Source organism: Cynocephalus volans, chromosome 9, assembly GCF_027409185.1.
Source record: "Cynocephalus volans isolate mCynVol1 chromosome 9, mCynVol1.pri, whole genome shotgun sequence".
NCBI lineage: Eukaryota > Metazoa > Chordata > Mammalia > Dermoptera > Cynocephalidae > Cynocephalus > Cynocephalus volans.
In genome coordinates this window covers 96,449,843-96,593,128 of record NC_084468.1, presented here as the reverse complement: position 1 = coordinate 96,593,128, position 143,286 = coordinate 96,449,843, and the positions used below count along the sequence as shown (strand labels likewise).

Sequence of the window (143,286 nt, the reverse complement as noted above, 5' to 3'; positions counted from 1 at the left end):
GATTATTTTCCTCCACAGAAGAGCTGCCCCATTTCACCTTCCTTTGGCTCTTTCTTTCCTTTTCTAGCTTCTTCCAAAATCCCACTTAAAAGTAATTCTGTATCTCAGAATTCTCTCCCTTTTTACTTTTTAAATTTCATTTCTGGGCATTTATTATTCCCATACCACCAAACTACCTTTAGTCCATGTTACTTCTTTCAATTACCATAATGAGGTGTTGTATTGAGTTATGTTATTTGGGGGACATTTTTTAGCTTCTTGTGGGAGTCTGGCACAATTCCTGCTAAAATAGTAGATGTTCAATACATGCTTATTGATCAAGTGATATAATTAAAACCTTTGTTCACAAAAATAAAAGTTCAAAGACAAAAAAAATCTATCGAGTTGTCATGAATTGAGTCTCAAATTAATTCTAATTAATTTCTAATCCTTTTCTCAACAAATCAGATATGTAAAAGAATTCCATTGCAGAGATTTTATTTTAATCTTTTTCATCATCACTACCATCATCTTCATTATGTCAGAGCATTTTTAGAATGATAAATCAGGATCAGGGTCCATAAGATACTGGACAAATTTTGATATTTCTTAATATATCTACATTAAAATACAGAAGTTTTTAAAAAATCTAGCTTGGGGAATATGTGTGGCAAGAAAGGTAGAGAAAGGAAGTGTTGTGGGGGGAGGGGCGCACATAGTGACATAGAAGTTTCCAGCTTACAAAGTCTAGGATCATTTTACTAATTAACCTATTATGATGTTCAATCCTCACAATTATCTTATACTTTTTAAAAATTTCACTACTTACGGGCCAGCCCATGGCTCACTCGGGAGAGTGTGGTGCTGACACAGGTTCAGATCCCTATATAGGGATGGCTGGTTAGGTCACTTGGGAGAGCGTGGTGCTGACAACACCAAGTCAAGGGTTAAGATCCCCTTACTGGTCATCTTTAAAAAAGAAAAAAAAATTCCCTACTCACAATATATAGTAAAATGTAGTGTATCAGTATGTACGATGGACAAAGTTGTTTTTTTCATTCTCAGAGAAGAAAACCTAAGTTTTTAGCCCAAAAACAACAACAAAGATTTAACCCAATCAGACTTTGACTAAAGTCATAGACCAAACAAATCATAGTTATTTTTATTTCTGCTAACTTTTGTTCAGTAAGCCTCACATAGTTTTGATTAATTTAATGGTGGCAAAATATTCCTTAGAACACTTACCGTATCCACTCTCACTTTCCAGCTGTAACCATAAACAATAAACTAAACACACTTCACCACAAGCAATAGGATGAAATATCTGGAAGCATTTGGTATCTCTTAACATACACCAGAAAAGAAAAGTTTTGTCTTATCATGCTAAATAAATAAAAAATAAATATATATACAAACAAATAAGTAAATGGTAGGGACTGGAATGGTAGAAAGTTACAACAAAATAGGCTTTGCAGTGCCCATGGAGCTTTCAAAGATAGCAGTCTCTACTGGAGAATCACTAATCCTGGCCAAGCAATTTCTTAGAAGACACTATACAGAGGATTAGATGGCTGGGGATTTAAAAAACCAAGGGATAGAATGATCGGGAACTCAAAAAAGTGTAATAGACTAGGTAAGTTATCTTTGATTAGCTCAGTCACTATAATCATCATTTTAAAAATTACACAGTGATGAAATAATGGGTCAGTATTATTTTCACAGCACTCAATGTTCTTTTATCTTTATTTTATGCATAACCTTTTTAAAATATAGTGATACAGAGTGATGCATAAAACAGTTTCTGAGTACTTTCTATGAACCAGAACTGTGCTAGTGCTTTTCACACATTATCTCAGTCATTCTCACAATAACTCTATAAAGTAGATACTATTATTTTCTTATTTGGCAGATGAGAAAACTGATGCTCAAAAGTAAGTTGCCTCAGGCTTCCTGGTTCATGAGTGGCAGAGTCAGACCTAGAATAGTACTCAGATCAGGTACAATCTAACAAGACCACTAAACAATACCGCTGCCCTGAAAGAACTGCTAGTCTTCTGTATCACTTTCTGTTCATGTGATTAGAAAATGCCATTCATAAAAGGAAAAATACATTAAAAGTGCTATGACAATAACATTACCTAGTTATCTTATGAGATGAATAGTGTTTGAAAAAAAGATGATTATAATGATGAAGCCAATCTAAGGTAAAATTTTTTACTCTTTCACATGTTTCAAGGCACGTTTCTTAGACTAAAGCAATAGACACAAGTTGTCAAGACATTTTGATATGGGACATTTTAGATATGACAGGAAGAGCAGCAAATCCTTGCTAATGTTAAAGAAAGGAGATATATATATACATATATATATATGCTTTATATATATACACATATATACATATATACATACATATAAGGGTACTTCAAAAAGTTCTTGGAAAAATAGAATAAAAAGATAATACAAATCTTTTCATGACCTTTTTGGAGTACTTTAGTATATATGTGTGTGTGTGTGTGTGTTCACACACACATGCATATCATTTGTTATATGATCAAGTGATTTTTCCTTGATATTGTACATTACAACCTGTTCTCTCCTTTCTTGCCTTTCCCCACCCCTTTGTCCCTTTTGGAGGCTAACTCCAGATCTCAGCTTAGACATCCCTACTCTGGGAAAGGCTTCTCTGACACCCTGGCATTGGGTTAGGTCACAGTGTCCTTCCTGTGTGTTTCCAGGGCCATATCAAAGCACATAACACACTTTCATGAACTTAACGCTTTTGAAGATTATAGGCCAGTAATTTTGCAGAACGTTTCTCAGTTTGGCTTTTTGTGTGTGCGGTTTTCACATGATTAGTTCAGATTTCGTTCTTCTATGATACTCAGGATGTCATAGTGCATAGTGATGCTGTGTTCTTAGTGCATCATATTATGAGACACGCAACGTCAATTTGTTCAACATTTGATGATATTAACTGATTACTTGATTAAGATGATGTCTGCTTCACTGTTTTACATTTAAAAGCTATTTTAATATCTTTTCTATTAATGTTATGCTTTTTCCCATTGTAATTAATTAGTATTTCATGAGCAGCTTATAGTAAGATACTGAAGCCTCCTGCCAACAGCCGAGTGAGTGAGTTTGGAAGCAGATTCTCCAGCTCTTCAGGTAACTACAGCCCTGGCCAACAACATGACAGCAACTTCCTGAAATTCTCTGAGCAAGAACTACCCAGCTAAGCTGCTCTCAGATTCCTAACCCCCCAAACTGGTAGAAATAAACACATTAAGAAGCTAAGTTTGGGGGTAATTCGTGACATAGCAATAGATAACTAATACACTATATATCTACTTTGTATATTCCAAAAGTTTTTGTCACTTTTCATCTATTATTCTCTTCTTCTTTGCAGTTGGGGATTTATTTATTTATTTATTTTCTTTTTTGCTGCCGGTTTAATAGCACTTCAGGAAAAATAGAGATAAACAAATATAATCCACCACAGTTTACCAGAAGTCCAAGGAAGTGAATCTTAAGCACAGATTTGATGGAGGGAAGGGATAGGACTTAGTGGTACTGTGCAAGAAAAAACATTTGAGATAGAAGAAATATGAAATAAGCACTAAGAGGCAGACAAGGACACTTTACAGAAAATAAAAAGCAACTGAGATACCTTTATTTCACATTTTATAAATCGAATACTAATTTTTAAAAATATAATTTTAAGAATACTTATTTTGTCTGCCTAGCTCCATTCTCTTTTTTCTGGAAGCAGAACTGTCCTTCTTTTGGAGGACCTGCTCTTCCCTGTTCTAATGGAGGCTGCCGATCATAAAATTGATCTCTGTTCATAAGAGGAGGCATGACCTCGCCTGGCCTTTGTGTCCTTCCTCAGGAATTTTCAAATGGGAATGTAGAGAAGTGAAGCCATTTCTTTCATGATGAGGAGATGAGTTGTCAAAAGCCACGTTCTCCAGGGCAGAAGATTGCAGTCTCTGGCAAAACAGAAAGTTGACTCAGAGAGAAGCACAGATGAGAGCTGGGGGAGAAAGACTTCTGGTGGTGTTCCTGTTACGATGATACTCAAGGTACAGTTAAACCCATGCCTTTCCTGAGATTTTGCTACTCAGGTCAGTATATTTCCTGTCTTGCCTAAGGTAGTTCAAATTGAGTTTCTGTCACTTACAACCAAAAGCGTTCCTGCTTCAGTAGACTTGTGCCTCCCTCCCTGCCCCATAAATAGTTCCTTCCTCTAGAGAACAGAAGAAAGTGCCTTTGGAGCCATGACTTGAGAAAGCATTTTGGGATCTTCAGATGCCCAAGCGTAAATAGAAAAATCTCATCTCTTAGTGCCCCTTTGCTAACACTGTCTGGGAAGTACTGATGGTGTGAGGAAGGAGAGTTGTATACACACACACGCACACGCACACAATCACACACACACACACATCCCTGTTAAGCTTTTTTGCCAGCACAACAATATTTATTGAAGGTCTATATGATTCAAGCACTTACAAAAACCTGTTTGTATTAATCCAAGACAGTACATTTTCAGATTGTTCCCAATTATAGATGAGCTAACACCTATAAGATAAAAGATGTTAAATATTAGTCGTTACAAAATGAGAAAGTTTCAGTAAAGATTCAGCGCATTCTTCCACACGTTCTTCAGGTGTAACCCACCACCATATGAGTGCATCTTTTGCTGTTTACTAGAAGGTTATCCCAAGAAACTTGAAACAGGATTTCAAATGCAAAAGCTATCTCAGTATTACTACTTAAATGACTTGTTTCTAAAGACATTTTTTGAGAAAGATTATGAAAAATGAACCAAAAATTTGAATCAAACTCATCAGCATGGCTTGCCTTGAAATTCTAGCTGTTTTCACATAAATTTGTGTCCTCCAAAGAAGCAGACTGACACAAGTTAGCCCAAATCTATATAAACAAACTTAAGTTTGGAAGAGCTGTGATGTTAAAAGCACTAATTCCAGCTTTGATTATGACTTTGAAATGTGGACAAATAGTGTTTGTCCAGTAATTTCTCATGTGTTTTTTCTCCGCTGGTCTTCCTGGGGGGAAATGGTTACAACAGCTCACAGCAATTCTCTGAAGAAATATTCACACTGGCAAAGGTACCAACTCTTTGCTTTCGTAGTGGGTGGTCCAGCACAAAAATTCCCCAGTGGCTGAGAATCTGGAGCCTGCCTAGGCCTCCCATAAGCTGCGTAGTTAAACATTTTTACATGTAATTTAAGATGTGAACTTTTAGAATTAATAACAGGTAATTGAATTTTTCCCATTAGAAATTTTTAAGGAATTCCCAGCATAATATTTTTTTGTAGAATAAGACTACAGCATAAGTAACTGTCAAAAATGAAATACCTTCTTACTTTTTTAAAAAATGTAATATCCTGACTCCTCATTTTGCTCTACCATTTTTATCCTCTCTTCTGTATCTTTCCATTGTTTTCTCTTAATTTTTTTTGTATTTTGTTTTTGTTTTGGCAGCTGGTCGGTATGAGGATCCAAACCCTTGACCTTGGTGTTACAACACTGCATTTTAAACAATTTAGCTAATTGGCTAAACACACATTAATTGTTAAACACACATGCATATTTAATGTGTAATTCAAAATTCATAATATGTTTTTGTTTTCTAGATAATTCATTCATTTAATAAAAATTTATTGAACACTGTTTCAAGGCTCTATGCTGGGCACAAAAGAGGATAGGAAGATAATGATTATCTACTAAGATAAGTGTTTTATGGGCTGGCCAGTTATCTCAGTTGGTTAGAGCACGGTGTTGTAACACCAAAGGTGAGGGGATCCCTGTAATAGCTAGTTGAACAAAAAAAAAAAAAAAAAAAGATAAGCGTTTTATACCTAACACTTCATTTAATTATGGCAACAAATCTATGAAAAAAGCATCGTTATTCCCATTTTTCCAATGAGGAACCTGAGGTGCCAAGAAATTAATTAACTTGCCCAAGATCACTCAACTAGAAACTGGCAAACTTAATTTGAAACTAGGACTCTTTTGACCCACAAAGGTTTTTCTCTTCACTGCCCCCAAACCAATGTATAATACTTACTCAACTCATTCCATGATAATTCCAATTCATAAGATCTACCCCTAAGTAAATCAGATGTGCTAACTCTTACATATGAAATGATACAATCTATGCTTTCAGGAAGCTTAAAATACACAAAAAGACGTCAATCACGTAAGCAAATAACTGAAACCTAAGATAGAATTCAGTGAATACCTTAGGAGTGGTAGAAAGTACCACGGACTTTCAGAAAAGAATGAGAATACTTCTGGCTGGGAGGATCAGGACATCGTATTTGAGATTACTTTTGGTTTTGGCTTTGAAAGATGAGCAGCTTTTAATAAAAGTGGAGCTAGAATATTTCAAGCAGAGATAAAAGCATAGTGAAGACTTGATGGCAGATGTGGGATGAGTTTGGTCAACCAAGAAAATCTGGTATGGAGCAAATAGTGGAAGACAAGTCTGAAAAGCTAAACTGTGGCTAGAATGTAGCAGACATTGAAAACTAGACCAAGAAATGTGGAGTTCATTGTGTGGGCAGCAAGGAGATGGGATGCAGGTTTTAGAGCAGTGTAGTGAATGCATAGATGCTGTGCTTTACCGAGTTAATGTGGCAAGGATGTATGGCCAGATCACCTGCAAGAAGTAAACCAAAGAGTTTAAACCAGAGTTATGGTAGAGAGAAGAGAAAACAGAGCTGAGAAGGATAGCCACAACACTACTGAATGAGAAGGGTTAGGGAAAGGACAAATTTAGGCAAACTTCAAGTTTTTTAGTTTATGTGACTGACTGAATGATGAGGTCATTAGCAGAATTAGGGAAATGCTATTCATTTAAATAGGAATGTCTTGAGGTGGGCAAATATAAAAAGAAATCATGCATCACAAGGCAGGTCGAGAGAAATGTAGTTTGGAATTCCAGAAAAAGGAAGCCCAGATTTGGAGGGGAAAGGATTAACCAATTGACATATTCATCCAAGAATAGCCTTACTGAGAGGTCAACTAGATGGCAACTTATCATGGTTCATAAGGCAGCCAAAGGCTTGCCCAAAACTTTTTATTCATCTGTCAACTGTGTCAGAAAGTCCACACCCTTACATACCCTGATATGGATTAAGGCACCGATAACAAAGCTCCCTAAATTTTTTCAGATTGGCCTATTTCTTACTTTTCAAAAATAGTCAAATTTTGATTGGATAGAGGGAGATTTAAAAAGATTCTCAACTTGGAATACAAGGGGCAGACTTAGGGTCCCTATGGAGGTTCCTAGTGGCAGGAAAAATTAAGTACCAAGAGATTTGGGGGGAGGAGAATTCATAATCTGTCAATAATTTATTAACCAGCTCAGCAATTAAGAAATATTCGTTAAGGATCTACCGGGCATAAGGCATCCTGCTAAGTCCAAAGAGAGAAAACAACAAGAGCAACAAGAACAAAAACCATTATCTCTATTCTTCAGGAGTTTAGTGAGCAAAGGATAATGAATTTATCCTACCTCATACTTTTGCCAGAATCTGGTATTTTGTGTACAGCTATAGCAATTCAATTATATGTTTCAGTTTTCCAAACTAGAAAATTTAGAACTTCTAATCTTTAGTACTCACTGCTGTGGGTTTTGTTAGCCTAATTAACTCAGTCTTCCAAAAATATATTAGCGTTCCTGATGAAATTGGAGCTGCCCACTGTTTAGCATACTATATTATCATGGTGCATGGGAAAATTGGACTCCTATTTAAATCTGATACAAAATGAATTTAATGTATGTGTCATTTCTATAATGGTGCAGGTGAAGATATTATATACTTATTTTATCACAGGTCTTTAGATCAAGGAACTGTACTCACGGAGCTGTACTGAAGAAACCACACTCAAAAAGCTTCATCCACATCTGGGCCTGTTTGGGATGGCAAGATTCTAGTCTTGGAGGTGACACTGTAATGACATGAGACTTTTGGTGGCCTTGAGAAGATGTAAGTATGCTTCACATATGGGTAGTCTTTGGGAGATAGAGGATAAATCTAGTGCCAGCCTTCAAGATGGTCTCCAAATAATCCCTGTCTCCTGATACTCATGCTACTTTGCAGTCCCCTCCCACACCAAATAGAACTGACCTGTTCATTATGTGTGTATTATGGAGATGACCATGTGTAACTTCCAAGGCTAGCACATAAAAGATATTGTGGCTCCTACCTTGCTCACCCTCTCTAGCAAAAGCCAGCTGTTATACTATATCATGAAGACACTCAAGCAATCATAAGAAGTCCCTGTGGTGAGGAACTGAGCTAGAATGAATTTGACAGCCATGTGAGTGAGCCATCTTAGAAGGTGACCTCCAGCTCCAGACAAGCTTTCAGAGGATTGTGGTCCCAGCAGAGATTTTAACTGCAATCTCCTGAGAGGCACTGAACCAGAATCACCCAGCTAAGCTGCCCCCAAATTCCTGAGCCACTGAAACTGTGTGAGATAATAAATGTTTGTTCTTGTTTTCAACCAGTAAGTTTTGGGGTAATCTGTTAGCACCAATAGGTAACTAATACAATGAACTACAATCTCAGTATGAGGCAATATGACACGATTGCTTAAAAATGTTGTTTCTGAGCTATTACTAAATAAATAAACACACAAACAACCAGGGGCGGGGAAGGAAGAAGACACAACAATTACAATTCCTTGAAGCTGATACACAAACAAACAGAAAGGACATTGTTGGGAGGGAGGGGGGATAGGGAGGAGGGAGGGAGGTTTCGGTAATGGGCCACAATAATCAATCACATTGTATGTTGACAAAATAAAATAAAATTTTAAAAAAATGTTTCTTGGCTGCATCAATTGAATAAAGGTTCCATATTATCTATGGTAATGGTCCACTTCTAGACTTACACCAATATAGGATATTCTTTAGAGTTTGAGTCATATACTTTCAAAGACATTGCTAAAGACATTGAGAGCACTAAAGGACTGTCAGGATAGTGAAAACTTAAAATATAACATGAGGAGTGACTGAAAAAATTGGTGATGTTTAACCTAAATAGATTTAGGAATGACATGGTATCTGTACATGTGTTTAAAGTAGTAGTGCAAGAAAAATGTAATAGATATATTCTGCATAACCTGTGTTTCTTCAAAGGGCAGAAAATGAACAAAAGGATAAAAGTTAGAGAAAGGTAGATTCTAAATAAACATATGGAAGCATTTTTTGATGCTTCAAATTCTCTAACAAAATAATGATTTCCTCATTGGAAGAGTTGAAACATAAACTGGATTACCCCCTATAAAAAATGCAGTACAGAAAAATACTAGACTGCAATGCCAGACAAACTTTGCAAAATGGCTGTAAGGCTGCTTTCCTATTCAATCTAAAATACATTTATGCAATTATCTGCAATAAATAGCAGATTTATAGGAACTCCCTTACACAAACCTCCAAAGTCTTGTAGAAGTACCATCTTAGGTGACACAGTGAACTTTTTGCAGATTCATGGAAAGTAATTAGTGTTTTCCCAGTTACATGAGCATCTAGAAACAAAGCAGAAAGACAAATACAGAAGAAAAATATATCTCATTCTTGTTATTTGGTCTAAAGGTATTTTTTTTTAAAGGCTTCTCTGGGATAGATGTATTTCCTGAAGTTAACATTCAGATTCGGCTTTGGTTTCATTTTAAAACCAGAACGTTGTGGATTAGAATGATTTATAAGACAAAATTAACTTGCATATCACAAAGTACAAAGAAGGCAAGCATAAATCATCTTCTCCACTGGGAATCATTTCATTATGTACTGTTTGAGGTGTATCTGGAAGGTCTACCATGTGCCAAACATGTGAGTGTTAAACTACCAGTCAGTTATCCAAAGTTACATAATTATTGATGACAGAGTTGAGAAAAGAATTGAGGATTTTTAATTCTTAATTCTCCACATAATACTCACAATTTTAGAGTCCCTTAAGAGAGAGAGTTATTATTTTTCTTGAGTAATTAAAAATATATAGAAGATGAGTTGATGTCCTAATTATTAAAAATAACTTAAAAATTATTGTAAGGATAATATTTATAATTATAAAAACAATAATATATCTGGAATACTTAATTAGATAATTTTGCCTAATATAATATTTTCTTAAACAGAAATGTGGAAAACAAAACCATAGGCTTTTCCCAATGACCTCTTAAGATTTTTTTTCTCTGTTTACCATCTATAAATTGGGATTAATATACATGTAGAACACATGAATGCTATACAAACATTGACTTTTTGTCTATAGTGCTTTGAAGACAAACAGCCTGTTAATTGAGGAACATTTTTTAAAATGTTTCATTTTTCAGATTTATTAAGACATTAATCATGTTTTCATTAGAATAATGTATATTAAAATGCCAACCTTAAGTCTGAAGTAAACTTTTATTTATTTATTTATTTATTTATTTATTTATTTATTTATTTATTTATTTTACATTATAGAGCCTCAGGGTTCTGAGATCTTTCCCCAAGACACCGGCCCATGTAAAAAGGCCATTTTTAAATTGCTGTCTTGGAAAGATCTTATGTTCAAGAGCTTTTCTTATCATTGCTAAGCTCCCCAAATCTTTTTTCCGGTATCATTTTTGTTTCATCTTACTAGCAAATATTAAGTAGGAAAAATAAGGCAAACTATGTATAAATACATCAACATTCTAACATGGATATTTACCTTTCAAAATCTTAGTTACAGTTATCCCTTTGGCATGATTATTTCCATTCCTCTGGGTATATTCCCAGCAGTGGAATAGTTGGGTCATATGGTAGATCTATCTGTAGCTGTTTGAGGAACCTCCATACCATTTTCCATAAAGGCTGCACCGTTTTGCAGTCCCAACATTGTATGAAGTTTCCTTTTTCTCTGCAACCTTGTCAGTATTTATCATTCTCAGTCTTTTGGATATTAGCCATCCTAACCGGAGTTATTGCAGCACTATTTACAATAGCCGAGAGTTGGAACCAGTCCACATGTCCATCATCAGTGAGTGGGTAAGGAAACTGTGGTACATCTACACAATGGGACACTACTCTGCTTTAAAAAAGAATGAAATACTACCATTCACAACAACATGGATGGACTTAGAGAAAATTATATTAAGTGAAACAAGTCAGGCACAGAAAAAGAAATACCACATGTTCTCACTTATTTGTGAGAACTAAAAACAAATAAGTAAATAAACATACAAACAAATAAATGCGGGGGGAGAAGACACAACAATCACAACAATTCCTTGAACTTGTTAAGACAGGTGAACAGATATGATGTAGATGAGGGGAAGAAGGGAGAAATGGAATGGGTAAAGGGCCACGAAAATCAACTACAGTGTATATTGAGAAGTTAAAATAAAAAATTAAATTAAAAAATAAACAAAAATTAAAAATTCAAAAAAACCCCACGAAGAAGTTGAAATTAGCTAGCTTTAGCAATAGTACCTTTAAAGGGCAACAATCAACGCTAAAAAAAAATAAAATAATAAAATTCTTAGTCATGGACCGAGAATTTTATAACTAGCCTAATTACCATTCACCTAAATTTAGAAGCAAACTATGAACGTTATTCTCCTTAGTACATTATTTTTAGCTAAAAGAAATGAGTATTGATGTGCATGATAATTATATTGTTTTACTTTTCTAGTAATAAAAACGGTTTTAATGTGAAAAACAGAACAAAACCAAAACAAACAAAATCTTAGTTACTATGCTAAGATTTTTAGATTGTAGTTCAAAGTTCTCAACTTCTTTACTTTATAACTGGGGGGAGTGTCTGCTTTTTCACTTCTCACAAAGCATGTTCCTAGCCTATGAGCCTTCACAGTCCCTGAGATCCACCAGGATTAACATTTGTAAACTGCAAATACACAAAAAGCCAAGGGTCGAGGATTTTCAGAGAGGTATAAATATGTTTTCCTTGCAGTGGTAAAATGAGGTAATCCTAATCATCAGTAAGGAGAATAAAGAATTCTCATTTTCAGTTTATACTGTAACTAAATTCAGTTTCTCTAAACACTGAATTGGCCTGGGTTTAGAATATGGAACATTTATAAAAAAGTATATTTCCAATAATGATAGGACTACCTGCTTTTCATATTGGATGGCTATACCTGACTCAATGTTAAATATTTAAAATACTGAAAAATAAATGTATTTACTTTCCTTCTTAGAAAGGATGAGGGCTTTTTAATTCTAAAGCCACTATTAAACTATTTTTAAAGATTTAGTTTTAAGGACATCATAGCCTAAACTGAGTAAAACATTGCCAGAATGTCTTGAAATATGGAGTATAATTTTAATGCCATTGATTTCTTTTCTATAATGGGAGTAACATATAATTTTAAAAGAAAGTAAATTTTAAAATGTAAAATGAACGGATTTCTATTTTCTCAACTGTCTCTATAAACAAAATCAAAAAAATTGATATAGGCTGATATCACAATATCTAATTGTTAGTGGTATATAGGACATTCACGAAAGCCCAATGTTCCTTTTCAAGTCATACTTTAAAGTGAGTTTTTACAGTGTTGGACTTAAAAGAAAATTGATCTATCTCCAACTTGTGTAATCTTTAACCCCAATATATTTCAGTCATGGTTTTTCCTTTGTAGATCTGATATTTACACTTTAATTCATAGCACAAAAACATTTGAAATGACATTATCATTCCAACAAAGAATATGTATCTCCACATTTTGAAATATAATTTCATAGACACTTTTACCCTTTTTTATATTTCATAAAAGCCAATGTTTTAGTCAGTATATAATAACACTGTAGAACTATATAGTATTTTAGATGGTGTAATAAGGAAAGAACAGAGATTTAGTGCGGAATGCGCTGACTATTACTAGGGATTCATCAGGCACCACCTGTCCTCTTTCTTCATTCCTATATAAAAACAAAATCAAAACATCAATGCAATAGCACAAGTATTCATAGAGCATTTTTTTGGAAAGTGTTTTAAAAAAAAGTTTGGGGATTGCAGTTTGGAGAACATATAGGCTATACACATACAAATAAATAGTTGTAAATACTTGACTTGGAGCTGACAAAATGGGCAATTTATATTCTAAACATGTCTCATGTTTTGGGAGACTCTAAAACTTTCTTTAAACTCTAAGCCCGTATCATGGTTTCCCAGGGACAACAAAAGGAGAAATATCACTCTTTCAGGAAAGCCAGATGAGGAAGGATTTTAATAGATAGTTAGAAAAATAAAATAAAATAAATGTAATTAAATTATTAGAAAACAATTTTATTTTAAAAGGATCACTAAATTGTGAGCCTAGTTGGATCTTATTTACCTTTGTATTTCAGAGTCTAACAATATCTGGCACCAGGTAGAAATTCACTAAATATTTACTGAATAAATTATTTTTAAAAGTGAAATAAAACTATGATTTTTGAAAATTTAGCATCTTTTATATATTTAAATTTGTCATTAATTAGATAATAATAACTCAAATTTTAATGTATTTTTAAGGACCAAATCTAAATTATTTAACACTAACATTTAACAGGTAACCAAAACTTAATACAGTTAGGCACAATTGTAACAACACTTTATTAATTCCATATTAATTTTTGCTTAAAAATGTTTTCCTGGCTAAAATCCAGAGTAATAAAATATATCCATCCATTAGGGCACAAATCTAAATGAATTGTTGAGGTTAAATCATAAACAGCTAAAAATAGGAATGTATAGCAGAAATGGGAACAGGTCTGAATGTCTGTTACTTATGCTGCTAACTAGACTAAGTACCTTTATTCAATTGAATCTGGAGTTTATATGCATTTATGCCAGATACTTAGAAACTAGCTATTGTTACTGTGATTGCTGTTAAACTTTTAATGTATTAGATGTTGTGCCAATTTTAATGGACAGTAATTTCTTGTATAAAAGTACAAATGTGTGAAAATTAAGACAAAATGGAAATGCAATTGTTGAGCTGAAATATTATTACCCTGGAGTTATCCTATCTTATGTTTTCTCAGATGTTTTAAGAAAACTCTAAACAACTCTTGAAATGACAGTATATCTTCACTGAGATATCTCTTATAAATCCTGCATATTTTTATTCTCAAATTATGTTAAATGTCTAGCTTCATTCTAGGATCACTAAACATACAAAGCTAAGTATGTGATACCAATGTACTAAAAAGAATTGCTCCCTCTAGTGAATTCACAATATTACTTCATTTTTTTGGCACTCCTATGTTGAGTAATTTAATAAATGATATAAATGATGTTGGTTATATGTTGATGATAGTGGTCTGTCCTACTTTTGCAATGTTAAATTTTAATGTTTTCTGTGCTTGAATATTGGGAAGTTTCATAATGATTGATTAGAACTGCTTGTCAGATATTTTAGAACATTACATTTTAAAACCCTGTGTTGAAAAAATAATTTTTTAAAAAGCTCTTGAGATTACTTTTGAAACTCAATTGCTAGCACGTTATTTTCAGGGCTGTAGATAAGTTGACTTACCAAAGAAAAGAGGGGAATTAAAGCAATTGTCCTAATGATTAAGAGTGCTCTGGGTGAAATAGTTGAACTAAAAATCTAATTCTAGAGATAATGACTGTCCTTGCTCTGATTACCACACACCTCAGAAAAATCAGACATTATTGAATTTATTCCTCACTACTAGTCAGAAACACTGTTCAACTAATGATACAGATGTAAAACTATTTGAAATTCTTTGGAGTTGTATTTAAATTTCTATTACAATACCTAAACATAAAGTAAAGTAGTGGAGCTACAGTAAAAGGAAGATCATTATTTAATTCTCAATTTGTTATTGCAGACCTGGCCTTAAAATAATTCATTTTATTTATTATTTATTTATTTATTTGCCGCTGGCTGGTGTGGGGATCCTAACCCTTGACCTTGATATTGTAACAACCCCAGTCTAACCAACCTAGCTTGCCAGTCAGCCAAAAAATTCATTTTAAATCACAAGGAAGAGAAATTAAAACTTAAAAGGTATCCGGGTAATGCATCTATATAAGCAATTGACTTAAATGTGACAATAATAATAGGTCAAAACAAAACAAAATCAGTCAGGAAACTCATTTTTCCTTCAAAGTGGGATTCCATTTTCTCAGGAATTTCAATTACCTGGGTAATTATTTGTGAATAACACTTTGCTGAATAGGCAAAGCCTTAGTCACAATGTAATTGAGTTAACATAGCAGATGGCCTGGGGTTACCTGTCCCATCAAGTTATTGTTTTTCTGTATCAATAATAATGAAGTAATTCCGTCAAGTTTTATGTAGTTTTCACCTTCCAAGTGCTCAGCAAATATTAATTCATCATTGCAGCACTCCTATGAGGTAGAAATTTTTAGTAAATAAAATATAACCTATTTGAAAGCACCTGTATAAGACAAGCAGAGAAACTCCAAAAAATTAAATGATCATACTAACTATATGAAAGAAGATAATATTGTGTTACTGTTCATTCTCTTTGAATTAATTTCAGGAGGAAATCATGGGAATAATGGGACTGTCAAGGTTCAAAAAGAAGAAAAAAGTTTCCAGTCTCCTTTTCCAAGTGAGGGAACAATTAGCAATATTTCCACAGAGCGGTGACTAAGTCCCAGACAAGGTCCAACCTTCGCCCCCGCACATGCCTTCCCAGGCCAGACCTTGCTGGGGTTGACCCCACCCCCACCCCGCCCGGTAGAAGCCCCGCCCCGCGCGCTGGGCACGCGCATGCGGCCCCACGTGGCAGCTCCCCAGTTCGCCCAGGTAGTGATCGCGGTCCGGGGAGCCCAGCTGGGTGCTTGTCAGGGGTTCGGCCTCCTCTACCCCTTCGCCGAGGCCTCCTTTTTCCCCTCCAAGACCCAGCACGCCATTTATTTCGAGAAGTCGGAGACTTCCTTCTTGTCCTCTGGCACCTCCGCGCGCACCTCTTGCTTCTCGTTCCGAGGTGGAGCGCCGCTCTGAAGTGGAGGAGGAACCCGCCCGAAGCAGGAGGCCCGGAATCCCACGGCAGAGGCGGGCCCCGAGGGCTGGTGGACGGCGCAGGCAGCTGCAGCCTCCGTTCTGGGAACGAGGAGGCGAGGGCCTGCGCGGGGTCCTCCCAGCCGCCGCGTGCATATAGTGGGGCCTCGCTTACGCTGCGCTGGTGGCGTGTCGCCGCCCCAGCGGAAAAGGGCGATCCTCTGAGACTCCTGAGAATAGGGAACGGTGTCCGCACCCAGGGAAAGCGTGCGAGGTTTGCGACCTTTACTTTTCCACGCGTTCCCAAATGGTGGAGTCTGGTTAAAAGCCCAGGGAGGCGATGATAGATGGAACTCCTTGGTGTCTCTCGTGGGGTGACTTATGCCTTACTCTGCCTTCCCATTTTGCGCCCAGCTCTCGGCGATCCCCCTCTCCCCCAATTCCCTGGCGCAGGCCTTTGTGGAAACTTGAAAAAAATGTCTGCCCCTGGATGTTTATAAAGCTTTCTGGTTGCTCCTGTGAGTAGTGGGTGGTGTTGGGGGATGTTCGCACCATAGTAGTACAGCTGCCATCACAGGCAATTCTCACATCCCAACACAGCTTAGCTTGTTCCGTTTTATCTGAAGGTAACATCGTGTCTTCGTAGCAATAATTAGTGAGGAAGAACATTTTATTTATTCACTCATTTTTAATTTCATAAGTGGTGAGAAATCAAGGGTTTGGATGAAAGAGTTAAAAGAGGAAAGAGAAATTTAGGTGTGTAAAACCAGAAAACATTTATTTGGCATATTTACACTGTTGGAGAAAGGTGCTCCTTTTGAAAAAAATGAAGTTCGGTTCTCGGGTATTTCTATTTTCCTCAGAGTTTTTCTACTTTTGGTCACTCCGCATTTAAGGAAATGGAAAAACGAGAGCTGAACTTTCAGATCCTCAAACCGGTCTTCATTTAGGGTTTAGTCAGTTGTTTATTCCCATAAAATACTCCTGAACCCCACCCCACCATGACTGTGATAATTGCTAAACTCGATTAGCAAATCTGGCACTGAGCTTGCTCACAGCAAGTAATGAAAGAAATAGAAGGCATTTTAGTTTCTGGAAGTCTAATTTGTAGAATCCTTAATCTGCCACTAGAGGCTGCTCTTAGTTCTTAATATGTGAGGACCAATCTAGTGAGAAGAGAGGTGTTTATTTTTTTTTCTTTTTGTTCATTCAAGTTTTGTTTGGTTTTTGTTGGTATTCAAACAAAAGATAAAGACACTCTTACTTTTGGCTTGGGCTTTTGTATTTCAGCACACTATATAGGCTTGGAGTGTTTGAGGTTGCTGTTACTAAATTTCTTTTTTGGAATTAGAAAGAAAACCCATCTTTTATTAATGCACAATCCAGGACCAAAATGCATTGTCTATCACTTTTATTATTAACCCTTATTGTGAATTAAATAATTGTTCTCTTTTCCCCATTCCCTTTTTAATAAAATAAGGGATATTCAGAAAGGACTTTTCAAATAGGTGAGATATAATTAGATCTCAAATAAGCAAAGCCAGGATGAATACAAGGTGAAGATTTATGAAAGTTCCAATAGCTGATGGAGGCTTTATCTCATCAAAGGCATATTGCATTCAAAATATTTTTATTTCTGACAAGTGATAGACGGCACTTTAAGTGTCAGACGGCAAAGTATTAATCTACAACATGAGACTTAAACATTGAGCCTTCTACATGATACGCAAGACCTGCCCTTTCTTACTTCCACATCTCATTGTAATTTGCAAAGGGGACACAATTCTAACATCTATTGAGCTCCTGCTATATGCCAGTTACTGTGCTAGATGTTTTATGTACCGTTATCTCATTTAATCTTTACAATAGTCTTATGAAACAGGTATTATCACCTTTTTAAAATGAGGAAATAGGCTTAGTGAGATTAAAAGTAACTTGTTCAGGATCCAACAGCTAAACGGAGTGAAGCTGAGATCAAATCTGGTCTGGTTGATGCCAAAACACATCCTCTTTCTACTTCATTACACTAGAAGAAGTTTAGTAAGGACAAGGATACTATTAAGGAATCATTCATACATTTAATAAATGGTTATCAAATCTTATTTTTATTAGCTAAAGTCCATACTTCATTCAGATTTCATTAGTTTTAATCTAATGTCTTTTTTCTGTTCTGGGTCCCAACCAGGATACAACATTACATTTAGTTATGTGTCCGCAGGTTCCCCTCGGCTGCAGCAATTTCTGAGACTTTCATTGTTTTTGATGACCTTGACAGTTTTGAGTAGTGGTCAGGTATTTTGTAGAACGTCTCTCAGTTGCATTTTCTGTTGCTTTTTTTTTTTTTTTTTTTTTTTTTTTTTTGACCAGTAAGAGGATCACAACACTCTGCACGGTGTGGTCCGCACCACGCTCAGCCAGTGAGCGCACTGGCCATCCCTATGTAGGATCCGAACCTGCAGCCTCAGCACTACCAGCACCGCACTCTCCCGAGTGAGCCACGGGGCCGGCCCTCTCAGTTGCATTTCCTGATGTTTTTCTCACGATTAGCCTGAGGTTATGAGTTGGGGAGGATGGCCGTGGAAGTAAAGTGCTGTCTTCATCACATCATATCAAGGGTACCTGCTATCAATGATTTATCACTGTTGATGTTGATCTGGAACAGCTGACTCAGATAGTGTTTGTCAGGTTCTCTACTTTACAGTTTACTTTTTTCTCCCTTTCCATACTGTACTGTTTGGAAGAAAGTCACTGTGCACAATCTGCACTTAAGGAGGGGGGAGCTATGCTCCATTTTCTTGAGGCATGAGTATGTACAGTTAATTGTTTAGACTTCTACACAGAAGATTTGTGTCTTCCATTTATTAATTCATTTAATTATTTATTTATATCACTGTGGACTCATGGATATTTATCTTATACGTTGGGCTGTAATTCATTACTCCTTTATTTTCTTGCACAAATTGGACCAGCTTTTGCCACTGGGAGCTCTTTCAATTAGCTCCCGTGTCCCTCTGACATACTTATGACATTTGACATACCCATACATACTATGTATACTCATGATTATGGCATTTTTAATTTTGTTTTGTTTTTAAGCACTTACTTTCTGGCACTGTAAGATACTGCAGACCCATCTTGTATATTTCCTTCCCCAGTCCTAGACTCAGTCATTTCTCCAAGGAGCCATGGTTTCTTTTATTGAAGAATGGTACTAGAAGCCAAGATATGGGTGCTAAATGTGCTCAATACTCCTGGGGTGTCATTGCTTCTAGTCTTTGTTAGGTGACAAAGCAAGGAAATTCATGTGTATATACTGACCCCTATATATTTTCATATCTATAAATATCTCTATATTTAACATCCTGTATCTATATTAAGCTAAGCATGAGTTCATACTGGTGCCTTTTAAACTCTAATTCATTACCATGTAGATCATTCTGGCTTCCTTCCCTTGCTTACCTGTAATCTCCCAGTAGTGCAAAACTTGGTTCCCTCCATCTACCATCCATTTGCTTGATTGTTTAATTCCACCATATGTGTAAGTGGTGTCAGAATTGTTAGCAGGTACTCCCATGGGAAATAACTTTATCAACTAAAGTACACTGCTTATTCAGTTTATTTTCTCTTAATCTTATAGATTCCATTTATGTTTATAGTTACAGAGGTCAGCACCTTTTTCCCTACCCCATTCAATGAGGTTATAGATATACTTGTAACAGTTAAGAGTTCTGGCTACTTTTTATATTCGATTGGGTATCCCCTGATCTCCTAAGTGATTTTTTTTTTCTAATTTACACACTTAAGGTTCATTCTTTGTGCTGTAAGATTCTGTAGGTTTTGAGAAATGCATAGTGTCATGTATTGACCATTACAATATCATACAGAATAATTTCAGTGCTCTAAAAAAATTCCCTGTACTTCACCTATTCACTTCTCCTCCACAGGCTTAAGCCTCTGACAGCCACTGATTTTTTTACTGTCTCTATAGTTTTGCATTCCAGAATGTGATATAGTTGGAACCATATAGCATGTAGCCTTTTCAAACTGGCTTCTTTCACATAGTAATATGCATTCAAGGTTCATTCATGCCTTTTTTTGTGGGGTGATAGCACATTTCTTTTTATTGCTGAATAATATTCCATTGTATGGATGTGTCAGAATTTGTTTTTCCATTTACCTATTGAAGGACATTTTGGTTGCTTTCAATTTTTGGCTAAGATGCATAAATCTGCTATTGACATTCATGTGCAAGTTTTTGTGTAGAAATAAATTTTCAAATCAGCTGGGTAAATACCTAGGAGCATGATTGCTTGGTCATATGTAAGATTATGTTCAGCTTTGTTAGAAACTGCCAAATTGTCTTCCAAAGTAGCTATACTCTTTTGTATTCCCAGCAGCAATGAATGAGAGTTTCTTTTGCTCCACATACTCACCAGCAATTGGTATTGCCAGTTTTTTGGATTTTAGCCATTTTAATAGATTTTTAGTGGTGTCTCATTTTAATTTTCAATTTCTTAATGACAAATGATGTTGAGCATCCTTTCATATGCTTATTTGTCATCTGTATATCTTCATTGGTAAACTGTCTTTCAGATGTTCATTGTGACATGTTTGTTCAGATTTGTTTTTTACTTTAGTACAACAAAGGTTTATTTCTTACTCGTGTGAAATGTCCATTGAGGTATGGCTGAGGGCTTTATTTCACATCACCATTGTCGTTACTTCTCAACTAGGCTGATGTAACAGCCACTATCTAGAACTTTGTCAGTTACTGTGCCAGAAGGAAAAGAGAACACATTGAAGTTCTCCTGGCTCTGCAAGCTTTTGCTCGAGAACAGCACCTAATACTTACATGGACATTTCAATGATCAAACCAAGTTGAATGGCCATGTCTGATTCATTGGTATGGGAAGATGCAATTTTACCATGAATCTGAAAGAAGAGAAAAAAAAACCAAAATTTGTGAACAATCCTAGTGAATACTAGATGTAGAATATGGATATAGATACAGAGGTAGATGTAAATGTATCCATATCTTTTCATTGTGGTAAAATATACATAACATCTTTTACCCATTTTTACCCATTTTTAAATTGGACTGTTTTTTTTTTTCCTCCTTGCTGAGTCTTCAGAATTTTTTCAGTATTTTAGATACAAGACCTTTATCAGATAGGTGTTTTGCAAATATTTTCTCCAAGTCTGTGGCTTATCTTTTCATTTTCTTAATAGTATCTTTTACAGAGCAGAAGTTTTTAATTTTAATAAGGTCCAACTTATAAATTTTTTTTCATGGATTGTGCTTTTGGTGTTACATGTAAAACCTCATCACCAAATCCAAGGTCTCCTATATTTTCTTATAGAAGTTTAATAGCTTTGCATTTTACATTTTGGCCTGTAATCTATTTTGATTTAATTTTTGTGAAAGGTTTAAGTCTGTGTGTGTGTTTATTTATTTATTTTTGTAAGTGGATGTTTACTTGTTTCAGCACCATTTGCTACAAAGACTATTCTCTCTCCATTGAATTGCCTTTATTCCTTTGTCAAAGATCAGGTGATTATATTTGTGTAGTTTATTTACGGGCTCTCTATTCTCTATTTTTGATCTATGTGTTTCTTCTTTCACCAATACTATGCTCTCTTGATGGGTGTATTTTATAATAAGTTATGAAATCAAATAGTGTGAGTCCTCTAACTTTATTCTTCTAGTTCAGGATTGTGTTGGTTATTCCAGGCATTTTTCCTTTCATATAACCTTTTAACACTATGCTCTACCCAACTGAGTCAACTAGCCAGCCTCATATAATCTTTAGAATCGGTTTATCAATATCTATAAAACACTTGCTGGAATTTTGGTTGGTATTATGTTAAATCTATAGGTCAAGTTGGGAAAAATTGACATCTTAACAATATTGAATCTTCCAATCCATTAATGTGGAATCTCTCTCCATTTATTTAGATATTCTTTCATTTCTTTCACCAGAGTTTTGTAGTTTCAGTTGTAGAATTTTTATTGTGTGCTAGACAATAAAATCTCAGGAAAGCATTCTGGGCAGGAACAGGGTTTGGTCAGTTCACTTTTGGAACTTAGGGTGCACTGTCTTGGCAGTGAGGGATAGGGCTGGAGAGGTGCAGATCCTGGTAGACTGTGAGTACCAAGCCGAGTGCTTTGAAGCCTATTCTTAACACAGGGTGAAGGCGAGGAACTGTTAGAGCTGGAGAATAGCACACTCAGATCTTCATTAAAAATACTACTGTGCTAGCAGGGTAGAGAGAGGTTATTTTGATAGGGCAGGTAAGAACTGAATAGTGAATATAGGGATAGGAAAGAAGACTTATATTTGAGAGAGATTTCAGAAGTAAGATTGCTAAGGTAATAGGATTTCATGACTAATTAACTGGATATAGGATAAATGTGACTTAGAAGTTTCTGGAAAAGTGGTTGTACCATTGGCCAGGATCAGAAATATAGGAAGAACAGATTAGTGGGGGTATAGGGGATAAGTTTCATTTTGGACTGAAACTTGACAAAGTTTGGGGTGCTTGTGGGTTATTTTCATTTGGCTTTTGTAGGTGTAGGTCTATTTAGTGTCACCTCCTCAGAGAGGCCTTCCCTGAACACCCTACCTAAAATAGCATTCATCTCTCCATCCCCTTTATTTTGCCTTTTTTTTTTTTTTTTTTTTTGCCATGAGATGTGTTTTATTTTCATTAATCATACAAATAATTTTCTATAATATCCCAGTGCAAGCCAGAGAATTGGGCACTCTGATTGAGGGTCCCCTCAGAGACCCACAGGCCGATGGCATCGGTGAGTAGTGCCCGGGTTCACAGTGCAGCTTGTGGCTCACGTCCACCTTGCAAGTGGCTCTTCCTCCACACCACGACTGGGGACTTGGAGATGACGGGGGAGGGGAATCCTCCAGGCTCTTAGGAAATTTCATTCCCCTTCTCCTGCTCAGTGGTCTCTGATCAGCAGGGTGTTCTCCTGTGTCTCCATTTCTTCAGCTTGGCCTTATAGAAGCTGGCAATTTCCCCCATGTCTGGCTTGTCTGCTATTTTCTTAAAACAATCCAAGGCGTCTTGCTCCTAGCCTGGGCTCCTAATGCTCCCATTCGTGTTGTTGCAGCAAGAGACCCCCTTAATTTTGCTTTTGTTTTTATTGTTTGTCTAATATAACTCATCACTATTTGACATTATGCATGTATTAGATTTTGCCTCTCCTCCCACTAGAATGCTAGGCTCGAGTGAGCAGGGACATTGTCTATTTTGCCCACTGTGTAGAACAATGTGTAACTCACATGAGCGCTCAATAAACTTACTGAGTCGATGAATATGTAAGTCTAGGAAGGACATAGGCAAGATATTAGGCTTCAAATACCGATTTTGGAGGCATCCCTATACAGATGACAGTTAAAACCATGCAGGCATGGAACCCTAGGGATAGCATGTGGAATAAAATCAGAAGTGAAAGGAATATAGTGTCTTAGGAAACATCAATGTATAAGGGGCAGGTGGGAGAACAGAATCCAGAAAAAGAGAATGAAAATAAGTGGTCAGAGAGGTATGAGGCGGAGTCCTAAGGAAGCCAAAGAGGAAAATTTTAAGAAGGAGGGTGTTAAGAATTAAATTGGGTCCCTCAAATTCATATGTTGAAGTTACTACCCTCAGTACCTTAGAACGTGACCTTATTTGGGTGTAGGGTCTTTACAAGTGTAATCAAGTTAAAGTGAGATTATTAGGTTAGGCTCTAATCCAGTATGATTGGTATCCTTATAAAAAGGGGAAATTTGGACACACAGACACAAATACACAAAGAATGCCATGTGTACATGAAGACCAACATCTATAAGCCAAGGAGAGAGGCCTGGAACAGATCCTTCCCTCACAGCCCTCAGAAGGAACCCACCCTGCTAATACTTTGATTTCAGACTTCTAGCCTCCAGAACTGTAAGACAATACATTTCCCTTGTTTAAGCCACCCAGTTTATGGTACATTTTACAGCAGCCCTAGCAAACTCATACAGAGAAAGTGGTCAGTCATCTTGTTTGTTAATGATTGTTCAGGTTAGATAAGAAATGAAAAAATGCCCATTGAGTTAGTCATTAATAGGTCAATGGTACTTTAGCAAGAACTATTTCAGATGCAGAAATCATATTGTGGTGGATTAAAGAGTGAATAGTGGGAGACCAAGTGGAAACTAATCATAGGTTTTGCTTTAAGTACGCTGATGATACATGAAGGGAAAGCAGTTGGTTCAGACTTCCTGCTTGGTTGTATTTGATTCTCTTGCTACTTCTATCCAGCTTGTACTTTTAAAATCAAATTAGTCTTTCTAATTCTTTATTTTCAGTATATTATTTCTCTGTTCCAGAATTTTTAGGGATTCCTTAATTGCCTATAGGATAAAGGCCTCAGGCTGACTTTCAAGACTTCACATATCCTGGGCCCTGCTACGCCAATTCAGATTTACCTGTCTGCATTTGTGATCCTAGTTTCTCACTCTCTCCTACATATGAGGGTACTTCAAAAAGTTCAATTCTATTTTTCCACGATCTTTTTGAAGTGTGCTTGTATAACAAATTTATGAAAAACTCCAGCCTCTTTTTCCCCTTTGGCGTTTCCTTCTGTTACATGTTGCTATCCTCCAAGATAAAGTTTAAACCTTGAATCTGTTAGGACTTTGACAACTCTTCTAACCACTGATTAAAGCCAACTTCTGTTATTAAAATAACAGCTGCAAGCTAACTATTTTTATTACAAATATGCATTTAAAGACATATCTACAGAGACAAATAGTGGAACAGTGAGACTATTTCTGAATAATGCTAGTCAAACAATCCTGCCTTTATCTAAAAAATCCCACGAAGTGCATTAGTTAACTGAAGTGGTTGAGCAAATGCAGCTTTGTGCAGCCCTAGAAGGAATTCCATATCGGTGTTAGGGTTCAGTGCATCAGTAATTTACATGCTTCTCACTCCCACCCCCTATGCCAGCTGAATTCTCAGCCAACTGAGAGATAAATGAGTTATTACAGTTAAAGACTAGGTTGGAGGACATAGCTTAGGTGTGTAGTAATAACAGTGAACCCAAAGAATTAGGTAGACTCACCACCTGTCACAGCCTCCCTGGGCAACTTCATCCCCCCTTCCCCTACCCTACAGGAAGCCTTTATTGCTAAGTTTGTTTCATTGCTGAAAGCACATCTGAATACATGCTTTCTGAACAGGTAGATCCCTGGAAGAGGAAAGATGGGGAGGGTTGAACCATGTATGCCCTGTTCTTGCTCCTAAAAAGAAGAAGAGAAGTGAGTGAGGGGCAGAGAAAGTCCAGGACTTTTGCTCTGTTGGAAGGTGTCTGCACTTTGAAGGACACATTAGGAGCTGGGACTCCTAACATTTGGGAAGGAAGAGGAAGGATTTCTGCCAGAAAAGTTTCCTAGGGACTCAATATTCTGGAAAACTTCAAGAAAGAATCCTCCTGTACTGTCTCTGAAATAGCCTGAAGAGCACCCTAATTCTTGGGTTTACTTTGTGAATTGCTGTACCCTTAAGTTACTATTCATAATTTCCTGTTGTTGACAATGCCTGGTTTAAAAACGGCTGACAGTTAAAACAAGCACAGCTAAAACTATGGCCAAATGTGTGAGGTAACATGTAAAATTAAAGCAACCACATCGAATCTTTTCATTCTTAAATCTTATTTCCTATTTTCTCAAAATAAAGTCCTCCTTCTCCCAAATACCAACGTACATGCGAAAAAATAAAAAACGTACATGCAAAAATCTAAGCATGGCAGTGACAGCCAGGATTTAGGGTAGATTCCAGGGCACATTTACTTAGAGCATGAGTTTGGAGAGTGAGGTTCGAAGATCAGGTCCCACTTGACAACTCTTCCAGCTTTATCAGTCAGGCCAACTGCTCTAGAGGTTATAGATCCCATGTTGCTCTGTTCCACTCTCATTTTATGACTGCACATTTAATTTAAATTTCAGTGTAAACTTTGAAAGTTTATGTACAGTCATTGACAAATCTTAGCTGGATCCAGAGTGTAGGTTATCACTTTATATTTAAAAGAAAGGAAAAGGAAAAAAAAAACACAGCTTTTTATCTACCCCAAATTATGGATCTGTTAGTTTACCAGGCATTTTGTCTACATTTTTATAGCTTCCTTCTTGAAAAACTTAAAGTTTGGGCTTTTCTGGAAAACTGGAACATGGATTTTCATTATTATCATATTACAGATAAATCTTTCACAAAGAACATACATTTGTTTGAGCTTTTATTGATCCATAGACCTAGACCTTTAAGTCCTTGGGTAAGAATCATTTACACCACTCAGGCATAATCATTGCTATAATTTTGACATAGATCCTTCCTATTATAATACATGTTCAATTCATCTTGAAGTGTTAAGTGCAAAGATATATTGATTAAAGTTATAGACTTTATATTACTTTATCAAGAGTTGGGTTTTTTTGTTTTTTTGTTTTTTAGTTTTTTCCCTCCAAGAGGAGATGGCTAAGGAGGAAGTGTGCAATATTTTCTTAGAATCTTTTATAGACTAAAACTACTGGAGCCATGCTCTGCATCCTGTAATTTTCAGATCCTTAATAATTGCCCAATGTGTTAAAGTGTATGGGTGCAAAATTATTTATGTGGTAAAATATTACCTTTGCACAATGGTTCTACTTTTGAAATGGATTCTAAAGAGACATCTGCCTATTGACTTTCATAGGAATATGTCAACATTTTCCTCAGTTTACTTGACTGTTAAAGTAACAAGAGAGAGCATCTGTACTCAAACTTATATCTGTACTCAAACTTACTTCTGTTTTGATCAAACTTATCAAAACTCAGTTAAGCATTTTAGAGAGATTTTCAAAGAATAAAATTTATGTCATTTGTCTAGATACTCTAAAATTTAACTTCAGATTAAGCCAGTTATCAATTAGTTCTGTACTTGGACACGGTTGTTTTGGCTTTCTCTAGAATTGCTTAATTGAGAATTGACTATTGAATTTAGAAAGGTGACCTCAGCAAGTGCAGTTTCAGTGGAAAAGTGGGGATAAAAATCCAATCAGACTGGGCTCAAGGGTGAAATTTTGGGTTAGGCGAGCATAAACAACTCTTTAGGGAAGTTTTGCAGTCAACAGAAGGAGAGACCTGTAAACAGAAACTGGGTCACGAGAGTTGTTTTGTTTTGTTTCTTTTTCCTTTGGGGGAAATAATAGCATGTTTCTCTACTGATGCAAAGAATACAGTAGAAAAGGAAAAACTAATGATATAAGAGAGAGAAGGTGGACTTACCAGTGCCATGCTTTGTGAAGTTGAGTAAGGACGGAACCTAGTGCTCCAGTGGAGAATGTTGACTGTGCACTTGAGAAGAATGTGTATTAAACTGCTTTGGGGTGCAGCATTCTATACATGTCTGTTAGGCACATTCTCTTTTAATAATTATTAATTTTGGTGTAAGAAAGGAAGTATTGCACAGAAAGATAAATAGAGCAACTCTTTGGTTGAGAGGAAAACTGGTTACATAAGTCACATGTATAGAAAACAAAAGAATTATGATTCCCTGAACACTATATTGTCCTCATCGCCACCTCTGGACCTTATCCCACCTTAGAATATTATAAGATCATGTTCTTTTACATAGACAAGTATGCACATTCCAGAAAAGGGCGAGGATTCAAGGATACAGTATGAGGCTTTGCACTGACAGCCTTTTTCCTTCTCATAGAAAAGTAACACACTATAAAAGGATTTTTTTAATTGGTAACTGTCATAAAAATTAAACTTCTCCCTAGGCATTTTAAAATACATAATTTAATATGACACATGGTTAAATTAACAAACCAATATCCTTTAGGCTATGTGCTTTATCCTGCTTCATTTTGGTTTCATTTTTTTCTTCATGTAATTTAGCTTCTCCTATCAGTACTACCCTCAGTTTATTGGTGGACAGGGATAGGGATTCTTTTGTTTATTTATTCACATGGCTCTGGAATTTTAATGATTGATTGCCTTTGTTGTAATGATAATGAATATAACATGGATCTCATTTACTAGGGCTATTATTTAATTTTTCTCTCAGTTTTCAAATGGAAAAAAAATTATCAAAAACAAATGAGAAGATTCCTTTCATTCACATGCTGATATGGTGATTACTATGAAAATCTTATTATCTTCCTTTCCCTTTCAGTAAGGTTCTCCCTCACTCTCCCTTCTTCCTTTCTTTTCCCTCTCTCCCTCTCTTCCCCCTTCTCTCCATCCCTGTCTTCCCTCCTTTCCTTCCTTCCTTTCTTTTCTTTTTTCCTTCCTTCCATCCAATAACACTAATTAGCCCTTTTTTTTATGAACCTTAACAATTTCTTTTCCATGACCTTCTCCCCTAACTATATAAATGTTTCTTGCGAGAGTGTACAGGAACACTGTATTAGGGAGCTAATGTAGTATGCACTCTGTATCCTTGCTCGCTTAGCTCTGCTTACTTCTGCCTGGCCTCTTCCCATGTGATAGTAAGATGGCCAGCAACAGCTCCAGAAATCTCCTGGCTTAGCAACCCCAGCAGAAAGAGGAGCATCTTTCCCCTAATATCCATGTGTCATAATCCTGGATACATTAATTTGCTCTGTTTAGATCAAATGATCACTCCTGAGCTTACCACTGTGATCAGAGAAATGGGGTACTTTGATGGGAGATGGGGTAAATGAGGCATGTGATTTTTAGTTCTGTCAAGATTGTATGGAGTCCTGTTGATGAAGAATGCAATATCAGAACCAGTTACATGTTTGAATCAAAATACAAGCAACCCAACTAAAAAATGGGCAAAAGAGCTAAATAGGCATTTCTCTAAGGAAGATATACAAATAGCCAACAGACATATGAAAAAATGCTCAACATCACTCAGCATTCGGGAAATGCAAATCAAAACCACATTGAGATACCATCGCACCCCAGTTAGGATGGCTAATATCCAAAAGACTCTGAACGATAAATGCTGGCGAAGTTGCAGAAGAAAAGGAACTCTCATACATTGTTGGTGGGAATGCAAAATGGTGCAGCCCCTATGGAAAATGGTATGGAGGTTCCTCAAACAATTGCAGATAGATCTGCCATATGACCCAGCTATCCCACTGCTGGGAATATACCCAGAGGAATGGAAATCATCAAGTTGAAGGTATACCTGCTCCCCAATGTTCATCGCAGCACTCTTTGCAATAGCTAAGAGTTGGAACCAGCCCAAGTGTCCATCATCAGATGAGTGGATATGGAAAATGTGGTATATCTACACAATGGAATACCACTCAGCTATAAAAAAGAATGAAATACTGCCATTTGCAATGACATGGATGGACCTTCAGAGAATTATATTAAGTGAAACAAGTCAGGCACAGAGAGAGAAATACCACATGTTCTCACTTGTTTGTGGGAGCTAAAAATAAATAAATAAATACACAAAAAACCAGAGGGGTGGAGGGAGGGAAGAAGACACAACAATTACAATTCCTTGAAGTTGATACAACAAGCAAACAGAAAGGACATTGTCGGGAGGGAGGGGGGAGAGGGAGGTGGAGGGAGGTTTCGGTGATGGGCCACAGTAATCAACCACATTGTATATTGACAAAATAAAATAAAATAAAATATGTTTAAAAAAATACAAGAATCTTTTGGAAGTAATGATGCAAATCCTTGGATCTGGAAGTAGAAATAATTTTAAGGAGACAAACTTCATAAGCACCTTGGCAGAAGGAAAATTGTTACTGTTGGGAGGAATATTGGCTCCGTCATGAGCCAGTGCTACCCTGTGATTTAGTTTAGTAAGGTTCTAAGGAGGAAAGGCAACTTTTTAAATAATAGCTTTATTGAGAGATAATTCATACATCATAAAATTTATCATTTTAAAAGTATGCCACTTTCAGTGGTTTTGGGTATATTCACAGAGTTCTGCGACCATCACCATTGTTTAATTTTAGAATATTTTCATAACCTAAAAAAGAAAGCTTTAGCAGTCACTCCCCATATTCCCTTCCCAAGTCCCTGACAACCACCAATATACTTTGTCTCTATAGATTTTCTTATTAAGGACATTTCATATAAATAGAATCATAAAATATGCAGCCTTTTGTGACTAGCTTCTTTTACTCAGCATAATGTTTTCAAGGTTCATCCATATTAAAGTATGTATCATTACATAATTCCCTTTTGTGACTGAACAAAATTCCATTTTAAGGCTATACCATCTTTTGACTATCCACTCATCAGTGGATGGACATTTGGGTTATTTCTACTTTTTGGCTATTATGAATAATGCTTCTATAAACATTCATGTATACGCTTTTGTGTGGACATATATTTTTAGTTCTCTTGGGTATATTCCTAGGAGTGGAACTGCTATGTTATTTAGCAACTCTACATTGAGCATCTGAGAAACTGAGGAAGTTAACCTTGATGATTTTGTCAGTGGTGCGTCCTAATATGCCTACATAGGCTAACACAAAAGGGAAACATATTGCTCTGACTCTTTTTCCTTTAAATCAGGGAATAATCTCTTCCAAATGCTGCCTATCATAATTTGTCCACATTCTAAAAGTTATCAGTGCTGGAGTGGACTCTCTGAGGGTCAATCCATTCCATCAGTCTGTACCAAGCAAAAGACCCTGCTTGCAATTTTTTGTATGATAAGGACAATGGGCAGGAAAGTTAAATGAAAATATAAACCAAAATAAAATCTGTAACTTTGTTTTGTATTATTCAGGAGTCAGTTCAGGAAATACTCTAGGTATTCCAAGCAGAAAAAGATTTAATACAGGGAAATAGCCACTTACGCATTCTTTAAAAGAGCTTGAAGAATAGAAATTAGAAGATCAGTGCCAGGAGCTGTCTCTCTCTCTGCTTCTGCCATCTCCCAATGTGATACCCTGTGTTGCTGTAAAGCCACCACCAAGGAAGACCCTCACCAGATATGTTCCCTGGACTTTAGACTTCCCAGCCTCAAAAATTGTAAGGAATAAATTTTGTTTTCTTACAAATTACCTGGTTCTAGGTATTTTGTTATAAGCAACAGAAATGGACTAATAAAGTACCTTATTCAGTTGAAATGGTTAATTGTATGTGTCAATTTTGCTGGGTCACAGGGTGCCCAGATTAAACATTATTTCTGCATGTATCTGTGAGGGAGATTTCAGGTGAGATTAGCATTTGAATTAATGGACTCAGTAAAGTAGATTGTATCCTACAATGTGGGTAGGCACCATCAAATCCATTGGGAGCCTAAATAGAACAAAAGGTAGGGGAAGGAGGAATGCACCCCCTATTTTTTTCTACCTCACTGCTTGAATTGGGACATCTCATCTCATCTTCTCCTGCACCGGCATCAGCCCCCCAGTTCTCAGGCCTTCAGAATTGGGCTAAATTATACCACTGATTTTCCTAGTTTTCCAGCTTACAAATGGCAGATTGTGAGACTTCTCAGTCTCCATGATTGCATAAGCCAATTCCTCTTACTATATCTTCTTTTTATGTATTACATATCTCCTTTTATATATAAATAAAATAAATAAATTTCCATTTACATATGTATATCCTATTGGATCTGTTTCTCTGGAGAACCCTAATTTTAGTATTCTCTTTGTTATTGCTCTTTTTCCCAACATTCTTTTTTCTCGCATAGTTCTTCAACTTCCATAAGCTTAGGTAGAACTGCTTTAAATCAGCAGCATTCTTCTCACCTATCATTAAGACTTGCTAAATAATGCCTTCGGCATCTATTCACAAGTTTAAAATTAGGCAGTGATTCTCAACTGGAGCTATTTGGCCTCTCAGAGGACATTTGGCAATGTCTGGAGACATTTTTGGTTGGGGGAAGTGCCACTGGCAACTAGAGAATAGAGGCCAGGGAAGCTACTAAACATTCTACCATGCACAGGATAGCCCTGAAAGTACTGTCAGGCCCAAAAGAGCAGTAGTACTGGGGCCAAGAAACTCTGGGTTGGAATATGGAAGAAGGAAAAAAAAGGGGGGAAGGAATTGAATGTGAAAGGAAGGAAGGAGTAAAGATGAGATCCACAAGGGATAGATACACTTTTTCTGTAGAGGACCAGATGGTAAATATTTTAGGCTTTGTGGGCCATAAGGTCTCTATTGCAATTACTCAGCACTGCTGTTGTAGCAGGAAAGCAGTAATCAATACATAAATGGCTGCATGTGGCTATGTTTCAATAAAACTTTAAGGACACTGACATTTGAATATCATGTAATCTTCACATCATGAACTATTACTCTTTTCATTTTTTTCAACTACTTAAAAATATAAAAACTGTATTTCGCTTGCAGACCTTACAAAAACAGGCCAGCAGAAGTTTGCTAACCCCTAAGATAGAAGAAGAAGGAGGGAAAAGGATGGGATATAAATGACTATTGTAAAGCACCATATTAGTTTAGTGTTTATGTAAAGTTGGGCTAGTTTATGCTAAAGTAACAGATAACCTCAAAATCTCAGTGATTTACCATAACCAAGGTATATACCTTGCTCACAACACATGTGTACTATGTGCTGAGTAACTTCTGCTCTGTGATGTGATCATCCTGGGAATCAGGCTAAGAGAGCAGCAACTGGAACATTGCTGAGTATGCTAGCTGAAGAAAAATGGACAGCGTGGCAAACCAGGGATTGGCTGCAGACATTTCTGCCTGAAATTGGCATACATCACTTTCACTCATATTTCACTGGCCAAAGCAAGTTACATACTCATGCTAGACTTTTATGGTGTGGGATAGTAGAATCCTCTCCCAGGAAGGGGCGGTCACTATGTGTGAACAATAACACAGTCTAACGCATTGTCTAACCTTACTGTCTTCAGCTTAGGTTTGCTTACTCCTCAGCCTAAGTTTATTATATTCTCCAAACTAGTGTCGTAAGTGGGGGCTGGGAGATATAATAGTAACAATAATAGCAGCTAATGTTTATTGCTTGATTATTTCCCATACATGCATCCTTTACATGTATTGTTGCATTTACTTTTCACTAAAACCAATTGAGGTGGTGTATTAGTCTGTTCCTGTTGCTTATAACAAAATACCTGAAACTGGGTGATTTATAAAGAAAAACGACATTTATTGCCTATAGTTTCTGAAGCTGGGAAGGCCAGTCTATCTGGTGGTAGTGACAGTGACCCAGGGGTCTCACATTGCAAGATGGTGGAGGCAGAGCGAGCAGAGAGAGAGACAGACTCTCCTCTTCTTTTAATGCCCTCAGAACCATGCCCATGACCACCGTTTTTAATCCATTCACTACTGCATGGCCTACAATTTAATCACCTCTTTAAAGCTCCACCTTTCAATTACCATAATAGGATTTGCTACCCTCTTAACAGTCACAGTGGGGGTTAAGTTTCTAATACATAAAACTTGGGGACACAATTAAGCTTCAGTGAGTTTTGGGGGGACATAATTCAATCCACTACAGGTGGTTACTATTTTTATCCCCGTTTTATAGATGATGAAACAGCAATGGAGAGATTAAGGACACTCAACTACCAAGTAGTCAATACTCAAACCCAGGTCACTCTGGTTTTAAAACTCATGTTTTCACTCTAACATAGATTAAAATGTAGATTCTGGTGATAAACTGCCTAAGTTCAAATGCAAGCCAGATACGACTTTTATGAACTTGGGCAAGTTCTATAACTTCTCCTTCTCGGTTTCTTCACTTATGAAATATGGGTAATACCAGTTTCTACTTCATGGGATTTTTGCAAAGATTAATGCAAAAATTAACGTATGTATGTGGAGTGCTAGTGTTTAGAACAGTGCTTGGCAAAAAAAAAAAGTTTGACGATGATGATGATGTTGATGATTTAGCCATGTTTTGGAAAGCTACACTAGTAATCTAATCTCCTCCCTTCTACTCCTTCCTCCTCCCCTAGTCCCCTTTGAGAATTATTGTTCTAGATTTCTGCCCCTACTCTGCATTTTTCTATTCTTGGACTAGCTCTTCACCAACTTGGAGCATAAACTGTAGGAACACCATTGTTTTCAACTCAGCTGTACACTTCATCTCTGCTTCCCAAATTTTGCTTGCTTGTCAGTTTTATATTTGTGGTTTATTATTTAAACTCCTAGTTTATATTTAGTTCATAGCAATGATCTGGAATACAGGAGTTGGCTGTCTGGAGGAGAGGCAATAATAGTGGCCCTGGTTCTTGCAACATGACCTTGCTGATCACATCTTCCAGTTAATTTTTTAAATTAGATGATTTTACTGTGGTTTAATTTTGGAAACATCATACTAATTTTTTCCCCTGTAAATATTGTGACAACACTCAGCCAGCACTGTAGTAAACTGTGCTAGGCATCGATCTCTCTATTAGGCATCAGCCTTTTAAAAACCAGATATCGTTTGAGAAGAACCTGATGGTCTGGTAGATTTATTATGACAAAGTGTGTACAGCTCTTTTCTACATGGGGTGAAGAGAACTAAACAATTTGTTCTCAGTATTTATGCTTAAAATGGAATAAAACAGAGTGACTTGTAGGCAAGTTGGAATCTTTAATTTTACCATCCCCCCCAAACTTATATTTTTCCTTAAAAAAATATTTATTTTATAAAACAGAGGATAAAGCATGTTATTTCTTTATTTGTCCACTTAAAACAATACATGACTTCAAGTGGTGGATCTGATTGTGGTTGGAATTTGAAGTTAGGATGTTAATCCCCATGAGGGTAGTGGGGTTTTCCTGATGATTTATGCTGATGTGTTTTTGCTTCTGAAATAATTTTAAATGTTTTAAAATTTTTTGTCTGGAAATTTTTTTTCTTTTTTATCTTTTTCCTCCTCTAGTTTACATTTTAATTTGCTAGTTTAGCTGCCTGGGTTTAGAAGTGATAATTAAGAAACAGCAATAGGAAAGTTTATAAAGTCTCAGAGAACATGAACAGGGCACACCACTGTATAAAGACAAAGCTAAGATTTTGATTCTTTCCATGTGCTTCAATTTTCCTCAAGCCTATCCTAAATTACCTTATACTTTTGAAAGTTCCAAATAAATTTAGATTTTCTAGATATAGCAAATTGGAACACAGTAATTTACCTTCTTCTCTGCCCACTGGATGGATATACGTTGTGGCTCTACTAGACATCAAGTGCTATATTAAACATATTCTAGCCATCAGCTTCCATGAAATTGATGCCTTTAATCAAGTCATGCATATAAATTTGATCAGTGCTGTTCTGTATGGATTAGTATCTAAAGGTTTATACATAAAACTTATCTATAAGAAGACATACCCTCAGATATGCAGAGGCATGCTGGAGTGATCTATGGGTTTCCCCCATTTTCACACTTAGATTGCTAGACGAGGTCAAAGCTAAATTCAAATTTCATTAGTTTTATGGAATAATCTGCCTTCTCTCTTTCCTGAACAATTTCCAATGATTTAGCTTTTTTCCTCTAAAAATCCACGGAGCAGAGTTAAGCATACTGTTCCCTCTACTTTTGTAGCATATTTGAAGGAGCTTTGTAAGAAATGGAGTAAGATGAGTGAGTCCAAGCATGAAAAAGGCCAGGTCTTGAATCACATTTGCAACGGGCTAAATTATGTGGGGAACACTACAGTCATTTTCATTCAAGAGTAATGTGACACTGGAAAACAATATTTTTTGAAGTTAATCATTTAGATTTATTTTTTAAGGGAGAGGAGAGTTTTCTTGTTGATTTTGTCAGAGCAAAGGCAACAGTCAGACATTTCTTTGGCTGATTCATACAATCCTGGAGTAAAATTGAGCCCAGGTTTCTTTGGTAGGATTTGCAGTAGTAAGACATATGTGAATAAAGTGATATTAGGTCTATGTAATTCTCAATAATAAAATAAAGATTAAGGTGGTAATATTGGTCCCTCAAGTACTGGTATTTAAACTTTAAAAATCAATCAAGAGAGAAGATTAAGTGGCGTTTTTTTGGTACTAAGAATATAAAGCTGATACCAAATCGTTCTATTTTCACAGATTTAGAATACAAAGAATGGCATTTAAAGACATTAAAATAACTATTAAATTCTCTTCAGTTTGTAAAGAATCTCCCATGAAGTACACTTAGAAGAAATCCCTGAGTATATTAAATACTCTATTAGTATCTTCCTTCATAAACAAAGGGAACAATTTAAAAGCTTTGCAAAACATATGAACAAAGTACTTAGCAAAAGCATTATCTGTTTATAAAACTGCCTCCATAGCACTTATGAATTAGGCCACCAAATTCTTAATAGGAGAAACAACAGATTCACAGAATTAAGCTGTGACATTTGAACACATTAACCATCCTTAGGCAAATCAGAAAACCACTCCCTTATGGTGTCTCTGTTTTGTTTCAGCCACTCAATATTGTTTCTCACTGTTTCCAGCACTTGCTCCCTAGGACTTTCTCCTGCTCCAGCTTCTGGATATTTTGCAAAAAAGCTCTCCATCTAGAAATGAGAGGGAAATAATTAGGAAAGACATTTTAAGCCCAATTGTTCTTCAAGAATTTCATTTACAAACTGGATTTGTTTCCTTCTTGCCTGGAAATTTGGTATCAGTGTACGAGTGATACACTGCTTAGTGCATCATTCAGGTTAAGTTCATCCCTCAGACTAGCTACCATTCCCCGTGGCTTTTGACCCCTGGCAGCACATCAAGCCAAAATAGGCTCTGACTTGAGCTGGGGAAGGAGGCTCCGTATCAGTGGCTGGCATACCCCTTTTTGCTTCTGCTGGTTTCTCTATTCTCTGTGAATTCCCTGAGGTGTTCCCGGGAAAATCTGGCCTGCGGAATGATAGTTTTGCTTAGCCTTTCACTCCGGGATTCTGGAGTATTTTAATATACTTTCAGTTTAATTAAAGACATTTTAAAAATCACTGTTAAACTTAGTTCTATCTTCCCTCTGACCTCCAAAACCCTCAAACTCAACCATAGTATTATTTGCTATTTACAAAAATACAAATTCGTTTCTTAAATTACAAAAGGCTGTTAAAATTCCAAAGTCTAGGGCCGATCCCATGGCTCACTCAGGTGAGTGGGGTGCTGGTAGCGCCGAGGCCGTGGGTTCGGATCCTATATAGGGATGGCTGGTGCGCTCACTGGCTGAGCGTGGTGCAAATGACACCATGCCGAGGGTTGCAATCCCCTTATCTGGCAAAAAAAAAAAAAAAAAATCCAGAGTCTAATACACAGATACCAAAACTTCACACAGCCTCCATTTGTCCAACATGAATGAACATCCCTCCTCTTCTCCAGGAATTGAGATATTTGAAACCTGGAAGATTTGAAATTAGTTCTGAAATTCCAAAACTGTGAATTCTGAATGGAATCAAATCTTGACCATCTTCAGAAAAGGAGAGACACAATGTTCATGCTGTAGTGAACCGACAGTCTCATGTAGATAGACTAAGCCTCCCACGGCCTCACCTTTCTCAGTTTTTAAACTTTTTTCTTGGCCCACTGAATATTTTTTTCAGTTTAGAAAAAAATAGGTGTATATTTTATTAAATACAAGAATTATTTCTGTCTTCATTATGTATACTTATCAACATAAATATATCAAAACAATGTTTTACACCTTAAATATACACAAATAAAAAAAGGAATTATTTCTGGGTTTTTTTGTTTTTGTTTTTGTTTTTGTTTTTGTTTTTTGCATCTGGACAGTAAGGGGATCCCCCTCTGACCTTGGTATTGCCAGCACCACACTCTCCCAAGTGAGCTAACCAGCCAGCTCAAAAAGGAATTATTTCTTTCTGGTTGTCTTCTGTGATTGAAATGGAGAAAATGGCATCGCTATTTGGGAAAAAAAAAAAGGTTTAACTCTGTTACTTTTTAGACAAATAGAGGAATTTATGTACATACCTGCCAAAGTTCTAGTTCAGTGTTGAATGGCTCTGCTATCGTGACAATTCGGCCGAGGTATCGGTCATTGATTGTAAATCTGAACAGAAATTTAGAGGAGTAAAAGGGAGTATAAGTGACCAGAACTTAAAATCTTTTCTCTAAATATAGATGTTTTCTTTCTGTTTTGTGGGGTTTTAAAATTAATTTTCAACGTAAGCAAAACAGTAAGAAAACCCATTTAACTTAAAATAATTCTATTCAGGAGAAATTCTTAGTAAATTGTGCACTTCTTAGATAGATTCACATCACTTTTGCAGATGTGGGCGACTGCTTGTCGTATTCCCCAAATCAGTTCTTTTTTCCTGCACAAATGAGCACCCATAAATGAGAGACTGCATTTCTCAGTCTCCCTCGTGGCTAGGTATAGAACATGAGCACAAGTGAAATGTTCAACTTTGGCTTAAATGAGGGGAAATTGATTGCCTTAGACTTCTTGTTTTTTTTCTGCCCTTCTTCCAAGCTGGAGCATGAACATACCAGTGATTCAGTTTCAACCACACAGGTGAGATAACGGCCTAGGCCTCGCAAAGCAGAACCTCCCTCATGATTTCACTGCTCGCTTCAGGAGTCTAACCTGAGTGAGAAATAATTACCCACACATGCCCTTTAAGCTGCTGCGTTCCTATGTTTCTGTTATAGTAGAATAGCTCTAGTACCATTATCCTAACTAATATTTTATGCATTTCCTACAGGTACAGAAATTTGACTACCGGCTATTTATTCTGCTTTCAAAAAGCTTTATTAGCTACTTACATGTAGGGGGTTATGATTTGTTTCAGATTGGCTAAGCAAAGACCCCTGAAGTTAAGTGCGAAGATAGAATTTTAGAGATGATATCCTATTCTTGTTCTTTCTGCATTTTCTCTCTTAAAGAACAAGAATCAGAAGTTTGCTTACAGACCATAATACAGATGGTCGTGATGGAGACAAAAATCTCATCACAACTAATCACAGTGCAAAAAACCGCACAAAAGTACATATAAACCTCAAGCCACTGGAATGTTGGGAAGGGATACAAGAAAATATATCTATGTATAAAGCAGTAGGATAAATTTTACATTTAAAAATGATCACATAGCAAAAGCAGATGCCATGAAGATAAAAATCAACAGTCTGTTTTTACACAAATTTATAAGTTTTATACTAAATTAAAAATCAAACACTAACTGCACTAACTAGGAAAAAATAGTTGTAATATATATTATAAAGAGCAAATATTTTTACTATATAAAGAACCTTACAAATTGGTGAGAGGGAGAAATATGTCAGCATGAAATTAGCAAAGGAATGAAAATGTACCAATGGGAAAATTATGAAGAGTTCTAGTACTCAACCCAAAACCTCAGTGTACTAGGCCCAATGCCTACCTTTATTACAGACACCACTGAATTTAGATCCACTGTGTCTTTCATCCCTAATGTCATCAGTCATTACCCAAAATGTGACTCTGAGGCATCTAGTAACGCTATCTCTAAATGTGTATACTTCCTTCGTTTCTGACAGAGCTTCCTAGATCTTCCCAATCTCTTGAACCCATCCCCCTAGCCCTTTGGAACTGACTCTTTCCAGGGAATACTACCTCTCACCCAGAGAATGTTTATTTTCCCACATCCTTTGTAGCACTAGGAAACCGTCATGCTCCCATTGCAGCTTCCAGATAATTATTCCTCCACCCTTTCTAAAAACCTCTGTTCCTTCAGGGTCTTCCCTCTCATTTATAATACACTTTGGCACCTCTACTTTATACTCCAAGCCATGCCATCATTCTGGGTGATTTCAAGGTCCGTGTGGCTGGTCAATAGAACATCTTAGCTCCTTAGTGTCTTGACCTTACTTCCAACGGTATTTTCTCCACTCCACCTTAGCCACTAAATTCCCATGAAACCTTGTGATCATCCATAAATAATCCACCTCTAAAATTATTAATTTATGCACCCTCTATGACATGTCATTCAGTTTTCACTATGACTATGCTTTGACTTTTCCTGGATTTGACTATCCTCACCCCTACATTCTGCTGGACCATCAACTATGTCTTCCTTTTATTTCTTTCTTTAAATAGTTTGGATGCCATGGTCTTCCATTTTCAATAACATTTTTCCCAAGCCCTAAACTACCTTGTATTTTAATAGTTTATGTCTAGCAAAACTCCAGCTTTGGAGGAAATCAACTGCCCATTCTCTCTGAGTTTGTGTCAGATCAGCGATTATCACACTGATAATCTTTCTACAAGACCCTAGTCAACTCATTCTTTCCCTCTTCGAATTGCCTTTTTCAATGTTTTAACTCTCTTCCAACCTCCAAACACTCTGCCTCTTCCCTCCCTCCCTCCAAAGATGTCTTTCCTTTCTACTTCACAGAGAAAATACACAACAACTCCTACAAATTGTAGTTTACAAGCATACAAATACATGTTTCTTCCTCCTATTGCCTGTGCTTTGGATGCTATTTCTCCCCACTTTCTTAAAAACTTTATATTTTAAAAAATCTTCTTTCTGTATTACATATTAAATTTCTTATTCACCACTGGATCTTCATCATCAAATTTTCAATATGTTAAAAACATTAAAAATACCTTCCATATAAATAAAGAAAAAACACCTCTCTCTTGGTCTCACCTCTCTCTCGTCATCCTTTCTCTCACCTCCCCATTTACAATCAAACTTCTCAAGAGATTTGATTTCTCGTCTCTGTCTCCTCATCAAAGACACATTTATTGATTTGCTTCAATTGAGGTCTGCCTCCATCACTCAACTGAAAAGCTGTTTCTAGAATTACCAATGGCTTTTATGTCAATACATCTAATGGACATTTTTTAATCTTTAATTTACTCAACTTTTAAGTAGTTTCTAACAAGGGATCATAACCTCTTTGAAACAATCTCCACTTTAACCTCTCAGAAGAAACTCGAAGACATCATATATAGCAAACCGAACTCATAGTTCTCCGGCAAACCTTATCCTTTCTATAACCCGAGGCATTATCCGTGTCCCCTCGTTTTATCTCCCATTTCCAATCTACCACCAAGTTCTAAATGCTGTTGTTGTCTCTTCATCATCACCATTACATCCATAGCACAATCTACCACCATCTTTTCCTGGGGCTATCACAACACCTAACTGCCTTTGCCAAATCCACTCTGGCCCCCAGCCAGGTGTATATTGTACCTGACTACCAGAGCTTTCTTTTAAAAGTAAAATAGATCATTCTGCTTTCTTACTGAAAACTCTTTAGTGACTTATCTTTGCTTTTGTAACAAGAGCCCAAATCTTAAAATGACCCTGCAGCTCTTGGCCCTTATCTTTCCTTTTTCCTGATGGTAGGCCTCCAGCCAGGAAGGCTTCACTTCCTGTCTTCAGTTTAATCATCACTTCTTTAGGGAAGAACTTGTTTCTTTTGACTTGGTCAGTTTCCCTTTATACTCTTTCAGTGTGCCCTGAACCTCTTTTTTGGTAATTACAGTTTTACATATACATACATGTATTTGCATGACTCTTTACTTAATATTGTTTTCCATCACTGGCTGTAGCTCTCTAAGGACAGAGAACCAGGTCTGTGTCTCCCTACAGTTGCACCCCAATGCCAACCATAATGCCTAGCTCATAGTTGCTGCTCCATCATATTCATTGGATGTAAGAATTATAATTTAAAATGAGATTCATCTATTCAACTTGCGAGAATAGTTTTAAAATAACAGCACTAAGATTTGGAAAAGTATCAAAAAATAGGCAGTTATTACTAAAAATTTTTTGGATGGCAATTCTGCAGCATTTATCAGAAACCCTGAAAATGAACACAAACTTTACACCAGTAGTACCACTTCTAGTATTAATTGTATCTTAAAGAAATTGTCGAGGACACTCAAAAAGAACAAAGAGATTCAGTTGTTCATCAATACATTATTTATAGCAGTGGGGCAACAATTCTACTGTCCAACAGATAGGGACTGGCTGAACAGACTAAGATACATCTACACACTGAAATACTATCAAGCCATTAAAATTATTTTGAAGAAGCATACTTAAAGACATGAAAAGACATCCACAAATAGGGTGGGGAAAACAAGTTATAAAACCATATGCATAGTATGATTCCATTTCTGTAAATTAATAAATAAGCAAACAGCCATAGAGAAATGACCTAAGGAAAAAAATAACAAGACCACAGGAGTTATTTCTAGATGGTCATAATACAGGTAATTTTTGTATTCTTATTTTTGCTTATCTGCACTTTGTGCAAAAAACACATATCAATTTTATAATAAGAAAATAGGTATTTCAAAAAGGAAATCACACTGAGTTGCTGCAGTGAGATTCTATGGTTTTAAAAAAAATCTGTGAGAGGTTTCAAGATGGCGGTGACTGTGGCAGTTGGCGCGGAGTAGCTGAGGTGGAAAAGGCGGCCACTGGGCCTCAGGCAGCTGGGAAACTTGTGGACCTTCCTCTCGCCATCTCTTAGGGGAGGACTGCTGCTGGTGGCCGGTCACGGGGGCTGACCGCCACTTTGCCCTCGGCAGGAGAGGCTGCCTCATTTACAGGCAACAGCTTTGAAGTATGGAACAGGAAAAGAACTGTTTCGTAGCTGCAAAAGCAAGTCTCTAAACAGGGAACATGGCGCCAGGGCTGCTGTGGATGCAGACAGGATCCCGGAGGCTGGGGCTGCGCTGAAGGTGGCCAGCTGCCCTATTCATGATTCGAGGCTTCAGGCCGGCATAAAAGAAGATTCCTGGGAGTGCCCGAGCCGCGCTGCAGGACCGAGCAAGCAGCCTGAGGCGGCGGGAACCGAGAATGGGGAAGGTGACAAACCAGAGAGTGAGCGCCCGACCTGGAGCAGCCCTGTGAGTGACCCCTGGCCCGGCCCTGCTCGGGGGGCTGATGCCCACCCAGCTTCCGCCTGCATCACCGGGCCACCCACTGCCCCAGGGCTGCCTCCATTTTCTCAGGTGGTGTCAGCTCCAGCCTGGCTCGGCTCCTCACTGAGCCTTCCCACTTGCTTACCTCAGCACGGGGCTTCCCGGGGCCTGCGGGCCAGCCTCCCCTCCCACTCTCTCCGTGGTTCTCTGGCGGGGCTGGTGGTGTGGGGCGTCCCTGGCCAGTGTTGGGAGGGCAAGGAAGTATGGGCGGGGCCAACTGTCACTCCACCACACCCTGGACCCCGGCCCTCAGTAAACTTCCTGTAACTGGGAGGCAGATACCATCTCTGCGGCCACCAGTTCGGAAAAACGCCTAACCAATTTCTGGTTGGGAATAGTGTGGTAGGAGACTTCCCAAGTCCACTTAAACATGCCGGAGAGCTGTCTGCAGGCGGGCACTGGACTCGTCCAGGCCAGGGGGATACAAAGGTGAACCGTGTGCTGCGGGCTCCTCCTCCGAGGAGCTCACGCTCTGGTGTGGGAAATAAGACAAGTACACAAATACCCGCGATACCAGGAGGAAGGTGATAAGTCCCGAGAAAGATCTACACAGTGCTACAAAGGCACCCAGAGCGACTGGTCATCTGTGCCTACCAGAAACCTGGTAGACTTCCTGGGCGAGGCAGTGCCGAGCAGGGTCTTGAAGGCCCAGCTGATAGACGAGGGTTGCAGAAGACACGTCCCAGGCCAGCCCAGTGTGCACAGAGCGGGAAGACGTGTGGCCAGGGAGGCAGAGACTCGACAGAAACCACACACCCTGTGGAGTCACCAATGCATGATCCAACAGCCCGGGCCAGAGCACACAGAACAGGGAGAAGTCCTGTACGGGAAGTGAAAGCTCAAAAGAGATCACACACCCTGTGGTACATGATCCAGCAGCCCAGCAAGTCCAAGCTGACCAGAAAGGTGGCTCCCCAGAGAGGCCCAAGACCCGAGGCAGCCATACACACAAGGCACTAAAGGCCAACTGAGCAGTCACGGAGGTAGCCATACCAAATTGGCAACCACAGCAACATCTTAGTTAGTCAATAGTCTCAAACCGGTGGACTGTGAAACCCCCTGCCACAATGAATAAACATCAAAAAGAAGATACCAGAAATACAAAAAATCAAGAAAGTACACCACCAAAAGTTAATAAATCTCAAACTCTAGATCCTATAGAATAAGAAGCCCTTGAAATGACTGACAAGGAATTTCGAGTGATAATTCTAAGGAAACTGAATGAGATACAAGAAAACTCAGCTAGACATCATGATGAAATTAGGAAAAGTATACAGGACCTGAAAGAGGAAATGTACAAGGAAATCGATGTGCTGAAAAAAAATGCAGCAGAACTTGCTGAACTGAAGAAGTTATTCAGCGAAATAAAAAACACAACGGAGAATTTAACCAGCAGGCTTGTCAAAGTTGAAGAGAGAACCTCTGAACTTGAAGATGGGCTGTTTGAAATAACACAAGCAGACAAAAAGAAAGAAAAAAGAATCAAAGACATGGAAGAAAATCTGAGAGAGATATCAGACAACCTTAAGCGCTCAAATATCCAAGACATGGGTATTCCAGAAGGGGAGGAAAATGGAGATTCCATTGAGAACATATTCAACAAAATAGTGGCAGAAAACTTCCCAGGTATAGGAAAAATCACAGATCTTCAGATCCAGGAAGCTCAACAATCTCCAAACGTAATCAACCCAAAAAGGCCTTCTCCAAGACATGTTATAGTCAAATTGGCAAAACTCAGAGACAAAGAGAGAATCTTAAAAGCTGCAAGAGAGAAGCGTCAAATCACCTATAAGGGAGCCCCAATCAGGCTAACAACAGAATTTTCATCTCAAACCCTAAAAGCTAGAAAGGAATAGGATGATATATTCAAAATACTAAAAGACAAAGATTGCCAGTCAAGAATACTTTACCCTGCAAGGCTATCCTTCCAAAATGAAGGGCAAATACTATATTTCTCAGACAAACAAAAACTGCAGGAGTTCACTACCACACGACCACCCTTAGAAGAAATCCTCAAGGGAGTACTGGGTTTGGTTCCTGAAAAATAACTACCATTGCCATAAAAACTCAAGAAAAATCAAAACCCACTAGTATAATAAAAATGGCATTCATGAAGAGAAAACAAACAAACAAAAACGCTATCTACAACCTAAGGAACCAACAAACACAGAAACCAAACAGTAAATCAGAAAGCAAGGAACAAAAGACATCTAAGACAACCAAACAACCAATAAAATGCTAGGAATAAATCAACACCTTTCAATAACAACTCTTAATGTAAAAGGCTTAAATTCCCCAATCAAAAGACACAGACTGGTTGACTGGATCAAAAAGGAGGACCCAACTATATGCTGCCTACAAGAGACCCACCTCACCCATAAAGATTCACATAGACTAAGAGTGAAAGGATGGAAAAAGATTTACCATGCAAACAGAAAAGAAAAACGAGCTGGAGTAGCTATTCTTATATCTGACAAAATAGACTTTAAACTAAAAACCATAAAAAGAGACAATGAGGGACACTACTTAATGATAAAAGGACTGATCCATCAAGAAGACATAACAATCATAAATATGTACGCACCCAATGTTGGAGCAGCCAGATTTATAAAACAAACTCTATTAGACCTAAAGAAGGAAATAGACACTAATACCATAATAGCAGGGGACCTGAACACCCCACTGTCAATATTAGACAGATCATCTAGGCAAAGAATCAGTAGAGAAACACAAGATCTAAACAATACTCTAGACCAATTGGAATTGGCAGATATCTACAGAACATTCCATCGAACAATGTCAGAATATTCATTCTTCTCATCAGCACATGGATCATTCTCCAGGATAGATCACATATTAGGTCACAAATCAAGTCTCAATATTTTCAAAAAATTGGAATTATCCCATGTATTTTCTCAGACCACAATGGATTAAAACTAGAAATTAATAACAAACGATACTCTGGAAACTATACAAACACATGGAAATTAAACAGCATTCTACTTAGTGACATAAAGGTCCAAGAAGAAATCAAGCAGGAAATCAAAAAATTTCTTGAAACTAATGAAAATAATGATACATCATACCAAAACCTGTGGGATACTGCAAAAGCAGTATTAAGGGGGAAATTTATTGCATTAAATGCTCACCTCAGAAGAATGGAAAGATGGCAAGTGAACAACCTAACACTTCACCTTAAAGAACTAGAAAAACAAGAACAATCCAAACCTAAAGTTAGCAGACGGAAAGAAATCATTAAGATCAGAGCGGAACTGAATGAAATTGAAACCCAAAAAACAATACAAAAGATCAATGAATCAAACAGTTGTTTTTTTGAAAAGATAAATAAAATTGACAAACCATTAGCATGGCTAACAAAAAAAAGAAGAGAGAAGACTCAAATAACAAAAATTAGAAATGAAAAAGGCGATATTACAACTGATTCATCTGAAATACAAGGAATCATTCGAGACTACTATAAACAACTATACGCCAACAAATTTGAAAATCTGGAGGAAATGGATAAATTTCTGGACATACACAAGCTCCCAAAACTGAACCATGAAGATGTAGAAAATTTGAACAGACCAATAACAATAAAGGAGATTGAAGCTGTTGTCTGAAGGCTCCCAACAAAGAAAAGCCCAGGACCAGATGGATTCACAGCAGAATTTTACCAAACATTCAAAGAGGAATTGACACCGATTCTTTACAAACTATTCCAAAAGATTGAAACGGACGCAAATCTCCCAAACTCATTCTCTGAAGCAAACATCATCCTGATACCAAAACCAGGTAAAGATATAACCAAAAAAGAAAACTACAGGCCGATATCCTTGATGAATATAGATGCAAAAATCCTCACTAAAATACTAGCAAACAGAATACAGCAACACATACGTAAAATTATTCACCACGATCAAGTGGGATTCATCCCAGGGATGCAAGGTTGGTTCAACATACGCAAATCAATAAATGTGATACACCATATGAATAAACTCAAACACAAGGACCATATGATCATCTCTATAGATGCTGTAAAAGCATTTGATAAAGTTCAGCACTCATTCATGACAAAGACCCTCTATAAGTTAGGTATACAGGGAAAAGATCTCAACATAATTGAAGCCATATATGACAAACCCACTGCCAATATCATCCGGAATGGGGAAAAGCTGAAAGCTTTCCCTTTAAGAACAGGAACCAGACAAGGATGCCCACTCTCACCACTCCTATTCAACATAGTGTTGGAAGTACTAGCCAAAACAATCGGAGAAGAGAAGGAAATAAAGGGCATCCAGATTGGAAAAGATGAAGTCAAACTGTCCCTGTTTGCAGATGACATGATCCTATATATCGAACAGCCTAAAACCTCTACAAAAAAACTGTTGGAATTGATAAATGATTTCAGCACAGTAGCAGGATACAAAATCAACACACAAAAATCAGTAGCATTTCTTTTCTCCAATAGGGAACATGCAGAACGAGAAATCAAGAAAGCCTGCCCATTTACAATAGCCACCAAAAATATAAAATACTTAGGAATTGAGTTAACAAAGGATGTGAAAAATCTCTATAATGAGAACTACAAACCACTGCTGAGAGAAATTAGAGAGGATACAAGAAGATGGAAAGATATCCCATGCTCTTGGATTGGAAGAATCAACATAGTGAAAATGTCCTTACTACCCAAAGTGATATACAAATTCAATGCAATCCCCATCAAAATTCCAAAGACATTGAGATACCATCTAACCCCAGTTAGGATGGCTAAAATCCAAAAGACTCTGAATGATAAATGCTGGCGAGATTGCGGAGAAAAAGGAACTCTCATACATTGTTGGTGGGACTGCAAAGTGGTGCAGCCTCTATGGAAAATGGTATGGAGGTTCCTCAAACAATTGCAGATAGATCTACCATACGACCCAGCTATCCCACTGTTGGGAATATACCCAGAGGAATGGAAATCATCAAGTCGAAGGTATACCTGTTCCCCAATGTTCATCGCAGCACTCTTTACAATAGCCAAGAGTTGGAACCAGCCCAAATGTCCATCATCGGATGAGTGGATACGGAAAATGTGGTACATCTACATAATGGAATACTACTCAGCTATAAAAACGAATGAAATACTGCCATTTGCAACAACATGGATGGACCTTGAGAGAATTACATTAAGTGAAACAAGTCAGGCACAGAAAGAGAAATACCACATGTTCTCACTTATTGGTGGGAGATAAAAATTAATATATAAATTCACACAAACACACACACACACACACAAAAAGAAAAAAACGGGGGAGGAAGAAGATATAACAACCACAATTACTTGAAGGTGATACGACAAGCAAACAGAAAGGACATTGTTGGGGGTTGGGGGGGAGGGAGAACGGAGGGAGGTTTTGGTGATGGGGAGCAATAATCAGCCACAATGTATATCGACAAAATAAAATTAAAAATAAATAAATAAATAAATAAATAAATAAAGAGAAAAAAAAATTCCAAAGACATTTTTCTCAGAAATGGAAAAAACTATCCAGACATTTATATGGAATAATAAAAGACCACGCATAGCCAAAGCAATGCTGAGCAAAAAAAATAAAGCTGGAGGCATAACACTACCCGACTTTAAGCTATACTACAAAGCTATAATAACCAAAACAGTATGGTACTGGCATAAAAACAGACACACTGACCAATGGAATAGAATAGAGAATCCAGAAATCAACCCACACACTTACTGCCATCTGATCTTTGACAGAGGCACCAAGTCTACACACTGGGGAAGGGACTGCCTCTTCAGCAAATGGTGCTGGAATAACTGGATATCCATATGCAGGAGAATGAAACTAGATCCATACCTCTCACCGTATACTAAAATCAACTCAATATGGATTAAGGATTTAAATATACACCCTGAAACAATAAAACTTCTTAAAGAAAACATATGAGAAACACTTCAGGAAATAGCACTGGGCACAGACTTCATGAATACGACCCCAAAAGCATGGGCAACCAAAGGAAAAATAAACAAATGGGATTATATCAAACTAAAAAGCTTCTGCACAGCAAAAGAAACAATTAACAGAGTTAAAAGACAACCAACAGAGTGGGAGAAAATATTTGCAAAATATACATCTGAGAAAGGATTAATATCCAGGATATATAAGGAACTCAAACAACTTTACAAGGAAAAAACAAGCAACCCAATTAAAAAATGGGCAAAAGAGCTAAGTAGGCATTTCTCTAAGGAAGATATACAAATGGCCAACAGACATATGAAAAAATGCTCAACATCACTCAGCATCCGGGAAATGCAAATCAAAACCACACTGAGATACCATCTAACCCCAGTTAGGATGGCTAAAATCCAAAAGACTCTGAACGATAAATGCTGGCGAGGTTGCGGAGAAAAAGGAACTCTCATACACTGTTGGTGGGACTGCAAAATGGTGCAGCTTCTATGGAAAATGGTATGGAGGTTCCGCAAACAATTGCAGATAGATCTACCATACGACCCAGCCATCCCACTGTTGGGAATATACCCAGAGGAATGGAAATCATCAAGTCGAAGGTATACCTGTTCCCCAATGTTCATCGCAGCACTTATAATAGCCAAGAGTTGGAACCAGCCCAAATGTCCATCATCAGACGAGTGGATATGGAAAATGTGGTACATCTACACAATGGAATACTACTCAGCTATAAAAACAAATGAAATACTGCCATTTGCAACAACATGGATGGACCTTGAGAGAATTATATTAAGTGAAACAAGTCACGCACAGAAAGAGAAATACCACATTTTCTCACTTATTGGTGGGAGCTAAAAATTAATATATAATTCACACACACACACACACACACACACACAAAAAAAAAAGAAAAAAAAACGGGGGGGGGGAAGAAGATATAACAACCACAATTACTTGAAGTTGATACGACAAGCAAACAGAAAGGACATTGTTGGGGGGGAGGGGGGGAGGGAGAAGGGAGGGAGGTTTTGGTGATGGGGAGCAATAATCAGCTACAATGTATATCGACAAAATAAAATTTAAAAGAAAAAAAGAAAAAAGAAAATCTCCTAATTGCTGATAATATTTTTTTTTGCAGTGATCTTCTATAATTTCTAAAATGTTCCTCTCTGTTTTGTTCTTAGTGATTAAAAATTAAAGAACATATTTGGGAACTAGCAATGAATAGACAGAATAAAAACTGCAACTATCTGTGTAAATACCAAAAATGTGAGAACAAAATATGTTCATCCAAAGAAACCAATATCATATACAATATAGAAAATAGGGGGAGATATGCCATATATTTATCATACTGGTCATTTTTAAAACTAAAATAAGGATTTATACCTTAAATAGTTCGAAAAAATTATATGAAAATCATCTTTTTGGACTTAATCTTTATATAAAAATACTATTACGTTATCTAAAAAATAATTTTAATGCACACAATACTTTTAATTAAATGCTTATTAAATTATTTTGTTTATGAGGCAGTGTTCAAATGGTTTCAATCATGACCTATTAACTTAATTTTTCATCTATAGTCCTAAACAAAAATCATACCCCACTGTTGGCTCATTCAACTTCTCAGTTTCATCAAAGAGTTTAGTGGAAGAAACAAAGCAAAAAATAATTTTCAAAATATCTTTGGGACTTTGTGGTTAAGTCTAAAACTGGCAAGGGCATTAGTGGTGTGGCCATCAGCTGTCATAAAAATCACATGACAAAAGCTTTATTTAAAAAGCAGCTTGTTTATTTTAGGGTGACAGTAAATTGTTCAGAAATGAAGGCAATAGAACTACTCATGAAATTTGAAAAATGTTCGAGAGTTTGGAAATATTTGGATAAAACTTGCTCATTTCTGTTTAATTTGTCTTATCCATTTTTCATGGAGAAATTCTATTTATTCAAACCAAACATAATTAATATTGGTTTTTTTGTGTGTGTTAGACATGTGGTTATTATATAATTTTATGTTTGTGGTCATTTGAAATAATATCTCATGAGAATAAGACCATTAGACTATGAAGAAATACTAAAAGCCTTAGGCAAGGGTTTTGGAACTAGTTCTGGAAGCAGTTTATCGATTTGTTTTTCTTGGAAAAAAATCAGTTTATTAGGTCTAATTCATTTATTTTAAGGCCAGATGTTTATGACCTTTATGACCAGGTAAAACTTATTTTTTCCTACTCTTTAATTTTTTTTTAGAGGTATAACAATGAACTAATTTTTAAAAACTCAAAATGCATTACTTGAGGTAAATTATATAAGCACTATTTAAATAGGCCTTGAGAAATTTTATATTTAATAAACAATAAGTGAATGGTCATTTAATAAAATGCAAAATAGAACATTGTTTACTTGTCTTTTCACAATAATTCAAAAGTAAGCACTGTGCTTTATATACATAGACTTCTTGCGGCATGCACCAAAAAAAAAAAAAAGAAAGAAAGAAAAAAAAAAGATAGTTCTATGGTCTTTTTGATTAAAACAAAACATGCAGTAGTGTGTCATCATACATCTTTCAAAATTGAGTGTGTTACTTTACCTTGCATGACATGAATTGTTACACCCAGATAACATGTTCTTAATAGGTAGATTTATTCATTCTAAACCAAGCATTTCATTGAAACAATTATAAACTGATGAACAACACACATACACGTGCGCACAAGCATGCACATGCACAACCAATCTTCATAGTGATGGATGAGCAGTTACATTCAATAGTCACAAGAATAGAAAAGGCAAAAATGTATCACAAATAGGCAGAAGCAATGTAGACTACCTTGGCTGAAAACTAGAGATATAGTCTGGATGTCAGAAGGAGGAGAAATATAGACACAGTGACACCTGTGAATTGTAGGGTAGAAAGAGAAAAGAAATAAAAGTCATCATTGTAGTTGGTATTTCTCATCAGGCTCTCATTATCAACCATGCAGTGCTGCTGGATTGACAGGAGAGATTAGAAGGAGATCACAGAGGCTGTTTCCTAATGTGGGGATTACAGATGGTAAAGGTCTTTTGGTCAGTGTTTACACATTTATTTGGGACATATATTCATCCTATGTTCTATGTAATACTCTGTCAAGAAAACATCTTTTTAATAGAAATTGAGCATTATGTTTAGAGGACCAGAACCAAGAATAGCAATATTTCTTCCACATGGGGCTGACGAAACAAGAAGTTTGGAAACTTCATTGATTTTTCTCTTTTTTCATCCTTGCTGTTTCTCAATTTAAAGCTGCTATTTCCTGGGAAATATAGTTCCCTTTTAAGAACTAGTCTATACACTTGAAGATCATGATACCAGATCATTAGATCTGGTCAGGGGAGATAAAAGTTATCACCCATACATGCCCAGTAAGATACAGGGCTATAATCCAACCCAGGTCCAGGAATTCTCATTTAGTTTCATCTAATATTAATTGAGAACTAAATAAGTGCCTGGCATTATGCTGGATACAGCACAACAGGCAGTATTATACTAATTAGTGTTAACCAAACTAAAAATAATGCAGTTTAGTCACCTCTCCAGATCGCAGAATCTTATAGATCAGTTGGAAACAATAATTTCCTGAAAAGGGATTATGCTTAAAATTAACTAGCACATTGCTTCCCTGAAAAGAAAATACCATGATTCTTTACCTCTGATAATATACCATTTCTCATATTATATAGTTGTCAGAGAAAGTGCTCCAAAGAGAAAAAAGAAGGAACCTGGATATGGTAACAAACAAAGAGCACAGCAGGCCATTATCTGATCATCCCACCTGTCAACTAGATAGTCCCAGTTGAGTTGTATCCAATTCCAGGCCATGGTCTTCCCATAGCTGTTATATGAGATGTACCGGATGACCGTGAACACATCCTGAGTTCTAATAAGGTTTGTGTCCTTGAGCATATCCAAATACCTGTGAGAAGCCAAACAGAAAAACAATTCAAAATGAACTTTTAATGTTCACCCTTAGCTAAATTCCAATACAACATAGCTTTCATTCCAGCAATTCAATTCTTGAGGCATCAACTGACAAATTTAATTAAATATGACAAATGATGAAAAAAAAGTTTTAATTTTCTAATATGTGTAACTGTTTTTACCAGCACCACAGTGTCCCATGTGAGCTAACTGGCCAGCTCTTGTTTAACTGTTTTTTAAAGAATGACTTATGATTTTGAGGACTAGTGAAATGTAAACTACAGAAACATTTAAAAACTACCTTATTTTGGAAGTACTAAAATAAAAACACAAAATTTTAACTTGATCTTTTGAAATACCACTTATTGCATAGAAGCAATTCACCTGTTATTCCACTAAATTAAAAAGAAGAAAGTAAATTAAGAGAAATTATTTACGCTTTTATTTTCTAGAACTGTTAGACCTTGTTTGTTCTTCCCTAGATTGTAAGAAACAACCTTATAATGTAAACTATGGTTAGATTAGTTGGCTTTAATTATAGCATAATGCAAATAGGTCCAAGATAAATTAAGTGACCAAATGGATAGATTTTATTAAATTTATGCCATGGCTGCACCTAGAATTACTTTTCTAGCCCAATACCTTACAAGTTAATATTATTATTCAAAAAGTGTTTCCGAATAAGATTGGCACATATTTTGTTCATTAAGAGAAGGCACCTCAAAAACAGATATCTACTGCTGATAGACAGATATATTTTCATATTCTCCAAGTCCTGCTGCCCCATGGCTTCGTACCCACTCGCTTGATTTATTTATATCTTTAGGCAAATAGGAGATCATAACTACAACAAAGGGATCGCTGTTAAACTTGAGTTGTGAGATAGTTCTAAGAGTCAGCCTTTGTCAAAGAGAAGAGATATTTCTAAATTTCTTATGTTTTTATTAGTATATCAAGAGCCAGACTAGCATACTTGACTATAGAAATTTACCCTAAGTGAGACTGGAGAAAACTCAAGCTCTAAGGGAAGTCCATGCCACATGAACTGGAAAACACCACTCCCTCTAGTCCCAAGGGAAAAGGACTGTCATTCAGTATCTACTTTTGTACTACGTCAAAATGGCATGGGAGTGTGAATAGTACATTCTAGGTAGATGAGGTGAATATATTAATGTATTTAAGATAATACTCCTTGCTCCTTTGACTTGTGGGTACTGTGTAGGGTAGACTAGAAGTTTCTTAATAAAATGCAGGGGTGCTGGAAGGGCTGTTGGGAAGACAGACATGCCATGCAATGCAGGTGTTCGTGAACGGAAGCAAATGACTGGGGCTACAGTTTTTGTCTCTGGATGGCAGACAGGGCTCCAGCAGGTAAAATGTGATCAATGAAAAATCAGTGGGCTCTGGTCCAAGACCAAACTAGGTAAACACCTTAAGGCAAAACCAGGAAGGACCAGAGGTCCCTTTTTCCATCACCATGGGATGCCTTATTCCCCTATATACAGAAGGAAAATGAGGAAAGGAACGGATTCTAAAGACTGAACATTTACTCCAAGAAGACTATTTAAACTAGAATTCTAGTTTAACAACTGATTTAAAAAGTAGACTGACAGACAAAAATGCTCAACTCCAGTTGTTCCTCATCTTACTGGCTCATCAACCCTGGTGTGAGAACTCTTGAGAACAATCAGATAGGAAATAAAGACACTACATTTTCTTTGTACTTGCAGTTGTTTGGGTAAATGAAAATACAACCATTTATCATATGTTTCAGATAAGAAAGGAATTCCAGGGAAGCTTTTCCTGCAGCCTGGGTTTGCTGCAGAATCTTCTTTTGCTCTGGTCATCATTCAACACTGGAAGACTGTAGATGGCTGAAGTAACACACTCAAATGTGGGTTATATTGACTCCAAAACTTTAAAAAAGCCACTGCACGTGACTGAAAACTACCTGCCTCCAGAATCTTTTCATATGAGATTACACTCTTTATTGTTTAAGCCAATCTTAACGTTATTAATATTAATCTTAATGTTTTGTTTCTTGCAAGGATAAAAACTTTTTAATGAATTTTGGGGGAAGTCATTATACTTTAATCAGAGTCTTAAAGAGATTGACACAGAAAGTATTGAATACCATTCATATAAGTGAAATAAAAGCCGAACTGACCTCGACAAAAGGGTAACATTCTTCACACACGCTAATCCATACAGCAGTTTTTCTTTTTCTTGAGCTAATGAAGTTTTCTGGTATTGCTCAAGAGTATAGTTCCATGAAGTCTCATTGCCAGAGTTCTGCATCCCATACCGATACACCAGAAGCCTGAGATTTACAGGAAGACTGGAAGATGAAACAGTGTTTCAGAAATTTAAAGGACTCATTTCTCAGTTTAAAGTCTTTCCAAAATGAAAACAAGGTGAGTAGTCACCTGACATTCCCACTTAGCCACTGATCAAATAATTTAGAAGCATTGTTCAAGGCTTCTCTGTCTCCCATCTTGCATGCGAACCCCAACACGGAGGTACGGAGTAACCTTAAAAAAAAACAACAAGCACAAAGCCGGGCCTTAAGCACTTTCAACACGTCTTAAAACACACGATCAAATGTTAAAGGAGTATTAGTTTTAAAAAGGCAAAAATAACTTTGTGAGGTGGTCTCCAGTATCATTCCATCCTAGAGAATCAGCAATGGGCTTCACTTGACCTTGGAAGTATTCCTGAAATAAAAGCATCATGTACAATGAGTGATAATTTACTATTTATCAACAGTGCCCCCTATTGTAATCTTTTTTCCTACTAGTTCAAAGAACTTTAGGCCCGTCCTTAAGAAGGAATGTATTCAGTTTTTGTCACTTTTCCATTTTGCTTCAGTCCTGAAGATAAAAGCCATTCTGGATCTTTCTCTAAGGATTTATAAAATTTGGGGGAAGTCCCTTTTAACCTCCATTTCTTAGTTAACATATGTAATACACAGAAAAACACTTGACATACTTCCAGTACCAAGAAGATTGTCCATAAAATAATTTTAAAAGCTAGTATTTGTATATTGCTTTAGTTTTACAAAGGACTTTTATATTGTTTGATCCTCACTATTCATTACCATAGTCAGGCAAGTGCTGATGTTCCTATTGAAGAAAGGAAATTAAAACTTACAAATATTAAGTCATTTGTCTAAGTTCTTTCATTTATTAAGTGGAAGAGCTAGAGATTTAAATCTAGAAATTGTTTAAAATTACAACTGTCCTAGCAAAGTGCTACAGAAATCTTATAATAAAATCTTTATGTGAAAATAACAGTAGTAAAAACAGGGAAATATAATGTTATATTTTGGTAACAAATTCATTTTAACATAGATAAATCCATTTAAAATAGGATCTAGTTAATATTTATAACTTAGAATGAATAATTTAAATAAAAAATTATTGTATTCATTCTAACACTAAAATATACCTTTAAGTGGTTTACTGAACGACAAATACTAATACACTTTAAATGGAAAAAGAATAGATAACATGTCTTTGCTTTGATTAGTCACGTCATGACACTTTCCTTTGATTTCACTTGGGAGGCAGATATGCTTTTGCATCACCCAGTAGCAACTTCCCTCAGAAAGCATTTTCTTCTACTAATGGCTAAGCATTTACTTTCATAAGATATCACAGCATGAACATCACCTCAATTATAGGGTATAGTTCTTGATCATCTTCAAACATGCTAATGATGTAGGTTACGGCTGAAATTACTCTCTGCCACGGTAAATAATCCTCTTCGCTTGTGAGATACTTTGTCAAGTTCAGAGGCACCCGATAATCTAGAAGTTGAGCTCTGAGAAAAAAAAAAAAAACACGGTTAATTAAAAACTATAGACTTTAGTTTCCATCCGACTGATAATACTAATAGGGGAATCGTAGTTCATCAAATTAATGAGGATTCTTCTATCAATAAATTAAGAAATTGCATATATTGTTGAGACCCAATCAAAGAATTTTGTTCAAAATGATGTATCAGAGCTTTCATACATTCAGGAGTAAGGAGGAAGATGACATTAAGATGTACATTTGAAAAGTGACGATAGCAAATTTTCAGATAAAACGAAAGCCATTTCACTATACAGTTAATATTAATAAATAGAAACTTTAAAAGTTTAGGTTCACAAGCTGATTATAATATACAAATGCCACTATAAATGTATTATATTGAAATTATTTATAATTGCCTGTGAAGAAGCATGAGCAACAGTACTCATGAATATGAATGCTTACAACATTCAAAAATTGAACTTATATTTTCCTTTATTACATCTTCTCCCTTATACATTTCCCACTAATCTTCATAAATAAAAATAAACTCTTCTCTTTCAAAAAATTTAGAAATACTATTTTTTTAAAGGATAATACTTTATTACTGTTATAATTCTAAGAAAACATAAGCAACTGAATAGCTTCTGAAAGTCAAAAAGATGGATTTTTTTCAATTGCATTTTCTTTTTATCTTATTTTAAAATTTAATTGTTCACATTTGTGGGGTACAATGTGTTGTTTCAATACATGCATATATTGCACATGCATATATTATACAATGTTTCACTTAGAGTAGATAGCCTATCCATCCTCTGAACACTTATTTTTGTGGTGATTAGTCAAGATACTCTTTTCTAGTTATTTATTTTTTAATTGGCACAAATTGATTTTACATATTTATGAGTACAGAGCTATATTTCAATACACGTGTACAATGTTTGATGATCAAATCAGGGTAATTAGCATATTTATCATTGCAAAAATTTATCATTTCTTTGTGAGGAGAGCATTTGAGCCAATTGAGAACATATAATAAATCACTGTTAATTATAGATGAATAGAACTACTGTTGATGACTAGAACTCATTTTTCCTAACTAGCTGTGATTTTGTATCCATTAAACAACCTCCCCTACCTGCCTTCCTCCTCTCTTTCCCAGCCTCTAGTAACCACAGTTCTGCTCTTTTACTTCTTTTTGGTGTTCACACATGAATGAGAATATATGGTATTTGTCTTTCTGTGCCTGACTTATTTCACTTAACATAACGTCTTCCAGGTTCCTTCATGTTGCCACAAATGGCAGGATTTCATTCTTTTTTATGGCTGAGTAGTATTCCATTGTGTATATATACCACATTTTCTTTATCCATTCATCTATTGATGAACACCTAGGTTGATTGCATATCTTGGCTATTGTGAATAGTGCTGTAATAAACATAGGGTTGCAGATATCTCTTCAGTATGCTAATTTCCTTCCCTTTGCATAAATACCCAACAGTGAGATTGCTGGATCGTATGATACTTCTGTTCTTAGCTTTTTGAGGAATCTCCATACTGTTTTCCATAATGGCTGTACTAACTTACAGTTCTACCAACCGTGTATAAGAGTTCCCTTTTTTCCACATCCTCACCAGCATTTGCTATTTTTTGTCTTTTTGATAACAGCCATTCTTACTGGGGTGAGATGATATCTCACTGTGGTTTTGATTTGCATTTCCCTGATGATTAGTGATGTTGAGCATTTTTTCATATACCTGTTGGCCATTTGTGGGTCTTCTTTTAAGAGATGTCTATTTAGGTACTTTGCCCGTTTTAAAACAAGATTATTTGTTTATTTGCTGATGAACTGTTTAAGTTCCTTGTATATTTTAGATATTAATCCCTTGTTGGATGCATAGTTTGCAAATATTTTTTTCCCATTCTGCAGGTTGTCTCTTCACTATGTTGATTGTTTCCTTTGCTGTGCAGAAGCTTTTTAGTTGATATAATCCCATTTTTCTATTTTTGCTTTCATTGCCTACCCTTTAGAAGTCTTCTCCATAAAATTTTTGCCCAGACTAATGTCTTACAGTGTTTCCCCTGTGTTTTCTTCTAGTAGTTTCATAGCTTTAGGTCTTACACTTAAGTCTTTAAACCGTGTTGAGTTGATTTTGGGATTTCATGAGAGATGGGGTCTAGTAAGCTGTCCTCTTTGCCATTCTTCCTGCCAGCCAGCATTCTCTGCTTTCCCTTACATGACGACCTACCCCTCTCCTGGCTGTGTCAAACAGTGGGCTGCTGAGCACAATATCTGCTACTGAGGAAAAAAAGCAAAAGAAAAACAAAATAGACTAGTGTGACAGGTGAAGAAAAAAGGATTCTTTCTGTCTCCATTTTGGCAAGGCCCCAAGACCAGGTCCCTTGGTCTATGCTTCAAAGTAAGATGCAAGACCACCAAAGCAGGACCAACATGGCCAAGAACAGGTCATAGTGACCTTTAGCTGATAACCCGCCACCAGACTATAAAAGAGGCTGGACAGCTAAGTGGGAGAGTGACATTTTAGCAGAGGGCTTTTAGAGAGCACTATGGGTGTACTGTAATGCTCTCTCCTCCAAGGGAGAGGGCTAAAGGATGCTTTTCTCTCAGATTAAGTCTAGGAAAAGGGGTTTCAGTGGCACAACTCAGAGTTTTACCTGTGTTTACTGGAATTTGGGGGCACAGTGGCCTGGTGTCTGATACCCTGAGAAATCTAAAGGATGAGAGATCATGGTTGGCTAGTGCTCTGACCTCAGAGTGAAGAGATGGGACTGCATTGGGTGGCCTGTCCTCCCAGACATTGTTGGGGCAAATGACACATGGATACTTCCAATGGAGCAGAAGTGGGTTGGAGGTTTTTACTTGCCCACCTCAAGGAAGCTGCAGGAGAAAGACCCTCGGCAATGAAATAGGTGTGGGTGGCAAAAATCTCATGAAAACTCCATGCAAGGAAAAGAGTCAGCAATAAACATCAAACAAAGTTCAAAAAAAACCAAAAGTAGATAGCACATCACAGTCTTTCTTCCTCTCAACCATTCTCCCTGCCTGTTCTTCTTGTCTTAACTTCAAAGAACTACAGGCAGCGTGGTGAGTGCAGAGAAGCAGCAGAAGCTCCAAGTAGGGTAACGAGAGGGAAATCAAGTGTCCCATTCCCGCTGTGGGTGGCTGACAGAGGTGGGGGCAGGGGGAAACTTTAAATGAAATAGAAAGCTTTAACGATTTTACTTGACTGGGCATATTATGGAACTAAGATGGCATGGGGGGACTAGAAGTGATGGGGTGAACTTTTATTCCTCTCCTTGACCAAAAGAGTCCTGTGCCCAGCCCAGGCAGTAAGAGCAAGTACTAGCTCTTCAAATCAGGTTTGAAGGGATGGGACAGGGGAATAAAGAATATATTTATTTTCGGATGCACCATTTTAGTCCTGATTATTAAACATAATACTGTAGTTTTATTTCTTTTTAAACACCTACGTAGACCTGCCACAGGTACTTAACCTATAAAACTAAATGTTTCTGCTTTTTTTCCCCCTAAAGTTTCAGTGTGGTGTGGACACAACTCTAACTCTGGTGGAGTCTGTCACTCTCTGAGTCCCCCTTTCCTCAAGAGCTGCAGAAAGAAATAGGACCAGGTGATAGCTCAAGTATTTTCTAGCTCTGTTGTTGTGTGATCCTATGTATGTTTTGGTTTTAAATTTGTTTCACTTTCTTCCTTTCCACAGCTCTTCATAATTTTATGTGGCTGTGGCCAAGGAGCTGAGCAAATGCGAGAAAGTCTTTCAATACTGTGAGTTACTTGCTTTATACACAGTTCCTCAGAGAGAGTTGTTCAAGAGGCTTTCACTTCGTCTTAAAGCAAAAAGAACTGTCTGCATTGTGTTGTGATGGGAATTAAACTATAGAGATTTTACAGTTCTTTGTAATTTCTAACAACCAAGAAGCTGACCTTTGGAAAAGGTGCATTCACAGGAGAGTTTCCCAGAAAAAATTCTAAATGATTCCTTATGTTTTAAAATACCTATTGATCATATTCTTTCATCACTTAATTCTCTAGTCTCTGCAAAGTGCTTGGCACATAGTAGGTGCTCAATACATATTTTTTAAATGAGTGAGTGGCATACTGTAATATAATGAAAGTAATTAATCTGTTCCCTATCCAGGAGATTAAACTTGGATATTCACTAAAGAGCATCTTATTGCTATAAAAAAGAAATACAAAGGTAATCTAGATCAAATTGAGAATAGCTTTTTTAAATGCATCTTTGTTGTTAAATCAATAGTGGATGCATTTTGGTCAAGTAATGTAATTTATCGAGTACTCTACTCTTTGGGGTGCTTTATATTTATTATCTCATTTATTCCTCACAAGAGTTTCATGAGGTCATCTCCATTTTACTAATAAAGAAAGTGATCCAGAGAAGTTAAGAGACCTACTCAAGGTGATACGGAATCATGATTTCAATCAGGTTTAGGAGACTGTTTTTTAACCATATAATTCCTTCTTTGAAAAACATCAGGGAGATTTCTGATCTCCAATATACTGTCTAGGAAGTCTATGTAAACTTCCTCTCCCATGTCTTTAGTATGATTATACTATCCTTCCAGCCATCTATTCAGCCAGTATTTATTGAACATCAACTATTATTAGCTACATATGGTCAGGAGCTGGGTATGGGTGCCTACCCTTGTGAAACGTAAAGTTTGATGAGTGAAATGGACAATTAATAAGCAATGACAATCTAATACTGTGGGGAAATATAAGGGCACATAAGAGGGACACCAAACCCAAACAAAGAGGCCACAGGAGGCTACCTAGGGAAGTGCATCTCATTCTCAGTATATTGCTTATAACTAGAATGCGGCAGCCTCAAAGCCAGAGAAGTAAAATTGGCAATGTCCCAAGCTCCTGCAAAGTGCCAGAAACTCAATAAATGCTTGTTAACTTACTGGTGCTAGCCTACCTGAAAAAAAATTTAGAGGTACCATGGTTACTACTCCTCAATTCCCCTAATCTATGATGATTATCTTTTTCTAAGTGCAGATTACTTTAGGCCTTGAGAAAGAAGTCAAATTTCCTAAATGGTACCTTAATTCTTATCAGTCCTAGAACACCATGGCTCATTCTTCTTACCCCAATGACCTGAACAAGACTTGACAATTCTAGCCACCAAATCTTACAGTGGACTTGGGCTCACATAATTGAATTAATGAAACACATTCTTTGTCTTTTTATTAAATCAAATTATGAAGGTGTACTTTTGAGCATTTGCAAATGTCACTCCTAATTAGCTCAAGTATTCTGATATAGACAAACTGTACTCAAAGTCAACAGGGTGGGTGAGCTTTTATGTGGACATTAACGGCTAATATCAGTATTTTAGCTCTAAGCCTCATACGACCTTTTAAAAAGAGGGTTAAGAAAAACAATAACATTTTAAATAGTGACTTTGGATATTTTAACCTAAAATTGATTAGTATCTAGATGTTATAATCTGTTTTTTAAAAGATTTTATGATAAAGCCCACAGTCTTTTAAGTGATCTGGTCTCATTCTAAAACATACCTTGACAAAGCAAAAGCATCATCAATCAGACTTGCACGATCAGCAGAAGAAAAGGTCTGGGGAGAAGAAGAAGAAGAGGTAAGAAACATGATTCCTAAAACAAAGTGTATTGAAAAATAATTAACATCATGAAGATGCTGTTCTTAGAACAAAAGTGAAACAATTCATAACTATTGCTATCTCTTACCTTGTGGTTGTCAGAAAGATTTAGAGCTATCGAGTCCCAAATTGATAGTTCATAATTTACACGATAAAACCCAATATGATCTGGGTTTATTTTGAGAAAACCATTTCTACTAGTATTAGAAGAGTTCAAAGTGATTCCTGTGGAGTAAATAAACACTAATGAGAACCATGTTTGCATATATTGTAAACACAGAGAAATTAGACCCAGAGGGCAAAAAGAAAAGAAGAGAAAAGAAATATTAGCTCAAGGAGTCAAGTTTGATTTGGATCCAAAGCCCCAAAACCTAATTCTTATTTATTTGCCTAACTTTAGAATGTCACTGGAGTGAGTGAGCTAAAAAAGAAATGTCATGTAAATCGATGTCCTATAATTTGTGACTTCTTACTGGCAGAAGCTTGCCAAATGGGTGAAATAATCCTGGGCTGGTCGATCCTTCAATAAAAGAAAACAATGCCTAAAGACAGAGAAGTCCATGCCTTCAGGGGTAGTCAATATATTCCTAACAGTAGTAGGTTAATTACACAAAGAATATTCACTGGAGATGACTGAGGAGGGGATAAAAATGTAAACATTTAAAAAAATATTTCATTGAAGTTAACATTCAATTTGATGGAAATTGCTATTGTTAAGTAAATAGTGATTTGAGAATCAGTAACTCTTAAAATGTCAAGAAGGCTTGCAATAGAATTGAAATCCAAATACAGCATTCTTGATTTTGTAATTAATTTCATACTTGCTCTTCCAATTTTATTTTTATTTGTAAAGTCTCCTACTTCCTTATTTCAATTGATTGCATCAATCCTTTTTCATCAATGGATTTACCAAATTAACTTTCTTTCTAAGGTAGCATTTGATATTTACACAGGGCTCCAGTACATAGATTTTAGAAACCCAACATCAAAGGAACAGAGACTTATGTTTCAGGTAAAAGACACACACTTAAAATAATAGGTATGCTCTGATATGATCAGTGTTTCTTAGCATTACTCCTACATTTTTCAATTCATGTACTCTTTTGTCTCCATGAACAATAAACAATTTAAATAATGGTATGGGAACAGTTAGTATATGTAAGGAATTTCAAATAGTTTAATGTAGGGTGAGACACTGGAAATAGAAGAGGCTGGAAATAACTATCAGGGCTTCACTGTGAAGAGCCACGTGCCACACTAAAGGAGTCCATCTTCTGAGAGGTGGGATGATTTTTAGGCAGGGAAATAACATGGTCAAGTCTGTTTTCTAGAAAGGTAATTTTGACAGTGATATGGGAGATATTTCGGAGGGGATTCTAGAGGCAGGAAGACTAACTCAGAGTCCACTGTAATCTAGGGCTGGAGAGGATGAGGGTTTACACTACTGTGGAGATGATGAAAACTGAAAGCAGGTGATGTATTCAAGAGTCATATCACAGGTAAAATCAACACTGTTTTTTGGACTTGATGTGGACAGTGGAGGAGGGAAAATGGCTTGCATGACTGGATGAATAATGGTGCTGCTATTGGAGACTAGAGGAAGGTGAGTCATTTGGGGAGGAAAGATGATTTAAATTTTGGAAGTGTTTGCACGGTCTGGAAGATATCCAGGACACAGTAGTTTTTCATAATATATGAGTAAGCTCTTCAGCAAGACAATAAGTTTCTTTAGGAACTTTCAGAGTAGGTACTTGACAAATTATAAACCCTTACCTCACTCATGTAGTATTTATCTTTCTTTGTCATTCTCTCACGGACAAGTTGTTGAAAGAAAACTAATCTTTTGGCAACCGTGTGCTTAGAATGTTTGCATCAAGAGGAGAGTCTCTTGCTAAGCATAAAGGCATATGTTACAAGAGAAAGAGCATGAACTTTGAGTCTGACAGAACTAGGATAAGATCCTTGCTCTGTGACTTACTAGCTGTGTGACCTTGGCCAAATCACTCGACCCCTCTGTGTTCCAGTTCTCCATGAGGGAAATAGGGATAAAAATTCCTCACAGGCCTGTTGTGAAGATTAAATAAGATAACATAGGTAAAGTGTTGGTCACGTAGTTACGTGTTATGTGTCCGACAGATGGTAGCTATCCCCATTATTGTGAAAGGAGATAGGCTGCCAGTTCTATAAATAGCGAAGCAAATATAAATAACACTGAAATGTTCCTGGCAATCCATCTAAATGCTGCAGTGTTTTAGTGTGCTTTATATATACCTAGTAAAGCCTGTGTAGAGTTACTGTGATTTTTCTCAATTTATAGATGAGGAAGCTGAGATCCAGGAAGTCAGCAGTTAAGGACTTTCCAAGTTCATGCTACTTTCAGAGCAGTTGTCAACAGCAAAATACTGTTGGGTTGTTCAGTTACATAATGAAGTCAGTCAGACTGAAATACTGATGCCTTTTCCTGGTGACACTTAACAGTAAGGGCGTACATTTCCTTCTGTTTCTCCGTTTACTATTCATTTTTTTCTGATTATAACAAAAGTATGTGTTCTTTATGGAGCATAGTATAAAGAAGAATATAAAAATAACCTACCACAGTTAACACGTTTTCATTGTCTGTGTATGTTATGTGTGTATCTTCCATGTACACTCACACAAACACACAATGCACATAATGACTCTTCTTTTTTTATGGTTAGTAATCCTTTTTCATCTGAAATTATATTAATGCCTTCTAATTTTATTTTATATATTTGAAAATATAAATTTAATGGCCACGAAACACTCTGTCACTCAACTTATAAATGGTTTGTTCTGTTTTTTACTAATTCTATGCATAAAAGTGTTGAATAAATTATTTCTGGGTAGGGGCTCTTTCTAGGAAATTCTTTTTTTTTTTTATTACTTGTCTAAATGATAGAGAAGACTGATAATTACCTTTTCAAAATTTCATCTAGAGGCCATTTAATTTCATCCCCAATACATTTCAGTAACGGAGAACACATGACAATTTCTTAATGTTACTATCATCTATTAATAATTAGAACAAGTTTTAGACAAGTAGACAGCTTGTAATAGCTGGAGCTTTCTAGAGAAACAAACATTTTTCCTTAATGATATAAATGCTGCGTTGCACTAATTCTTTAAGCAAATTATTTTTCAGTGTAAAATGACAGCGCTTATATCTTATGAAATTTTGTGCATCACTTAACAGTAAAACAGCTGAAAGACACAAGAGTAGTACTTTTTGACTAATGACGCACAAAGTACACTTGAAGAGCTAAAAATTTCAAGTAGGATGCATTATCAGAATTTGGGGTCAAATATGATAGTTGTGTTGCAATTGTTTACATGCCTGCATCACCCAAAAGACTGTAAGCCCCAGAGGACTAGGAACAAGACCACCTAGTTTGTATTTGTGTCCCCAGTACCTGGCATTGTGTCTGGAATTGAGCAGTCATTTTAAAGAATACTTGTTGCTCTTGCCAAAAAACAAAATGGGTAACTATGCAAGATGGTGGATATGTTAATTTGCTTCACTATAGTAACATTTTACTATCTATATGTATCCCGTAATACCATGTTGTATACCTTAAATATATACAATAAAATTTATTTTAAAAAAATAATTTGGAGTTAAGGAAGAAAATGGCGATCTCTGAAACTAAGGCTAACATAATCCATTGTAAAATGGATTGCTTATCCATTTGTGGTAATGTTTTCAACAAGTTACCCATTCAAGAAAGTATTCATGATTGTATTAGTGATAATTATAGAGTTCTTCCTAAATGTCAGCAAGTGGGTTACAGAATCTGCCTGAAAAGAAATGTGTAGTTTTAACACATAATCTGCAATGAACAGGAATTTGGAAAAATAAAACCTGCCTGTGATGAGGAAGGATTATCATTAGGGATGATTTTAGAGATTGGGAAGAATAATTACAAAGGAGAGTTGCACAGTGAAGATCTGTTAGTGTGTCTCCAGTCTGCCCAGGGAAGCAGGTACCAAATTGAGCTGGCACATGTGTTCCAGGCCTTTCGACAGGTCAGGTCTTATAGAGAACAGTGTATATGGCAAAAACCAGTTAGTTGTTTACCACACTATTCCTTTTCCTCATGGGTACAGAGCTAGACTATATGTATTAGCCTTCCTTGCAGTTAGGTAGCAGCACATGATTGAGAGCTAGCCATAAAATGTAAGCAGAAGTAATAGATGCACTTCTAAACCTGGCCTCTCTGTTATCTTCCCCTATCTTCTATCCAGATGCAAAAGATCCAGCAAGGGGTTCTAAGATCCAGGAAAGAACTAAGACAGCATTTCTAAGTCACTATTTGGTGGAGAGCCACCTAGGAGAGATGGCTGGTTAGGAATACCTCCTTTGGATCGTTGCATGGACAAGAAACTTTTATTACATCAGGCCACTATTGAAAATGTCTAAGGGCAATAATTAGATTCACCTGGCTAATGCAATATATCAAGCTGTCACAATCTGATGACATTTCTAAAATAATTGATCAACCTTAACTCTCCTATAATCCTTACTAAGTAAACTTTCTTCCTGGGAAGAGATGCCTAGTTATCTGACATGAGTATTCTAGTTCACTAGGCCAGTATATTTTATCTGTGTAAATTAACAAATTAGCATTATTTGTTAATCTCTTGTATGTTTGGTTTATGTGAATAAGTCTTCCAAGACTAGGTACATCAGGACTGAACTGATGACTTGAACTCTGAACCAACAAAACTGAATCCATAATCATCCAATAAAAGTTTGTACATTTCATGAGCTGAGCCTGAAAAAATGAAGAAAGTCCTTCACTCTCTGTCATCAAATAGAAAATTACATGCCCATCATTGTTTAAAATATTGCTATTACAGATTTTTTAGTAAATCCTATTTCTATGACAGTCAGAATTTGGTTATCTAAGCCATCCATAGTACATCCTCAAATCTGGAAGTAAAAGTTATGAAACCAATCATCACCAAGTCCATATCATCTCCTAGGCCTTAGACCCTCTCCCAGACCCTATGCACTTAGGAATGTCTATTTTAAAATATTATATTTTAGCAAGATTGTTTACCTGATATTGTTTGATAACCTTCAATCCTAAATGTCAGAAAGCAGAAAATTAAAAGCAAAAAAGTGGCATACTTCTAAATGTAAATGCATTGACAACAGCCAAAATAGTAGCTGATACTAAAGGTAGAGATATAACTAAAATATACACAGACAGCCTTGAAAAGCACAGCAGTCTGGGGCAAAGAAGGCTTAATTAAGCAAAGACTTACTAAATTCTTAGGATGTGCATAGCACGTTGTTGGGAATAGGTTGGACAGGGGACAAGAAATATGATGTGTAGTTTGTGTCTTCAAGGAGCGTATAATTTAGTTGAAAAAGAAAAGAGAGAGCATATGAAGTTTGAGTAACAACGATTCTGTTTAAAGTATGAAGTAATAACAGTGGAAACGAGGACTGATGAAACTGACAGCATAAAAATACCATAGACAGTGAGAGGAGAGATTATTCAAAGTAGGTTGGAATAGCCAGAAAAGCTTTTGTGGTAGAGGCCCCCTCTTCTTTTACAAATCGCATGTTTAATGTTTTTTTTAATGCTTAAAATATCACATACAATGCAAATGTAAATAAAAGACCTTGGGGGAAGTCCCACTATTGCCTGGGGAATTTCTAAATGATGTGTCATCAAAGAAACCAAGAGGAGGGAGGTAGGACTGGTAACATGAGCTGGTTGCCCATTCAGTACATTCAGGACATGTTCGTCATCTGTGCTCTGAGCTGAGAGCTGAAGATGTCCTCAAACAGGAAACAGGAACTTATTGCATAGCCTAAAAATGGAGCAGGCACTTTGAAGTAGGAAGAGATGTCTAGTTTGCTTCTGGCTAAGTGACCAGTCATGATTCTGAAGTTTCAGATAAAGGTAGGCCTGTCATCACAGTTCTGTGAACATGAGAGCCTCTTCACTCATTTGTTCATTCATTCATTCATTCAATAAACAATTATTAGGTGCTTGCTGACAGTGCCTGCTGGAGATACAGAACAACAAGGAATAAGTTCCATTTCCTCAAGGAAAATTCTGTGAGAAGGGGAGACACAGATAAGTCCATAGATATAACAAACAAACAAAAAAAGTGTTAAATGTAATGACAGTGGGATAGAGAGGAGTGCAAGAGCTCCCTGCTCTCTCACTTTCACAGTCACACTCTGTCCAGCTCGCCTGTCCCCTCCACACACTTGGTCGATCACCCATTTAGTCCCTGAACTCTCGCCTAGGTGTTCTTTTCTTTAGTAACCTCCCTGAACCCCCAAATCGAGGCTGTTGCTTCTCCTGTAAGTGCCCTGCACTTCTTGCATTATGACACCAAGTACTGATGACACAGAATTATATCTGCCTGATGAGCCATCCCTAGACAGTCATCTATGCAAGGTGAAGGACTGTTTTGTTTTTGTTTTTGTTTTCTCCCCCAGCATTATCTCCACACCTACCTCTGTGTCTGGCATTTAAGTTAGTTTTTAATAAACACTTACTTGAAAGAATTAATTAATTAATTAAGGATTACATTCATTATTCCAAATATTCTTTCTAATAAGTACATAATACATATTAGAACAATGTTTATTGTGAACTCTTGAAATTTATTTTATGAAGCACTTGAGTAAGCTATAGTTATCTGCAAAATTCACTTGTATAGAAACCTCGCTCCATGAAAATGCTGGATAAACTGTGTTAAGGTTGATGAATTATTCATGCTTTTAAATTTGTAAACAGCAAATCAAGCAGCTGCTGAGAAATTCTTCCAAACCTTAATTAACCATGAGGACCAACGGGGAAAATATGTACTAATGTAACCAAATTTATTGAAAACCTTCCAATGAAATCCTAAACTTGTCATGCTGTCAGTGCTGTTACACGTTATTGTCTTTTTTCTGTCTTCTCCACTTTCCTCTGTCAAATGTGCTTATGAGTAAGACAGTGGTCAGAAGATAGACCACAAAGATAGAGCTTGGTATTCAAATACAACATAAATGTATATCAAATACCAAGAAAAAATGGCCTTGATCTTGGGAATTTGGAAAAAATTCAGAAAAATCGTTGACCACTATGTTATAATAATTGTTAGCATAAATGACCAAGAGAAAACTTTGTTGTAATGGCAATCCCTGTCAATAAGGGTTCCAGAAAGGAGTCTTACCTCCATAATAACAAAGGTGTTAGAGTTTGCAGTAAAAATAAAAATCACAAAAGAGTTCATAATAAAAGAAAGGAAAAAAAAATCCAAAATTTAAAAAAACCTACTGGATCCACAGAAAACCTAGTACATAAGTGTTCATAGCAGCATTATTTATAACAGACAAAAGATGAAAATGATCCAAATATTCATCAACCAATGAATGGATAAACAAAATGTGGTTTATCAGTATAATGCAATGTGATTTGGCGATACAAAGGAATGAAGTACTGATAACATGGACAAACCTTGAAAACATTATGCTAATTGAAAAAAGACAGTCACAAAATGCTATATATCATTTCATTTATATGAAATATCCAAAATAGGCAAATCCATAGAGGCAGAAAGTAGATTAATGGTTGCCCAGGGCCAGGGGTATGGGAAGACAAAGGGGTGATAGCTGATGGGTATGGACTTCTCTTTGAGGTGATGCAAATGCTCTCTTCACTGTGGTGATGATTATTCATATATGTGAATATACTAAAAACCACTGGATTTCCACACTTTAAATGGGTGAATTGCATGCGATGTGAATTATGTCTTAATAAAGCTGGAAACAGGGTAAAATTTTACTTGCCGGGGGAAATCATAATTAATGTTTTAGAACATTTTTCAGGAGCAAATAGGCATATGCAAATAAGGTATGGGTGATCTACTTTTATCCTTAAGAAGCCGAGGGCGAAAGACCATACCAAATGCTATTCTGAAACTGAGTCCTCATGGGACAGATTTTGAAACACAAAACAAGTATAACAGTAAAAGTATAAAAACCAGGATTCTTCTGTGATTAGTGCTGAAACCAGTCTTATTTATATTTTTTTCAGTGATCTGGAGGTCAATGATAAGGTCTTGTTTTTATATAACTTTAAAATTTTTCGAGTAAGGAAAAGACAAATCAATGGAGACAGAAAACAGAAATATATTTCAAGAAAATGATTGGTTTAATTTGATGAGACCATAAAAAAAAACCCAGGCCTATCACATAACATTTTAAGAAATGTAATGGCTTCCTTATCTGAAATAAAGAAAAAACAAAAAGAAAGGAAAAAGGAAGAAGGCAAGGAAGGGAGAGAGGGAGGGAAAGGGAAGGAAAGAAGAAAATTTACACACTGATCTTCCAATGGTTGGGTCTGTGGCCCTTCTCCTTTGGATATGGATATTTATTATTGTGTCACAATCACAGTAAATCATCAAAAAGAGTATCTTGAGGTAGAAAAGTTCTCATTGTAGATAAAAATTTGGAATCACCAATAAATTATTCAAGAGGTCTTTTAGCTGAAATTTACATAAGTTCCAGCTGTCTTCTTGCTTCTTTACACTTAGTTTAATGTAGTACATCAATTCAAAGAAGAAATAAATCATTTGATAATATTTACCTCCTCCTTCTGACCTATTGTAGACTATAGTACTGGATACTTCATCTTCAGTCCATTTAACTGGAATATTCCATGTGTAACTAAAATTTTTAAAAAATAAAGATTTTACTTTATTACTAAAAGATAAAAAAATTCAAGTAAAAATAACTAAAAAGCAATAGACAAGCATTTTTGCTTATAAGTGATTATCCAGTCTGTAGAATACAATTAATACAGTTAATACAAAACTCTTTAGTGATGAAACTATGCCATGTAATGGCTCTTAATTTCTACAAATCTATAAAATATAGAAATCTGCACCAAAAATTAGCTAAGAATAAAGAAGGTTATTTCTGTAAAATGCTTTGAGGCTTTGGAATAAAAATATTGCATAAATCACATAAATATAACACATTATATTATAATATTGAGCATTCAGGCATATACATGCACAAACTCTAATATGCTATATAGTTTTGGTCAAGGAATACAAAACATTTTTAGAAAACAATTTGTAAAACTCTGTGAAAGAAATAACACATTTTAGAAACTGTTGAAATTATACCAACACCCATATGATCCAGCAATCCTTCTTCTGGGTATATACCCAAAGGAATGGAAATCATCATGTTGAAAGGGTACCTGCACTCCCATGTTCATCGCAGCTCTGTTTACAATAGCCAAGACATGGAACCAACCCAAATGCCCACTGATGGATGACTGGATAAGGAAAATGTTGTATATATACACCATGGAATACTACTCAGCCATAAAAAAGAATGAGATGCTGCCATTTGCAGCAACATGGATGAGCTTGGAGAAAATCATGTTAAGTCAAATAAGCTAGGCACACAGGGAAAAATACTGCATGTCCTCACCCATAAGTAGGAGCAAAGAGAGAAAGAAGGAAGGAAAGAAAGACCACAGTGATGTCTTTGAGGAGGGAGAGAGCACACCTAGGGCTGCCAGGGGAGCTGGGGGAGAGATGTCAGGGAGAGGTTGGTTAGGGGGCACAGGGAATAATTGCAATTTGTGGCAATGGGCATGCTGGTAGTATTGATCTGATCATCACATCTTGGGCACAGGTGGTGACAGTCAGCTTTGTATCCATGAATATACATAATCAACAACAACAAAAAATATACCAATACCGCCATCCCCCAAATCTTCTAATGCTCTACTGTAAGTATCTCCTGTTTATGATCATGAGAATCAGTGTGCTCCAAAGGAAAAATCATCAGGTAAGCCTGTTTCAAGGATTTTCAGTTGTTCTCTTTAGCTACTTAGTATTTTCTCACAGAGTGGCAGTGGGGGGAGTTAACTTTATATTTTGATATAAAATATACTCAACACTCTTGTGACTCCCTGAGTCACATCATATTGGTCTAGGTGGTCAAATTTTCCTTTGTTCTGGAATGAACCATTAATTTTCAGAACTAGCATTACAGCAAGATCTCCAGGTTTCTCTGAATTTCATTTACTGTGAGAGGGCTGAGTGTCTGAGGCTTCCAGGAGGAGAGGCTGGTAATGGGCCTCAACAGGGTGAGCACGACCAGCTTTCTCAATGCTTTTCCAGTTCAGGTACCAACCTACGTTTTGGAAGTAGCTAATTTAATAATTCTGAGTGCTCTTCATTCTTTGATGCTTGGACAGTAAAGTACTTTGGCCATTTTAATTTTTGGAAACACCTGAGTATGCTACTGGTGTGACTTAATTCCCAAAGCCCTGCATTGTCAGCCAGAAAACAGGTTCTGTTACCTGCCTCATAGAGTACAAATCATAGAGCGTGTCAATAAACTTCTTTCAGTTCTCTAGAAATATGGGTATGACTACTATAGTAGATGAGGAAAATATATGAAATGAAGATTGTTCTCTGAAAATTTATTTGAGTGAATTCCCTCCACATTATATTTATTTTTTAATTAGAAAGTTTAGCAGCAACCAAATCTTTGGAACACCTGACACACCTTTCTAGCCCACGGCCACGCTCCTAGTCTGGGCCCATCTCCTTCATCCACCTTCACATGGGTCTCTGGCTGCAACATCATCCTAACTGGTCTCCCTGCCTCCACTCCGGCCCCCCGCCCCCAACCGCTGATCTATTCTCCACAGTGCAGCTGGAGGGGAACTCTGAAAAATGAAATCCTGCCAATTCTCTCCTCAGAATCCTTGAGTTTGCACACTATTGTCCAAAATCTTTACAACGCTCTGCATACCTGCTCCCTGCCTTCCTCTCCTCTGTCTCCCACTGCTTTTCCCAGTCACTCTCTGCTGTCCAGTGTCTTAGAGCCAGACAGCCTGGGTTCAGATCAAAGCTCCATCATTTACACTCTGTGTGACCCTTAACAAGTTTCTTAGTCACTCTCTGCCTCAATTTCCTGCTATAATAAAATATATCTCCACTCAGTCAATGCTCAATAAGTGTTGGATATTATATGTACGAGGCTCCTTTTTAACTTTCATACATGCTGTAGTTTCTATTTTGAACATCCCAGACAGTCACTCTCCCCAACACCAATTTGCTCACCTTAACTATCATATCCTCAGGAAAGCAAGTCTTCTGTGACCCTCCCTACCTACCCCACCTCCTGCCCAACCCCCACCCCCCAATTAATTCAGGCTCAGCAAATCAGTGGACACATATGACAGGAGAGAATAATTACTGTGAAACTTTCTCAATGGAAGTTCATTTCACAAGAGAGAAATATCTTTTAATTTTAATATCCAAAGGCTCTAGCAGTATTAAAGTTGGCCAATCTAATTTGCTAGAACAGAAGACAGTAACTTTAAAGGAACACTTTCTGAAACACCTTCTTCACACCCTCTAATTTTCCTTCCTCATGTTATTCTAATTGCTACTGAATAATTGATCTTGTGATCATTTCTATATGTGACTATAAAATAATGTCAACGAAATCATTAAGAAAGAGATCAAGAGGATAAAGGGTCTCTGCAGTAGATAGGATCAGGCAGTGGAGAGTAGACACCTGGGGTGGGGGCGAGGGGAGTGGATGCAAATGTCTTTCTACCTAAACCAAGTATTAAAAAATTGAAAGAAGGAACAATAAAAATTTGGCATGGGTGAGATTGGAACAATGTCCAGGGGACCAACGACGTGCCATGTTGCTCCCCTATATATATATATATATATCCTAGCCAGGATCCACCACTGGAGGGACTCAGGAAGGTAACTGGGTCTGGGATGATGTCCCCAAAGTGGTGCATCCTGGTTCCTGAACATTGACTGAGTGGCACTACTTTAAGCACTTTTGATATATTTTATAAGAACAGATGAGGACACTGAGGCAGAGAGTGATTAAGAAACTTGTTCAAGGTCACACAGAGAGTAAATGATGGAATCTTGATTTGAACCCAGGCTGTCTGGCTCCAAAACAATGGACAGCAGAGAGTGACTGAGAAAAGTGGTAGGAGATGAAGGCGACATATGGAATTTGTAATTTTAGGTGAAATACTTAGAAATACTTAGAAAATCTTAGAAGTCTACAAAAATCTCATTTTGTAAAGTGTTTGATTTTAACATAATGACATGTCCAAAAAGTTGGATATACTTGAGTTTTAATTTGTTGGATTTATAAAAATATATAGGAGTTTTTAAAAATTAGATTTATAAATCTGCTTCTTTAGGTGTTTAGGTGTCTGTATTTTGAAATTATAATGAATTTAGTGAAATTTTAACTAGTGGTGTTTAGAATAATTTAATTAAATTTATAGGTTTCTTACAAAAAATATATACAAGAGAATTTGATTAAGTTCCAAGTGCTGTTTAAATACTCGGGATAATTTAATTAGTACAATTTGTAGATAAATTTGCCACTAATCAAAAACTAGAAAAGCTGGTGTTGAAAAGCCACAGTCTCCTCCTCCACCTTTCCCACAGGCCAGCACCTCTCTCAGAGGCATCCCCTTTAAGTGCTTCTGGCTTTAAGTTCTCCTGTAGTTTAACTCTAACTCTAAATGCCTGTATTTTTTCATTTAGACAATATTTATTAACTCGCCCATGAGACTGTTTGAGCTCATTTATAATACTCTTTTATTCCATTCCCCTTTTAAACATACAATTTAACAAAATAAAATTATTTTTAGGTATTCTATAGGTTATGATTGTACCTCTCAATAATATACTCATACCATCATTTCTTGCTTTGTAAATGTTAGCATTACTACTCTGCTAACTGTCAAATGAGGTTATCCATGGGAGTGCTGGTAAATGCTTAACAACCTGTTCTTAGAAGGCAAAACACAGAGTTTGCCTATTTCCACGTAATACTCCCATCATGACCAATTTCCCATCATTGCCAACACGATGTCAGTGACACCATGTTGACATCATGCACACCCCTGAGTTAGTACCCTGAAACTTTCTTCCTCCTTTACTCCCTCTTCCACCTTCTTTCTTCTGTCAGGTATTTTTCTTGTTACAATCTTAAGACAGTTTGTATTTACAATCTATTCTGCCACCATAACAAAATTTGTATGTGTTATCCATTGCTTGGTTAAAAAAGTTAAAAGCCAATAAATAACGTTCATGAAATTGTACTACGCAGTACACATATTGTTGGCCAAGCAGTATGTGGAGTTATATCTCCCTCTCTGTGGTCCTATTTCATGGTCCCTCAGCCACTTACATAAAATTTCCCTGACGTCATGGTCAAATGGATTCCTTTTTCTTATACTCTATCAATGGTAAAAAATTATTCCACCTGCTTCACGTTTTGGATCACAATATTAATATACAGTCTTTGATTTTGGTTTTTCTAATTTTCCTCTTTATGCTTGACCAAACTGATGGGCCTTCATCAAGTCCTCAAGTTTTTCCATCCTCCCAATCACTATCCACTAAGGAGGATTTCTCTTGTTCTGGGAGATCATCTACCTTGGGCCCTGCCATCCTGCTGTTACAAGCACTCATGGCACCATGACATTTCCTTTCATGGCTTTTATAGGTTGGATGCACCATTTTCTGGATCCTGTGTCCCAGATTCGTCCATATCCCCTCTTTCCCTTTCTCTCTCTCTCTCTTCTCTCCTCCAATCTCCCAATCCCACCTGCAGCCTTAAGTAACTTTTTAAGAAGTGTTATGTGGAGAGCAATTTCTCGTGCTCCGTATCTGAAAATGTCTTTACTGTACTTTCACACTTGGTCTAGTTTGACTGGGTACAGAATCAGAGGTTGAAAATATTTTATGCTTCTATAATTGGGAGCCATTGCTCCATTCTCTTCTTGCATTCAGAGTTGTCATGGAGAAGTCTAATCCCACATTAACTTATGTCTTTGTTTTTCAAAATTTCATGAGAATGCATCTTAATATATTTTTGGGTTTTTTTCCTTTTGGTACTGTGTACTCAGTGGGGCCTTTTAGTCAGAATCCTTGCTTGCTTTATTATTTCTTTGATTTAACTTGCCCCTCAAGTGTCTCTGTTTTCTTTTGTGGGGACTCCTATTAGTTGGGTGCTAGACTTTCCGTATTTGTCTTCCCCTTCACATTTGCTAGCTATAAGTGTGTTAGCCCTATATTTGTAGAGAATTCCCCAAATTTATTTCTAATTGGCCTGTTAATTTCTTGACAATGAAAAATTTAATTTTCCAGAGCTCTTTTGCATTCTCAGTTTGTCCTTTCCAAGACCTCCTGCTTTTAGTTAGTGGGCATCATAGCTACTTTCATTTCTGAATATATTTCGTAAATTTATTTTCTGTTTTCTCAATTATGTTTCTTACAGACTCAGGGTTTTGTTTTTTGTTTGTTTGTTCTCACGGGATTTTAACCTTTTATGCTTCTAGATTTTTTTCACTTATCTTGTGATCCTTGATTGTTCAAAAGAAGAAGTAAATTAATTATCCTTGATGGCTCGTATGTACTCTCTCTGCTATTGAGCAGGAGCTCTGACAGGGGGCTCTGTGTGTATGAGGGGCTGGCGGCTCCAGCCCACCCGTCCCACAGATGTCATAATGAGGAAGGCTTTCCTCTGAGAGTCCCAACCAAATGGAAATCCTCAGCTCTTCTTCACTGTTTTAGTTGATATTTTTGGGAAACAAGCCCTCTGGATTTTTGGCAGGCAGTCACTGCCAGATTTTTGAGAGCTCCGTACAGAGAAAAAAAATGTTAGCCGATGGACAGAAGGTGGGGTGGGAGGGGCAGGTACAACAGACACAATCGTCCAGAGTCTAGACTTCACATTAATTGCCCTATTTTTGGCCTCACTTCTCACTCCTCGTGCTGACACTGAGCCCTGAGCCTGTGGAGGGATACAGAAGTCCCCTCATTATGAGCTGGCCTCCTTATTTTGTTTTCCCTTTGCATTTATCCTTCTGCTTTTCGTCTTCCAGAATTCTATGATGCGTACTGCCCCTTCCCTTTATTCTCTCTACTCTTACAGGCTTATTTCTGTTAGGGCTTCCATTCCTCTATTCAATGACATCTGGGAAAAATAGCACACGCTGGCAAGTGCTCGGCCCACCATTGTGAAGCTGGACACCATTCAGCGGTCTTTGAATCCCCTTGTTCTCCTAAAGGCACCGTGCCTTTTTACTATCACCCATCAGCCACGTTACTCAAGAGCAGGATCTAAGCAAATGACCAGTATTTCTGCCAATTTTCTGCTTTTCTTTTAAAGTGCATTATAGAGCCTTACCCAAAATCTGACACTGGCTGGGAAGGATCTGCTGCTGAGTCCAGCAGAAAGCGTTTCTGTGTTACAGTCCTCACATAATCTACATTAAGCACCGGGTAACCCATCTGTCTAGTCCAGGTGTCCATTACTTCTGCCACTGGTAGATTACTTGCCTAAGATTGAAAAAAAACATGAAGATTAATTAACAAATAAAGGAAAATAAAAAGGTAGAATAGTCAGGTGAAGATATGATTGGTAAAACATTTGTAAATCAGGTAAAAAAAATATTGGGGGATAAACTCTTCCTTACCTCTTCCAGTGCTTCCCAAAAATCTGAAGTTTTTGCATTCTTGAATTGGAATTTCTGCAAATAAATCTGTATGTAAAAGATAACAAGTATTTTAGAAGTTAATGTTTGCTTTTGTTATACTTCCACAACATGAACTAAATCCTGAGTTACATTTCATTCTAATGTATAATATAGCCAGTCAATCTAGAATGAAAATTAAATGGTATACTGTATGCAAATCATTTCATAACCTATAAAAACACTGTAAAATAATATTTTATTTGTGCAGCATAATGGATATTTTTCAGATCAATGAAATTTTTATTTGCTTTTTATGTTTTTTTGTTGTTTTGTTTGTTAGACCAATGCAGTTGTGACCAGGAGTGGGGAAAGAGCTTAATTCTTTTGAGGCAGGCAATCTAAGACTCTTAAGGGCAGTCAAGGGCTCAGCAAGCACTCGACAGTTCACAATATTCTTGATCCATTGACTATGAAGAGAGATCCATATTCTATGATCTTCAATTAGTGGTTGTATCATCCACCCTCATTTTCTGTGGTCTTCCCTCACCTTAAACACTAGATGACTCCATCACACACAAGTGACTGAAATGGTATGTAAAGATGAAACAGGTGATCAAGGCTCTAAGCCAGGGGTCAGCAAACCTTTTCTGTGAACAGCTAGATAGTAAATATTTCAGGTGCTGTGGGCCATATACCTTCTGTCACAACTACTCAGTTCTGCTTCTGTAGCACAAAACCAGCCACAGACTATAGGTAAATGAATGAGCATGGCTGTCTTCCAAAAGAACATTATTTATCCCCATTGATATTTGGATACCATACAAGTTTCATGTGTCATGAAATATTCTTCTTCTTTTGATTTTTTTCAACCATTTGAAAATGTAGAAACCTTTTTCAGCTCACAGATCTTTAAAAAATGTGTGGTAGGCCAGATTGGGCCTACAGGCAGTAGTTTGCTGACCTCTGCCACGAGAAAATGAGTACACAACCTATTGAATAGCAATAATGGTAATAATGATGAGGATGGATGAATTGGGGAAATTATTCACTTTAAAAAACATCTTCAGAGCCATCCCATGGCTCACTTGGGAGAGTGTGGTGCTGATAACACCAAGCCACGGGTTCAGATCCCCTTACCAGTCATCTTCAAACAAACAAACAAACAAAACATCTTCACTCTTCAAACATTTTAAAAATACAAATCTCTTAAATAGAAGGCTCCCCCTTTTAGAGATTCTGTTCACAAAACCTATCTGTGTACACAAGTTTTCAGATATAGTGTGATATAGCTCCAGAGAAAATTCCCAGCCTTCTCCTAATCCCGTACATCACTTGGGGTTCTCCAGGAAACTTAGCACAGTTCACTCCTCTGTTATTTTCTAGAGTTGCATGGTTTAAAATGTCTTTGATAGAAATAAAAACTTCTTAAGTTTTTTTGTTTTTGTTTTTGTTTTTGCTGGCCATTACAGGGATGGAACCCCAGACCTTGGTGTTATCAGCACCACACTCTAACCAACTGAACTATTAAGTGTTCTTAATGGTTAACTTTGCACACATCATTTTCACTCTAAGTTGCTATAATTTTTAGTAGGTGCTGTACCTAGGTCAAATTATCTTCTAAATTCCTCTTCTTTTCAGGTATAGAGAGATAAAGCAATATTAGCAGGACCCCAAGAAGCCTGGAAGAGTGTTGAGGCCCGTTTGTAATGCGGCCTCCGTATTGGTTCTTTTGATCAATTCACTTCTCGGCATGACCACCAGAGGGCAGAAAAGGCAGGGAGAAGAAGCAAGCACTGTCAATGTCGGGTACTCCTTCCAGGGTGTTGCACCTATCACAAATTGTATCTTAATAAAATAATTGGATACTTGGTATAATAATAATTAAAACCATTGCTATGTGTAAATGACACTTTCTGTTGAATAGTGTCTTCTTAAAATTAATTTAGAGGAGTTTATTTGTATACTCACAATGTCCTGAGTTTAGAAACATGCAATCTAAAAGAGAACTTAAATACCATTTAATGTAACTTGCACATTTTTGAGGTAAAGGAAACTGTTCTGCCTATCTGGGTGCCTACAAAGGTGAAGAGATTTGCCTGAGATTACTATGAAGAGAATTCTGAATCCTGGATCAGTGTGTGTGCTTTTCATCACCACTGTTGTTACTGTTTTTTAAATTGCAACTTCTAAGGCTGAATGGAAATTTATATAAACAGTACATTAAAAAGTACTGATTTTATTTTGTCTAGATTAGTCCTTCTGAATATTCTATATTATGAAATTTCCTTCCTCATCTTGAATAACCACGACATAGTCATTCCAGTCAAAATTATATGATGAGAAATGCCTACTTAGCTCTTTTGCCCATTTTTTAATTGGGTTGCTTGTTTTTTTCTTGTAAAGTTGTTTGAGTTCCTTGTATATTCTGGATATTAATCCTTTGTCAGATGTATATTTTGCAAATATTTTCTCCCACTCTGTTGGTTGTCTTTAGGATGGCTAAAATCCAAAAGACTCTGAATGATAAATGCTGGCGAGGTTGTGGAGAAAAAGGAACTCTCATACATTGTTGGTGGGACTGCAAAATGGTGCAGCCTCTATGGAAAATGGTATGGAGGTTCCTCAAACAATTGCAGATAGATCTACCATACGACCCAGCTATCCCACTGCTGGGAATATACCCAGAGGAATGGAAATCATCAAGTTGAAAGTATACCTGTTCCCCAATGTTCATCGCAGCACTCTTTACAATAGCCAAGAGTTGGAACCAGCCCAAATGTCCATCACCGGATGAGTGGATACGGAAAATGTGGTATATCTACACAATGGAATACTACTCAGCTATAAAAACGAATGAAATACTGCCATTTGCAACAACATGGATGGACCTTGAGAGAATTATATTAAGTGAAACAAGTCAGGCACAGAAAGAGAAATACCACATGTTCTCACTTATTGGTGGGAGCTAAAAATAAATAAATAAATTCACACACACACAAAAACCGGGGGCGGGGGGAGAAGACATAACAACTACAATTCCTTGAAGTTGATATGAAAAGCAAACAGAAAGGACATTGTTGGGTGGGAGGGGGTAGAGGGAGGAGGGAGGGAGGTTTCGGTAATGGGCCACAATAATCAACCACATTGTATATCGACAAAATAAAATTAAGAAAAAAATAAAATAAAAAATAAAAACCAGGTTAATTTTGGAAAAAAAACAAAAAAACAAAATTACATGATGATCTAGGTCATAGCCCCTCAGTAGTTGGTATTGGTAAGCACAAGAGGAAAGGGGCAATGTTTCTATTACTAGTATCCAGAAAGGGAAAGAATACCTTGCAACTGAGCCATTCCTATCTTATCAGGGATACTATTGATACCAGAAGAAAAAAGAAAGAAGAGAGATATTTCTCAGTTATTTCATAACCACGCATGATTATAATGGAATGCCCCATTATCTATTATACTTTTTTTATGTACAAGAACAGCTTTAAAGACTTTTCCCATTGGTGATTTTGCTCTTATTTCCCCCCACCCTGTACTTATTTTGCTGTCTGAGTTTGGGTTTGGGGGTGAACATGAAAGAGAGCGGACGACTGGCCAGCCCCAGACTTAGCACTACACCAGGTCAGCTAATGGAGAGTCACTATTGGCAGATAGTTGGTATTTGCAAGGCAAAGACCTCGAACTCCAGTTCCACAGATTGTGGGATTTAAGGGCAACAATCACAGTGTGATGATAATAGCTCAAGGAAGATACCGTTTGGGTGCTTGAACCATGTAAAGCAATGTTTCAGTTGGTCTGAGTATGGCCTATATGGATCATGTACTATTTTCAGATATTAGCTAGTGTTTGAAGCTTGAAGAAAAAGAGTGACTGTTTTGGTATTTTTTTATTTTTATTTTTTTGTAAGTTCATTCCATAGCACTACACTGGTATGAAAACTTAGTATCTATTCATCCTACTTCAGTTTCCAGCACCTGCTATAGTCACAGTTAGGGTAGAGGAAGACTGTTTTCACTTGAGAAATATTAGTTCTAGAAAAGACTTTTTTTATTAATTGTAACATAGACACTGAATTAAAGGAAATATGCGAGTTATTGAATTATTAGAATAGCTAGTCACTTCTAAGAACTCTTTTGGTATTTCCCTAAAAAAATTAATATGAAAGATCATTTAATTTGAAGTTGCTCTGAAGATACCAAGAATGTGTTATTTATCAATTATTGTTTAATTTACAATGAAAATTATGCAAATGAATTGTAACTTAATTTTTGAAAATAAATTCTCTTTCTTTATTTCCATGTTTATATTAGTTGGTGTAGACTAGTCACTCATTCATTCAACAAACATTTTCTGAATCACCTAAAATGCGTAATGCATTCTACTTGGCACTGGAGTATATTCAAGGATACAGAAGATAGAGGTCCTCACTAAAGGTGCTTACGGTGAGAGAAGATATGATAAAATTTGAGTCTGAAGCTGGGGGAAAAGTTACAAGATGTTTCATGTACGCATAAGCACAAGTACATAGCTTCTCTGTACCTGATGTCCACACAGAATATTTTATTAATGAACAAAGGAGTTAAATGTACTGATAAACACTTACTCCCTAAGTATTTCCTAAATCCTGGCCTCATTTCTTAATAGTCATCTAGGAATTTTAGTATTGGGTAGAAGGGGCCCGTTACCTTTTGGGGTAGTGTAGAGAGGGCTAAATGCCACGTGAGAAGTGCTGGGAGTGAGAACTCTAGGAAGGGTGGCATCGGGCTGGGGAAACTTGTCCAAAAGAAGCACTGGTACACTCTGCCAAAGCTGGTGGGGGCACTGCTCAGACCTATGCTGTGTTTTGGGGGCTGGATGCCATCAGCAGTGCTCTTTCTCACTGCCTGATTATCACAGCAGGGAGGGTGGAGACAAAAGGAAAAGAGGAGGAAACCATTTCTAGACTGGAACGGGGCCAACCTGCAGACAGGACAGTTATATGGACACATTGTAGCTACTTCAATAACAAAACAAAAAAACCCTGAGCCAATTGGCTTAGTGTCAACTAGAAGAACAAAAATGAAACTGAAACTTCCACTGGAGTAGTATCCTTAAGTGGAATGTGAGAAATGCTCTAGAAAGTTTATTGTCACTTCTGTTTACAAAAGGAAGCAGGTCCTCTCTATTCATTGACTGCATTACAATAAGAATATTTATAGCGGTCATTCTCTAATCCAATAACAAGGAAGAAGTCTTACACTACCTATAGTACTCACTGTAAGGGAAGACTCTTATAGATATATTTAAATGTTTATGTCATGTTTCTATGGAATGAACTGTGCTCCCCTGAAATCTATATGTTGAAGCCCTACTCCCCAGTGTGATGCTATTTGGAAATGGAGCCTTTGGGAGCTATTCAAGTTTAGATGAGGTCATGAGGGTGAGACCCTCACGATGGAACCAGTGTCCTTACAAGAGACACCAGAAAGTTCTCTCCCTCTCTCTCTCTCTGCGATGTGAGGACACGGTAATGTGAGGACATAGTAATGGCCATCTACAAGCCAGGAAGAGGGCCCTCACCAGAGACTGGACTGGCCGGCACCTTGATCTTGGACTTCTCAGCATTCAGAACTGTGAGAAAATAAATTTCTGTTGTTTAAGCCACCCACCTATGGAATTTTGTTATGGCAGCCTGAGCTGACTAACATATACATAAAGGGTATCAAAAATAACTAAGTAATCTTTTTAAACTTCTTCATGAGACTTCTGCTAAATGATAATTACAGATACAATGTAGGCACTTAACTGAATATGAAATCACTTTTTATCTTTTGCTGTATTATCTATCCCCAGACACAGAAAGTAAAAAGGCAATTATCCTTAAGTAATCACATATCTTAACATTCATGAGCCACATATCAGTGTAATTTATTTTTAATACTATTAAAACTGATAGGGATGCCTGGTTGGGTCACTTAGTTAAAGTGTGGTGTTGGTAACACCGAGGGCAAGGGTTTGGATCCCCGCACTGGCCAGCCACTAAAAAATAAATAAGTAAAATAAAAATAAAAGTAATAAATCATACCTGGCATCCTTTTTGAAATTTCTCTGGTGTTATCCAGTCTTCAAGCATTCTCAGAATGGAAGCCCCCTACAATGGAAAAAAATGACAAATTAAACTAATAAAGGATATGTAAGGAACAAATATCAGTATCATTATTGTAAGTAGTATTTCCTGAATATATTGTGATATTATTTCTTTAAGATGATTATGCTAAATTATGGTTATAGCTCTATGATTTTAGGGTAAAAATACCACTTGGCATACCCCTTGTATCTGTGTTTCTAAAATAACTAAAAAGTAAAGAGAAATTGCTAAAATAATCATCATTTCAGTGCCTTGAGATTCAAATAATTATTGCAGTTCTCCAAGTAAACCAGCAGAGGGGGCTTTCCTAATGAAAGAGAAATATGAGTCAAAAAAATCGTGTTATCTGATGAAGAAAGTAGTTTTACGGTAAAATTCTGGCACCTTACTAAAAATACTTCCATCCGGAAAAAAAAGAATCATATTTAGTAGAAGGAATTACATAGTTGAGGAAATATATGGTCATACAGTTTAATATAAGTAGATATATAATTTAGGCAAAAATTCCTTCTGTTCAAAAGTGGCTTATCTCATTTGGTTTTCGTTTGTCTGAAAAATCTGATGAATACCTCTGCTCTCTATTTTTTTTTTATGTATTATAAGATTGGTACTAAAATTCACTACTTATAAAATTTTTATTAATTTTCAAGCAACTAATGAGAAAAACATTGCCTCCTCACTTAAGTTAGTAATTTTTACTATAATTTATTCAGCATTCTAAGTTATTTTTGTACCTAGTAAGAAGGCTAAAGGCTTAAAAACATTTATTTATGGCCTAATATTTTAAACCCATGGAGTGTCTAGGACTCAAGGAGAAACTGATTCAATACATATAAACTACTCCCATGTGAGTTATTAGAATAGAGTATAAGTGGATTAAAAATTTCATTTTAACAGAAAGACAAAAATAATCACTGATAATGTAAAAGAAAAATGAACAAAAGAAGTCTGAAAAGATGCCATGGGACTAATATGAGAAGGAAAACCAAACAATATGATGCTATAAATTTCAAATACTAATATATAGAAATTTTTTTCATTCCAACCAATTTTATCTAGTATTCATTTTAATAATTATAATATTTTAGACTTATATAAAACTTTAGGTATCACTTAGGATAAAATGTATTAATTGCATTAGCTTTTGACCAACTTAATGCCATGGATAAACCATGAGAAGCTGAAGTGGAAAATGACTAAAACAAAATTTTAAATTATGTTATGTACAGGTATGAAATATGCTGGAAAGAGAAACTATAGGGAATGTTGTGGGAGAAAAAAGGTAACATAAAACTTTGGATTATAGATTTTCGGCAACTTTTTGTAAAATTTCAGTGGATAAAAATATCTCATCTACAACATGCCAATAAAGTCATCTTTAAATCTCATCTGAAAATGGATAAAAGTATCCAACTGAGTTGGATTTAAATGTTTATAGGGAGCACTAAAGGACTCTACTAGAAAAGGTTCCCAAAACAGGGTACTTCAAAAAGTTTATGGCAAAATAGAATTAAAAGATAATATAAATCTTTGCAGGAACTTTTTGAATATCTCTCATCTATGGCTTTTCTTGTTGACTACGGAGCAGAAAAAAGATTTATTTTCTTTATTAAAAGATCAAATAAAACAATTTTAAATTTGATAATTAAAGTCTAAATGTTCAATTATCTGAATGAAAATAGTTAGAAACAAAAATGAAAAGAGAAATTTTTTAAAATCTGATTCAAAATCCTGTGGCAATGAACAGTATTGATCAATTCCACTGAGAAGTATAAACCGTTGAATATTCAGCACTCAGAATAAGTTCTACAATGTTTTCCAAAGCTCATTGGCACAGTCTAACCATTTTTACCATCCTCAGGCATCTACTAAAAGAAAAAACACTAAACAGAAAGATGTTCAAAACAATGTCGTATTTTCCCCACCTTGCTATAGGATATTCCATCAAAAACAGATGTTATTTCAGCAGGGGTAGTCACAGTGACAACAATTGGATGTGAAGACGTTAAAGAATCATCCTCGTGTACCGGCAATACATCTTCAAGTAATATCTGGTCATGCTGAAAGGACAGAATGAACCAAAGAAATATAGTGCTTTATACTGGTTTATGATTTAAAATACCATATATAACAAAAATTGAAGGAAAATAAATATAAATGACAAATTAATTAAAAACAAACATTAAGTTTTCTAATTAATCACATTTTGCACTGGTTAATCCATACTGATTATACTCCCTTCTTCTGATTTATAACTCCTTCGACTTCTTCTTCCCCTACACAATAGGCCGAGAAGACACAAGAATCCATGAATTCTGTTTCTGCTACTTCTGTGGGACTTTGGACATATGCCAAACTTCTCAAGCCCCATTTCCATATCTGTGCCATGGCAATGATGACATCACCTCACAGATTTGTTCTGAGAATTAAGTGAGGTAGCACGTCAACTTGACAGGTATTGGTGTTCAGTGTTTATTTTACATCAACTTGTCATGGGAATTTGGATGATTCATAATTAATCGAAGAAAACATTACCTTATTCTTTAGTTCTAATAATCACCTCTCATTTCAGTCTTAGGGTTTCTCAACAAAACAGAGTGGCTGAGAGCTCTAGCAGTATAGTCAGACTTTCTTGGTTCCAATTTCTAGGTATGCAAGTTTATACCAGTTCTCTCACCTGTTAAATAGAGGTGGTGATGGCATCTCCCTTTTGGAATTGTGCACAAGATTTAATGATAGAATTCATATTAAGCACTTGGCATAGTATCTGGTACAGAGTGAAGACCTAATGCATTAGCTACTGTTACTATTTTGATTCTTAAGTAAAAAGATTCTGAAATCTAACTGTGTTAAACCACTACTAATTTAGAAAATCAAAAGCCTTAATGGTCCTACTTAATTTAAAATGTTTTCAAAAGAGGAACATGCTATATTACTTGACATTTTCCAATTTCATGGGTAACCATTTATAATAGACAAGGTACTGTTGTCAAGCAATGACTGCTAATCAAGATAATTTTGGCTTGGATTTTGATTTTGGTGCACCTAGGAGGCTTAGGTAAGTCAAAAGAATCCTGTTCTTGGCATCAGGAAATTTGACTGTAGTCTTGGTTTTGCTACCGACTGTGTGTGTTGGAAAGTTACGTTACCTTCCTGACCTTCAGATTTTTCAAAAGGTAAGCCTCCACTGTTGTACAGTGACAAATATGTTTTATTTATTTTGGGGTCCTCTCTAGTGTTTGCTGAATGAAGAAAGGAAGAAAGGAATTGTTGTGAATGTGTCGGACCATGTGGTTAAATTTCATTTAAGAACCATACACCACATTCTTCCAGAATTTAATCAGTATTTTTGAAACTCTGATATTGGAATGTTAGACAATATTAAAATGTTACAATTTCTTCTGTTTGCTATAAGAAGGGCATCGGGTTACTTTAAGAAAGAAAATAAAGTACAAAATAATTTTCCATTTGTGTAATTTAGTTTCAATAAGTTATGAAATTATTCATTTTCAATGCAAATGAATGGTTCTCAACTGATTTTTCCCCCCCCTCAGGAACATTTGAAAATATGTGGAGATAGTTTTGGTTTTCAATACTGGGGCCGTCGGGTCTGACATTTAGTAGATTGAGGCCAGGGATCCTGCTAAATGTCTTACAATGCACAGGATAGCATCCCACAACAAAGAATTATCCGGCCCAAAATGTCAATAGTTCCTTGGCTGAAAAACTCTAATGTTGATTAAATTTTTAAAAAGCAATTGTTGCAAATTAGCGTTTTCATGTTTGAAAGTTAGGTTAGGGAACTGCAAAGGCTTCAAGCATTTAGCGTTTTTATTCTGTCCAGTAGAGGGCAGTATTCTACATAGTACACAACCTGGTAATTCTCTGTTTCACACATCTATGTATTCATACATTCATAAATACTATCAGATAAGAATACTCACACTATCTAAACGTAAATAACAAAAAATAAATAAACATAAATAGCAAACATACTTAGTTTTTCTAGAAAAAAAAACATCGGTAGTGTTCATAGAAGTTTCTGTTCTAGGCCCCTAAGGGGCACACTGTATGTTAATAGTCATTATAAGTACATTTTTGGAGCTTTGAAGCTTACAAGATAAAGAATAATATTCTAATTTCTTAGAGGAGATCACTGACTCAGAGAGATTATGTAATTTGCTCAAAGTCACATTCTTTGTCATGCATCTAAGAAATGATGTGTCCAGGATTTGAATTTGAGTCTAACTACTAAGCTTATGCTCCTGTGTCTTCACTGCACTATCTCAGCAACCTAAGGTAAGCAGTTTATAAAATGAGACTTAGACATTTCTTAAAGGGTTAGCACTATGGATACTTTCTTGAACACAAAGTTGGCATTTTCTATGCTAGCTAATTTTTTTCCTGCCTTGACACAGGTTTTTGAGTGACTCTGTCAAGGATATCTCCAGATTGTGATGGTCAGTTGGCCTCCAGAGACCAGGCAAAGGCTCTAAGGTACAGTCCAATGGAAACCAGCTGGATACCCCCTATTCTCACAATGGAATTCCCAACTCACCCCTGCACTGGCCCCTGGCTCAGGACCAGTCATAGTCCAACGGCTTCAATCTGCTTTGCATGAGGAAAATAGAGACTTGGATCTTATGTGTTTAGGGCTCACCATTTGCCAGTCTTTTTCTGCATGGTCTACTCCCAGAAACTCGAAGAAAGAAGCAAATCCTTCATTTAGCCACAAATCATCCCACCAGTCCATGGTCACAATATTTCCAAACCACTGAAATTATAAGCAATAAAGAGATACTTAACAACAGTCTATTTATTGATTGATTGATTGATTGACAGTTGGCCAGAACAGGGCTCCAAACCCATGACTTTGGTGTTATAAGACTGTATTCTAACCAACTGAGCTAACTGGCCTCCTCTTTTTTTTTTTTTTTAAATTTATTTATTTTTGCAGTTTGCCAGTTCAGGGATCCAAACCCTTGACCTTGGTATTACCAACACCATGCTCTAACCAAGTGAGCCAGCCCTCAATAAAGAGATTGGTAAATTCTTGTGCTTATGGTAGAGAGGCTTAGAAAATTTTATAATGCTTACTTGTCCGTGTAAATTTTGTCACTGGAGACAGAAGTGGCAGGCACTATACTTAACATTTATTTCCTTCTTTATTTATCCTGATTTTTAAATGATATTAAATTCTCCTTAGTTTATTGCCTTGATTTCGGTATTACTAGGAATAGATAACATTAGTAGAAAGGCCTCCTGTGTATTTATGAAAGGCAAAACAACATATTGTAAAGTTTCTTTATGGTTAAATATTTATTAGCACTAAAAAAATTTTCATGCAGGATTTTCTTAGTAGGCTATTTTTTATTTGCTAAGTCATAAATAACTTGAATTATTCCTGTGATCTTAAGCCACTTTTAAAAGCAAGCTGATTTGATGCTAAGATCCTCTACCTGATGCACAAGTTCATGGGCAACCACAGCAGCCACCCTCTGTTGGTTTGATGAGGCTGATTCCTCAGGGTCATACAGCAGGTTTGTTTCTCTGTAAGTGATGAGTCCCCAGTTCTCCATAGCACCAGTGCCAAAATCTGGAATAGCGATTTGATCTATGGAAAAAGAAAGAGTCCAGTGAGAAATGCATTCTTTCCATTTGTTCATAGCTTTGCTTACCAAATTAAGTTCTTAAGATGAATGTTTTTTAAAAGGCTAAAAATAATTTCTTAGAATGAAAAACAGTAATCATTTGTGCAAACATTTCAATCCTAATGAACTCAAAATTTTCCATGGAGCTCTTCCTGTTGGCTCCAGATATCAATGTGTCTTTTTTTTTTTTTTTTCAAAGAAGGATACTAATGTCAATGCTCTTTTCAAGGCCTCCATAATTTTATGTATTTGTTCCTCTCTGTCCTTCATTTTTACTAGGTCCCCCCTCCACCCTGCACGATTTTGACTTGGGTAATAAAGAACATCTGTTTTGGGAATAAGCTGTAAGGAAAAAGAGAATGAAGTTATCAAATGAAGTACAAACTCCTAAGTGCACAGAAATAGATTTCTATCCCAGGAGACAGAATATTAGGGAATACGAAACTTCATTTTTTTTCCTTAATTCTACGCAGTTTGAGGTCAACTTGATTCCCTACCAAACAAATAGCTTACCATCCACTTACATGTATCAAATAAGTTGGAGAAACATGGAATTGACTATATTTTCTCTAAAGTTCCTTCCAGGTCTAAAGGAGTTTCTATTCTTTATTTTTGCTGGGGCCTATAATCTTAGACATAATATCTGACAGAAGGAAGCAGGACTGATCAGTTCTATGTTAAGTCCTAAAATAGAAAATGCTCAGTTGGTTAGTGGAAAAAATACAGCTTCCCCAGTTAATGAACTATAATCAGAATGTAATTTCTTTATTATTACATATAACTCAAATGAGGTATAGAAATGAAAATAAATTGAATTTTCACCTAACATGAAAAAAGGTACTTTCTTTCTGGTTAAAATAAAGATTTTTCAAGCTTTTTATTAAAGAATGAAAAGGGATATATCTTAAATAGAGGTCAAGATTATTGATTACCTCTATCAATAGCAGTTACCTTTTCATGTTACCTTCATTTTCAGATTTGTTTATTTTGTCACTATTATCACTTAAAAAGTGAAGAAGTATCTCCCCCAAGGGCTGATTTTTTTTTTTTTTTTTCTTTTTGGCAGCTGGCTGGCATGGGGATCTGAACCCTTGACCTTTGCCTATATTTTTCATAATGTTGAGGAGTGTAACTTGCACCTAATCCTTGAACAAAAGGGATTTTTTGTAACCTCATTTCTCTGGTGGGTATTGGCATTATAATTAACTAACTACAGCACATTTAACTTTTTGGAGTTAAATAAATGCAGAAGTCATTTCTAAGGAGTCTAAGACAGAGTTAATTCTGAAAGGGTTGAAAATGCACAGAAAAGAGCATGAAGAAGGAGTTGGGGAGAGAGAGGAAGAAAGACAGGAGGAGAAGAGAGAAATAAACTTGTGGGATTTCCACTTTCCAGGTTATTCTGGGTGGCACAAGTGAGATAAAGGGGAAAAGATCTTTAAACTTATGTACTTAATATCTGATTAAATATTATTCTGATTTTGATGAAAAGTTGCTTCTCTTTCTGTCTCCTCTAATACTTGTTGAGCAATCAAGAAATGAAACTGCTTCCATTGAAGAGAAAACGTGTCACCTACAAACTTGCTAAGAGCCACAGCTTTTCCCATGTAGAGAGTTTGGCATTCCAGTTGTTTGCATTGATAATTTATGAAAGTAAGGGCAGAAAGAGGAAGAGGGAAGCCAATTGTTGGTTGTTTTGTTTTCTTACTGCCTTCATTTCATCTCTACAAACATCTATATGGGTGTTACATTTAAAGTCTTTACTAATACCACTCAAGCTTATTAATAAAGCATTTCTGCCATTGACTGTAGTATCATATCCACATCATTTTTTTAAAGTTTATTTATTTATTAATATTATTACTTTTTACATTCTAAAATGTTGCTGTGGAGCAGTTGTGGGGAGGGGAGAGGGGAAGGGGAAAAGAAATAGGGTGGGAGAGGGAGGAAGAAGGGTGTGGTTGAGGCCTGTGGCACCCCCTCATTCCTGCAGGGGAGACCAGGGGGCTTCCAGTGGTGGCTCAGTCATTGCTGGGCTGGATGCATATGTTGGTGGGGTCTGCACCATTTTTTTTTTTTTTTTTTTGTCTTTTTCGTGACCGGCACTCAGCCAGTGAGTGCACCAGCCATTCCTATATAGGATCCAAACCCGCAGCGGGAGCGTCGCTGCGCTCCCAGCGCCGCACTCTCCCGAGTGCGCCACGGGCTCGGCCCTGCACCATTTTGATTATAGCCCTACTTTTGTTTTAAAAAGAAAACATGCCTCCCCCCAACCCCCACCTTAGGAAAAATTATTTCTGGAGGAAGCACCAGTGTTTCATTTTACCTGCTTGGAGAATCAAGAATTAGTCTTCTACAGCAATGGAAAGATTGGAAGCCCACGGGACTCCTACAATATCGGTTTTTTTCCTATTATTTTCCAACTCACTGAAGATAGGGAGGCAATATAAGCTACTGGGATGGGTACTGATTTTGAAATCAACTGATCTAGGTTGCTGTTTCGGGCTCCATCATTATAAAGCTCTGCAGTTCTGTGCACATACTTTCATTTTTATTTGGAAATAAAAGACTATGCATTTATCAGATAAGAACACAGTGTAGACATAATTCTTGGAGTAATCAAGAATGGATCTTGTAGCATCTAGTAAGCATTAGGCACATATTGTTGGCATATAATAAAAAGACTTATGGATGACCATTAACTAATGGTGATACAATTGGATTAAATGAGTTAACGGGTGAAAACAAAGGCAATATTAAAAATAAGAAAATAAAAAATGATTCTCACCTAGTTTAGGAAGAGAATAATTCATAGCAAAGTATTCTTCAAAGTAATCAAACACAGTTTTAGTTATGTTTGCAGCATAGTCAGCTGTGTGCTTTTGCTCTGGCTGGACATAAATAGTGAGCTATTAAACAAAACACAAAAAATTCAGTGAAAATTTTTCTTCATCTGATAAAACACAAAATCTACAATACATGATATACAGCTAAGGAAGGTGGGCTTTGGAGCCAGATAAGTCTAATGTGAATCCTAGTTCTGCCTCATTCTAGCTGTTTGGTCTTAGATAAATCATGTCACATTCTGAGACTCATGTAAAAGAACAATAAAACTGCATAACTCACTGAGTGACTTTAATGACTAGGAATAATGTAAGACACAATGGTTGCACAATGTCTCTGACATTAAAAAATGGCATTAGTTTTTTCTATGTAGAACATATATTGTCTTCTTAATATCTATGAATCTATGTATCAATCCATTCATCCATCCACCCACCTATCTCTCTCTGTCTCTGTCTCTCTCCCTGCCTCTCTCCTCCCTCTCTCTTTCTCTCTTTCTTTCTCTCTCACTGTGTGTGTGTGTGTGTGTGTGTGTGTGTGTGTGTGTGTGTGTGTGTAGTCTGTCTTTGAAGAAATGAATTCATGGGAATTTTTTCTCATCAAAAGAGCACTTGAATACATGGTTTCCACTTGTGCTATTCTATCCAGTTATTCCAATTACCCTTCTAATATTTCAACTATCCTACTCCCAGAGCCCAAAATATAATGACCCAAACTTTTCCCGAGATGGAGTCATCTTGGTAAGCTACATCAATTCTCTAAGTCACTAGGGTATTATTTTGTGCTCCCATGACACAGTTTATAACTCAAACCACGTATAAACATTTTCCTTAATTCTAAGCATGTATGGCTTATAAAAAACTATCAAGAATCCTCTTAAACATAACGTTGTGCAAACAGATGGGTGTTTAGGCACTTCTTAGTATGTGAAAGAGGAAAAGGTGTTTCAGACAACTAGTGTCTGCTAAAAGTTTGTGAGAAATTGAAATGAAATATACCTGTTAGGCCTAAGAGTTGATTTAAAACCCTCAAGTAAAGCATCAGATGTGGTTAATTAGTAAGGACAAGACCATTTACCTACCTGGATCAAGTGACTCAAGATTGAAAAAAAAAAAAAAAACAGAAAAAAGGAAAACAAATTATGTCTACCCTATTCCTTTATTATTCCCAACACATTGCTAGTCTTGGTATTCATTTAGGCACACATCTTGAGCTGCATTTTCTTAGAAATGAATAACAGAAGAAAGATCCAATAATTTAAAGGATAAATTCTGAAAGAGCATCCTTTACACGACCAGTGCTGGCTCACTGTTCTCACATGCACTGGTAAGTGACATTCCTGCTTTATCTGCATAAAGATGTGTTCACCTTCACCTTCAAAGACAACGTGACTCACTCAATTATCTCAGCATTCTTTGAGGGGTTTTTTTGTGTGTTTTTTTCTTTTTTTTTTTTTATTTGCCAGAAGTGATGGTGTATTTCCTCTCTCCTCTTTGTGAACAATGATGTGCATTTTCCAAGAAGTTAAGAGAAACTAAGGATCCAGTTGGTGGCCACAGAACAGAGCACAGGCAAGTGACCTTATGAAATCAAAACCATCATGCTCATCCAGGATTGCCATGTCATATACTGAGAGTCTCAAAGTTGCTCATCTGTGAACTAGTATATCAAAACTCCCTTGTATTTTCTACCTCCTCTCTTCTCTACCATTAAAAACTTCAGGAAGGGCAGCTCCTCTTGGCTCACCCTGCTGTCATCTACACACTCTGTGCTTTCATGATGCCCATGATGTTTGGGGAGTGGAAGGAAGATAAGGAAGAGGAAGACTGGATAACAGTGGGGGCTCCCACTACAGGTGAGCAAAGGGGGGGAGAAGATTGGGTGTGCTCTTTGTGCTAACGTTTTCCCATCTCCCACGCCAGTAGATGCTCTCCCTTTAAGCAGTATACTTCTGAGACAGTATAATCCATTTTTTCTTACTCTGTATTTCTGTTGGTGACAGCAACAGGAAGGCAGTGTCTTTAAATAAGATTTGTATTAATGTAAATTCAATCAAAATAAAAGCAGTCCTTTCCTCTTTTGTTTCTGAGAAACTCAACCCCACAGAAGTATGCTCTGTCACTGTAGCCTGGCTGGTCTGTAGATCACCTGGGATCTGTGACCCTTCAAAATAAGGACCAGAGATCATACTTTATGACCACTGCTTTGATCAACTAAGCTAAGCAATCACAGAATACGTAAGATACAGCTCATTAATTCTGTAACATAATTAGCCAAAGCATATCTATGAGTGTGTCCTATCACCTGTATATCACGAACATATTTTTACATTAAAGACTCCACTAACATGCCAACACTGTCTGCAGTTTGAAGCTCCAAAATAATCTATGTGGCATCCATTTAACAGCAGAACATCTGTGACATCTGGATTTGGTGATTTAAAAAAGCACCCTCCCCTCTGAGGACACCTTCACTCCCCTCCTCTGCACCTGTCCTGTTCTCTGACCTCATTTTCAACACGTACCCCCTCTGCACCTGCTCTTCCTGCTCACTACGTGACCCCCGAGCCATCATCACTTCTTAATAATATGTGCCGTCTCTCTAGTTGCATGTGTGCTTTAATGCGATGACTGTTTTAAGTGCACGGCCGGCCATACTGAAGTAACATGGAGTGAGAAGCGATGTAGACATGTATTTTCTTTCTTCTTCTTTATCTTCTGAAAGATTCATATATGACTTTATTATTCAAGGACCCTGTTAAGGGTTGAATAAAAAGTTTATGTGTAATCTTTATAACTTTATATATAAATTTTACAACGGTACTTCAAAAATTTCATGGAAAGATTCTTATCTTTTAATTCTATTTTTCTACAAACTTTTTGAAGTACCTTGTATCTGTAAACTTTATATATAAATATGAAGTTTATAAGCCTTCTGGAATCTAACTTTTATGCATATATTTACTTTATAGAGACAGTAAGTTGCCTAAGCAGATTAAATTACCTGAATATACTACCACTGGGTACTATTAGTCATCTTTCAAAGCACTGAATCTTGTGTGCTAGTGTCAGTGGTAAAAGTCTGAGCTTTCTAAAGACTATATTCAGTTGATTATTCTTTTGGGAGGCATGATACATCTGCTTTATCCCAACTGTTGCTTTTCCCAGATCATATTGGAACCTACTGTAAAGAAGGCTTTTAGTGTTCTTAATATTATCCTGTTCATTAGAGTGTCTCCAGTAATTTGAGAGATGGAACTTAAGTCCAGGAAAACTGATGCCTATTTGGTTGCTGTCTCTCCCTTTAGTGTCCCTTTTCCGGACTTCACATGACTTGACCATCATACACCCACAAGATCAACCTCCCTTAGAACAACTTAACGAGGCCATGTACCATCTTTACGTTCAATAATTATCTATGTCTCTGCAACCTAAACCAAATACAAAGCTCGGCAGTGTAATTATGATGTTTACTTATTACTCTCATTGCCTACTTAAAATTTTCCAGGTGATGTCATAAGCAGTATCCATTCAATGTCTCTCTCACTCCACACATCAATTCTATGAATCCAGTGCTATTAATAATAATATGTTACAATACTGTGTATCACTGATGAGTACCCCAATCCTTCCCCTGGTTCAGTTCCAACAATTTCTTATCCACAATCATAAAATCTGAAGAGGTCTGAAAATTAAAAGGTTTTTGTAAGTTTAAGCAAACTAATCTGGCAGTATCATCTGACCTGAACCAATAGGAGGTTTTTAAAAAACCTGTAAAAAATTGCTGCAGAAGCAGCCCTGTTTGATTATAAGATGCTGCCCCAGATTCTGCTGTAGTGACTCAATAATATGCATGTTTGAACCACATCAGCTTTCACAAATCTGAAAATTTCTGAATTCCGACATACAACTGGCCACAAGGGTTTTAGGTAAGGATTATAACCCTCTATTTGAAATATTAGAGTTTGAAGGGGATTTAAAAATAAACTCTCTCACTGTACACTTGAGAAAAATGAAATCTAAGGCAGAAGTGACACTAGAATTCAGGACAAAGTTTGCTTTTTACTATATCATACTGCTCCTTTCTTGTAAGACTGAAACTTAACTTTCTCTAGCTGCAAAATAGAGATAATGACAGTACTTATATCACAGCGATAACGTGCCAGGGTCAAATGAGATAATGCATCAGCAGTGCTCGACACGTGTGTCCCACCAACAGCACTGGTATCATTAGAGAAAATACACTGAATTATTAACCCCTGTGATTTTCTTGTCTACACTTCCTCGTATGTGGGTGATAACCATATTGTGGTATCCACATTGCCATTAGGAACATTAAGAGAATGAAGTGAAGGAGGAAAAACAGTAAAAGTGACGCTTTTTACTTCCCAAATAGGCTCTTGATGCTCACACAATAAATTTGAAAATCAAACCTTTTCATTTGCCAGAGGCTAGTTTGGAAAGGCTTTTAGCAATAAAAGCAGAAGGCCAAGAAAAAAGAAAACTAGAGTTGTTACTGTGGTAACAGATTAGAGAGAGAATGAGGAGACATCCTGGCAACCCGATCTCAGAAAACTAGATGAAAGTTACCTGGGCCAGGGGAGGGGCAGGAAGGTTGTCCAGGCGAGACTCGGGAAGGGTGTGCTAGGGTCTGAGATTAGGGCGCTGAACTTGGAAAGACACACGAACAGAAGAGAATCAGCTTTAACAGACTGCCAGCCACCACTGCCACCATCACCTGGGTCAGAAGCGGGCCAAGACCTGCAGGGGTCCCTCGCCCACCTGGGAGTGCTACAGGCCCTCTGTGCCGTGAACCCACGTCTTTATTGTCCTTGTCAGTTGGGCATTTTCTATTCATAAAGGTGACCACGCCCGGCAATGTAAGTCTGTTGCTTACCTTTCTAAACTTCTTGTCCCAGCATAATTAATAACAACTTCTCTATTATTTACATTTTATAGTTGATAAAACATCTGGTCACTCTACCTATCGACAGCTGCTGGTAACCCAGCAGGACTTGCACCCTTCACCTCGTGAGGTATTGCAGGGTCTCATCGGAACTGATCCAAAGAGACGTACTACTTTCGATGACCCAGGACCCTTGCAAGGAAAGATGCTTGGCACTTGGAGGGATGCTACTACCGGGAAAGACCTGAAAACACACTGGTGTGGCCCAGGGCAGTGGTGACTGCCTCGGGTTCTTATGTCGGGTGAGGTACAGATAGCATGTTTTACTCACCTTCAGAGCTTAGCATCCTCCTGTGCACATAATAAAGAAGTATAAAATAATTTGATCGAAAGAACCCTCTGTTTTGAAAGAAAAAAGAAATCCATATTGTTTTTAACTCTATAAAATCCTACTTAAGCTACACAGTTGGTATTACCAAACATGGCATTTAGTGTGTTGAATTTTACAAGTTTATGCTCTAAATGTTCTTTCAGCCACAGGCAGTAAGTTAGAGGAGGAGGGTACTTGGTAGAAAGAAATAGTGATGGTGGTTTTTTTTATCTTTTTCAAGTTTTGCTTTATCAATGTGATGTATTCTTCCTAAATTTTACTTTGCCCCTTACCCATACATAAATGATATAAATATGCAAAACCTTTGCTTGAAGTTTGGGTGACTAAGAACTACTTTATTGTTGTTTGTTATGGCTATGCAGTTTTAAAACATGTTCAGAACTTTGAGTTCAGAACTCTGTTGCTATAAAGTGCTGTTTGAGAAGAAACCCAGCTTAATCACTTAGGTTACACAAAACATTTATTGGCAGCTTACTTTCCACTTAAGTCAAGATTTAAGTCGTTTGACACTTGGTGATTACTACTGTAGTCAAATTTTTAAAAATAAAAAATGAACATTTTAAAGATCTAACTTCTTACAGAATTTTATATTATTTGTATTAATACTTTGTTTATATTTTTATAAATTGAAATAAAGAATAAGATTCATTAGTAATCATTCACAGCTTCTTGAATTAAACATATTCCTTCAAGGAAGATTAATAACCCTTAATTTAAAGTAACCCTTCCAGTAAAAAAATAATTATTTTTTTAAAAACTGATTAAAATCTTATAAAAATCAAGCTCACTCTGAAGAATCAGCAAAGCCACAGCAGAACAATTTTTTTGAATGATAACCCAAACCTGTGAGAAAAATAGCTCTAAGGGAAATAGAAAATCTCCACTAAAACACCACAATCATAATTGCTGCAGGAAAGATCCACTGACAAATGCTACAATGAATGGTCAAAACTGTAATAAATGAGAGTGGAATATTTACATCGTCTTTATCTCCCCCTAAATATTTATTAATCACTGTAGTGGTTATAACATATATCCATAAATTCTTTGATTCTCCTCTCTCCAGGAAGTAGAGCTTAATTCCATTTCCTTTGGATGTGGTCTGCACTTAGTGATTGCTTCTTTTTTTTTTGGTGGCTGGCAGGTGCAGGGATCTGAACCTTTGAACTTAGCAATTGCTTCTAACAAACAAAATATGGAAAAGATAAAGACTAAATTATAGTGGAGAAACTGAGAAGACACCGTCTTAACCAAGTCATCAAAGTTAGCGTCTCCAGTAATAAGTCATGTTAATATCATATACCTCCTGATAGGATGTGATGAAAAGGACCCTTTATCTCTGTGGTATTCTTCTCCCAATCCAAAACTCCAGCCTAATCTTGAGAGAATATGCCACAGACCCAACCGAAGGACACTTTACAAAATACCTGACCAGTACTCTTAAAAAAACAAAGACTGAGAAAATGTCACAGATTGGAGGAAATTAAGGAGACATCTTGACTAACAATGTGGTTGTTTCATCTACTAGATTTTGAATAAAAAAATAGCACACTACTTGAAAAACGGGTGAAATCCTAGTAAAGCCTGTGTTTTAGTTAGTATGGTATTGTACAAATATTAATTTCTTAGTTTTGATGAATGTATGTATGATAAACAGTTATATAAAATGTTGACATTGGGGGAAACGAAGTGAAGGTTCCATGAGGATTCTGTTGTATCTTTGCAACTGTAAATCTAAATTTATTTCAAAATAAGAAGTTTAAAAATACATCTCTGAGTATTCAAATGAAACTTTTTTTTAATATGATTATTTCCATGAAGGGAAATGCATAAATTAAAATCCATGGCATAAAACCTAAACTGTTTTAATAAATTAAGTCTATTTTTTTAAAAAAGTCAAGGTATACATACTCTCTGCACTCGACCAATCTTTCTAATCAAGGTGGACGTGAGTAAGAAGACAGAGGCAGGGAGGAAGGCTTCATTCACAGGTATAATTCTAGGTGCAATTATTCAGGAATCATCCTGTAAGGCTTTTTGGGAGAAAGCACAATCTAATGTCTTTTACTGGGTTATTAGGTTTAATATGGTTGTAGTATAAACCTAATTGAATGGATAATACTTTCCACCAGCATTCTCTTACTGAGAGGTTCTTCCCAACTTCCTGCTCTGATCAAGAAAGCCAAGGAGAATTTGGCTAGAGTTAAAATCATCTCTAACAAGGTAATTGCTCCTTTTTGCACATTTTTCTTTTCAAAAGACAGAGGAAAAATGCCCCCCAAAGAAATTGAATGCCTCATTAGAACTTACTGTTTCTCAGGAACAGTAACTTGTCTTGAACTTGCCATTTAACTTGTCCAGAATTTGATCCCTTGAAGGCTGATACAAAGCTGCAACATTCTGGCAATATTACTGTTATGTCAAATATATCTCAGAAGGCATCACAAGCCTAACGACTTTTTCCTACTTCCTGTTTTTCTTCCAAATTTTCTATAATGTATGTGCATTAAACCTATAATTTAAAATACATAAAAATATCATTCTAATACACATCATTCCATATTTGAGAGTGAATTGCAGTATATCCCAGCTGAGCTGCACTATCAGGTTAACAACGTGTGCATCAGGGATGTTCTTTCCCATGTTATGACTCCTGCAAGAGCAACAGGATCGCATTCTTCTATTGAAAAGAGTTACTTCACATAACTATAAAGGTATATAGTCTCTCTACACTTCCTACAGTTCAGGGTTGGTTGGTTGGTTTTTCTGGGGTGGAATTCAGTTATTTCATTTATTTTAAAACCCTTAACCTATCAACTAAACCTGAAAAAGGCCTCAGGACTAGATTTCTTTACAACAGAGATGTAAAAAGTCCTTCCATCAGTGGCTGGCCTCAATTGTTGCTAAACTACTCTAACTCTTCAAGTTACTCAGGATTTAATCAAAATGTAATGCAACTAATCTTTAAAAAAAAAAGAAAGAAAATATGCAGAGTCAAAAGTCTCCTGAGCTACTTTTAAAATTAAATTTTTCTCATGAGAAACAAGGATATTTTAAGCATAACGAATGGTTCAATTACTAATGTCTGCTATGTTCTCTCCAAGTAAGCAATTAAGAGGAACACAGGCCTTGATTCTGTGTTTATTGACATAAAGGAACTCTTGTCAGAGGGGTGGACATATCCAAGCGAGTTTAATCAGGTATTACAGATTCTTGGATTGACCATAATCTGATTATAAATAGCAGGTGATTATTGTACCAGAATAATATCGTCAGAAGCAGAGTGAAGAAGAATGGCTTTTTGATTTACAAAATTTCTACTAAAAATGGTGTAGATAACAACTACCTAGCTTCATTAATTTTTTTTTTTAACTGAAAAAGTATCATAGGGACTTCGGTTCAAGATGGTGAATTAAATTGATGCTTTGATGTGCCACCCACTGGCCCTAACCCTCAGAAATGATTGATAAGGGCCGAGCCCGTGGCGCACTCAGGAGAGTGTGGCGCTGGGAGCGCAGCGACGCTCCCGCCACGGGTTCGGATCCTATATAGGAATGGCCGGTGCACTCACTGGCTGAGTGCCAGTCACGAAAAAGACAAAAAAAAAAAAAAAAAAAAAAGAAAGAAAGAAATGATTGATAAAATATAAGTATGGTAAAGCCTCCCCCCAAATTTATCAGGGCTTTAAACATGCCTATGGAGTCAATAACAATACAAAGCAGTGGGCAGGAACTGAAGCTATAGGCTTATTGGGCTCTGGTTTCGAAAGGAATTGGTCACAAACAGGTTCCTGGGGATCAAACCCAGGTCATGCTTTGAAAATTACATTTTTAAACTCTGACTACTATTTCTGATTATTTCCTCATCACTTTTTTGTTTTCACTTTATGACAGTCATATCTTCTGAAATCTCTGAGTACACTAAATAAAAGTTGTATATGTGTTAGAATGTTTAATTTTTTATAACTTTTTTTGGAATTACCTTTTATTTCTGCAATTATTGCTATTTACTCCCATGGTGTTTTTATTTGTCTTGGATTTTCTTTTTTATGTTCCTTGTTTTCCTCACATACCTGACTGTCTTCGGTTGTTCAGTTCTGAGAATGCAGGACAATGAGGCTGCTGTGATTTCCTCTGATATTACATTTCGGTAGAGTTAAGTAGGTTGATTTTCCTGTAAAGCTCCCTGGAGTGGGAAATCATACCAGGAGCATTTTGTACTTGGGTGTCAACTATTATACTTTAATTTAGAGTGAGAGGGGAGGGAGCCAGGAGGGGAACCTCCCAAATGCCAAAGAGGAGCAATTTCCTGTGGGGCATTAACACTCGCACTAGACGCCTTAAATTTCTCCCTTAAGGTTCTTTTCAGCCTTTGAAGGGAATGGCCCCACAGATTTTTCACATGAGGGAAAATTCTGTCTTCTGAAGAAGGGATAGAAGAAGAAAAAGATACCTACTGTGCTCAGTTCCACGGCTCACTTTCTGGTATGGGCTCTAATGACTCACCCAGCTAGTATAGCTACCTTACAAATAAGTGTCCTTGCAAAACAGCTGGATAGGAAGAGTAAATTCTATTGGTGTACAGTGAGCTAGGCATCTATAATTATCAATAATTTACTGCATGCTATCAAATGGCTAGAAGAGAGGAAATTGAATATCCTCCTCCCCCAAAATGATTAAGTTTTGTAATGATGAATATGCTAATTACCTTGATTTGATCATCACACATTACATACACGTATTGAAATACAACTCTGTACCCCACAAATATGTATAATCAGTATGTTTCAACAACAAAAAAAAAGATTAAAAAAACAAATAAGTAAAAATTAAAAAACAAACAAATAAGTGTCCTTTGTCAGAGGACCGGGTAATAGAGTTATATTGGAAATTCAAGCTTCGTGTCACTGTTAGAAAATGACTCCAAGTACAACATCCTCTGCTGATTGGTTGGTTGCAATGTTCTTATTTATGAAACAATATCATCGTTAGAATTGTTAAGCCTTTTTGCACTGTCTTATAGAAAACTTAAGTAATCATAATTTTTAAAAATTGGTGTGGAAAAGACCTGCATATGATAAAAGATAGCCACACAATTGAATTGTGGGTGATGAAGAAAGCACTTGCAGATAGAAATTCCATGTTCTATGAGACTGAAAGGAAAAACCAGCTTGGCTAATGTTCTCTCCTCTATATTAAGAAAGAGGCATGCCATCGACTGCATTCAGCACAGTCTAGATCAACTTCCTCTTTCTGATGCCATTTCTTTTTCATACCTAATATTATATGTTAGTCACTGGTAGTGCCCTTTACCACAACTGAAGGTCACATCAAAGCCACATATGTGGCATGGGAAAGACAACAGTCAGATGAGTCATCATGATACGCAGCCCCTTTGGAAAGGCCTTTGGACATTCCCCTATACGGTATAGGAAGCATGCTGAACACCCAGGTTTAGGATATCTGAAAAACCCTTAATGTACCAAAATGAAGGTAAATTTTCCCAGGAGCTAGTTTCACAGGAAATAGAGAAACCCATCCTTTCCCTTCCAATAACTGGTAAAGAGGTAAAGATATTTTCAAAACATCCTATTTCAGAGGGCTTAGCAGGGCACAGTACTTGGAAAGAATTTGGAACATGAGTCTTTGTCACTGGCCAGCTGGGTGATCTCGAGTAAATTATTTAAACTCATTAAGTTTCAATTTTCTCATCTGTAAAATGGGGGTGATGATTTCTTTCTTATAAAATTATATTGTGAAATTTATCAAGTTTTATGTATCTATAAAATATATGGCACAGAGATGGATTAACTTGCTTAATAGACTAAGTGTTCAGGGCATAAGCAAAACAGGACCTCCAAAATAAAAAAAAATGATTAGGTAAACGTATTTGGTTTTTTCAAAAGAAAATTATTGAACTAGTCATCTCGATCTTTAAAAAAGCTCGTTTCTATTTTCTCACACATTTTAAAAATGTTTATTGACACTTTGCTGCTGTCCTATGTTGAATTACATACAGGAATGGCTCCATAAACTTCTCAATGCTTAGTGACTCGAGGAATACTGCTGGCTTCCTCCTCCCTCTCTGGTCTCTACCTAGGACATCCCCCCGACACATACACTTAAACATTGTACTAAATTAGGCACGCTGAAATATTTTCTTACATTTGTGTTGGTGGACTTAGGAGCTTGCTTTTGATTTACAGTGAATTTTCCCCCTAAAATAATTCAAGACCATGAAGATCTATGTCTGCCATATTTGTTTGTTTGTTTGTGTCCTTTCAGCATACATTTTTCTACATTGCTCAATGTATTATCAGGTTCACAGCCCCTGGTGACTAATGGGTTTATCTGGCCTGTTGCGGGGAGGGGGGGAGGGGAACCTGCTCAAAAAAGTAGAAAATTAATCACAAATGCATAAGTGGTAAATTTTTTAAATGTAGTGGGACTTACTGGTTTTCCACTATTTGACATTCGCACCACAGGGTAAAATTGATGTATGGCAAAGCACACCAGGTAAGTACTCATGGGAACAGACTTCTGGAAAGTTGTTCGTTTCCATGTATCATCCACAGACTCTTCACTCTGTTGAAAACAAAAGATCGTCTTTCATTTATCAAAAGATCAATTGTGTACAAGACAAACAAATGGTTGCCCCAAACCCAGCTTTCTGGTCAGAAGCTCTCTGTTAAAACTTAGGGGTAAAATAGTTTGTGGTGATGTTGAAAGACTAAAGAAAAATTCACCTCATATTCAGTACTGTGAAAGAGTGATTGGATTAGACACTGTATTAGGGTACTTAGGGAGAAATAAAACTTGGACTGTGACATCGATTGGACAGGAGTTTATCTTTCTACACTAAACACACAATCCTGACCATAATATGTGAGGGGACTCTGTGATCTCTTAAGGAAGGATAGGGGCTAGCACTCAGTGTTTTGAGGAAGAACTAAGGAGGTATTTGCAGATTTGACTATATGCAGAAAGACAATCGCTGCATCGGGCAGAGTGGAATGTGGGCTTCTCTCTTCCACCTCTGGCTGTCTACATTGAAGACCCTAAGTATGGTCACTAAAGTCAGTGCTTTGGTTACCATGGACAGAGAAAAAGATTCCCTTGCTTGCCACAGCTGCTGATCCATCAGGGTTTTTTTGTCCATGCCAGCTCTGCCGTCCTCACTGTCAATCACCAATCTTAATACTTAACCATGAATACTCGTCCAATTCCTGCTGCCATTGTTTAAACATTTCCACATCCTCTGCAGCCACTCTCTACGTCACTCTCCAAGTGGGAAGCTTTAAAAAGAAATTAACGGAGGGAAGCTGGACTAGAATTCGTACCTCACTGACATGTGTGTGCTTGTGTTTGTACAAAAGTGTTGGAGCCACAGCAAGATAAGTTATTCTGCGATAAAAGCCAAGCAGTATTAGCTGTGATCTCTTAATGACCCAGAATATTCTCCTTCTTCCAGGACTATTATATGGATCTAGTAGAAGGGGAAGAAGAATAACTCTGCAAAATGAAAAGGTCATATGGGGAGATCTTAAGCAGAGGTGCCTTTTTGCTCCTCCCACCTTTACTTCCCCCCATCCATACCAAGACAATTCTGATGGCATTTTACCCTGATCCAATCTTCTGGATTGGTGTGTCATATTTAAGTGTATCCTTTCCTTTCTTCTCCAATCAAAACTTAATTTCTCAGGTGCCTGACACCAGGAGAAAACAAGTTGATAAACTAATTCACACTGAGACATGGAGAGCTGATGAGAGTTTACCTTTTAATCCTCTTAAGCTTTCGTTTGCTTTATTTTGTTTTTGTTTTTTCGAGGAATATTTGATCATTAAAAGGGATGAATTTCAATGATGATATTTCAAATAGTGAATCAGAAAGATGGGCTGGGAGTACTTCTGGTACTAGGTAGATGACAATTATACCTAAGGATGAGCCTGACCCTTTTACAGGTCAAAAGTATAAAGCATGGTAAACCTCAACTTTGAGGAAATGACACTCTCGTTTATTACATCACCCATTATGGAGATGAGGAGCAATAACAGAGGAAAGAGTCTTACGTTAATTGATAATTATGCAGGCAGAAATTATTGTAGCCTGCTTTAACATTTATCAAGTATTTCTCATTCATTAGAAAATTTATGGGTAAGGTGTTCCCTGGAGTTGGCTTCTATAACCCAGTATTTTACTGATGATTTTTTTACAGTAGCTTTATACTTTTATAAAAAACTGGGTTTATATTCAACTGAAAACTAAAAATAGTGAGTAGGCTGTCAAATATTTTTATACCTTTAATTCCATTAGTTTGCCACTAATTTGTCACGATTAAGGGATTCTGTCAGTTAAGCAGAGCCCAAGCTAATAATGTATGTTCTATTATATATACTCTCTTACTTAGAAACTTAATGGTTTTTCTCCTGGACTGTGTTAAGTTAAAGACTTCTAGGCCTCAAAGAAAAAGAGACTGTCAAAATGTATTATTAATTTTTTAAACAAATGACTAGTGCACATTTAGTTTTAAAATTCAGTGGGTTCTCTTCCATAGCAAATCAGGTAATTTACCTGATATTATAAACAGGCTATCTGCATAAACAAAGCACTTTAAAAATACTCACCTCCATTGGCATGTTTGAAAGTGCACCATAGTCATTGGGGTGGATGATGGATATCGTGTAAGTTGCCTTTTTGTTGGGCTCATCAAAACAAGGGAAGGATTTCCTGGCATCTGTTGGTTCATGATCAGTGGCCGCTATGCTCCTTAGAAACAAAACACACACACACACAAAATGCATGCTGCCTCCTCTTCCAGCCACTATGTTCCTATTCCCAGAAAAAAAATCAACTATGTCATTATAACGATTACATTTCTTAAAATGAGGTTCTATCCAGAAACTATCAAATAGTTATTATAGTCTTTCCTGGAATTTTTAGGTTAACAAATAAATGAAAATCCCGACAGAGACTGCTTCAGATATTTTATTCAAATATTTAGATATTTTGATGCCATAACTAAAAATCTTTAGATGAATAAAAATAAATCCATTTATGAGATGAGCTCTCACTCTCTCTACCCCACAGCTGTTGAGCAACAAGTGGATAAACACAAAGCCAAATTCAAAGGCTTGATTCTATCTGTCCTCCCCAGAAGGGAGCAGCTGTGTTCTGTCACAGAGTAGAGGAGCATATTCCAGAGTCCCCGGTTCCTGTCTCTACTGGTACATTCTTTCTTATTTATATTACACTAGGGACAAACTCCCCAGTTTTATTTCCATGCTAAGGCAGTACTGAGTAACCCCCCAGGTAAAATAACCTTTGGCCTGGTTTAAAGCTCACTTTTGAAAAGAGACAGCAGCATTCTTTTATGGTTCTAACTAGACATATGTTTGTGTAAGTTAAAATGTTCATATTTAGTGTTTCCATGATTTCAAAGTAAAAATATTTTTTCTGAGTAAGTGTTAAAAAAAAAAATCAATGAATGTCCTTTTTTACCTGTAAGTATATCACAGTAAGACAGTATTGTTTATTTGCTCATTAGAAAACTAAGCCAAGTAAAAAGTGTAAAAGAAAGGAAAAGTAAAGAAATATTGATTTGTATTCATTAATCATTTCTGTAATGAAAATATTTTGTCCTTCAGGATTCTCAGGGACTAAGGAAAGCATACCATAAAGAATACCAACCTAAATTATTAGATCATTCTTTATTATTATTATTATTATTATTATTATTAGCATATTCATTATTACAAATCATAATTTTTCTTTATGCCCTTTACCAGACCTCTCTCTCCCCAACCCCCTCCCTCCCTCCCTGCCCTCTGTAGTATCCTTAGGTTTGTTCTCTCTATCAACAAATATTTATTGAGCCCCTGCCCTACACAAACACACACACACACACACACACACACACACGTTTGCAGACATTATTCTAAGTGTTGAGGAAACAACAAAGACTGTATAAGGTAAGGTCCCTGACTTTTTACAGGGTGATAGACAATAGACACACAAATAATTTAGGAGAATGACGAGAGTCCACAGAGAGTAGAACAGGGGAAGCGACAGAGAATGACTCAGAAAAAGTGGTCAGCAATTTAGGGAGCATCGTCAGAGACAATCTCTGGGAACAGATGATGGTTTGCTGAGATGTGAACAATGAGAAAAAGCTGGGTAAGTGAAGACGAAGGAAAGTGTGCTCCAGCAGTGAGGACAGTAAATGCAAGTTCCTGAGGCCAACAAGAACTCAATATGGTTGAGGAACTGAGAGCTGTCCTGCAGCTGAAGGACAGTGAAACAGGCTGAGCGAAAGACAGGTTTGACGAGGTCAGCAGAGGCCAGATCAGGAGAATATCATAGGCCCCGGGAAAAGTCTGCATTTTATTTTGGTTCAAGAATTTGTTGCATACATTAATTCACCTAAAAAATAATATGCTATAGGTCAATATCCATATATGAGAAATTACAATATTTCTGAGTTTTCTTCGAAAACCCTCTAAATAGAAAAAAACACTTGTTAAAACTCAGCCAAGATAACTAACCTTTTTAAAAACAAATAAGGCCAGAAAAGTGACTGTCTTTTGGGAGAGTGTTGACTAAAGGAAGGAACTTTCCGGGATGACTGAAAAATTATATGTCTTGATGGGGTGTTGTAACAAAGATGTGTGCATTTGTCAAAATTCATTGAATTGGGGCTGACCCCGTGGCTCACTCGGGAGAGTGAGGTGCTGGGACTGGAGCGGCGCTCCCACCGCGGGTTCAGATCCTATATAGGGATGGCCGGTGCGCTCACTGGCTGAGTGCGGTGCGGACGACACCAAGCCAAGGGTTACAATCCCCTTACCGATCACAAAAAAGAAAAAAAAAATTCATTGAATTGTGTTCATTAGATTTGTGCATTTCAATGTACACAAATTTTATCTAAAAATAACTGTAGACAAAGATTGAACTTTAGTAAGTTGGTTTGCATTTTTGCAGTGTTACGTGTCAGCAATTCAGAAACAACCTTCTCTGTTTTCTAGCCTGAGCAAATGAAAAAAGAAATATTGAAGATAATGGAGGAAGGCAGGTTTCTCACTGCTGGGGAAGAGAATTATAAATTTGTAAAGTGGGAAGACTAAAATGTACCCTGTGGCACTGGATTGTAATTTCAGGTTTCATTATGAATTCAATGATTTTTAGTTGCAGATATTGGTATATGATTACATCAAGAGAAATATATTTCCTAGCTCTGACTGCTAGACACAATGACAAGCTTGCAGCTTGAGCACAATTAGTTTCCAGATGATGATTTCTAAATGCCATCCTCCACTAAAAGAAACCAGGATTCCTTGGCCAAAAGGCTGATTCCCGTACTGGTTCAGAAAAAGTCCAAGATGATCCTGGAACATCCCGCTGTGCCAAAAAGTAAGGAAGTTCTCAGAGAATCGCGGGAACAGGTGTGAAGGACACAGGAGCCTGCTTGAGGGGACTGGCCAAATCTGGGTGAACTGTGATATCAAAATAAATAATGGGATTATAACTCGTTAAATAAAATAAGAATCCATGAATTCTTACTCCGATAAAAAAAAATGAATACAAAAATAAATGAGGGAGAAGGTAAAGCTATTCCTTGCAATAAATTGCCTACAAATAACTTGAGAATAATGGATTTAGAAAATCATCAGTAGTTGCCAAAACAAATGGGTGAAAATTTGATGAGAAAGGGATAGTTGAATAGTTTCAAAGAATCTCCTGGAAAATGACTTATGAAGAGAAAAATTGTAACTTTACAGTGAAGAAACTTGTTGGATACTACCTTAAGCAAGCATCAAAGGTAGAATGACTAATAATAGCACAAATCAACATGATGTATCTTCTGATGTGATTTCCTGAGAGATACAACTTTACTTCTGTGAAATTCCTGACAAAAAATTAATTATCATTTTTAAATCATGAGGGAAGTCAGAGATACTAAAATTGAGGGCCATTTTCTAAGTAACTGTCCTGTACTCTTAAGAAATACCAACATTAAGAATGACAAAGAAGGGCTAAGGGACAGCTCCAGTTTACAAGAGTCTAAAAGGGATTTTAAAGTCTAAATTTAATCATACTAAATGTAATGCGTGATTCCAGACTGGATACTGGGGGGAAAATTGCTTGAAAGGACATTACTGAGTTAATTGATGAAATTTGATTAGGGACTGCGGATTAGATAATTGCATTATATCAATGTTAAATATCCTGACTTTGACAACTGTACCATAGTTAAGTGAGAGAATGCCCTTGTACTTAAAAAAATACACTCTGATGTTAAGCGATGAAGGGAAATGATGTCTCATTGTACTCTCTAATGGGTAAGAGAGAGAAAGAGAGAGGAAACGGGACAAAAAGTAAGTAATTGTTGATTCAGAGTAAACTATTTTTAGGAGTTCTTCATACTATTCTTGTAACTTTTCTGTAAGTTTGAAATTATTTTAAAATAAAAAGTAATCCAAGAAAAGTCTCAGCCAAGAATTTATTCTGCAACAGAATAATTATTGATTAGTTTTGTGATGTTAACAATTTAGTCAATTGAAGTTGACTAAACTGAATCTACATCTTGTAGATTGTTGTTAATTGCAAATACATCAGAATATAAAGAAATCCATACATTTCCCTAGGGTATTAAGGTTTTATAATAAGATCCACTGAGCTCCAACTCCGTGTTTAGTCAGCTGCCTTTTTCTTCTGAATTCTTCTGGCTTCTGATTTCTTCCAGAAGCAGAGGAAAAGGAAAAGTCACTCCTTGCAAGAATGTTTCAAGCTTAGTCACACCTCAGAAATAATCAAGCTAACTAATTTGAGAGAGAGAGAGAGAGAGAGAGAGAGAGAGCGTGTGTGTGTGTGTGTGTGTGTGTGTGTGTGTGGGTGGGTGGGTGTGTGTGTGTGTGTGTGTGTGTGTGTGTGTGTGTCTTCATGTGTGGAAGGTGAGATTAAGGAGGGAGTAGAATTACATTTTCCTAAGCAATAGCCTTGGGTAGATTTTCAAATACTTTCTTTCACTCTCTGCTAGGTGCTAGAGTATACCAGAATATTTCAAAATGTTCATGGAAAGACTCACAATATATTTTAATTCTATTTTTAGTATACTGGTACACTCCTGAGAACATAGGAAAGAGAAGAATTTTCCCTCTTTTTCTCACGTTCTCTCTTTAAAAGAAGTTCTGCTTGATTGTAAGCAAAAACCACCTTCCTAAAGTAGAGTATTCCTGAGTTTGCCTAAGGACATGAAAGAGAACCGTGTTGAAGATCTCTCTGTGTGGTGTTTTTGGTCAGTCTCAGTGATCCTCACAGCAAGTCCCACTCAACTACAGTAACCTGGACTTACATTGATGTAGGAAAAATGACATCCATAAATGAGAAGGGCTACAAAATGTCTATTTTTTTCTTTTTTAAACTGCAGAGCCAATATGATTTTATGGGGAAAAACCCACTTCTATAACAAAAAATTCTTAGATTCTAATCCTACTTTGGCCCCTTAAGTGTGATCTTTAGCGAGTCACAAAACCTTCTGACTTTTAGGGTAAAAACTCACCAGAGCATGTCTGCCCTCTTCACAGAGTTATGGGGAAGTGTGGGGGGTAGATCAAATGTAGTACTATATTTGAAACTCCCTTGAAATTTATATAATGGGGTTAAGATACACCTCATTCTATTTCCTGTAAATCTAGAAAACTAACTATGCTTTCTGACATAGCACTTTCCACAATCTAAGATATTTAAAATTCATTCATTTGACTGGAATAAGTGCTGGAACAAAATTACTTTGTGTATAAATACTATAGGCAATATAACCATTTTTTTAAAAACCTGTTATTTTTCTCATGAACTCCTGAATAACTGTGTGTGTGTGTGTGTGTGTGTGTGTGTGTGTAGGAGCATATATAATATATATGTAAAAGCTTTTGAGTTATGAATTTAGCATATATATTAATATACATATGCTAAATTCCATTAATAGTCAGTAAACTTGTCTAAATATATGTAAATTTGAAAACAAGGTATATGAGATAGCAATACACTGCAATTTTAGATCACAACTTCCTTGGGGAGGTTTCCTTCAGTGATTAAAACTTCTTTTAGGATACAACAATCACAACAATTCCTTGAACTTGTCGAGACAAGTGACCAGGTATGATGTTGATGGGGGGAGGGGGAGAGGCAGAGGGGAAAGGAGGAATTGGTAAAGGGACACGAAAATCAACTACATTATATATTGATAAAATAAAATAAAAACAAAAAATAAAAATAAATAAATTTCTTCTTTTGAAAATCAGATGAACTGTGTTTCAAACTAATGGAAAAACCTAACTAACAGCACGGTACGTTCAGCAGTGACTCTTGGGTATGTCCTGACTAATTATCATGCCAGGCAAATGTGCTGAGGTAGACCATCTTTCCACAGGGGCCTCTCTATGCTATGTTAATAAGTCACTTACTAGACCCAGCACATTAAAAAATATTCTGTGTAACTTATTAATTTACAAAAGGGAAGAACACCCTTATGACTTCTCTGAATGCATTAGATCAAGTCGACTTTAGAGAAAACTGGGGGAGAAGAAGAAGCTTGGTTCACTCTGAATCAACTTTAAAAAACAAAACCTACCTGATTATCTCATAAATCATCTTGCACACTGTTCCCAGTGAAGACTGTCAGGCTATGTTCAGCAATTTAATAACTTGAGCCAGCAAAATAAACAGCAAGATCTGGGTGAAATCCTTAAACAAAGGGCTTCTGATGCAGGAGAGAGCCACAATTACTAAGTGTCTGTGTAGACTAAGTAAAAGGTTCCAGAATTATGTAGGGGAGCTGATCAGTGCAAGAAAACCCATCTAGATTATTCAGAACTCAATATATTTTTATGGAGGTTTGAATGAACCCCCATAAAATTAATCATTTAATGTTATTTTTTAATTGCTTTCTTTCCTATGCAGAAGATAGATCAAGGTCAAGTAAAATCTCTTGTTTCCTTGCTTCTAAAATAAAGGAAATTACATAGCCTCCTGCAACAAGTAAAGAAGACCAAAAATATATTTTTTTATTGATAATGTGATCACACCTTGACATATCAATCTAAGAATATAATGAATAAACTGATACACAACTAAAATTTCAAGATAAAAACTACACATGCTTGAATATACGCATCCATGCATGTGAGAATAGGCCACACGCACACACTTAACTAAAACCATCTCTTGATGTTTCCACTAAACTCCTAAATCTTTATCACAAGCTCTAAACTTGTGCTTTAGTCTTACTCATCTAAATGCCTAACAGTCATCTTTTCTTAGATGTTTGACAGGCCTTAAACTTAATATTTTTAGTCTGATATTAAACTTACAATCTTTCCTTCTGCTCTATTTCCAGTATCAATTAAAGGTAAGAGCTATCACTGAGATCAGATATCTGGAGCATCCTAAACCCATAACTTGAACTCCCCCTGCCCCATTGTCAGTCAATCTGCAAATCTTGACTACTTTACTTCTCAGCTATTTTCTCCATAGTGTCCTCTTCTCTCTATCCTGAAATCACTGTCCTATCTGATTTTTGTCTTCACTTTCATGGATCGTTGCAATATCTCACATGTACCCAGGTGTTGAGTTGGCTCTTTCCTTCACCAGCCACATCCAAAGGGTCACCAGTTAATTTTTCCTTCACAGTGCCTATTATAACTATCCTTCCTTTTCTTCCCTCCAGGTGTTCCAGAGTTATCTCTAGCTATCCTCTTTATATGAACCTCACCTACAGACTAATTTTCTTGTCCCCAAGATGAGTCTCCAACCTGATGCCTTTCCTTTTTGCCTGCTTTTATCATCTCACTTGCCTCCGCCTATTAAAATCCCACCACAATATCAAAATTCAGCTTAAATCCTACCAGTGCTGTGAAGAACACACTGAAAACCCAAACTAGAAATGGTCTGTCCCTCTTTTAAATTCCTGTACTTCCTGTCAATTCCAATGATCTTGGTCCTTAAAATATAAGGACTGCATTCCTAAGTCAAAAAAAGATTATATAAACTTTTTCCTTCTGCAGGGTGGAGAGAAAAGAAAGCGAAAGAAATTTTCCACCCTGACTAAGTGGGAAGGTAGAGATGTCACTGGTGGAAGTTGGTCTTGTTTATGGGAAAGGGGCTGTGGCAAAGCAGCATGTCCCAGCATGGGCCAGCACACCAGTCATGTGACAGCCACAGCTCTACTCTCAGAGAAGATTCCATAGTGACAGACAGTAGGGAAACTGTATACTATGTTAGTCTTTCTGAAAAGTTCCACCATTAAAAAACAAAAACAAAAACAATATCATTTCCTATTTAATGTTACTGCCCAAACTAATTTGGCCACAGAATTCCTTGCCTGCTTTTTTTCTGCCAACATCCACTAAGATCCCATGCATCTAAAGCTCTGTGGAACATACTTTGGGAAAAGCTGAGTAAGAGCAAATCAAAATGCTGAGAAGGAAATGACTAATACTTGGAGAAAAGAAAATATATACTTTGGACATCTGAGCAAAAGAGAACTCTTTTTGGAAAGAGAACAACTGGAAATCCTACATAACAAGTGAGAAAGAGTGGAAAGAAGGAGGATGCGGTCAGGGAAACGTTCCAAAGGTTTCAACCCTTTTAAGTGGTTTTCCGCAGACCCTAAGTAATATAATAGAGAGTAGGAAGAAGTAGGTCAATAAAGGAAAAGTGACTCTTAACATTTTTCAAACTTTCTGCTCTCAAGCCTCACTGTAACTCTGTCCCCAGCAAGATAATGTGGATATTATTGCTAAGGAACTCTAAATCGCTCCATTTTCTTTTCGACCTCTCCTATCACCTCTCAATCCTGAGGGAGAGAATCTTGGATAGTGTTTCCTCCTTGTGAAGTTCAAGTCCTGGTAGTATTTGCAGAAACAAGTAATTTTGATCACTACTAAGTGCAATCGTGTTTAGTTAGCATTGTGGTTGTCACCTTAATATCTTAAACTGCTAATACTCAATCTTGGAGTTAAATTTTGCATTAAGGCAGAAAGTTCAGAAAATATTATTTGACGCATACTTCAAATGTATTACTATGGTGAGATTTAAGACGGTGTGAATGTCATATATGATGAAACTCACTCTATAGCATGGCAGAATGGTGCTGCGCTGGTGAACTCACCCTGGTGGCCCTTTTGTGTACTCTGGTGGGTAAGAACCCCTGGGAGCTGTGCGGTCATGCTACTCACAGGCTTGAACAAAAACGTAACACGCTTTTCTCATATGCTTGAAATATTTCATAACAAGGAAAACAAAAGCTATTCTATTTAGCCTAAATGAGGTTATTGAGCAGATGCCAGAAGTGTTCCAAAACCATGTGTGCAGTACAGAACTGGCAGCATCCTATGTAATGTGAGAGCTTCAACTGCTCCCAGTGAAAACAGACAAAGTCGGGAACACCAGTCCTCAGTGAGAGCCCAACTGAGCATCGGCCTTCCTCGCCAGTCTTGCTGCCATTTAGTATTTTCCAGCCAAAAATTAAGTCAGCTGAATTTCAGAATGACAGCGCTCAGGTATATATTTAATGGTAAAAGTAACTGGTACAGTAAAATAGTAGTTCCATAAGTTTAGGCATTCCTGGAGTGTACAAAATTTTATTTTATTTATTTCATAAATATTTTCATGGCTTTCCTCAGATGTAATTTCTATTATCTTCCCAATCTAAGAAGCAGTTTTAAAGTTTTAGCAATAATATTTTAAAAGTTTTGACTTGTTTTCACTTTCATGAATTTTTAGAATCTTTTTAAGGTGGATATTCTTCAAAATATTATGCCTTTTACTCCACCAAATTGGCAAACACTTTAAAAAATCATTGTGTCATTAGTAAGGCTCAGAGAAATAGGAACTTTCATATATTGTTGGTGGAAATATAATTTGAGACTACTTTTTAAAGTCAGTTTGGAGAAACGCACACATATTTTCATGCATATATATGTTATATATATGTATAGAAATATATATACATATATATATATACATGCATTCACACATATGTAGTTTAGACAATTTCCTAGGACTTTTCTTACAGAAATATTAGAAAATGTTCATGAATATTTATTTATAAGGATGTTCATTGTGTTCTTGGAAAAAGTAGGAGCAACTTAAATACCTACATTTAGTGGAAAAGTTGAATAAATTACATTGCAGTCATAAATGGCCTACCATGTATACATCAAATCAGTTGTGGAAGAATATCAAATGACATGTTAAAGTGTTGATGCTATATTGAAAAACCACATTACACGATACTACATACAATATAATAATGCCATGTTTAGCTACGTCCAAAAAAAATACTAAAAGAGTATCTGCCTAAATATTACCAATGATTATTCTTGGGTGATAAATTTATGAGTGGATTTTTATTTTTTCTTACAATTCTCTCTGTTTTCCAAGTTTTCTTCAATGAATGTGTATTATCTATGTCATAAATAAGCAAAATAAATGTTACAAGTTTCTTGATGTATTTATATCCTTTGATTCAGTAATTCTATTTTTAGGACTATATCCTAACCTAAGGAAATAAACAGATACACACGTAAACATGTATTTACAACTATGTTCTTTCCTAACTTCTTTACGATAATTAAATACTAGAAGCAACTCAAATGCCTAGCAATAGTGAGTTGGTTTTTAAAGATTACAGTGCATCCATACAATGGAATATTGCACAATCTTTAAAATATGATTCTTGGAAATATTTAAGAACGAGGGAAAAGACTTAGAATATATTAAACAAAAAAGGCTTATAAGGGTCAGCCCGTGGCTCACTTGGGAGAGTGTGGTGCTGACAACACCAAGTCAAGGGTTAAGATCCCCTTACCAGTCATCTTGTAAAAAAAAAAAAAAAAAAAAAAAAAAAAGGCTTACAGATAGATAGATAGACAGACGTAATGCAATTACAATTTTGATTGCCTAGAAAAATATAAAATTAACATGTTAACAGGGATTACCACTGGGCAGTGAAATTATTTACAGTTTCTTTTGATTTTCCTTTTTTTAAATTCCTATGCTTTCAACAATGTAATTTTTATGAACAGAAAAAAATATTTTAACTGTAAAGAAGCTTGTTTTATTGCTGGAAATAATAAGATATAGGAACTACATGAGCATGATCCCTCCAAATATTTTCTTCAAACTATCATTTCTACTCAACTTATCAGTGTTATCACACAGTAATATAGGAATAGTGAAACATTTCTGCTTAGTCGCTGGGTCTCTCTGACAAACAATAGGAAGAATTTTGGCCAAAGGTTTCCTTTGCTCTGTAAGATGCTTAAAACAACAGAGAAAAAGGGATATTCAGTGGGCTGGCCCCAGACTCACATTTCTGAATTGTGATACTCGGCTTTCTTGATTATATACCTCTTAGAATCTAAGAAGGCAAAGGTCTAAGCAGTTTCAAGTCCAGTGACAAGGGTTACATCCACAGTGTGATAGTTTTTAGAATTCAGTGAGAGTTGATGCCTTTAACACAGCCCTGGTAATAGCCACTGATTGATATAAATGTTACATATATGGCATATACTTACACATATGACATATATACATACACATATATGCTTAAAGGACTGTGGGGAGGAAAAAATATTTGTATGTACTTAATTACTTAGTATATTTTACATTGCTTAGCATTACCATGCATACTGCATGATGGGCAACAAGCCCCAAAATGTATCCATGCTCTGCCACTGATGTGTAAAACATGGTTCTGGCCATAGGAGATAAGAATACACAGTCCTGCCTTCTTCCCTGGATGAAGACACAAAAACAATTCTGTGGATCTCACATAATTTATCAATGTCTCTCTTCCCCAATAAAATGGACAAAATAATAATTAACATTTACCGATTTTTCACTTAAATTTAGCATAATATCACTTTTAAAACTTCACTATAAAATTGTTACCATATAGTTCAAGAATATCACTAGTGAAATTGACCAAACACTTGTAGTTTTAAAATCTGAGACAGTTCACGTACATATTAAGGATAGGGTGATATGACTTCTCCCAATGAATAAAAGACTTAACAGTGATTTTTGACTATGCAGCTCACTTACTACTTTCAAGTGTTATGATACGCCCGAAAAATACAACAGGGCAAGAATTTTTGCTTCCCAGATGAACAGGCAGAACTGAAACCAAGGGCAGATGAAGATCAGATCAACAAAATAATGGCAAGGTGGAAAGTGAAAAAGAAAGGGAAAGAAATGGAAATCAGATATGCGAGCTTAGGGGAAGTTAAGCAAAAGTTAAAACGTACTTGACTTGTCCGTTCTCCGTGTAGGTGGTTCTGTAGAACCCCACGAGGGAGGTGTTGAGCCAGCCGGCGAACTCCATGGTCAGGAGGTAGAGACCGTCACCGCCGCTGGGTGGAAGCTCTCCTTCTGCTTCGACCACCACGTACTCGTGCTCTTCGTACCCGAAACACCTGCTGACTTGCACCTCCTCCCCGGAGGGCCCCTTGAGCACCGGGAGCCGCGTGATCCTCGTCTCCCGGATGTGCAGCCACAGGTGCCGCGTGGCCGCGCTCACGTTGAGGGAGATGCTCACGGTGCCTGTGTACGTGTCCTCCTCCAGCAGGGGCTTCACCTCCAGGTCGTAGTGCACGGGGGTGATGAAGTCCGGCAGCCTGAAATTCGTCCACCCTCCGCTTTGATCTGCACTGGCAGGGCAGACGTCCTGGTCCTGTGCAGGCACATGCGAAGGGCCGGCGGTGGGAGGCAGCTGGTCCGCGTTCTGCCCCGCGTCCGTGGTGCAGTCACACGACCTGCTCAAGCCCACGGCAAGTCCTACTATTAATCCTACGCCCACCACCACCGCACAGATGATGGCCACATGTTTCGTTTTAATGCAGTATCTCTTAGAGCTCTCTTTCTCCGCGAAGTTCATTTTTGTGTCCAAAGTCAAATGTTACACAGAAAAGGATGTTGCATTGAACTGACGGACGTCAGCCGACTTCCTTTTTAAACTGGAAGGAATCCCCTGGTTTAGCAGCCTGTTTTCGCTTTTCCCACACCTCTCTCGGGCTTCCTGCGTCTTTTGCTCTCCCTTCAAGTTCCCACCGGCCACTCAAGGATGAAGGCGGAAACAAGGGGAGTGGAAAAAGGACTCCAGAAGAGGAGCTGAGCTGGAGGAAGAGGACTGGCGAGAACACTGTCACGGCTCCCCTTATAAACGGCACATCTCCACCCCTACCCCTCCTGCACTGGAGCAAGTTAAATATAAAACAGGGCTTCGCTTATCAGCCAGCTGGAGGACGATCCTTTGCCAAAGCTCTGTCAGCAGCTTTCAGGGAGAAAACGTTCGAGTTAAGAGGTGTGCTTATAGTAGAAAAACTCAACCTTTGCCACTAGGTCTATGGTTTCTTCCTGTTTTGTTCACAATCTCTGTCTTGTAAAGTAAAAGGGCTTCTTGAATTACAGCTATTTTATCAGGTAGCTTGCCAAAGAAGCAAGGTGTTTGATTTTCATCCCTTTTCCTCATATTATGTAAACATTCAAGTTCTGCATTTTGGAGAAGTCATGTCCTGGAGTTGGGAGCTCAGAGTGATACATAAATTCAAGGACCACTTAGGTATTCAGTAAATGTTTGTTGGGTTGGAGGATTAATAAAGCATAGCCAGATAACCTTAAATCAGTTCAGTTGATACTGGATGAAGAAGAGCAACCAAAACAGCAGTGGAGCCGGAAAGCCTAAGAAAAAAAGGGAGAGAGAAAGGGAAAGTCTTGAAAGGACAGAGGACAAGGTGCCCTACTTATCCCTGCAGTTTGCCTCCAAGGAAGATTGATTTCTACAGACTTTGATGTGGTAGATTAGGTTTGGAGCAGATTCCAAATGCAAAAAAGAATAGCCTGTTGGGAGATCCATTATCAATGCAAACCTATTGCTTCTGAAAGACAAGGCTGGAGGGGGGGGGGGGGAATCACAATGACCTCTATATTTATGAGTAGTTTAGATGCAGACACCCAAGCCATCTCTAATAGTAGCAATACAAAAATAATTATAAAAATTTTGAGAGCTTCCTCTATGCCAGGCATGATGCTAAATAATTGATAGAAGTTATTATTTAAATCTTCCCTACAACTCTATGAGGTCAGTACTATCATGATGTCCCTTTTAGAGATGGGAAGACTGACATTAGGAGATGTTGTCATTGCTCAAGTGACACTCAAGGCTCTATGGCTCCGGACACTCAAGGTCACACAACTTGTAAAGAGCAGAATTGGGTCTGAACCCAGGTTCTCTGAGTCCAAAGTCCATATATCTAACTACTACATTTCACCACCTCCCTTCTCCGAAGAGGAGAAATATTCAAGGGTTAAGTAGCTGTATTAGTCCATTTTTGTGTTGCTATAACAGAAAACCTGAAACTGGGTAATTTATAAGGAAAGAGGTTTATTTGGCTCACGATTCTGGGACAGTTGGATCTGGTGGGGTCTCGGGCTGCTTCTATTCATGATGGAAAGCAGCAGGCAGCCAGTGGGTGCAAGGGGAGATGCCAGGGTCCTTTTAAGTAACCAGCTCTCATGGGAACTAATAGAGTGAGATCTCACTCACTACCCCTCACCCAGGGAGGGTATTAATCTATTAATGAGGCATCCACCCCCTATGACCCAAACAGCTCTCAACACTGCCACATTGGGCATCTGATTTTGACATGAATTTTAGTGAGACAACATACCCAAACTCTATCATTCTGCCTCTGAACATGATGCCTCTGAGCTCCAGAGGAAGGTGGTTTTGACTTGCTTTGGGGGCCAAGGAGGAGAAGGAGGGGAGTTGAGGTCAGAGAACTCATCCTTGTTCTGGGCAGAAAAGCACTTGTGGAACATGGAGATTCTCAGTGGGAAGGTATGTGCCCCCTCCCTGGCTATGACCCTGGCTGACCCCTGAGCTAACCAAGGCCGTGGGCTCTGGCCACTATGGGGACAGTCTGTGTGGCCTGACTAGAGACCCCCAGTGCGGGAACTTTGAGCCATCAGAGAAGACAGTGGAGAACAGAGTGGGTTGGGCAGGACACTTCAGTCTTTCTTGCCGGCCAGGGCCAGGCTGCGGGGGAGCAGCTTGGCATGACCAGAAGAGGACAAGGAGGCTCCCACAGGGGGTCCAGCTTCACTTTATTCAGGACAGTCTTCTTGATGGCAGCTGGTGAGACCTCCTCCTGGTCAGTCATGGACTGCAGCTCTCGTGTGTGGATGCAGGAGGCCTCTACGGCATTGATGAGCAGGGAGCAGAAGCCCCAACTCTTCACCATGTGCAAGGCATAAATGGTGGCCCCAGCAGGAGAGCAGACATTGTCCTTGAGCTGGCCTGGGTGCTGTTCAGAATGCAGTAGCCTCTTGGTAGCCCCCAGGAGGGTCTGCGCCCCAAGGTACACTGCCAGGCACCTTGGCAGCCCCATCTTCACACCCCCCTCAGCCAATGCATCCAGAGCCATGAGTGAGTAGGCAGGGCCAGTGCTGCTGAGCCCTGTGACCACCTCCATGCAGAAGTCCACGCTGCCCAGGAGCTACTCCAGAAGCCTGCCGTCCTCCACCTGAGCTAGGTGCGCATAGCATACAAGGTGGCTTCCTCCTGCAACCGGGGTGTTTGTCATGCAGTGGATGACCTTGGGGGCTGGCTGGAACACCATCAGCTTCTTCTCAATGGTTCCCAAAGTGCAACCCATAGACATTAATAGATAAACTTACAGGGCAGGCAATGCTGGGTTAGATGACGTTAAAAATCTTTTTTTACTACCCTGCATTCTTTCAGAACCTCCATATGGTGACACAAGTTGTGAGCCTCCCAGAGAGGAAACATTGTAGAGTAATTTTCACATTTAGTGAGCTTTGTTTGGTGAGGTACATTTTGAGGAACTTGTGTTCCATGGAACACACTCTGAGAAAGGCTACTTTAAACTGTTCTAAATTACAAACTAAACAAACATTTTAAAAAACTTTAAAAGCAAAAGGGTCCATTTTACTCTGTAACATTTTTCTTCTTTTCTCATAAAATAATAAGAGAAAAAGAATTAGAGGAAAAAAGAGAGAGATGTTTTACTAAATTATAGGTCCATTTTGAATTTATCAATTTTACATTCTGAAACAATCCTAAACTTTTTGAGATCATAGTATTTTTTTTTTTTTGTCTTAGTATGTTTAAACTGGGCAAATCAACTTTCTGAATTTTAGCTCTTGAAACCCCATTTTTATTGAAAAGATCATCTGACATTTTACTAAATGTTTGATGGGTCAAATATCTTGATGTTTTTCCAAAAACTGAAGGCAAAATAGGGATCAAATTTACCTCAACATATTGAAAGGAAAAAGGAAAAGATTTGGAAGAATGTACATAAAATTATGTTAAACTGGAAGCATTTTTTTTTAATCTCAGATAAGACAATCATATATGAAATTTCTTAAATTCAGCTTCATCTAGAAAGACAGCACTCTTATCGCCAGGCCCTATGCTTGGGCTAGACTGAACAGAGAAAATAATAGGTCTTTGGAACAGAGTACACTCAAGGGGGGTTGAGAATGGCCACCTGCAATAGAATATCCCTCCTACTCTGCCTGAATTCCACCATAAGGGATTCATTATTTAAATCTATTTTTTCGCTGGAAGAAATAAAATACCTTAAACCCATGTTTATAGTTTGTGAGTATAAATTTTGAATCTAAGGCCCACTTTTAGCCATGGTCTGTTTAGTAGCAATGCTTGAAAACTAACTGCACGCATCCAGTGATGGGCACCACCTCTTTTCAGGTTCAGCATATTAGGATTGCCTACTGTGATAGCGGTAAAATGTACAGCCCGGTGAATGGGGGTAGCAGAGCCAGCATGTGCCCTAAACACATCTAGGGTCAACATGTCAGGGTTTACAAAAGCCCTTAGCTTTCATAATTTGACACTTGTTTCCATTGCAGCGATGCGTGCTTTTCTTTCTTTGACTGACACTGGCAAGACTGAGTCTGTGGCAGGAGCCTCTTGACCTTGAAAGCTCTTGTTCCAGATCCAATCGACTGTAACAGTCAAGGCAGCCACAGGGAGTGAAGCGGGGGGGAGATCTTCCTACAAGACCACTGAACCATCACAGGCACCCACCTACGTTAAATGGTTTATATTGGATAATCTTATGTTAAATTAATCTATATTAGATATAACTAATTTGAAAAGGCTACCACTGGTCAATTTCCACTTATTAGGTCCAAGCCAATGGAGTAAATGGACAACGGTTCACTGTAGATGATAAACCACACCCCTCATAGCTTTTGACAAGGTATATCATCATCTCTTTCCGGTACAAAGTCCAATATCTGTTCCCTATTTGACACTCAATAAATATTTATTCATCACTTATTGAATAAACAAATGAATGGGTAAACCAACAAAAAGGGGAAAAAACATCAAGAGTCCAGAATGAGAAGTGTTAATAGACATGCTACATCAGAAACATTGAAATAAAATAAGTTCATTTCAACTTTTCAAAGAAGATGAGGAAGAAAATAAAACTTCAAAACACATTCAAACATAATTCAATAAAAAATTAAAATCAATGAAATAACAATTTTCTGTCTTTTCTATTCCTTGTTGTTGTTTCCTGGAAGTGAGGACCTGGAAATCATCTGATCGTGAGTAGGTGAGGAACTTCTTGGCTAATTCCTCCCCACAGGAGGTAGACTGATCTAAGAGACCCACCATAACATCAAGCACCTACTGTGCACCTCTTTGCTTCAGCTTAAAGCTTTTCTGATAGGTCCCAGGAAATCCACATCCCTTACGTGGGGTGCTGTTGGCTCACCTGAGCACTAGGAGCATCTCCAGAAATGTTGCCAACAATCAACCTTACAGTGTGATTGTTTGGCTGGATGGCCCTTTACTCCCATCATTGATCCGAGCTGAACCCCATGGTTCAGGAAAATAATGAATACACAAAAAAGCAACTAGTTCCACCATGGAGGAAGCAGAATCTGAAAATTGGACTGTATTATACAGGGAGCAGGGAGTATCTGAACCGGCTTCTCTCCATCTTGCCACAGGGTCACTGTTATCAAGCATGTAACCTCCATAAACCTGTTCAGTCCAGGCATTTCCAAACTTTAAAGGTTTATTTAACATTGAAAACAGAAGAACGCCATTGTATTTGACTTGGCTAACTGTGAGTTCTAAATCCATACTGACAATGTCCTTTGTGTTCCTGGTCAATTAGTTTGTATTTCCAATGCCTGTACCCTATTCTTTATTTATTTGGCCACAACGACTGTTTTAAAAGGCTCAATATGTTTTAAGACTAAGTGAACTAGATTAACTTTTTTCAAGAGGTGAAAACTGCTACAGATGTCAGGAGCAGTTGTAAGACAGAAAATATTCAGCATGCCACATCTCATTTTTGTTGGCTGGTAAATGATGATTTTGTGCAATGACTGGCACGATATGGATAAATACACAGTGGGGACAATGAGGAAAAGGAGAATGAGAAAGAGGGGCAAGAGACAAAGGAAAAGGAGCAGAAGGAGGAGGATTTTTAAAGAAGATGAGGAGGAAAATAAAACTCCAAAACACAAACATAATTCAATAAAAAATTAAAATCAATGAAATAATAGTTTTCTGTCTTTTCTATTCCTTGTTGTTGTTTCCAGGCTGATTTGAGAATCCTCCTGCAAGGTTTTCTGGGACACATACACTGGTCACCATATCTCCCACCCCCATTCCCCATGGGCGCCAGGGTTTCGCAATTCACAAGCAAGAATCATGTTCCTGTTACACGTCTGGATGGCTCTGGAGAGAATCAGTTCACTTTACCTACCCACTTAAAAAGTGTCTCTGGGCCACTATTTATTCAATCAATCATGCCACAAAAATTTGCTGACTCAACAAATATTTACTTTTCAGCAAATATTTATTATGCAAGGAATTCTAGGATAAACTTTAAAATGTGGACATGAAAAGAAATATGAGTAAATATTCTTAAAATATGTTACATGTAACAAAACCCTGCTTTGTCTCAGCATGTAGAGGTTTTGAAAATATTCAGAAAAGCAAACAAAATAAAATTAAAGGATTTATTATTTCTATAAATTTTTAACTCCTTTTATATTGAGTTCCCTAATGTGCAATAATACATTTGGAGAAAGTGGCTGGATATAGAAACAGTAGGAGAAGAATAATAGTGGTAATATAGTCTAGATTTCTATTGCTTTAAGGATTTCAAAATTATCTTGATACGTTTTCTCAGTGCTCTGACTAATAGCTCTATATTCTGAGTTTAAAACTTCCTGAAATGCTTAATTTACTCAGCATTTCCTTTCAGCCTTTGTAGTGTCAGAATTCTTAGCAATATTTTCTCTCTCTCTTCTCTTCTATCTGCAGAAGTCTGCAAAAATGATGTTGGTATAGGGAAACTACCTCACCCAGTGTTCTTATATTCCATAAAGAATCTAAGTGAATTATACCAGCAATGATGATTTTGGATCATGTTTCCCACATTCTAATAAACCCATTTTTTACCTTAGGTAATATTAATCATTTTTTTTTCCAGAGAAAAGGCCTGTAATTTTCCAATTTTAATTTATTAGTGCTAGCTGTTTGGCTTGAAAATTTCTTTATTACCACATTAATTTTAACCAAATTAAATTGTCTCCAATTTTTGTTTTCCTTGGAAGTAAAGACTTTAACTGCATTAAGATGATCAAAGTTATCCAGAGGAGTAACAGGAACATTATTTCTCCTGGTGGTGTTCGTCTCTTCTGTTTTCAGTTTATCACTTTTTTGGAATTTTTTTGCCTCCGGCTTAAAAATGTACCCCACTCCCTGATGATAGCTACATCCTAAACCCTGGAACTTGTGAATGGTACTTTATATGGTTAAAAATAAATAAAAAAAGAAGAGTCTTGGCAGATGTGATTAAGTTAGGGATTTTGAGATGTGAGATTATCCTGGATTATTGGGGTAGGTTCTAAACACAATCTCATATGTCCTTTATAAAAGGGAGACAGAGAGAGAGATTTAACACATAGAGGTGATGTGAAGACAGAGCAGAGAGAGATTTGAAGATGCTGGTCTTAAAGATTGGAGTGCTGCAGCCCCAAGCCAAGAAATGCTGGCAGTCACCAAAAGAAGCAAGGAACTGATTCTCCCCCACAGCTTCCAGAGGGAGTGCGGCTCTGCTGGCCTTGATTTTAACCCACTTATATTCATTTTAGACTTCTGGCCTCCAAAAATGTGAAAGAATAAATTTTTGTTATTTTAAGCCACTAAATTTGTGGCAATTTGTTATAGCAGCCACAAGAAATTAATACAGCAGATTTTAGATTCTTTTAACAAACGTATATTGAGAGCCACAGTTTGCCAGGTATTTTAATTGTTGGAAAAGCAGTAAATAAAAACACAAATGAAAAACATAGTCTCAGGACAGAATAGTTTTTCTCAAGTAGAAAGAGGGTCGAAATAAAATAGAATATTGGCTCTGCACAAGAGCATACTCTCTCCGTTCATTCACTTCTGATTTTCTGCAGATACACTTTAGAACTGTTTTTGTTCTCTGGGATATATATACACACATATATATGTATATACATCTCTCAAGGTTTTAGAGGATTTTTATGCATTTATTTCCCAATTTTCTTCACTGTGGAATATTTGGTAACAGGGTTGATAAATTGTTTTTCAGTGAGCAGGATGCATATAGTTCTATATAAATAATATAACTCCCACTGATTTTATTTGAATCCTTTATTAAATGTACATCTGCAGAAAAATTTATATTCATTTCTGATTTTGAAGCTTTAATTCTAGATTTTTTTTTCTTTCTTTTTTTTTTGTTTTTATGGTCAATGATGTTACAAGTCGAGGGCAAAATTACACTACTTCTTGCAAATAAAGTAATTTCTTTTATATTTTAAGTGCTTTGCCTTGTTTATTTCTACTCTTGTCATTGATGGCTAATCTGGTGAATTATTTGACTTCTGTATTTTAGATACTTTCCTTTTCCATTCAGCTTTTAAAGGGTTTTTAGATGACTTTCATTCTTGGTTTATCTGCTATCTTTTATATCTCAGCCTAAGATATTTATATGTATGTATTGCAAGGGTTTTAGTTTGACTGCTTAAAAATCTCTTTACTCAAGATTCAGACATATCTTCATTTTTGAAATCTTCAGGTACAGACCACCATGGGCTGGAACTTATGAAACTTTTAGATGGTCTTTGAGAAAGAATTTATTTCAGAGTTTATAAGTCGAGAATGCTTTTAGTTCCAAGTAACCAAAGATTTAGCTAACTCACTGTGGCTTATTCTGTAAAGACATCTAATGATCTCTCATAACAAGAAGTCTGGAGGTCACGAGTATCCACATGGCTTGGCAGCTCAGTAATGTCATCGAGGAACAAAGCTCTGCCTATCTTTCCATTCCACCATCCTTACTTTGTGTTCTCAAGCTGGTTGCCACAGCCCCAGCTATCACAATCACATTCAGAAAAGCAGAGGGTGAGAAGAAGAGTAAAAGCTTTTTCTTTAAGCAGTTCTCTCCTTTTGTCAGTGAAGAAAAATCTTCCTAGAAGCCCTCAGCAGGCTTCCCCTGACATCTCTTCGGCCAGGCCTGACTTGAATATTCCTTCTATAGCTTCAGCTGGCAGAGAGGAATGGGATAGAAATGTCTGCCTTGGATAACCCCAATTCATCTGCAGAACAGTACACATTGCTGCCACAAACAAAATCAGAATATTTGTTGGCCAATAAGAAGGAGGAAATGGCTGTTAGGTGGACAATAAAGGCTGCTGCAATGTTGCAGGGAGCACAAACAAGCCTGAATATATTATATCCGCGCGAGAGGAGAGAGACAGATCTGAGGGTAGCAGAGAGTTTGACTTCCTGTCATTCACTGCCAGCCACCCCCATCCTCCCCAACACCTGACTTGTCTGGTTTCTTTTTTCCTTCCTAAAATCGTCCTTCACATTACCATTGCACTACACAAACATCTTCAGTGAATCCCATTCACTGATAGGATCAACTTCCTGCTATGGTTTTCAAAGCCCCACTTCCTTTGTTTCTTAACCTCCCCAAATCCCTTTTCAAATGTACCCCCAAGCCAAACTGGTCTATGTATTGTCTTGCAAGGAGCATCACTATCACCATGCTCCTGCCTCAGGTTCCCTTCCTCCCACTCTCTTTCTAAAACACTCTCAGGACCTAGCTTACCTCTCTTCTCGAGTAAACCTTCATTGATCCAGACAGCCTACAACGAGCAATCCTCCTCTAAACACTTGTAAACACTTACACTGGATATCATTCATTTGCTGTTTATCTTCAGACCAACCCCAATCTGGCCAATTATGCTGTGTTTTAATAAGGGAGGCCCAGCTGCCCAAGCAAGCAGCACCAACCTATCTGTGATAGAACACAATCGAAATTTATTTCTCACTTAGGCCACATCCAAAGTGGATACTCTTTGTTACAGAACCCTCATGGATGACATGCCTGCAAGCAGTGACTCGGGGATTTAGTCAGCCTCCTTCCACCTTGTGGCACTCCCCTCTTCAATACATGACCTCCAAGGTTGCTGTAGAAGAAGAGAGTATGAGACACTCATACTGATTTTTAATCACATTGGCCTGGAAGTCACACACATTACATTTACTTACACCCAGTGGCCAGAACTGGTCATCCGACTGCTCTTAATACCAAGGGGACTGGGACACATCGACATCAACAGCTCTGCCCTTTGAGAGAGGATCACATGGCTTTGGTGATCAGACAGTCATTTCTGCCCCATACTGGCCTCGCTTCAGTTTAAGATTTATTTTGCCGGTGCAGTGCAGTGACTCAGATTGACAGGTTGTATGGAGAAAAATTCTGTACGTGTTGCTGCTAAAATTTGCATAGAAGCCTAAGGTTATATCCAAACAAAATCTCCTCTCTTCATACGTATGGAAAAAGTATTCAGCTACATGCTCATAGTTTATGCTTATTTTCCATCATCCCTGCTCTGAATATTTATTTTAAATTGATTTTTCCTGGGCAGACTTGTTTTACTGTGAGGGTGATACATGCAAAGTGATTCACCGTGGGTCCCACACTGCTTCTAGAGATGGCATAGGTACAGCAACTCCCCATTTGACTTTCCAAAAGATCATTTTATTTGCACTTCAGAATACCATAGAAACAGATGTGAGTAAATTGCATTCAGGTGGAAGAAAGGAAGGAAACGGAATGAAATAGAACCAATCTTCATGGCACATACTTGGTTCCAGATGTCTTTTATTTGCTGTCTTCTTACAGCATCCAGCAATTCTATGAGTTAGCTGTTATGAGCCCCAGCTGCCATTGGCCACACCATGTGCCTCAAAATCTAATAACAGGGATTTGGTGCTATTTATGGCTGAGTCCAGACCTCCCATGAATAATTTTGTATTTTTAGCTACGTTAGGGGCTACATAGACCTTTGCAGATAAACTTGGTAACAAATCAGATTTATTATATTGTCTCTAAAAAAAAATGTACTACAACCTCCCACATAGAAGATGTATTTATCTGGGTGTCAAGCCCATCAATGCACCGGGAGAACCCCCTCCCAACCTGTGCCGAGCTGGGGTGGATACTGCACTACTTTCTGTCCTCCGATGCCCTGGGGTTGTTCCTATCTGCTTGGGATGTCCAGAAAGTAGTCCTGTAATTTAGGTAGTGTAAGCACTGCCTAGCTTATTGATTCAATGACGACAAATTTAGAATAGTGGAAGAACAAGAGAATAAGTCTAACTGTGATGCACCGATGCTGTGAATTGTAAACTGGTTATTATCCTATTTTTCAGATAAACCTTATGAGATTTGAGAAGGTGAGTCCTCCTTTTAGATGATTTTAATTAAGGCTACTTCATTTTCTTGATGATTGATTTTTCATATGTTTCAAAAACAACGTTCTAGACATGAAGTAACTTTACCCACATCCACGTCCAGGGAGTTGGCCCTGTCATTTTCCTGCAGTGGCTCCGTCTATGAGTTCAAGTTCTGAAGCAACCCCGTGGTTTCAATCACAACATGTAATCGTTCCGTTCTGCACCTCTCTGAAGGCTGGCATTGCTTATTTCCCCCATTGTTTATAAAGTAACTTGCATAATGAGTGTGTGTTATTTGTATCATTGCTTTCCTTCAGCAACTGAAAGTCAATACTGTTGACTCTAAAGTAATAGTGCCTGTATGTGGCAATAAGGTACATGGAGATTTAGCTAGCGATTTTATTAATTTGACTCATGTAGATATTCAAATTTGATAAATGAAGACAAAATTATATTTGTAGTCAAAGGTAACTTTTGGCCTGTTGGCAGCGACAGGCTATGCATGTTTTTCATGAAGCACACCTATTTCCCTTCCTCCTGCGCTCACAGCAGGACAGCCTTTCTCAGTCTTATTTGGGGTGGATGTGTGACTCCATTTTGGCTAATGGAATGTACAGAGAAGTAATATATTCTTTTCCGGACCTGTCCTATAAAAACCACCTGTGTGATCCTATGTTCTCTCTTCCTTTGCCTGCCAACTAGATGTTGACAGCCAGGGAAATCTCAAAAGCCAGATATATAAAATGGAAGAATCACAAGATGAAAAGAGTCTGGGCTTCTGAATGAGCACATGCCCCTTCCCAACTCCACACCACCAACCGATCCTTATGTGAGCAATAAATAAAACTCTATTGTACCAAACTACTAAGAGCTGAAGGAAATATCTGTAGCATGACTTTAACTAATACTCTTTACTAGACCTATTAATTCTATTTTGTCACTGAATTTTTACTTTATACCAGTGGGTGTCAATCAAGGGTAATTTTGACACCCTCCCAGGGGACATTTGGCATTATCCAGAGACTTTTTAATTGTCACAACTGTGATAAGGGTAATTGGATTGCTACTAGCTTTTAGTGGGTGGAGGCCCTGGTTACTTCTAAAGATACTACAATGCACCACACAGCCCCCACTTGCATTATCTAGTCCAAATGTCAAAGGTGCTAAAGCTGAGAAACTCTGGTTTAAGCTATGTCTATTTGGCAAAAATAAATATAATTAAATATTTGGTTAACTTCATTATATGTCTTATTTAGTAATCTTCTAATCCTGTCTGACTAATTTAGGATCTTGTTTTGGCGGTGTGATCCACTGACAGCTTTGGTCACTAATTGTCATTTTGCAATGCTCAATGAACTCTAGAAGACATTTCTTTCGGCTTCCGTAGCCATCTTTACCCAGTCCTCCCCTTACACCATGCTATTTTCCACATCATATGTTTATTGCTGAATCTCTAGAAATTCTCACAATATCTGGCATAGAGTAGGTGTTTGGTAAACATTTGCTGAATGAAGACTGACCTAATGTAAATAAAACCACTAGAAAAAAAAAGGATGAACTGCTCCTGCCCTCTCCTCTCCTCTCCCTGAGCTCCAGTGACACTACATCACTCTGGTACTTCTCTCTCATTCTGTCTTCAATGTCTTCTCTGCCTGCCCTCTAAATGTACTTCTGCAAGTCAAACAGTTTCTTCTTTCTCTCCCACCTTTGGACAACTCAATCTTACGACTTCGACCATCACGTCTATTCAAAGAACGTTCAAATTTTATCACTATTCCAAATTTTCTCCTGAGATTGAAGGTCAAAAACATGCCTACCTGTGTCCACTTGTGTAATTCCTCTATCACCTGCAACTCAGTTGGTCTAAAGCTAAATGTTATCACCCTCCCAAAAACATTGTACCTCCCCACTCCTTGCTTTGTTTCATTTTCCATGAGCATTACAATCATTGTTCCATGGCATCAACCAAGACCCTTCTCTCTCCTTCACAGACTGCTAGGTACGTTATAGGTGCTTGACAACTTATAGCTTCTCTTCCCCATCTCTCTGTATAAGTTATCTTGTATAGCTTTAATTTGCCATTTTCTTGTTTGGATTTTAAAGATCCAGAGCAGCATTGGTCAATAGAAATAGAGTCTGAAGCATATATGTAACTTTAAACTTTCAAGTAGCCACATCAAAAGATGAAAAAGAAACAGGTGAAATTAATTTTAATAATATCATTTATTTAACCCAATATGTCCATTATGTCTAAAATGTTATCATTTCATGTGCTCAAAATAAAAACATTGCATGTCTGCCATGCAAATGTATTTGGCCAAAGAAACTAACCTCCCTTACATGGGACAGGTTTCTCTTTGTTCTTAAAGTGCTGCAGAACTTACGTTGTACACTGTTTTATACCTATTTGCAGCTTTAAATTGTTTTCTACTTTCTTGATATGATATATACCTTTTATCCATATGACAGTATTTCAAAAAGTTGATGTAAAAATAGAATTGAAAAATAATACGAATCTTTCCAAGAAGTTTTTGAAATGCTCTCATACTATTCCCCACTCAGTTCTAGGAGTTTGTTGGCAAAGTGACTGAGACAGGACAGGGTGCTGGAAATAAATAGCGAGACTTCTGTTGACAGATGAGGACACAACAAAGACAGCAACTAACAAGTACTAACTGCTCTTCCAAAACCTGAGGCACCTGGCTTAGAAACACGTGTGTATTATGAGATAGGCTAGTAAAGAGCAGCAGGAGGCCCATGTAACATGAGTGGTGCAATGGAGGAGGAGATAGGTAGGAAGACAGGTAGGGATGAAGCGGAGAGGTCACCAGGAGGCGTATTGTGTAAGTCCACCTAGGATTTAAAGTTTTGTCCAAAGATGGATGAAAGCCATGCGGTGGTTCTGAGGAGAATTCCTTATGATCTGATTTACATTTTTAGAAAGATAACTTCAACTCTCATACAGAAATGAAGTACAGAGGCAAAGGTGGAAGTGTAAAGACTGGTGAGGAAGCCACGGGCAATCTAGGAGGGCTTGTAAAGGCTCATGCCGAGGAGGTGGGAGTGTGGTAGGGAAGGTACTTGCATTTATGGTATTCAAAACTTCCTGATGGATAAAATTAGGCTTTGACAGAGAGTGAGAAATCAAGGATGTTGCCTTATTTTTGGCCTAAGCAACTGGGTTTATAGAAGTGGCATGAACTGAGATGGGGTAGATGTGTGAGGAGCAAATGTCAGGAGGAGAGTCGAGAGCTCACTTTGGCTTTGACATGGATGAGACGCCTGTTAGACATCTTCAGCTGGGATTAGAGACGGCTGTAACAGTAGCTGGAATAAGCTGCAATTTTATATTTCTCTGTTACAAAAGTCCAGAGGTTGACAATCTAAAGCTAGAGAAGTAGCTCTGCTCCATGAAGTCACTAGGGATTTAGGCTGTTTCTAGCCTTCTGGTCTGACATCCCTTGGTATGACCCCCATGAACCAAGCTTGAATTCCCATAATTATATCCATGTTTCAGGCAACAGCATGTGGAAAGGGGAAAGAGGTGGCAGATGACATAGGCTAGCTGTCTCTTAAGGAATGTTCTTGGCAGCTGGCACATGACACTTCAACTTACATCTTAGTGGCCTTAAATCAATCACATGGTAACTCCTAGCTACAAAGGAGGCTGGTAAACAGAGTTTTCATTCTGGGTGTCATATGCCTAGCTGAAAATCCTATTGCCAAAGTGGAAAGGGGGATTGAATACTGGAAGAAAACCAAAAAATTTCTTCCCACCTGGTTTGCCCTGTCCCCATTTCTCAAGACCTCTGTATCTCTAAATTTACTCAGCAATTTAAGGCCTCTTCTGATTTGACTTCTCAGCATATTCTTCACTGTTCATAGCTTCTTCCTCAAAACACATATACCTTTTCGCTGTGCCACAGTTTTCCTGTTTCTTGTTTGTTGGATTGTTTTCTTCATGTTGTTTCTATCCTCAGGGTTGGCATCCTATCTCCAAAGACTAGTTAGAGGTTATGAAAGGGACATCACTTCAGGTGTCAGCCTCCTTGTGGCTACTTCTCCAGGTCCACTGCTACATTCCTCTTCTTCTGGACCCATGGTACCAGGCTAAGATTAGTTCTTGAGGATCCAACAGACTCTCCCAATAAGGGAGAAGACCATTGTATTTTTCTCAAGTCCTAACTGGATTTATCCATGGCTAAATTCTGTCTTATCAGGGATTAGAGAAAGAAAAAACACTCATGATTATAATCCTAGGACTGCCTCTATACACAGGTCAAGTGGTGTGCTATGGGGGACGCTGAAACATCCCCCTGTCGGAGAGTCCCTCTCCCAAGTGCTCATTACTGAGCTGGAGTCCACTCCTGACCGGCCCCTAACCCCTCTCTCAAATAAGTCTTTGAAATTATATTAGTCTGTTTCTGTTGCTTATAACCTAATACCTGGAACTGGGTGATTTAGAAAGAAAACAAGATTTATTGCTTATAGTTTCTGAGGCTTGGAAGTCCAAAGTCCATCTGGTGGTGATGACAGTGACCCAGGAGTCTCACATTGCAAGTTGGTAGAAGCAGAGAGAGCAGAGAGAGAGTAACCTCTTCATTCACTCTTCTTTTAAAGCCCTCAGAACCACACCCCTGACCACCATTTTTAATCCATTCACTACTGCATGGTCCTACAATCCAATCACCTCTTCAAGGCTCCACCTTTCAATTACCATAATTGGATTTCTCACCCTCAACAGTCACAGTGAGGATTAAGCTTCAATCGGGTTGGGGTCAGGGGGGCATCCAGTCTACAGCAGGGATTAAACAATATTTATTCCCAAATAGTCCTTGTTAAAATACACATATTATCTGAGAAGGGATACAAGACTTTAGGGGTGCTTACAGGTCAAAACATATTGTGGTTCAATCTGGCTTCTTTTAAGTCCCTGACACTATATGAAGTAGTGACACAGGACAGGGATAACCCAAGATAATTTTGTTCCAATATAGGAATGGTGTTGCAATTTGCTTGTTTCCCATTTATGTTAGCAGTACACGTTACAAAACATCTTGTAGTGCCAAGTTAGCGTCCTGGATGGAAAAAGAAGCTGGGTGGCTGCTGGCAGGGCACATCAACTCTTAAGATCAACAGACAGCCAGTTCAAGACAGGTTTTGTGCTTGAAAATAACTACCTTAAGGAATAATAACGTTTGGTGCTTGGGATTCATGAGTCATGAACTAGTTTTCTTGACTACCTCATGAGATCCTTTTTTTTTTTTTTCTCCTCTTGGCTCTGGTTCTCAAGGGCCGATGGCTTTTTTCACTATTGAAATCAGCAGATGTCCTGCCTCTGTCCACTGAGGGCATTATCTCTAATGTCAACCATCACTTTCGCTTATGCCCACTGATATGGTTTGAATGTGCACTCAGAGTTCATATGTTAATGCCCAATGCGACAGTGTTGAGAGGTGGGGCCTTTGAGAAGTGATTAGACAAAACCCTCATGAATGGATTAATGTCCTTATCCTGGGACTGAGTTTGTTACTGCAAGAGTGTGTTTGTTATAAAAGCGAGTTCAGTCCTCTCTTGCTTTCTCTCAGGCCATGTGATGCCCTCCGCCATGTTATGACACAGTGAGAAGGCCCTCACCAGATGTGGCTCCTTGATCTAGGACTTCCCAGCCTCTAGAACCATTAGCCAAGTAAATTTCTTTTATTATAAATTACCCAGTCTGTGGTGTTCTGTTATAGCAACATAAAATGGACTAAAACATCTGCCATGCCTGAAGCCAAGAGCATGGATGTTGGTATAAGGGTGCCACCTTCTGAAGCTGCCAGCACTATTTCTGGCCACTGTTCAAACTTCTATCACCAGAGCAGCAGCTGTGTTATGATTTCAGAGTTTGCTAAACAGTATTAGTACTGTTTTCTTTTTTGTAGCTCCCTCTTCTACAATTCAGAGAAATCTGTGCAATTCATTCAGTTACTCAACAAATATTTATTGAGCCCCTGTAATGTATGCACATCATTCTCGGTTTTAGGGATATATTGGTAAATAAAATAGATGAAATCGCTGCTCATGTGAAACTTTCATTCTTGTCTATGCTGGGGGAGATGATAATAAACATATGACAAACATCATGTACAATTTCAATTCCTTCCCCTTCAGAAACTTGCTCATTGTTTTCTTTTTTAATTTATTTTATTTATTGAATCAAAATTGATTATACATATTTTGGGGGTTCAGTATTGAGATATGTTGATCAAATCAATATTACTAGCATATATATTGTTACAAATGATAATTATTCTTTATGCCCCTTGTCCAATCTCTCCCAAACACCCACTCCCTCCCCCTCCCACCACTGATAACCCTAGATTTCTTCTCTCCCTCTGCAAGAGTAATGGTTACTCTGTTAATTTGTTTCTTAGATGATCTGTCCAATGCTGAAAGGTGTGATCAGGTCCCCCGATATTATCATAGAGCAGATGCTTCTTCTGTCACTCTGAAATGGGCCTTTCGGAGAGAGACATCCTCTTCTTTTCTTTATCTCTGCTAGTGCACTCCAGTGGTTGGTGGACCTTCTGTGTGATGGTTTTGGCATCTAGCCTCTTTCACGGCAACCCTGGTTATTGTGGTGGCTATGGTGGGCCACCCACATGGAGGTTATGTTTTTGGCATTCTTCTTGGTGTTGGTGGTATGCCTGGTTGTGGGGTGTGTCTGGTCCCCTTCTCCATGCCTCTGGTACCTGGGCAGGTCCTGAGGTGCTGATGCAGTGTGTCTCATTGTGGGAGGGCAGTCCGGTCCCCTTCTCCATGCCCCAGGTCACTGAGGAGGCCCCAAAACACTGGCATGGTGTGCCAGGTTGTGGGTGGGGATCCAGTCCCCTTCTCCATGCTTCTGGTCTTCGGGTGGGCCCCAAGGCATTGGCACAGTGTGACTGGATGTTGGAGTGGGGTCCATCCCCAGCTCCAAGCCTCCAGTTGCCAGGCAAGCCCCAAGGCACTGGTTGTATGCCTGGGCCAGAACTAACTTTTTATCCTTTGCTTACTTCTAAAATGGGGGAACTTCCTGTGGGAACCAGTACTTGAGATGTGTGGTTGGTTTAAATTGCTGCTTTGCTGCTGTTTCCCTAGGGAAGGCTTTTTGCGCAGCTCAGGGTTTAATGGTTGACCTTATAGTTACTTCCAGCTCTCCAGAGACTGGGTGGATCTGTGTTGTGTAGAATCTCTGATCTGGGCCTGAGTTTTCTCATCAAACTGCACCCCATGCAATTTTGCATTCCCAACCAGTCTTCTCTGAGTGGTCCTGTGCTGATTGCGGGGCAGGTCGGCTGTCCTTACTGTGCCCCAGTGTTCTCCTGGTAGGCCTGTCTCCCCCACCACCCATGCTACAAACACTTCCCATGGGATGGGCCCTGCACCAGTCCCTTGCGTTGACTAACTAGCCTCTGAATGGCTCCCCTTTTTCAGCTGTTCTGGCTCCTCACTCCTGCATGGGTCCATGGGAACCCTATTAGTAGTCTTACAGTCCTGCAGGCCACCAAGGCCTTCTTCTCCCCTGCCACCTCCAAGCAACTCCATCTGAAGAACACAGCTGAGGCTTCTGCCAGCTCCTGCTCCATGTGCTCATCAGCTCCAGCCTTAGAGCAGCCATGGCCCAAAACGCTCAGAGCAGTTTTTTCTTTCTCTCATTGTGATTTCTCCTACCTTCATGAACTCAGTAGGTCTTTCCTCCTCTTCCCCTGAGCTTCAGTGGTCCCAGCTTGGCTGATGTTACATTTTTATAGTTGTAAATTTTTTGATTTGTGGGAGAGAGTGACACTGGGGACAGTCTATTCCGCCATCTTGACTGGAACCCTTCGTCATTGCTTTGAATGAAACTTGTGAGCCTTGATGCTTTTTTCTTGAAAAAATGAATTATTTCTCAAAATGTTCCTAGACCCCTCATACAAATAGACTCATGATGGTTCACTCTATCTGAATCCTGGGGTGAACACAGTATAAGTTAAATTGGAACGCTTACTACATAACAGACAAAGCAAGTGTTTGAAAGAAAATAAACCTGCTGAGTATCTCATATTTTACGGAATGTACAAACATCACCCAAGATTAAAAGTACCAGGTAAACTGGTCAATTTGAGGATGAAAATATTTTGATTTTCCAAATATAATCCACAATCTAGAAATTGATGGTTGTTGCTCTCACAACCTCAACTGTATGGTTTCAGAGATACTGGGGGCATGTGATAGAATTGCGTTGTATGTGTAGTTTGAAATGATCTCTTTCAAAGACATGTCCCAATTGAACACAAGTGACATTTTTAGGAACCCTAGTTGATGAGACAGCATCATTTCATGTCACAGACATGTATGAGAGCATCTTCTAAGTGGAACTGTCTGAAGCAGAACACCCTTGCCCACGGGGTCAGCAGAAGACAGGAAGAGTCTCTATGACATGTCTGCAGGCCAGCTCAGACACACCAGCTTTACCAACACCTGCTCAGCTGCCAAAACTACCTGCACTTCTAAGGGATCAGACAAAGTCTACTGCTGAGGCGGTGTCTTGTAGGAGCCAGTTTCTTGGTACTGTTCCCAAAGCCTAGGGACTGATGCTGCCTCTCACATCACCCAGTTTTAAGCAATTTTTATTATTTATGAGATTGTGAAGCCTCAGGGTGGTACTGAACTTATAAAGTGCATGGCAAGATGTACTTGCCCTGAAGGGCTGTATTCTCAAATGGTTCTGTTTGTACTCAACCAAAAATCAATAAAGATATGATGGCTTCTCACAAAGCTATTAACTGGTATTGTTAAGGCCTTCATGCTTTAAATTACAGAGCCATAATTTGATGTTGCTGGAAATTAAGAATGTGCAGGTCATGTTACCCACAAGCCCAAGCTTTATAGATAATGCATTCATTCATTAATTCATTCAACAAGTATTTATTAGGTATCTACTATGTACCAAGTACTGTTCTGGAGGGTGGGAAGACAGCAGTGAACAATACTGATGAAAATCTCTGCACCTATGGTGTTTGCATTCTAGTGGGGAGACCAGGCTGACTTACTCATTAGGCAGAGTAAGCACAGTGTCCAGAGCTCACAAGACTTTCAGGGGCCCACAATATTGCTTTAATTCTGACTTCTTTTAAAGTCAGAAGAAAAAATATAAAATAATAAGTGCAGCCTGAGTTATATTTGTTTTTATAGTAATATTGTCTTCAAATAACAATTCTAGTCTTTTTCTGTGGGGAAAGGGACCCACAGAAGCAAAAATGCTTAGGGCCTATGAAAGCCTTATGCAGTGCTGGGGGGAGACAGACAATAAACAATATTTAAAGACAAAAATATATAGTGTGTTAGAGAAACAAAGAAATCAGGGAATGGGAATTAAAAGCATTAGAGGAAAGGGGAGTTGAAATTTTAGACATAGCATCTGGGAGCACAGTTTCCTAAGCAGGTACCATTTGAGTAAGGGCTGGAAGTTAGGGAGTATGACCATTGAAATGCAGGCGGAGACCGTTCTTGCACGAAGGAAAGTAATGGTCAGGCCCCAAGATGAGAAGGTGCTTGATGTTTGAATGACAGCAAGAAGGCCAGTGTGACTGTAGCATATGAAGAAGGAAACAGACAAAGGGAACAGAAGGAAGAGATTAGGTGACAGGAGGCTGGATCATGTGCGATCATGTAAGGTTAGAGTAAGAACTCTGACTCATGTCTTGTCCTGATTTATATTTTAAAGATATCTCTCTGGGTGTTGTGTTGAGAATAAATTGAAGGGGGCATGAACAGAAGGTGGGAGACCTGTTGGAGACCACAGACCACAAGGAGACCTATTAGAAGACCACGGAAACAATCCAAGTGAGTAGCAGTGGTGACTTGGAGCAGAATAGTTTCAGTGGGAGTGGTGAGCAGTGGGTGGATTCTGAAACTGTTTTAAATGTAGTGATGATAGGCTTTGCTGACGGATTGGAAATGCATTGTGAGAGAAGAGGAGGTGTCAAGATGAGTACAAGTGTTTTGGCCTGAGCAAAAGGATGAGTGGAGTTACCATTGGTTAAGATGGGGAAGACCGAGGGAGAGGTTGGTTGGGAGAGAAGAGCAAGTTCTCTATTAAAAATGCAGGTGCCCATGCTGTGAAGGCAGTTGAAAATGTCCTGGCTGAAAATGTACTTCTGGGAGTCATCGTCTGATCCCATTCAGTCATCAACCAAATACCACAAGTTGATGGAACTGAATGCTTTAGGATAGAAAGAAATCACAGAGCAAGTAAGTGTAGAAAGCGACAATGTCCTCTACATTTTTATACCTTCAACAACTAGCTCAGTACTTAGCTTTCAATAAATATTTTTTAATTGAAAGAAAATGTTTCTACTTGTCACAAGAGGACAGCAAAAAGCCCCTTAGGGAAAAGCGATGCACTATAATCTCCAAGGAAGTATGAAGCTTCCTTGTTCCACACACATAGCTCCCTGAAATTTTCTGTATGACATTCATGTCAGTTTGCAATTCTATGATTATTTGAACGATTATTTAAGGTCTTGTTCTCCTAACTACTTGAGGGTAATGACCATATCTATTCTATTCTCCTTCCTCCCACCATCCAGTACAGTGTCTAGAATATAATGGTTACTTTATTAGTATTTGTTGAACCAAAAAAAAAAAAGAATGGAAAAGAATTGTTTTTATTTTTCTACCAAGGTCATTTTATTTGAATTTATCAATTCTATAAACTCGCATGGATTCTAAAAATATATTTTTTATCTAATGGGGCAAAATATAAAGACTTGACATAAATCTTTGGTGTCAGCTAGTAGCATTAAGCTGATAATCCTTCCTTATCTGTCCATCTTCCCATCTCAACCATCAATAGATCACTGAGTCTGTCTACCACCTTGCACCTTCTCCATGCACTGCCCCAGGTGCCTACAACCACATGATCTGATTGGCACTCATGACAAAATTCATCTACTATTCTTCATCTAAATCAAACTAGACGAGTGAACTCACCTACCTTTATGCCCCCAGTGGGCTAACGCCACAAAAATAATATGGTATTTCTGGATGTTATGTCTGCAAAGTCAACACAGCTAATTAGCACCCACATCCAGCACCCACAGTCCTTACTGTTCTTGCTGAAAGGGAATTCTTTGCTATCATTGGGCCAGCTCTCACTTAGTAGTAGCTGGCCTAGGATGCTACTGCAGCTGATGTTTGTCACCCTCCTTCCCTCCATTCTCCATCCCCCCACCACCCCCTGGCAAATAAAACCCACTACTTAATGAAGGGTTCTTCTGTATCTAGCCTTTACAATTCAGGATTTCTGTTGAGTCCTAGAATGTCATTACATTTCAGGAAAATCATGCTTTCTTAGATGTCTGTATATTTCTCTGATTTGATTTCATGTAGTTTTAGCTTTCAGGAGTTTTTGACCCAATCTAGCAAGGGTATTGCTGGTCTTTTGCACCCCCCTGCTGCAGGATCCCTTCTAGCCTCCACTCATTTTCAATGATTCTAACCCTGAGAAAGCAAGAAAGGGGACTAGAATGTGAATGGGAGAATTTGAGTGCTCTGTAGTGCAAGCTTTGAGAAGGCACTAGAATTTGATTTCAAAGACACATCTGGGTGGAGGATGCTAGTGGCACTTCTGGGCTCTAGTCAAGCAAAAAATGGCATGAGGCAGCAACTTCTGGACAACACTGTGGTTGTGGTTATCACTGATTGTGCATTTTCTTTGTGCTTAATAATTGCATATATTTTATCATGCAATCGCCTCACCAATTCTACATTACAGGTGTTTTTACCCATTTTACAGGTGAGGAAACCAGTTGCTGAGAAGTTATGTATTTTCATAGAGCTAGCAATGGTATAACCAATATTTGAATCCAGATCTCAGAATTCATGCTCATAACTGTTTCCCTATATTGCTTCTTGGTTTTAAGTACCAAAGGGGCTTGCTACTGAAGCCACACCTTAGAGCATAATGATGGGGAAGACTTGAAAGACACCCAAATCCTACTTCCCTATTTTGCCTGAGGCTAGTCCAATACCCCAAGACAAAATGGGAAGAAACCAAACTGTCTTGGTTATTGCTGTTTCCAAAACCTAGACAGTACCTGGTGCACAGGTGCTAGATAAATATTTGTGGAAGAAACATGTGACTTAGAATAAGAGGTTCAAAGCCATCATCACATAGTCTTCATTTCTAGCACCAATATTTCCATAGGCTTTTCAATAAAGACTTTCATGAGGTTGTTTGAAAAAGAAGAAATGGCATTTTCAGGGCTATCTGTGGCTCTCTTAGGTCACACTGCTCAGGACGGATTCTTGCAGAGCACACAGTCGGAGAGCCCTCCGAGTGGTCCCTGTCGTCTGCATTGATTGGAAACATCCCCTTTGCTTTCTGTTCTAAACTCCAGCGTAGCACACTAATGAAGTTTAAACACAGTTGCTGGTTTCCCCCTTAGAGGAGTCTCAGTTTCAGAGATGAGCAGAATTCCTGTAAATAGGGCTGAGGCAGAGCCCCTGGAATAAGGTAAGAAACTTTCAGCCCATCCTTCCATCATGCTGTGTGTCAGCGTGAATCACAAGTTCATCAGAAAATTCATTGCTCACCCAAGCTCCCAAGAGTTTAGAAAATATCCTCCATACCATTGGTTACAGGAGCTATGTGCGTCTCTAATCACTACCTTATTTTGACTCATCTGACCCAAACTACCAAAATCAGGCTATCTTCCAATGTTTCAGCTAGTTTTGTTGATAGGTAATATTTAGATAAGCCTTTTAAAAAGAGTCATCTTATCTGAACTTTTAAGCTCTGTGCTAACCTGAACATCCATCTAGTTCGTTCCTTGTATTAATTTACTATGGGGTAAATATTCAGCTTAAATGAAAGACAGTTCTATATGGTACTGTTGAAGCCATACATGTAGCTAATCCTAAATCTGATTGTCTTTTTCCCATTACCCTGTCCTTAATGGATCTCTTTTCTATCTTCCTTTAGTTTCCAGAAAAGCTCCCTAGAGCAATGGATCTCAATTGGGGGCAATTCTGCCACCAGGGGATATTTGGCAATGTCTGGCAGCATTTTGGGTTTTTACAATGGTGGGGGTTGTTACAGGAGTCTACTAGGCGGAGACCAGGGATCTTGCTAACCATCCTACAATGCACAGGACAGCCCCCACAACAAAAATGATTCCTCCCAAAATGTCGACAGTGCCTCTGTGAGAAATCCTGCTCTGGAGTATGTGGGATGTTAATATCATGGTGACCACCATAGAGACATTGTCTAGTTTATATTTATCAAATTTAATTTTAATGGCATTAAAATAACAAACCTGGCGTTTACAAATAGGTAGAGAAAAGCACGAGTACTTAATAGAAATGATAAGATTAATTATTAAGTACCTACTTTGTGTTAGGCATTATGTTGGTTGCCTTATATATATCTTCATCTAGTCCTTACAACTCTATGAGAAAAAGTATTGCTCTTTCCCCCATTTCACAGGGATGTCACTGCAGTTCATAGAAAGATTAATAAATGTGCTTAAAGGCACATGGATAGAAAGGCATAGATCCAGGATTTAGATCCTGGCATGACTCCAAACTCTCTGTTCTTTCCACTAGTTTCAGAATTGATCTTTTCCCATTAGGAAGGAAAGCACAGAAATAAAATTCACAAAATTTTCTTGTCTCAAGTGATTTTTCTTATTTCTCTTTGATTAATTCACTTGGCCA

The 143,286-nt window shown here is 37.5% G+C and overlaps 1 protein-coding gene and 1 pseudogene across 2 annotated transcripts; both read right to left on the bottom strand.

Annotated features, from left to right (window-relative positions):
* Positions 1-36,178: 36,178 nt before the first annotated feature.
* On the bottom strand, positions 36,179-118,832 carry ENPEP (glutamyl aminopeptidase). Of its 2 annotated transcripts, XM_063107792.1 has the most exons (20): positions 118,007-118,832; positions 106,325-106,466; positions 104,153-104,284; positions 92,349-92,469; positions 89,369-89,523; positions 88,570-88,683; positions 85,835-85,969; positions 83,847-83,912; positions 77,777-77,842; positions 77,488-77,639; positions 70,859-70,938; positions 62,323-62,459; positions 62,136-62,191; positions 56,433-56,583; positions 55,402-55,475; positions 55,188-55,292; positions 54,929-55,099; positions 52,616-52,756; positions 37,872-37,950; positions 36,179-36,454 (listed from the first exon to the last, which is right to left on the bottom strand). In XM_063107792.1, the coding sequence occupies exons 1-20, from the start codon at positions 118,633-118,635 to the stop codon at positions 36,302-36,304; spliced, it is 2,859 nt and encodes a 952-aa protein (XP_062963862.1). In that variant the 5' UTR covers positions 118,636-118,832; the 3' UTR covers positions 36,179-36,301. The 2 variants fall into 2 exon arrangements, with proteins under 2 accessions (XP_062963862.1, XP_062963861.1); XM_063107791.1 differs by lacking the exons at positions 55,402-55,475; positions 56,433-56,583.
* Positions 118,833-120,767: 1,935 nt separating this feature from the next.
* Positions 120,768-121,414, bottom strand: LOC134385763 (pyrroline-5-carboxylate reductase 1, mitochondrial-like; annotated as a pseudogene).
* Between the last annotated feature and the right edge of the window lie 21,872 nt (positions 121,415-143,286).

Coding starts and splice junctions, on each gene's coding strand:
- ENPEP (XM_063107792.1), bottom strand. CDS start 118,635: ATGAACTTCGCGGAGAAAGAGAGCTCTAAGAGATACTGCATTAAAACG. Junction 92,470..104,152: donor TGTCAAATAGTGGAAAACCA/GTAAGTCCCACT, acceptor TTTGTTTAATAG/CTCACTATTTATGTCCAGCC. Junction 55,293..55,401: donor ACTGGAGACCACCTCACAAA/GTTATTTTTGCC, acceptor TTTTTTTTTAAG/GTTACTCCGTACCTCCGTGT.